At 38.3% G+C, this 142,768-nt stretch overlaps 11 protein-coding genes across 16 annotated transcripts; 7 read left to right on the top strand and 4 right to left on the bottom strand.

Moving 5' to 3' along the window:
• Positions 1-18,837: 18,837 nt before the first annotated feature.
• Positions 18,838-23,884, top strand: LOC110717065 (mitochondrial outer membrane protein porin 2-like). The gene is made up of 6 exons (XM_021895704.1): positions 18,838-19,083; positions 19,214-19,281; positions 22,551-22,661; positions 22,778-22,864; positions 22,941-23,149; positions 23,243-23,884. Exons 1-6 carry the CDS (start codon positions 19,035-19,037, stop codon positions 23,547-23,549), a joined length of 831 nt encoding a protein of 276 aa, XP_021751396.1. The 5' UTR covers positions 18,838-19,034; the 3' UTR covers positions 23,550-23,884.
• A 2,010-nt stretch (positions 23,885-25,894) lies between these two features.
• On the bottom strand, positions 25,895-26,677 carry LOC110717063 (60S ribosomal protein L26-1). Its single transcript, XM_021895702.1, has one exon. It carries the CDS (start codon positions 26,580-26,582, stop codon positions 26,142-26,144), a length of 441 nt encoding a protein of 146 aa, XP_021751394.1. The 5' UTR covers positions 26,583-26,677; the 3' UTR covers positions 25,895-26,141.
• Positions 26,678-32,920: 6,243 nt separating this feature from the next.
• Positions 32,921-49,505, top strand: LOC110717092 (BTB/POZ domain-containing protein At3g49900-like). Its single transcript, XM_021895738.1, has 4 exons — positions 32,921-33,430; positions 33,641-33,710; positions 34,963-35,475; positions 48,622-49,505. The coding sequence occupies exons 1-4, from the start codon at positions 33,225-33,227 to the stop codon at positions 49,387-49,389; spliced, it is 1,557 nt and encodes a 518-aa protein (XP_021751430.1). The 5' UTR covers positions 32,921-33,224; the 3' UTR covers positions 49,390-49,505.
• A 23,770-nt stretch (positions 49,506-73,275) lies between these two features.
• On the top strand, positions 73,276-77,453 carry LOC110717073 (adenylyl-sulfate kinase 1, chloroplastic-like). Of its 4 annotated transcripts, none has more exons than XM_021895712.1 (7): positions 73,276-73,730; positions 74,503-74,643; positions 75,420-75,569; positions 75,653-75,771; positions 75,885-75,969; positions 76,800-76,846; positions 77,067-77,453. In XM_021895712.1, exons 1-7 carry the CDS (start codon positions 73,469-73,471, stop codon positions 77,163-77,165), a joined length of 903 nt encoding a protein of 300 aa, XP_021751404.1. In that variant the 5' UTR covers positions 73,276-73,468; the 3' UTR covers positions 77,166-77,453. The 4 variants fall into 4 exon arrangements, with proteins under 4 accessions (XP_021751404.1, XP_021751405.1, XP_021751406.1 ...); XM_021895713.1 differs by having other exon boundaries at positions 73,636-73,730; positions 74,520-74,643; XM_021895714.1 differs by lacking the exon at positions 73,276-73,730 and adding an exon at positions 73,778-73,916.
• A 2,924-nt stretch (positions 77,454-80,377) lies between these two features.
• On the bottom strand, positions 80,378-84,374 carry LOC110717084. The gene is made up of 4 exons (XM_021895730.1): positions 83,964-84,374; positions 81,209-81,362; positions 81,034-81,104; positions 80,378-80,926 (listed from the first exon to the last, which is right to left on the bottom strand). The coding sequence occupies exons 1-4, from the start codon at positions 84,156-84,158 to the stop codon at positions 80,702-80,704; spliced, it is 645 nt and encodes a 214-aa protein (XP_021751422.1). The 5' UTR covers positions 84,159-84,374; the 3' UTR covers positions 80,378-80,701.
• Positions 84,375-86,184: 1,810 nt separating this feature from the next.
• LOC110717061 (peptidyl-prolyl cis-trans isomerase CYP65-like) lies at positions 86,185-91,877 on the top strand. The gene is made up of 11 exons (XM_021895699.1): positions 86,185-86,844; positions 86,945-87,007; positions 87,094-87,197; positions 87,747-87,838; positions 88,085-88,174; positions 88,280-88,358; positions 88,444-88,811; positions 89,586-89,842; positions 89,919-90,207; positions 91,065-91,172; positions 91,435-91,877. Exons 1-11 carry the CDS (start codon positions 86,717-86,719, stop codon positions 91,633-91,635), a joined length of 1,779 nt encoding a protein of 592 aa, XP_021751391.1. The 5' UTR covers positions 86,185-86,716; the 3' UTR covers positions 91,636-91,877.
• Positions 91,878-97,311: 5,434 nt separating this feature from the next.
• Positions 97,312-99,924, top strand: LOC110717075 (protein SHORT-ROOT-like). The gene has a single exon (XM_021895718.1). The coding sequence runs from the start codon at positions 97,935-97,937 to the stop codon at positions 99,564-99,566; it is 1,632 nt and encodes a 543-aa protein (XP_021751410.1). The 5' UTR covers positions 97,312-97,934; the 3' UTR covers positions 99,567-99,924.
• A 14,890-nt stretch (positions 99,925-114,814) lies between these two features.
• Positions 114,815-119,916, bottom strand: LOC110717062. Of its 2 annotated transcripts, none has more exons than XM_021895700.1 (3): positions 119,521-119,916; positions 118,069-118,659; positions 114,815-115,920 (listed from the first exon to the last, which is right to left on the bottom strand). In XM_021895700.1, exons 2-3 carry the CDS (start codon positions 118,618-118,620, stop codon positions 115,075-115,077), a joined length of 1,398 nt encoding a protein of 465 aa, XP_021751392.1. In that variant the 5' UTR covers positions 118,621-118,659; positions 119,521-119,916; the 3' UTR covers positions 114,815-115,074. The 2 variants fall into 2 exon arrangements, with proteins under 2 accessions (XP_021751392.1, XP_021751393.1); XM_021895701.1 differs by having other exon boundaries at positions 118,069-118,556.
• A 2,283-nt stretch (positions 119,917-122,199) lies between these two features.
• LOC110717096 lies at positions 122,200-125,949 on the bottom strand. The gene is made up of 9 exons (XM_021895741.1): positions 125,470-125,949; positions 125,180-125,382; positions 124,327-124,602; positions 123,865-123,923; positions 123,736-123,772; positions 123,576-123,647; positions 123,295-123,445; positions 122,974-123,144; positions 122,200-122,869 (listed from the first exon to the last, which is right to left on the bottom strand). Exons 1-9 carry the CDS (start codon positions 125,692-125,694, stop codon positions 122,501-122,503), a joined length of 1,563 nt encoding a protein of 520 aa, XP_021751433.1. The 5' UTR covers positions 125,695-125,949; the 3' UTR covers positions 122,200-122,500.
• A 1,594-nt stretch (positions 125,950-127,543) lies between these two features.
• LOC110717102 (ADP-ribosylation factor-like protein 8a) lies at positions 127,544-132,187 on the top strand. Its single transcript, XM_021895746.1, has 5 exons — positions 127,544-127,701; positions 130,241-130,355; positions 130,493-130,614; positions 131,397-131,558; positions 131,714-132,187. Exons 1-5 carry the CDS (start codon positions 127,664-127,666, stop codon positions 131,829-131,831), a joined length of 555 nt encoding a protein of 184 aa, XP_021751438.1. The 5' UTR covers positions 127,544-127,663; the 3' UTR covers positions 131,832-132,187.
• Positions 132,188-133,615: 1,428 nt separating this feature from the next.
• Positions 133,616-136,855, top strand: LOC110717101 (pentatricopeptide repeat-containing protein At5g67570, chloroplastic-like). 2 transcript variants are annotated; one of them, XM_021895745.1, is made up of 7 exons: positions 133,616-134,293; positions 134,376-134,567; positions 134,778-134,859; positions 134,957-135,148; positions 135,229-135,342; positions 135,436-135,529; positions 135,639-136,855. In XM_021895745.1, exons 1-7 carry the CDS (start codon positions 133,710-133,712, stop codon positions 135,641-135,643), a joined length of 1,263 nt encoding a protein of 420 aa, XP_021751437.1. In that variant the 5' UTR covers positions 133,616-133,709; the 3' UTR covers positions 135,644-136,855. The 2 variants fall into 2 exon arrangements, with proteins under 2 accessions (XP_021751437.1, XP_021751436.1); XM_021895744.1 differs by lacking the exon at positions 135,639-136,855 and having other exon boundaries at positions 135,436-135,628.
• The last annotated feature ends 5,913 nt before the right edge of the window (positions 136,856-142,768 follow it).

Genomic DNA, 142,768 nt, shown 5'->3' with positions numbered 1-142,768 from the left:
AAGTCTTGAATACTTGAATCTTACAGGTTAAAGAAATTAGTCAAATTACAGGTTAAAAAAATTACAGTATAAAGAAATTAGTAAATTACAGGTTTTTATTTTATTTTTTTTTAATTAAAAAAAAATCAGGTTTAGGCGGGTCGGGTTCAGGTCGACCCGTTTATAATCAGGTCGGGTTCAGGTTGGTTTTTTTGACCTGTTTAAGTAAATAGGTCGGGTTCAAGTTGGGGGGTCCTGACCCGTTTATGTAAACAGGTTGACCTGAACCCGACCCGAACCGACCTGTTTGCCAGCCCTAATTACTGTTATGACTTTTTATTAACTTTGGTATTTGTTCTTGCAGCGGACGCCATGAGCAAAATTACCGCCTCCAAGACTGCGGCGGCTATGTTGCGTGCCTCTATCATGCGACAATCTTCAGCCGACTCTCCTAAAAAGGAGGCGCCCTTGGTAAGTTGCAAGCCCCTCACCCTTTCTCCTTTTTGAAGTTGGGTTTATACAGATACTTACCATGTGTTTTTTTTTTTTTTTGGGGGCACCCCAAGAACTTCTTCCTCCCAACAGCCGGACTCCAAGACCCGGAAGACGACTGTTGCGAGCTCTCCTGGTGCTCCCAGGAAACATGCGGCGGCTGAGAAACAACCGGCCACTCCTTCTCAAACTCTAAGCAGGCCGCCTAGAAGTATGGAACTGTCCTTATGAATTCGGACTTGCTTCCTTTTTACTAGGTCTAACGTGCTTGTTTATGCCTGATGCAGCCGGCCCTCAGGAACCGGACCTGGTCGAGGTGGCCAAGTCTATGATCAAAGCCGTCCCTCCGGCTGAGAGAGAGGCGGTCAAGGGTGTTGGCACCCTTGACCTAGAAGGAATCGCAGGGGTCCTTGCTGAGGTATACTTAGCATACTTTTGTCGTTTAAACTCCAGGACACCTGTTTTTTGTTTGAAAACTGACGCCTGTTTCCTTTTACTCAGGCTCTGCTCCGAGTGAACGGCCTTCGCAAGCCGCTTGATAGGAAGAACAAAGAGGTAAAGGCTGCTAAAGCTATGGCCGCGTCTGACTATGATAAGGCAATGTTTCAAATTGCCCAAAATGAGATTTTGACAACTGATATTCTTTATTATCAGGCGCAGGCTACTTCTGCTATCAGGAATCAGTTGGAGGCGGCCAAGAAGAGGAATAATGAGCTGGAGGCGACCATCAACAACCTCAAGGCCGAGCTAAGACCTCTTCGCCAAAAATTGAGCTCATACGACTCCTTGGAGAAATCCTTGGCGAGCGTTAAGGAGCGCCTGGCGACTCAAGAGAAGAGCCTCACTCAGGAGCTCTCGGCAAAGGCCAAGCAAGAAAAGAAGGAGCTGGTCCGAGAGATGATGGAATACTTGGCTCAAATCCAGCGCCTGACTTGGGGCCGCCTCTTCCCCAATGCCGACTTTGCCTTATGGGAAAAGACGTATCGCCGGTGCTCTGATAGATATAATCAAGAGATCCTAGCGGTTGCTGAGGACTAGGCGTTGGAGGAGGAGGATCCGGTAGTGGCCCTAGTGCCGCTTGGGGTAGGTGCGTCGAAAAAAGATGCAACTGAGGCCGAGTCAAGCAAAAAGAATGCTGACCAGGCGACAGCTGCTATTGTTGAAGACCTGCCCCCATCTTAAGCTTTTGTCTTCTTCGGCCTGCGTGCCGTTTGCTTTCTTTTACCTGGCCAGGGGGCCGGGGCTCTGAATATTTTGCCGGTCTTTATGGCCGGCTTCTTTTTGTATCTTTACCCGGCCAAGGGGCCGGGGTTTTGAATATTTATGTCGGTCTTTATGGCCGGCTTGTTAATATAACTTAGGCGACCATTATTTTAGGTCGCCTTTTTTTCCTAAATGCTTCGAATTTGTGCTTTTATTTTACTAAGTATCGAAACTCTGATATCCAGTTGCATACTATACCGACTGTTTTGCATGGTCGATAGTTGCAAACAGGTAAGAGGTAGTCACGCTGCCTATGCCCCTGAACGACTGGTTGTCTGTTTCCAGGCTAGGCGATCAGTCGGCCATTTATCCAACCGGTATCTGACTCATTTTGAAGACTGGACCCCCTTTAGGCAGGTGGTCCTGTCATTTGTAAAATTAACCAAGTAGGAAGGTAATTTCCTACCTGCCATGGTTTTAGGCGGTCTAGGCCGGCTAGTCCTTGCTATGTTAACTTAGTGAGAACAGGCGATATATGAGCACCTCTTTAGTTTCATACCAAGTTTTAAGGAGTGACCAAGTAAACATGGTTGTTACTTAGTCGCCGAGTGACTGAGTAGTAGGGGCTTCAAGCGGTGGGTACCGATTGTTCCCCTTTATTCGCCAATGTTTGTTGGCTATTAACTCATAAGGTACCGACTGTTCTTATCCCAAGTAGTTCAGTCGGTTGGTTGACACGGATGGTTACTGCAAACACTTGTTGGACCTGATTAGTCGATTAAGTAAGAGGTATCCTTGTCTGAGAAACGGCTACGTGGTTGTCTTGGTTAGACAGTCGTATAGGTGCCGTGTATTTATTTTATAGAACAATGTTCCACCCAAAAGGGAGCTGCTCTCTGCGACGAATTTCATCTGAATGGATGCCGCCGGACGCCTGCTATGATGTTGGGACAGGTCGGATTAGTTTAATATTTTAATCAGTTGGTATGGCGCCTGGTCTGATCATTTCGGCCATGAGCCTTTGATAGTTCTTGGTGAACTGTGTTATGGGAGAGTAGCCAGTTGTGTGGAACAAGCGGCATGCCCCTCGTTAAGTAAGACTTGAAAAATAAAACATGGAGAGTAGCCGACTGTTTGTCAGTAGGCATGCCCCTCTTAGTACAAAATTGAATGAAACAGCAAACTTTTATTAAGTAGCTCCCGGCTATTTATATCATTCAAAAATAATATTTCTTAAGATTATCTACATTCCAGGTTCGAGGCAACGGTTGGCCGTCTGGTGTTTTCAGACGATAGGTATCGTCCCTGACCTCTTCATAGATTCGATAGGGTCCTTCCCAGTTGGGAGTTAATTTTCCAGACTCATTAGCCCTACCGATTGCTTCCATTTTTCTTAGTACAAAGTCCCCCACTTTGAGTGGACACCTGTGTCCTTTTTTGTTGTATGATCTGGTCATTCTCAGGCGGTAAATTTCATGGCGCAAGATGGCATTGCCCCTCCTTTCTGGGAGTGAGTCTAAAGCCAGGCGCATGGATTCCCAGTTCGCCTCTTCGTCGTATAATATTACTTGAAGAGTCGGCTCGTAGTGTTCAATTGGAAGAACAGCTTCCGCACCATAGGTTAGGAGGAATGGAGTCTCTCCAGCCGCCGCTTTTTCAATCGTCCTAATGGCCCAGAGAACATGTGGTAGTTCATCTGCCCATAGGCCGCCTGCTCGTTCAATCTTTTTCTTGAGACTGTCTGAGATGATTTTATTAAAGGCTTCTACCTGGCCGTTTGCTTGTGGACGGACGACTGATGCAAAGTGATACGAGATGCCTTGGTCACCCAACCAGCTTTTGAGAACAGGCGTCTCAAATTGGGGACCATTATCAAAAACCATAGACATGGGAACCCCAAACCGAGTGATGACATTTTTCCATATGAATGAAATTACATCCTTCGTCTTGATTCCCTTTACAGCCTCCGCCTCCACCCATTTGGTGAAGTAGTCGACTGCAACAAGTATGTACTTCCTACCGCCTGTAGCAGGCGTATAGGGACCCAGAATATCCATGCCCCACTTAGCAAACGGTAGTGGGCTATGAATGGTAGTGAGTTCGGTAGCCGGACGGTGAATTAACTTACCAAACTTTTGACACTTGTCACATTTTTTCACCATCTCCCTTGCATCTGCTTCTAGAGTAGGCCAAAAGTAGCCCTGCTGCCTTGTCCGTTGGGCAAGCGACCTACCGCCTACATGGGAAGAGCAGTAGCTAGAGTGGAGATCTTCTAGGATCTCTCGTCCTTTTTCTAGAGTAACACACTTCAAGATGGGTTGAAGATACCCTCTTTTGTGAAGTTCTCCCTTTATCATTTCAAAACTGGTTGCCCGTTTTTTCAGTGCAACCGTCTGGTGATGATCATCCGGCAAGGTGCCGTCTGTCAGATACGCCCTGATTGGATCCATCCAGGTTGAACTTCTGTCTAAGATTCCAATAGGGTCTTCCTCAATGATTCTTTTCTCCATCACCTCCCAGAAAACAGTTCGTGGAGTATCACAGGAGGCCGAGGATGCTAATTTTGAAAGAGCATCCGCCTGGTTGTTTTCTGATCTCGGCACTTGAGTCAAATGAAAATCTTCAAGGGATCCGACTGCTTGTCGTACCGCCTGTAAATACTTGATCATTGCCGGATGGGTTGCTTCGTATTCGTCATTGTACTGACTCACTATCAATTGTGAATCAGAACAGGCTTTTATCTTTCTTGCCCCTGCCGCCTTACACATATGGATTCCGGCTAGTAAGGCTTCATATTCTGCCTCATTGTTTGAGGCCTGAAAATTGAAACGTAGAGCATACTCGTACCTGTCGCCCTCTGGCGACTGACATATGACGCCTGCTCCACAACCATTTGAAGTAGAGCTCCCGTCCACATATACCTTCTAGACTTGGTCTGGAACTTGAGAATCAGGGGGACGAGTCATTTCAACAATAAAATCAGCAAAGGCTTGCCCCTTCACTGCTTTCCTAGGCTCGAATGTGACTTCGAGGCTCTGAATTTCTATGGCCCATTTTATCATCCGGCCTGACGACTCCATGGTGGTCAGTGGCCACTTGATAGGTTGATCTGTATACACGACGACTGCATGTGCCAAAAAGTAGGGCTTCAATTTTTTAACAGCCATGAAGAGTGCGAGACCAAATTTCTCCACTAAGGGATACCTCAACTCGGCATTTTTCAGTACATGACTGACAAAGTAGACCGGGAGCTGGCAGCCGTCTCTTTCAGCAAGAAGGACAGCACTTAAAGCATGATCTGAGACGGCCAGATACATGTAAAGTACTTCTTTGGGCAAAGGACTGACCAGCCTCGACAAGGAATGCAAATGAACTTTCAACTTTTGGAAGGCCGCCTCAGCATCCGGCCCCCATTCAAACCTTGCCTTTTTCTTAATGGCCTGGAAGAAGTATAAGCATTTGTCGCCTGATCGACTTAGAAATATTCCCAAGGCCGCCAGACAACCTGTTTGCTTCTGAACCTCTCGGACGGTACGAGGCGACTGCATGTCGATGACCGCCTGCACCTTCTCAGGGTTCGCCTCTATTCCTCTCTGATTGATAAGAAATCCGAGAAATTTCCCAGACTCAACTCCGAATACACATTTCTTGGGATTGAGCATGACATGGTACCGCCTGAGTGTGGCGAAAGTTTCTCGGAGGTCCGACAGATGATCTATCTGAAGCTTAGACTTAACAATCATATAATCAATGTATGCCTCGACGTTCCTCCCAATCTGATCAAAGAACACAGTATTTATCATTCGCTAGAAGGTGGCCGGGGCATTCTTCAGACCAAACGGCATGACCGTGTAACAATATAACCCTTGATCAGTGATGAAGGCCGTCTTCTCCTGATCTTTCTTCCATAAAGGAATTTGATGGAAACCAGAGTAGGCGTCCATAAAGCTCATCAAAGCATGACCGGCTGTTGAGTCGACCAGATTATCAATTTTAGGCAGAGGGTAGCTGTCTTTTGGGCACGCCTTGTTTAGGTCCGTGTAGTCCACACACATTCGCCATGTACCATTCGGCTTTTTAACAAGCACTACATTCGCAACCCAGTCTGGGAAGTAGCATTGCCGAATGAACCCTGCATCAAGTAGTTTCTTAACTTCGACGGCTGCTGCCTGAATTCTTTCTTCACCATGGTTCCGCTTCTTCTGCCTTACCAGCTTCTTTTTCGGATCCACGGCCAATTTATGTACCGCCAGGTCAGGACTGATGCCTGGCATTTCATGGACTTCGAATGTAAAGATGTCATTGTATTCTTTCAAAAGTTGATGAAAGTCATCACCCAAAACTCTCAGAGCAGTCGTCCCAACCTTGACTGTTCGGTCAGGGCGCGAGTCGTCTAGGATCAGGTCCGTATGCTCACCAGCCGGCTGAGGGCGGAATTCATCTGACCGCTCCTCTGCCAATGATTGATATTTTCTCTCTTTTTTTACGGCCCCCATCTGGGCAGCCTTTCTTTTCTTGCCGTCTGCTTCTTGAACATGCGCACTCTCCTTGACATTGTCAAGGTCTGTTTTTCCACCACTTGACCCAGCGGCCATGATAGTGGGCTTAATATCTGAGAGATAGCACTCTCGGACCATCTTCTGATCTCCCCTTAGGGAGCCGACTTTTCCATCATCCCTCTTAAATTTGAGCAACATAAGAGACGGGATTATAACAGCCTTGGAATTATTCAGGGTTGGTCGTCCCAGAATCATGTTGTAGGCCGAGAGTTCCTCAACTACTAGGAACCGGACCACCATGTGGCGACCTTCCCCTTTTTCACCCAGGCGGATGGGTAAATCCACTCGTCCCACTAGGTGGACGACTCCTCCTCCAAACCCTACTAGAGGGTGGGATACCGGATGTATGCAATCAGTCTGATATTTGAGCTTAGACAGACATTTGCTACTTATAAGATCTGAGGAGCTGCCGGTATCTATGAGGATTCGGCCAACTCTCTGGTTGGCCACTTTGCATTCAATAACAATAGGGTCGTCATGCAGCCCCCTTACCCCTCCTAGATCCTCTTCAGTGATGACAATTTCAGGAAATGAATATCTGGAGGGCCGTTCTTGGTGAACGGAATTGACGTCTAGCCGCCTGATATTGTCCTTGTTGCCCCTGATAGTGGGGCCGCCTCCTGAGAAGCCGCCTGCAATGGTGTAGACGACTGCATCATCTGTATCAGAGCTGTCGGCCTGTTGATTCTTTTTGGCCGACTGCTTTTTCGAGGAAGTGTTCCCCTTAGATTTCTTGACATAAGAGTCAAGATCGCCTTGTTCAGCCAGGCGGTCCAGATACCGCATGAGACTGATGCATTCATTGGTTTGATGACCAAGGTCTTCATGATAATCACAGAATTTTTCTTGGTTCCGGTTGCTCGCAGAACCGTTCATGGGGGCCGGCTTCTCAATTAAGATCCGTCCCTTGATTTCTTTTAGGATAGCTTGGCTATCCTTTTTAAACGCATACTTAGGGGAGTATGGTTTGAATTCTTTCTTCTTCTTCTGGGCCGGCTGTTTAGAGGAATCAGCCGCCCAGACCTCTTTTCTCTTTTTCTCATCTTTGTTGGACGATTGCTTCTGTCGTCCTTCTTTCTTGTCGAACCTCTTTCCGTCCGACTGCTTTCCTGTACTACAAAGATCGGTCGCCTGGATATAGACTTCCGCTTCAATCAAGGCTTCTTGAAGAGTCGCCACCCTCTTTCGAACTAAATCAAATTTGAAGGTCAACCCGTCCTTGAGACCTCTGAAAAAGTCAGTATAAGCTACCTCATCCGGTAGGCCTTGAATCTGTATCCTCATCAGGTTGAACCGCCTGATATAAGAACGAAGCCCCTCCTTCTCACCCTGCTGAATTTCCCCTAAATTAAGGGTCGTCTTCTTCGCAGGTATGTTCATGGCAAAGTTGGAGGTAAATAAGTAAGAAAGCGTCCTGAAGTTATTCACACAACCAGTCGGCAGGTTGTCGAACCATTGTTGTGCGATTCCTTTAAGAGTCGCTGGAAAACACTTGCACCAAGTGGGATCATCCAACCCTTGAAGGTACATCAGGTTAGTGAATGCCATCAAGTGGTCTTCTAGGTTAGTAGTGCCGTCATAGGCGCCTACTAACACATTTTTCACTTTGGTCGGCTGAGCGGCTTCAGTAATTTCTTTGGAGAAGGCTGACGGCTGTTCCCCGACTCTAAGAAACCGTAGCTGCCAGTCCATAGGTTGGACATTTTTTGCCGTCTGTCCTCCAAACAGAGGTGGCTGCAGAAAATATTGTTGTTGCGGTACAAATGGTAAGTTTAGTACCGCCTGGTCACTATGAAAACCAGACTGACGGGAGGTACCGTCTGTCTGACTCTCATGATGTGACTGAGTATACCTCATAGGGGTATTGCACAGACTGTCTTGAAAATCTGAAGTAGAGGCCGACTCTGACATTCGGTCATTCTTCTTCTGCTCTAGCAATAGCCGAGCGTCTGTGTATGTTTTCTTCGACCCGTACGCCTGAATATGACGAACGGGTTTCCTCTTTCCTGGAGTAGGAAAGCGGTACTTTGTGAAATCAAGGACAGGCGGCTCCCACTTCCTAGAGTTAGGATGAGGGGTTTCCTCTCGCCCTTGAACAGGCTTCTTCTTCCCTGAAGAGGAAGGTTTCTTAGCCGACTGCTCCTTGGCCAGAGCAGGCGTCTTTTTATTGATCAGCTCCTGAATCTCTCCCTTGAAGCCCCTCATGAAGGTCATGAGTTCGTTCCTTGAATGGGAGCAGACCCATCAGCCGGCTGCTGCTGAGCAGGCAGTGCGCCGACTGGATCACTGAGTCCAGTTTGAGGATCTTCCCGTTCTTTCCTTTCGGTATGATGGGTGCGCCGGGCCCTTAGGGTCCCGTCTGAAGCTGTATGAGCTTCAACTTCAAACTCTTCTTCAGTATCATGGTCCGACTGAACTTGAGGGTCGTCTAGGGGACGCCTCTCTTCAGGAGTCGGTACAGACGTGGATGCCATCTCAAAATTACTCTCCCCACAGACGGCGCCAAAATGTTTCGGGGTTTTTTGATGTCCTGCGGGAGAGTTACAATTCTGAGACTGGAACCGGACGCCTGTACCTGCAAAACAAACGGATGCTCTGGATGATTGGAGATCCGCCTCCAACGGTCAAGTTAGTACTTGATTAAGGAGTAATTAATGCAGAAATAATGTAATTTGATCTCTCTAGGTGAGAGTGTTTAATGTGCGTAATCCTCTTTAACGAGGACTAATGAAGGTATTTATAACCTTGGGAAGCGTGCCACTCTCTAGGTTTAGGTTAAACCTAGGGCTGACTGGGCCTCCAACAAGGATTGGGCCTTGTTGGCTCATTTTCCCATGTGTCATGGGAAGGACACGCGTCGCGTCGCGGCTGGTCCATGGTGGACGAATATATGGTTGACACGTGGCAGGCTCCCATTGGCCCACGTGAAGGACACGTGGCGGAACCTGGTTGGTCCACGTGTCAGATGGTGATTGGTGGATAAAAATCCTCTAATCAATAGCTAATTAAACTAATTCGACTATAATTCGCTAACCGATGTGCCCGTTGTACCTGAACTCTATCCACTTTTAGGATATTACAGCATTGAAAATTCAGGCCCAACATTTTGATTTACTGTATAGTCTAGAAAATGCTTATATCATTTATGTCTTCCTTTCCTAAGAATTTGATCAAATTCATCGAGTCTGAATAAAGAAGCACCTTAGAAAACCCCATAAATGAACACCATTTTAAAGCCTCAAAACAAGCTTGGGCCTCCGCGTGCAAAGCAGAAGTTGCAAGTCCAAAGCTTGCTCTCGCATCAAAGAAATCTCCTTCATTAACCCTTGCAGCCCATCCAAAACCACCTTTACCCACTTGTTTTCTCCCATGAGCCATCAATTTGAAGTGTACAATTCAGCTGACCCATACTTGCACAAAAGATTAAATTCTCCTTTCCAATATGAACCTGGCAAAAACCAAGTGGTTCTTGGATCTCTGTGTCTAGAATATGCAGCATTCCTAAGGCAAGTAAGTCCGGTTTGTTGAAATCCTGTAGACAGTGTAACGCTTCCTCATTATTCCTATTCAAAGTGCTAGGGCCTCCACTATCTCCACGAAAGAGAAGCTGGTTTCTTGTGACCCACATGCCCCATAAGGTTGCAATAAAAGTGGATATTGCTGAACTATGGATTCCATCCCGACTATAGAAAAGCAGGATATAAGTTTAAATCCATTCCCGAAGTGAAATGGAGATGGATTTATTAGTTGTATGGCCATCAATTACGTGGGCATTACTCAACGCAAATTTAGCCAAATCGCAAAACCTAAAGATGTGTTGTGAGTTCTCATTTTCCAAACCACAATAGTCACATAGAACATTCATTTGCATACGTCACTGTTGCAGCTTCTCTTTTGTTGGAATGGCGTCATAGAAAAGTTTCCATATAAACATACTCCATTTTGGCGGAATCCGAAGTCTCCAAATGCTTTTAAAGAAATCAAAGGTTTCCTTGCTATGGTCTGGTTTGAGTTTTTGCTTTTTGTGATAAAAAACCATACCAGTTTTAACCGTAAACTGCCCTGAGGAATGATTAGCCCAGTACACGAAGTCCTCCGCCCTTTAGAAGTTCCATCCCTAAAATTTCCTATGCGTTGTTCCACTCAAATTTCTCTCTAATAAACGAAGCCTTCCATGAACAAGAATTGGGGTCAAAATGTCTTTGACCTTCCATCTCAAACTATCACGTAGAGTCTGATTCGATTTAACCACCGACATTTTCCCATTAACCCATTTGCTGCTACAAACAGGAATATTATCACCATTCCCAATCTTTCAAGCAAAACCTGGTAGGAAACGGTTGGCAACTTACTGGAAACCTCTGCGAGCATAAGAAATAGGCTCAAGCACCTAATTTCTAGGTATGCCATGACACAAGACACAATTTATTTTTGTATTAAAAACCTTAGCTGTCAGAAGTTAAGGATTCTTGTGCATTCTAAGTACATTTTTGAATAAAAGGGTATCATTCATCATACCGGTAGCCCTAATTCCTTACCCGCCCATTCCTTTTGGTAATTGAATAATCTGTCTTTTCGTCCGATGAATACCCTTTTCTCCACTTGTAGCCCACCAAAACCTGGTTATGATCGAATCTAATTTGTTTACTGTTGTTATGGGCAGCTTAACAAACTTCATAACATGTGAAGAGATACCCATTAGAATTGAGTTTAAAAGCACCAATTTTGCAGATTGTGCAGACCATGACAAAATTTTTTAAATATTAAAGTTTATAGTTAGACCATCTATAAGCCATAAACTCACTAAGTTCTCAACTTCTCATTTATACTTCCTATAAAATAATTAATTTGGTCAACTATTATGTAATAATCCATAACTAAATTTATAAAGAAGTTAAGAAGAAATAAAAGGCAAAATGTAAAGGAATTTCTTGAATGTTTACTTACCGGATCACAACATTTTTATTGAAATACACATTGAATAATGTTGTAACATGGGAAGTTTTAATTTGTCAAATACATAAGCTTGAGGATAAGCTAATATAATGTGCCATACTACAGTAACATTTTTTTTAGATGTAGAGAAAGCTGTTGTGCGACAGCGGAAGCAAAGGTCGAAAACAAACAAGAAAACAATAAAGAAATTCAATGCAAACAATAAGAACAACACCAAGAATTTACGTGGTTCACTATCGATGTGATAGCTACGTCCACGGGCACCGAGATCGAATGATTTCACTATAAACTGCAAAGATTACAAAGATGATTCTTGTATTTCTCAAGAACGGCTCTCACTCTGTCTCTCTTACCCTAATACTGATATTTGGGAGTTTTTATATTAATCCCTAACATAAAAGATACTTGGGCAAAAAGATAACATAAAAGATAACTTTAAATCGTAAAATCCGCGTTCCGTATTTTTCCTTCTCCGCCCGGTCAGACCGGGCAAGGTCTGCCCGATCGGGCGCGAGAAGAAAACTCCATACGAATGCTTCAACGTATCTAACCCCCACCGCCCGGTCAGACCGGGCAAGGTCTGCCCGATCGGGCGAAGGCTCGCCCGGTCGGGCGAAGGCTCGCCCGGTCGGGCGCGAGAGCAGCTTCTTCAACGAATTTGCCAGGCACCTCTTCTTCTTCCGCCCGGTCAGACCGGGCAATGTCCGCCCGATCGGGCGGACAAAGCTACGAAGTACGAGTCACCTAATATACTTATCAACAATCTCCACCTTGACGAGAACTCGTAGTCAGCAAACGACCCCATCAAGACATAGTGAAAAAACATCTCAAGCCAAACCCGATGCAGGACTCATGCATAAGCCATACATCCCGATAAGTCTTCAACCAAGACCCATCACATACTCGTCTCCAAGTATAACAACTCATAATGCTCCACCTGCATCACAAGCCCCGGGCAAGCTCCACCTTAAGGCCAACACACCTACACCAGGAGCTCCCCAACTTCGCCCCTCAGGGCCTACTACATCACGTAGTAATCAATATTTAGCAAGTCTAAGCAATGTTTAAACTTGCTAAACGGAACAGGCTTAGTGAAGAAATCAGCCGGGTTGTCAGCAGTCCCAATCTTCTTCACCTTAATCCTCTTGTCAGTACGTAAGAAATGATACCTGACATCAATGTGCTTCGTCCGATCATGGTGTACTTGATCTTTAGCTAAGCAAATCGCACTTAGACTATCACAATACACTGTAGCAAAATCCTGTGCAATACCCAGTTCACCTACTAGGCCTTTGAGCCAAATAGACTCCTTAGCTGCAGAAGTTAGAGCCATATACTCAGCTTCAGTAGTTGACAACGTAACTGATGACTGCAATGTAGACTTCCAACTAACCACAGAACCACCCAAAGTGAACACATAACCAGTCACAGACCTCCTGGTATCCACATCAGCTGCATAATCAGAATCACTGTACCCAGTGACCAAGCATTCCTTACCATTCCCGTACACAAGACCAATATCAGCTGTCCCTCTCAGGTAGCGAAAAATCCTTTTCACCCCTTGCCAGTGTTCCCTCCCAGGTCGAGCCATAAACCTGCTTACAACACTAACAGCATGCGCAATATCCGGCCTAGTACAGACCATAGCATACATCAAACAACCAACCGCGTTTGCATATGGAACTCTAGACATATAAGACAACTCCTCCTCTGATTGAGGTGACATAGACAAAGACAACTTACAACTAACAGTAGTTGGCGTACTTATAGGCTTCGATTTTTCCATTCCAAAACGAGACAGAATCTTTTCAATGTAGCTTTTCTGAGTCAAGAAAAGCTTACCTCTAGCCCGATCCCTGTAGATCTCCATACCCAAAATCTTCCTAGCTGCACCCAAGTCTTTCATGTCAAACTCCGAGTTAAGCATCTCCTTTAATCTAGCAATATCAGATTTATTCTTTGTGGCAACCAACATGTCATCAACATATAACAAAAGATAAATCATGGAACCATTATCCAGCTTACTATGATACACACAGCAATCATATGAATTCCTGTCAAAACCTTGTGAAACCATAAAAGAATCAAACCTTTTGTACCACTGTCGGGGGGATTGCTTAAGTCCATACAATGACTTTAGCAATCTGCAGGCATAGTGTTCCTTTCCAGGAGCTTCGAATCCTTCGGGCTGCTTCATCAGAATCTCCTCCTCCAAATCGCCATGAAGGAAGGCCGTTTTAACATCCAACTGCTCCAGCTCAAGATCAAAATGTGCTACAATTGACAATAACACACGGATAGAAGTATGTCGAACCACAGGTGAGAATATCTCAACAAAGTCAACCCCTTCTACCTGACTGAACCCCTTAGCAACTAGCCTAGCCTTAAAACGTATTTGCTCAGTTTCCGACAACCCTTCTTTCTTCTTGTAAATCCATTTACAACCCACAAGCTTCCTCCCTTCCGGTACCTTTACCAGTTCCCACACTCTGTTCTTGTAAAGAGACTGCATCTCTTCACCCATTGCGGCAAGCCATTGCGCAGACTCACTACAACTAATTGCTTGTTTATATGTGGCAGGTTCAAATGACTCTACATCATCAGCTACACTCAATGCATAACCTGTCATCGCATCAACACAGCAATTTCTTCCCTCCATCTCTTCAATCAATCTAACAGGCTTCTTGATAACTCGTTTAGGCATCTCAAGAATGGTGTCAGGTTGACTAGATGACCCCTGATTAGATTGCTCCACCTCATCCCCAGAGTTAGAATGAGTAGGAGTAATCTCAGGTTCAGGAGTACCCGGCACTGGAACATCAGCATCATCATCAATATATTGTACCCGAGGTAAATCAGCAATGGTAGACTGATGTACCTCAAGTACCCCATCTGTCTGTAATAAATTGTCTCCTTCCCTTCTCAAATCTGAAATCTCTGCATTTTTAATTGAATACATGGTGTTTTCATCGAAAGTAACATCCCTACTAAGAATGACCCGACCCTCCGAAGGTGAAAAAATTCTAAACCCCTTCACACCATCCCCGTACCCAACAAAACACCCCTTCTTGGCTCGTGGATCCAGCTTACCCTCAATAACATGATAATAAGCAACACAACCAAAAATCTTCAAATTCGAAAAATTAGGCAACTTACCACTCCAGATCTCAAACGGAATCTTGGAATCAATTCCAGAATGAGGACCCCTATTAATGACATAACAAGCTGTTAACACAGCTTCACTCCAGTACCTCCTCCCAAGCCCTGCATTAGAGAGCATGCATCGAACTCTCTCTAGCAGTGTCTGATTAACCCGTTCTGCTACACCGTTCTGCTGTGGTGTCTTCCTGACAGTATGATGCCGACCTATACCCTCATCTGCACAGAACTGATTAAACTCGTCTTTGCAAAACTCTAGCCCATTGTCCGTTCGTAGCTTCTTGATCTTCCTTCCTTGTCGATTTTCCACCAAAGCTTTCCATTGCTTGAAAACTTTGAAGGCCTCATCCTTTGACTTAAGCAACCTAAGCCATGTGTATCGGGACTTGTCATCAACAAATGACACAAAATAGTGGTAACCTCCCATACCTTCAACTCTAGATGGACCCCAGCAATCTGAATGGATGTAATCGAGCACTGCATCAGTAATGTGAGCACCCTTGATGAACTTTGACCTGTGTTTCTTACCAAACACACAATGCTCACAAAATTCAAGGTTGGCAACCTTGACCCCGGATAGAAGACCCCTCTTGGACAATAGCTGCATCCCCTTCTCCCCCATATGACCAAGCCTCATGTGCCAAATCTTAGTCATCTCCTGGTGAGATACAGATGCGCAAACCGCAGAACTAGGCAGTGTAACACCCTCAAAAACATAGAGGGTGTTCCTTTTGATACCCTTAAGTACCAACTCAGAACCTCTGAAAATACACAACTCCCCATCTGAAAACACACCATTGTACCCCAAGTCATCCAGGGTACCCAATGAAATCAGATTCTTTCCTAAAGCAGGAACATGCCGTACATTAGTCAAAGTTAACCTCCGCCCATCAACAATCCTCAACCTCATGGAACCAATACCTGTGACCTTACATGGAGCATTGTTACCGACTATAACCATGCCCCCATTGCGAGGTTCATATGTATCAAACCAATCTCGACGTGGACACATATGGAACGAACACCCTGAATCTAGAACCCAGTTATCAGATAAATCATCAGACCTAGCAGAACTGACTAATGCTAAATCTTCCTCTGAATTATAGCTCTCATTCGGTTTCTCTTCAACTACAGCAGCCTGGGACTTGTTTTTCCTCACCGGACAATTATTCCTAAAGTGACCCGGTTCTTTACAGTTATAACATGTTTTAGTAGTAGTTTTACTAGATCCATCCTTGCCGTTTCCAGCACCCGACCCAGCATTGTTCCCCTTGTTAAACCCCTTATTCTTTTTAGACTTTCCGGACTTAACAAACAACCCACTACCATTATCCCCATTATCACTCGTAGCTTTCATTCTGAGTTCCCTAGTATGAAGTGCTGCCTTCACTTCTTCTAAGGTTATAGAATCCTTACCAACAACAAAAGACTCTACAAAATTCTCAAAGCTAGACGGTAGAGATACAAGTAAAATCAACGCAGCATCCTCATCATCAATTTTAACATCTAAATTACGTAAATCAAGCAAAATAGAGTTAAGTTTTTCTAGATGTTCCCGTAAGGAAGTACCTGACTGCATCCGGAGGCTAAACAACCGCTGTTTCAGTAATAATTTGTTGGTCAACGACTTAGTCATATACAATGACTCCAGCTTCAGCCACAATCCAGCCGCCGTTTCCTGATCAGCCACCTCCGTGATGATTTGATCATCAAGACTAAGTAATATGGTAGAGTGTGCCTTCTCTTCCATAACTTCTAACTGCGAGTCAGTCGGTCCGTCTCCTGACTCCGAAGTAGTACTCTTTGGAGCCAACGGACGCCATATCTGCTGTTGTTTTAACAGAGCCTTCATCTTAATTTGCCATAGCCCGAAACTATTTTTCCCGGTAAACTTCTCAATTCTTATTGTTGAATCTCCTGCCATTGTTATCTTCAAGAAACTCTCCAAGGATTGAACCTGAGCTCTTGATACCAATTGTTGTGCGACAGCGGAAGCAAAGGTCGAAAACAAACAAGAAAACAATAAAGAAATTCAATGCAAACAATAAGAACAACACCAAGAATTTACGTGGTTCACTATCGATGTGATAGCTACGTCCACGGGCACCGAGATCGAATGATTTCACTATAAACTGCAAAGATTACAAAGATGATTCTTGTATTTCTCAAGAACGGCTCTCACTCTGTCTCTCTTACCCTAATACTGATATTTGGGAGTTTTTATATTAATCCCTAACATAAAAGATACTTGGGCAAAAAGATAACATAAAAGATAACTTTAAATCGTAAAATCCGCGTTCCGTATTTTTCCTTCTCCGCCCGGTCAGACCGGGCAAGGTCTGCCCGATCGGGCGCGAGAAGAAAACTCCATACGAATGCTTCAACGTATCTAACCCCCACCGCCCGGTCAGACCGGGCAAGGTCTGCCCGATCGAGCGAAGGCTCGCCCGGTCGGGCGAAGGCTCGCCCGGTCGGGCGCGAGAGCAGCTTCTTCAACGAATTTGCCAGGCACCTCTTCTTCTTCCGCCCGGTCAGACCGGGCAATGTCCGCCCGATCGGGCGGACAAAGCTACGAAGTACGAGTCACCTAATATACTTATCAACAAAAGCTACAATGACAAATGATGTAAATATAATTTGATCTCGAGTTTTGAGTACCACCCTTAAGACTTAAACCAATTAAGCTAAGTGATCATCCATATAAGAGTAACAAATGGGGGTGTTGCAATCATATTTAATTTATGGCATTAAGCATTGTTTTTATGACAATTCAGATCAAATAGAACTTTAGAAATTCAAAATGGTCTTTAGAAACTAGAAATGTTTCTAGAGATCGATATTTGGTCTCTGCTTTGCTAAGATTAAAGGTTGTGTAAAAATAGGTTTTTGATAGGTTTTTGTTTTTTTGAGATAAAATGTAAAAATAGCGATAGTGTTGGTATAATAAATATGATGATCTTTATTTGCAATTATGTTACTTAATGACATATAACATACGGAGAATTCTCAAGCAAAGACGTTACTCGTTAAAAAGATGATTGTTTTCCACTAATGACCAACCCATACTTCTCGAGCAGTTCCTTGTAAGATCTAACAGTTTTTTAAAAAATTCATTGTTAAATCTAATTTAGACAATAGATAGTTTTTAGTGAAATATTCAACTATTTTATATTTCCGTTATGACAATATGATACACTACTTAAGGTATTAAGCGTATCTATATTCTACTGGAAGTATTTATAAATTAAACATTCCAAAAAAATAAATTAAAAAAAAAATAAATTATAAGTGTCATGTAGCACCTCTCCAATGTAAAAGTTTGCTTATTTGAGAATTGATTAGAGCAAAATAGATTAGGTTAGACCATATCTTTTTATTAACTTTAAATTGCCAAATCTTACATTTTATTAGACTTCCCTAAAGAATCATCTTATTAGACTATGTTTTCCACTTTTGTGATTAAAAAAAAAAATAGTACTAATTGAAATGTGCACAGTCTACACACCAAAACAAATCTAACATCTTGGGGTTGTTTGGCAACTGGCGGTTGGTTGTTGGTTGTTGGCTTATTTGTTTGGCTTGTTTGACTAGCTAGAAGTATTAGCTGTATGTATTGTCTTTTTAACTTAGTTGTTTAAGTCAGCTGTTTACAAAAGTGTTGGGTAAAATTATTTATGGTTGTTAGTTGTTTATTAGTGATAAAGTGGGCCAACAAGCCAAAAACCAATAGAAAAAGCTACTCCTATTAGCTTTTGGCTTTTGGCGGAAAAACCAGCTTAAAAGCCAACAAAAAAGGCAACTACCAAACATATTTTTTGGCTGTTTGACCAAACTAAAAGCCAAAAGGTAGGCAAAAAACCAATTGCCAAATATCCTCAAAAATCATCTGATAAGACTATTTTTCCATAGTTGTAATTAAAAAAAAATGAAAAATTCATAATTGAAATGTGCACACCAAAACAAATCTAACATCTTACTTCCTCCGTTCTTTTTTGCTTTGACCCGCTTTAACTTTTACACTATTCACCCATCCCTCATTTGACCGTTTTTTTGTGAATGATATGTAAAGAAAAACATATTAACGTGGGATATTTTTGAATTTGTCTCAATAAGTACTATCATAATATATAACTTTTATAATTTTAATTATGAAGAATTAAAATTATTGATCGTTAAAGTTTTGTATTGGAAAACATGATAAAAGAAACAAGTCAAAGTAAAAAAGAATGGAGAATGTATTAGATTAATAGACTTCCCTCAAAAATCATTTTAAGGCTATTTTTTCACTTTTGTGATTAAAAAAAAAATGAAAAATTCATATTTGAATATGCACACCAAAACAAATCTAACTTCTCATTAGACGTCTATCAAATTTTTATTTGTTTTTTATTTTAAGAATTAGCGTACAAATAATTTAATTTTAAATCAAAGCATGAAATCCAATTAATTTAGATGAAGTTTTCTCAATTTTATATTGAACGGATCAAAAAGCTAGTTACGGTAACAATATTTCTCCAAACGCCACCTTTTGAGTTTTGTGCCTCCGCCGTTCCTCACTACAACCTCGTGTGTTATTTTTCTCTTTGTCATTTTGTTGGTACTCATCGACTGGTCGTCACCTTCTTCTTCCTTCTCCTCTCTCTATCCCCCTTTCTCTCTCCTCTCTCTTCCTCCGTCGCGGCAACTATGGCCAACGGTCCAGGTCTCTTCTCCGACATCGGAAAGCGTCCCAAAGGTTCTTCAACCATTTTTCTTCCTCATTTTCGCTTTCGATTTTCTCTCTTTTTCTTCTAGAATTTCTGATTAGATTTGTTGTGGATTCGATTCTTGAAAATATAATTTGTTCTTGAAATTTTCGAGTGCAGATCTTCTTACGAGGGATTACGTCTCAGATCAGAAGTTTTCAGTTTCATCATTCAGCGTCAATGGCGTGGTATTTTTTTTTTTTTTTGCCCTAATTTTTTTCGCAATAGTCATTTTGAGGAATTTGAGCTGATGTTAAATGTAGTTATGATCGATTCGTAGTATGCTCAAGTTATTTTGTCCAGTTTCTTGATGTTATCGCACATTTCATAATCTTTGTAATCGGATTTTGTTCTTCCTATAGTTGATGCATGATGTTCTATTTATTGAGTATATGCAAGTTATTTGTTCAATGGCTTCTACTACATTTGTACTTTTTGTAGTTGCCAGAATTTGAATGGTTTGGTGATTTTTTGTGGCAAAATGCGCAATTTTCGGATGTTATGAATATGCTTGACTAAATTGTATTTAGATCCAATTGCGTGCACATTTGTAAGCAATAAGTTTTCCGGTTCTGGTTTTGGAGATAAGGAGATGTAATATTATAACATATAGTTAATTTTACAAACTTAGACTATTGTTTTTCGAATAGAATTTTTCACTTAAGCAAGTGAGGTCCAAGAATATATTCTTCATACGACAGATTTATTTAGCTGACTTGCCTGAAGCACCAAGCTAGCCTTGATCCTTGCTCTGAGTACTTTTCTGATGCACATCATCTTGTAATCAGAGTAGTTTTTTATACATTAGAGAAGTTTTCTGATGCATGCATACTGCTTTCAAGTTTTGACCCAGGCGAGTAACCACTGGTATTTTAGAAGACTAGAACTATATAAGTCATTAATGTCTTTGTGTTGGAAGCAAAGGCCTGCATTGGTGTATGCTTTAGTGCTCAACTCATGCCAACTGAGTGTATTGGTTGTTTTATTTCTGAAATTTTAAACTTTGACGAGAAATTGGATGCGTTGGAGACTATTGTATAGATGAGTGAGAAACTGCATTTTGTGGAAAGATAACGAGCAATTAGCATAGTGGATGTCTGTGAGGCAGGATCTTCTTTGTTTTCTTTGGCATTGGGGACAATAGATGTTCAGTTACTAGTTGACATTTCTTCTTTGCATATAGGCCTAAGAGATAATCAACAAAATTGATTGTGGTCTAGAATTTAGTCATCAACAGAGTTTGCATAGTCAGGATATAAGGCTGTCCATTGTTTATCATATCTATTTAACTGATTTAATGTTTCATCTTCTCCCATCTCCTCCTATCTAACCTGCAAGCTTTTGATAGTATATAAACTAGCAGTGTGCCTGTAGTTTGTCCACTTGTGCTTCTTTTCTTTCCCTTTGTAAGCTAAAGTCCATTTGCGGAGATGCTATAGTTCTGCTATGTTATCCTTATTGTCTGATTAAGAGGAGGAAATCCTGATACTGGAAAATAGTTCTTGGAGTGTTTAAGGCTTTTTATGCTGGCATGTTTACAACATCTACTTTAAGCACTTTATGCTATGGTATATACTTCAAATTTTTTTCTTGGATGAAGTTGTTTACACTCTTGTTGACTGTAAACTCCATAGTTTAACAATCAATGGCCACTGTAAACTCCATAGTTGTTTACACTCTTGTTGACTGTAAACTCCCTAGTTCTGGCTACTATTGTCCTTTAACAATTAGAAAGTGCTTTTCAAATTGACTTTCTAATTGACTACTATTTTCCTTTAACAATATGTATCCTACCCTAGTTTAGTAATGCAGCATGGCTTTCAAATTGTGACTGGAAGCAATGCAGCATTACTTTCTATGCTGAATTCTATCCTGTTGTTTGAGCCGCTTTCACATGGGTGGCTAGGCTGCTAGCTTGCTTGATCACATATGCTGTCATTTACTTATGCATTATCTAAGGACTCCGACCTCATCTTCTCTTAAATCTACCAAGAAACTAGTTATTAGGCCTGGTGCTAATCTTTTTTGACTATGAAGTTGATTATTTGCAAGCTCTTGTTAGGTAGAAAGTAGAATATAAGGGAGGTTAAAAATTGGGAAATCTGAAAGCTGTTTCAATAGTGATTTGAAGGTTTTTGCAGCTTGCTAACTTTGATATTTTGAAGGATAGAAATGCAAGGTAGATTTAAGAAGAATGACTTGTGCCAGAGATTGTTTACAATGACTTTGGAAATCACCGACTATTATTAGGCCATGCAGTATTTGGAGGGAAAAGAGGACATTATGATCAATTTATATTAGCTATGTTATGTTTAAATGGTGAGGTTATGAGTGCTCTAGACATATGTGGTGCACTTCAATTATACTGTCCTTCGGTTTTTGAACCAATGGTCTACCTTTATTACTACCACTTGCACAAATATATAATGAGCCTAATAACAGAATGAGCCCTTTGTGGTTTGATTAATGTAGATAATCTTGCCTTATAATTGATTTCTGGTTGCTTCATTTCCTTGTTTATGTAGTTTCATGACCTTTCATCTATAACTGTTTTCATATTTACATTACTTTGATTTAGGTGATTTGAACTTATTTTAGTTAAGGTCAAGTTAGGTCTGGTCTGAATCTTTTTGGTGTGTCTGTCTTGATATGACCAAAGTTTTACTGTATTCTGATGCTAATGTTTGGCTTTAAAAAATTATCATGTTGTGTCATCTTCATAAATTTTGTTTGACCAGTTTAGGGTTGTGTTCTCTTAACCTGAATGGAATTGAAACTATTAAGGTAGGTTGGTCTATTATTATGGTTTGATCGTGTTATGCTTATGCTGTTACTTTATGTGAAATCTAAGAAAGAATATTTACAGGTGGGATCTTATTCATCTCTATATGTATCTTTTTTATTATCAATTACCCACAATCTATAATATTCCGCACATCCTCTATTTTTAAACAGTTACAAATCTTACACTTTGCCTTTAGGGTCAAAGATTAAAAACTTTGATCATGAATTATCACTATCATCATGTGAGATCTTGTTGGCTTATTCACAATGCATTTTCAAAATATCAAATTTATAGTTTCTTTGCTAATACATTAATAATGATATACTTGTACATAGTAAAAGGTTCTGTAATTGTTGGTAGTTGGAGATTGTGTAAAACCAAGTGTAATTAATAATTAATTATTAAAATAGAGGGAGTAACTATTAGATGAAAATATAGATCAATTATGTTCTGAAGCTGTACAAATATTAAGCTCCTGAAATAAGTTCTCATTTGTGGTGGTCCAAAAATTTCTTATTCTGATAAGAATTGGTATTAGTTTATGCATGCAAGTAATAATTTCTTGTTTTTTGTAGTCTAAATCTTTTATTTTATTCGAAGAAGAATAAGTTTTAAGTTTCTGAAATAAGAAGGGAACATATCTTAATGTTATGTTCTTCTCCAAACCTTTAGGCATTCACCTCAACTGCTGTGAAGAAAGGAGGACTTTCAAATGGAGATGTGGCTGCCTTGTACAAGTACAAGAACACCGTGATTGATGTCAAACTTGACACAGAGTCAAAGGTAATTTGTTTTTCTCTGTTTGTTTTTTGCTAGCAAAGGTTAAATGGCAAATGTGTTCTATATCTCACAGTATCCTATTATGTATAAGTTCGTGCCTATTAACTCTATTTTGGCAGATCTCCACAACCATCACTATTGCTGACATAGTCCCATCAACAAAAACAATCGCTTCATTCAAGATACCAGATACATCTGGTGGCAAGGTATAATATGCCTTTTGAAAATGGAATTCCTCTTTTTGTTACCTCTATCTTAATTTATTTGCCATTTGTCAAACAGCTGGAGGTTCAATACTTCCATAACCATGCAACATTTACATCAGCTGTTGCTTTAAACAAGTCTCCTGTTGTTGATGTTACGGCTACCCTTGGCACCCCAACTATTGCCTTTGGTGTAGAAGCTGGTTATGATACCACTTCTGGCGACTTTACCAAGTATACTGCTGGTGTTAATCTTTCAAAGCCAGAGTCATGTGCTTCTATTATCCTGTAAGTCCTCGTCTGATTGACTAATATTTATCTGTCATAGTTGGTGTAATGAGAACGGTACATTTTTAACGCTTAGAGTGTCTTCCTACACAGGGGTGATAAGGGAGATACTGTTAAGGCATCATATTTGTACCATTTTGATCAGCTGAAGAAAAGTGCTGCAGTTGCTGAAATCAGCAGAAGGTTTTCTACTAATGAGAATACTTTCACAGTTGGAGGATCATATGCAATTGATCATTTGACACTTGTCAAGGCAAAACTCAACAACCATGGGAAACTTGGCACTGTTTTCCAGCACCAGGTCATTCCTAAATCAGTGCTCACTGTCGCCAGTGAATTTGACACCCTGGCCTTGGATAAAACTCCAAGGTTTGGCTTGGGACTTGCTCTTAAGCTTTGATAGCCTGATGCTTTCTTCAGGAAAACGTTTTGCAATCCATCTCCTCCCTTTCCCCGTCCCCATGGGCCTCTGTTCATTGGAGCTATTAATAAGTAGTTATACAGATATATTCATTTGTTGGTTCCCTCTGGTTGAGGTTTTGTTGCTATAATACATTGTTGTTGATACTTGTCTATAGATTCGGTTCTGTCCGATCTACAAGGAGGCATTGTAATTTGCCAAGATATCTCCTGGTGGCATTTTTTTAGTTGGAAGAAGCTTTAATTGTTGATACTGGTCTTTTTGAAATTTTGAATGCAGACATGAAATGGAATAGGTTGTTGGCCTGACTAAAATCTTAAGTTGTTTTCTATGTATCCTGCTATTTTTTACTCTTGTTTAATCCTGGGTGCTTCATCATTAAGTTTCATTTTACCAGGTTGGTTGTTTAGGAGTGCGGTGAGTTACACTTGTATCACTGGCTGGCCACAAATATCATTAGAATGAATTATATACAGTATTACCATAGCCCATAGGATTGCATTGTTGGCTCAATTGCCAATAATTTGCAATACATAGTGTCTTATTAGTAAGCCTCCTGCATGAATGTGATGTTCATGGAAAATTTCAGTTTAGGCCATAATTATGAAGTTGAAGGTTGACAGGTTGGATTAGGAATTGGGAGCTCTTGGAAAATCTTTAGCGGTAAGATTGAAATGTTCTAAAGTAAAAAATGCATGTTTTGAAGTGATCCCTTGATGAATTAAGGGTGTGTTATCATGTTATCTGTTTTGAAGGCTTTTAGTTAAATATTCTATGAGTTTTTAATGGGATGGCCAAATCTTCATTAACTTGAACGAAAGAATTGAATTCAAGGCACCAAGAAACATATAGCAACAAAAACTGTAATCGGCTTATATTAAGAGCCAAAATCAACCCGAAAAATCTTAGTTAGCAAATCAATGAGGAAACAAATATCTAAGGGGTGCTTAGCGGATAAAGGTTCAGGACTCAGAGAGAAGCTAGACACTAGCCCACAACTCTAAAAAGACTCCCGAGTTATTGATCGAGAGAGAACTAGAACCGAAAACAATACAGGGAAGAGATTTTTAATCTTGCAAATGTCATATGTAGGTAACTCTGTATAGTATGACTTACTCCAATTTTATAGTAGGAGGCAGAAGAATGTTTTTAACTAATTCAATTGTAGGATTAAGGATTTGATTGTTATTGCTCTTGTTGTATTGTATTGAAGAAATTTGTACAAGGTTAAAATTCTTCGACAAATTATGTGAATAGAAAACAAAAACAACCACATTGCCCAATCTTAATCCTGCTAGCGCTCCTACTCATTTACTAACTTTATGATACAAGACACATTAGCCCTTACGCTTCATATCATACATAGCCTACTCATTTAGTAACACATTATGATACAAGACCTATATTTGCCCTTGTATCTAACTTTCATACCTCACATACCCTAAGCATTACAGCCATTACCTGTAAAACACCCAATGAATCCTTCCCCAGAGTTGAGAAGAAAAGAGCAAAACTACCAAATCAAAGAATCAATTAAGCAATCCTTGATGCTACCCTAAGCATTACAGCCAATCCCTTGCATCTACAAGTATATATCAAATTTACAACCCATCTAAGAATAATCCTCCAAAGAACCTAACCATCAACAAAGGAACAACTGAGCACAAGCGCGGCGTCATTTAAAGGTTGCTCTGTTACTGTGTATAGGTTCAACTATTAGAGTATAACACATTTAATTGAATATTCAAGCATCCTTTACACTAATTGCAGCGAAACTAGAGATCACAAAACAAAAACAACTCTACTTTCAAAAAGCTTTTATATGTAGTAAAAGGGACTAAGATAAGAAAACCACAGTAATCATTAGATGTTCAAATGTTATGTCAATTATGGGGAAAACAACTGCAGGATATAAGAATCTCATATAGAAATTAATTAAAGACCTAAACTTGCACCAAACAACCACATTTTGATTAGTAATCTCTTAATATTCAAATGCTTAGTCTACTACTGAAAGAAACAACTGTTGATTGTCATTATAAAACACACTAATTATAAAACATTAAAGAGCTCTCATATCAATTTGATTAGCTTATCAATAAGAAATTCCTCTCAAAAACAGAACACAGTATACAAAATCCGCCTTGAATTAATCAAATTAATTAACATTTCATTTCATATTAGCATCACTCAAGATTGTCACTTAAACCACATACAACCCATCAAATATATAATACTAACAACAATATACCAAAGAAAATCATCCAATCAGAACCATTTCATAATAACACATACTCAAACAAAGATAAAAATAATGATAACAGTAATAAGAACGTAGAAATATATCGCATAAATTAGAGAAAATCGAGAGGTTCAATAAAAACCCTAATTAATAAACTAAGCAGCCATAGATTTAGATCCAAAATCTTCTTATAACATAACAATACTAATAATTTGATAAAAGTTCCCAAAAAAGACAACAGAAATTAACAATAACAAAAACCAAAAGAGCAAAAACACCCTTTCATTTCCATTACCTCTCTCAAAGTCTCTCTCCTCTCAAAATGAAATTTAATCAACGCTCTGCATAATATCCTCAGCACTGAACTTGGTACCCTTATCCTTATCAGCAGCAGCCCTACCCTTGGCCTTGCGATCCAACAGCGACTTCCTATCCTTGTCCAACCTCAGCTTCGTAATCACAACCTTGGAAGGATGAATTCCGACATTAACAGTGGATCCATTAACCTTCTCACGAGTAATCCTCTCAATGTGAATGACCCATTTCTTCCTGTAAACTTGGACAACTTTGCCCTCACGACCCTTGAAAGTACCACGCACAACCTGGACCTCGTCGTCTTTGCGAACCGGCATCGATCGGACGTTGTACTTGCTTCGGAGGTCGCCGGAGAGAGGTGCGCTCATGATGACACGGCGGACGCTTGATGGCGCCGTGAAATGGGCCTTGCGGCATTTCCGGCGAGAGCTGGAGACTCTTGGGTTGTGCTTCATCTTCTCTGTTTCTGGGTTTTCTGGGGTTAGGGTTTTCTGAAAGGGGGCGGAAAAGATGAAGAGGATGAAGAATTAGGGTTTGAGAGGGTCTTATAATAGGAAGAATGTGAGTGTTGTTAGTGTGCGGAAGGGTTTTGTTGTTGTTGGGCTGTAAAATGTTATGGGTTTACTCGTTTTAGTTACAAAAAATGGATGCTGAGTTTTTTTTTCGGTTACTTTATATTGGGTTATTGGCCCATTTGTATCTTGTTAACATTTCTTTTGGAGTGTTTGGGTTTTGATATTTTAATTTACGCTGGATAGTTAATGCGCACATAGCTAGTCATGTCTGGAAATCTCTTTTAATTTGGTTTTATGTTATAACTTTATTTTTTAGAAAGTACAAATGTCCGCATTATATATAAGATTAATCTCAAACTTCTTAAAAGATAGGAAAAAAAAAACCCAAAAAGCTATATTGGTAAAAAAAAAAAAAGGGAAAAAAATGTCACACATGTGATTCGCATGCATAAATGGGGGTATATATGTTAATAGACATTTTTAGAGATATAATTGGCATAACACTAGTTACAAGTGTTTCGGGGTTTTCTGATGTCCTGCGGGAGAGTTACAATTCCGAGACTGGAACCGGACGCCTGTACCTGCAAAATAACGGAGACTCCTGAGAGCTCCGCCTCCAACGGTCAAGTTAGTACCTGATTAAGGAGTAATTAATACGGAAATTAAAGTAATAAGGTCTCTCTAGGTGAGAGTGTTTAATGTAGGTAATCTGCTTTGTTAGCGAGATCAGCCGGTTATTAGTGTGTTTTGACTTCTCTAGGTGAGATTAATTGCTTGATTTTCTTTAATGAGGATTAATTAAGTATTTATAGTCTTGAGAAGCGTGCCACTCTCTAGGTTTAGGGTAAACCTAGGGCTGACCGGGCCTCTAAACAGGATTGGGCCTTGTTGGCCGGTTTTCCCATTTGGCATGGGTGGACACGGGCGTGTCTCAATTGGTCCGTAGAGGACGTATCTGTGATTGACACGTGGCAGTCTCCTATTGGCCTACGTGAAGGACACGTGGCGGAACCTGGTTGGTCCACTTGTCAAACGGTGATTGGTGGATAAAAATCCCCTAATCAACAAGCATTTAGTTAAACTTTTTTTTTTAAAAAAATAGGGATGCATGGAACATGGTAGATTGGTTGTAATTGTACATGTTTTGATTAATCCCATTGTAAAAAATTGCCTTTGATGATGGTGAATTGGGAATGATCTTTATTTGGCAATTAATTGTTGGTTACCGGCTGGCTTGACCGACTGTTTGTCATAAAAACACAAAATACGTATATATGGCAATTGAAGGTACCGTCTTGACTTGCCTTAAGTTAAGGCAGGGCAATACATCTAAAGAAATAACGAGGGGTAGACCAATAGCATGAATGAGGTGATGTTGGGCACCAAATATGTCTCTCGAGGCTTTTAAATAGGAACCTATGGAAGGAGCTCGATGCTTAGCTGGAGACTAAATTTAAAGGCTGAATGAGTGTTGAGGATGTCCCTAGGGGTAATAAATGTTGGTTTAGAACCATAACAGGCCTATCAATAGGTCTATAAATTTCCGAGAATGAGTTTGTTTCAATTACATGGGTGTTTCAATAATTGGCTATAATGTTAGTCATAAGTTTCAAGAAATGTTTCACATCACCAACTTAACATCCCGAGAGTTATATTAAGGTGTCGGGAATCTTTCATTAGATTACCAAATAAAAAACCCACCCCTTATTTTTTTTGTGTGTTAATACTCGGTTCACTCTTTGAGCTAATCCCATCCATTATCATTGTTGATGTATGGGTTGGTGTTACATATTCCATTACCATTGTTGTTGAATAGATTGATTGATTAAGTATTGGTGAGCCAAATTTTTAATCCGTATTACATGTGGTTACTTATTAAAGCTGATTTTTTACATCTACTAGTATATAAAACTCAATGGGGGTGAAAGTCGTAGCAACTCTTCCAATCATCTTCAAAGAAATTACTCAAGTCTAGACTAGAGTATTAAACCACTAATCGTACGTTGCATTATGCACACATATATGTATGTGAGTACGTAATGAGTAGAGTGTGAATGTGAGTATGATTACCTATAGCTAGTTTATATGCCAAAGACATAGTCAAATTGTAATTTTCAAATTCATTGTAATTTTCAAACTTATGAAGAAATCCGCGATAAATTTGACAATTTTAATACAGAGTAATATACAGAGTTCGTTCAAGCTATATGTTTTTAAAGTTGGCACATGTACTAGTTATTTCTTTTTTGCTGATTTCATATAGTGATCTAGTAGTATTTATGTATTGCATGAATAGTTTTTTGAAAACAAATTTATGTATACTTTAAATAACAATTAGGTTGGTCAAATTTCTTTTCTTTTTATTTATTTGATAGCGATTGTTTTAATTCATATATATATTATGACAAAGCGTACTCTATTGACACAAATTATGGTGATCCAAGTCCAATCAAATTCATAATAATACATATTATTACTAATTTGGATACCTCTTAACCACCATATCTTATTATTATCCTCACACCCTATAATCGGCCAGTAGCCATATTATATGTCCTCTTACCTTCCTTCAACTAAAAATTTGAAAAGAGACAAACTAAATTATGTCTTTTGTTGGTGTACGTTGGATTGATGCTAGGTACATACTTTTTGATATAGTACAAAATAATTCTTGGTTTACGGCGATAACTCGAATTGTTAAATGGAAAATTTGTTAATTACTACCTACAAAAAACAGATTTTGTGAATTACTACCTATAAAAAAGTTTGTCAATTACTACCTAATTTTTATTTTATTTTTTTGTGAATTGCTACCTTTTCCTTAATCTGCCCCTAATTAAGTGATTTTAACTCTTAATGACATCATTATCCAGCCAAATTGTAATCAGTTAAAAAAATATATAAAAAAATGTAAAAATAAATATAAAATCAGAAAATAATAAAAAAAATTCAGAAAATTAATAAAAAAATTCAAAAAATTAATAAAAATTCAGAAAATTATTTTAAAAAATACAAAAAATAATTAAAAATTCAGAAAATTATAAAAAAACCAGAAAAATATTTTGAAAAATAAAAAAAAATTAATTAAAAATTCAGAAAATTAATTTTTTAAAAAAATTAAATCAATTAAAAAAAATAAGAAAATTATAAAAAAATCAGAAAATTATTTTAAAAAATACGAAAAATTATTTAAAATTCAGAAAATTAAAAATAAAAATCAGAATATTATTTTAAAAAATAAGGAAATTAATAAAAAATTCATAAAATTATAAAAAAATCAGAAAATTAATTAAAAATTCAGAAAATTAAAAAATTAAAATCAGAAAATTAAAAATAAAAATCAGAAAATTAATAAAAAAATTCAGAAAATTATAAAAAAATCAGAAAATTATTTTAAAAAATACGGAAAATTAATTAAAAATTCAGAAAATTAAAAATAAAATCAGAAAATTATTTTAAAAAATCAGAAATTTAATAAAAAAATTCAGAAAATTATAAAAAAATCAGAAAATTATTTTAAAAAACAAGAAAAATTAATTAAAAATTCAGAAAATTAAAATAAAAAATCAGAAAATTATTTTTAAAAAGCAGAAAATTAACAAAAAAATCAGAAAATTTTAAAAAAATCATAATTTTTTCATAAAAATACAAAAAATTAATTAAAAATTCAGAAAATTAAAAATAAAAATTAGAAAATTATTATAAAATTCAGAAAATTAATAAAAAATTCAGAAAATTATACAAAAAATCAGAAAATTATTTTAAAAAATACAAAAAATTAATTAAAAATTCAGAAAATTAAAAATAAAAATCAGAAAATTATTTTTAAAAATAAGAAAATTAATAAAAAATTCAGAAAATTTAAAAAAATCAGAAAATTAAAAAAAAATTAGAAAATTATTTTAAAAAATACAAAAATTAATAAAAAAAAATCGAACCCAGAACCAAGCCCCCCAGCCCGACACCTAGCTCACGCAACCCCCTACCCTTAAAATCGCCGGAAACAACCACCATTTTCCCCGGAAAATGCCCCCTCCCCCTCGCCGGCCAATTCCGCCACCTATTAAACCCAAACCCACCCTAATCGAAAACCCCTATATCGATTTAGGGATTTAGGGTTTCGAAACCACCCTAAATCGATTTAGGGGTTTTCGATTAGGGTGGTTTTCTGGGTGGGTTTGGGTTTAATAGGTGGCGGAATTGGCCGGCGAGGGGGAGGGGGCATTTTCCGGGGAAAATGGTGGTTGTTTCCGGCGATTTTAAGGGGAGGTGATTGCGTGGGCTGGGTGTCGGCTGGAGGGCTGGGTTTTGGGTTCGGTTTTTTTTTTAATTAATTTTTGTATTTTTTAAAATAATTTTCTTATTTTTTTTAAATTTTTTGAATTTTTTATTAATTTTCTGCTTTTTAAAAATAATTTTCTGGTTTTTAATTTTAATTTTCTGAATTTTTAATAATTTTTCGTATTTTTTAAAATAATTTTCTGATTTTATTTTTAATTTTCTGAATTTTTTTATTAATTTTCCGTATTTTTTAAAATAATTTTCTGATTTTAATTTTTAATTTTCTAAATTTTTAATTAATTTTTCGTATTTTTAAAAATAATTTTCTGATTTTTTTATATTTTTCTGAATTTTTTATTAATTTCCTGATTTTTTAAAATAATATTCTGATTTTTATTTTTAATTTTCTGAATTTTAAATATTTTTTCGTATTTTTTAAAATAATTTTATTATTTTTTTTAATTGATTTTCTTATTTTTTTAAAAATAATTTTCTGAATTTTAAATTAATTTTTTGTATTTTTTAAAATATTTTTCAGATTTTTTTATAATTTTCTGAATTTTTAATTAATTTTTCGTATTTTTAAAATAATTTTCTGAATTTTTATTAATTTTTTGAATTTTTTTATTAATTTTCTGATTTTTTTTTTATTATTTTCTGATTTTATATTTATTTTTACATTTTTTTTATTTTTTAATATTTTTTTTAACTGATTACAATTTGGCTGGATAATGATGTAATTAAGAGTTTAAATCACTTAATTAGGGGCAGATTAAGAAAAAGGTAGCAATTCACAAAAAAAAAAAAAAAAAAAATAGGTAGTAATTGACAAACTTTTTTTTATAGGTAGTAATTCACAAAATCTGTTTTTTGTAGGTAGTAATTAACAAATTTTCCTTGTTAAATAAATAGTTGTTGTCATGTTAATTATGTACTTATGTGAAATTGATGAATGAGTAGTATGACTCTATTATAACAAAGATAGGCTAATTAATTAACTTGTAGTAGACCATGTTTGTAGTATTGAAGAGTGAATGATCAAAGCTAATTGAATTGTTGAGCACTGCGTGGTGGACGTACTATTAGTAGTAGCTTTTTTGGCTAGGGTAGTGGTAAAAAATATGGACTACTAGTTTAATTATCCCAAAATAAATTACTCCGTAGCATTTAAAATTAATTAATACGAAGTATATATTAAATTAGATAATGAGTTATGATTCTTATAACCTATTATGATAGTTAAGTTTTTGCCCATTTTCCCATTATATATATATATATATATATATATATATATATATATATATATATATATATATATATATATTTTTTTTTTTTTTTTTTTTTGGGTGGTCAAGCAATTATAAGGCAATGTTAAGTTGATGGCTGTTGAGCCATATCTTTTCACCCAAAATTAAAAATTAATTAATCAACTAGAACGGCCTCTTCTCAATAGCATGTGTTAGAATTATTTGGTCAACAGTTAGTTAATAAACACATGAACACCTAATATCCAACAATTGATCAATTTTTTGACACATCATTGCAAAAAAACCAATAAAATTATTCGAGAATGCTAGGTAGTCCAATAAGGAAAAATAATTAACTAGTCATTAGATTTCCAATGACACCGATGTTTATTAAAATATCACACGTCTCCCAAAGACGACTTTTACAATATACGTAATACTACTTTTTTTTTAAACAGCAATATACGTAATACTTGTATTAATGTAACCACGAAGAATTTCAGTCATACGAGTCACTATATCCAATCCATCATAGAAAATTAAAATAAATAAACTCTCTGCAAACTACTAAGTCCAAAACAATAATAATTAACCAGGAATCATGGACCTCTCTCCAAATCAACTTGTTTTTAGCATCTCTTCTCACCAAACCAAGTCTGAAACTACCAACCTTAGAGAAATTTCGTGTCATATGATCCCCACAAAATAACAATACTTCAACTCTTATTTATTTCTATAATAATAATAATAATATTTTTGAATCTTATTTATATTATTACCAATGAAATGTAAAAGATCCATTGCATTAAATATCCTCACAAGCAGTAGGGAAATGACATTAAATACCCTTTCCAACCAAATTCTATATATAACAGGCAAATAATTTATCACCCTACCCAAAACTTCTGCACTATTTTACTGCTTTACAATTATTATCAGGCCCATTTTCAGACCTTCCTACAAGAAAAGAAAAAAAACCTTACAACTAATTTTTTTTTTTTTTTGCTCTATTTTATTTCATATTTTATTTTCTACTATACCCTTTTTAATCTCAATGTCTACTACTGCTTCTGATGAAAGAGAAGTTGGAGAAAATATGAAGGTGGGTTGGAGAAATTTAGGGGTAGCTTCAGAGACCATCTTTGAAGATGAAGACGAACACGAACACGAAACCGAAGATGGTGAGGATGAATTGGAGTCTCTTGGTTCACCTCCTCTTTCTTCTCCTTCTTCTCCTCTTCAGTCCGGTGTTGACGCTTGGTATGTTTATTTTATTTTATGCCAATTACTTACTAACATTTTGTATTGCTACCTCCATTTCATATTTTTTGCAATTTTGGAATAATACCCCAAAGTTGCAAAAAATATGAAACGAATGTAGTATTTTATTTTTGTTACACATATACGTATTTGTGATATGTTTATGCATTTCTTTAATTAATTACTGTAATTTAATTTTTCCTAATTAAGGACGGAAGCAACGGGGAGGAAACCAGACGTTAAGATACAAGTACGAGGCGTATGTTTTCACTTACACAAGGTATGTACTGTACGTTTGCCCTTCCTTAGAGACTTCTTCATAATAATATTTGGCTTAATTACAAATTAATATAACCTTTAAAGCTGAAACTGATATTATTAATCTTAATTTAATAGTTATGTCGCATATTAATACTATTAATGAGATTAAACTTAATTTTTCCAAAATTCATACTATGTTCATTAGCCCTTTGTAAATCTCAAGTTACTAAATTAGCCACGTCTATGTTGTTGTTTTCGCATTATAATGAGAATTTCGCTAATATGTTCAGTTTAAATGTTAAGTCATACAGTCATAGCTAAGATTATATACTTAATTAAAGAATTGTATTAATGTAAATATGTAATTGGGATGCATATGTGAACCCAAGAGATTAAGGAAGAAGGGCAAAAAAAAACGAGAAAAAATAAAGAGTAGAAATTGTATGATGTTGACAATATGATAGATTAATTTAACAAATATAGAAAATTGTCTCATTAAGTGTCATTACCAAAGCTGTTATAATCTGCTGGCATTTTTGAAATTCTGAACCATATTTGTCTTTCATAATGTTCTCATTATCTTTAAGTAATCATTTGTTTGCATGTAAGGTCAATTCATTAATTATTACATGATAAATTGATTCATATCTTTAGAGTATCAAATATCCAAATAAGTATACAAGCAATTTCATTTTGTTACCTAATGAATGTATAGTAATTAATGTCTAAGATTTCTAATTACGCCTTAAATACAAATTTTGCGAACTAATTACAATGTTTGCATCACATGTTGACCATATCGAAATTAGAAGTAAAAGGTTATAACAAGTGCTAGAAGTACGCTAAATGCATAAAAATCGTACATAATGATAACAATAGATCATAATGAAATGTTATGAACCCAATTAGTAGTGTTTGTACTGATGATACTCAACTTTGATTTAAGATTCCACATCAATATATAAAAAGTACACCCAAATTTTATAAAGTTTGACTAAAGAAGGAAATGGTGCAATTAAAACACGGAGAAAGCATGTGCAGTCATGTATGAATAGGAGTATAGGGCTATAGGAGAATCGATCCTTGTTCTATAATTAGAGAAATTGAACGATCATTTGAATTATTACATGGAAAACAAACATAAACAATAAGGGGCCAAAAAAATAGTGAAAACCAATGTACTTTCAAGCAATAAATGCAAATGAAATATCATTATCAATGAAATAAATACAAATTCAGTACGTATTTTAAAGTACTTGTTTTTGTAACAGGATGTTTTAGTTTCAAAAAGTGGTTACTTTAAGCGCCATTTAACAAGGGTTTCAGAATTCACTCTTTCTCCACCGTTAAAAGTTGCGGCAGACACCTTCAAACAAGTTGCTGATTTTTGTTACAGCAATTACGCTGTTATAACACCGTCCAATCTCGTTGCTCTTCGTATAACTGCCCAACTCCTCGAAATGGACGGCATTGTAGGTGAAGAAAGTCTCCGTGAGTTGACGGAGTCTTACTTCCGTGAGGTGGTTATTGTAAATAGAACGTTAATATGTAACGTTTTTCGTTCGAGTTTGTCGTTGCTTCCTGAGGCAGAGCAAACGGCGTTTCTTTCTAGTAGATGTATTGAAGCGTTGTTGGATGACGGCGAGGGAGATGGAGCTGTTAGTTGTGCTGATGGACTTAAAACGGTTTCGCCTGAGGGGATCAAAGTGATTGCGGACTCTATGCAGGGGAGATATACAGCAAGTCATGATCTTCTCTATAGAGTCATCGATCTTTATTTTCTGGTAAGTTTTCTTATACATTACACACTTACATACTCATGTTACTCCAGTGTGACAATAATAGAATACACATTTATTTACTCGTGTTACTCCATTATTCAGTGTGACAATAATAGAATAATTAACAGTGTTGGAATGTGCAAATTTGAGGTCACGTGTTCTAGACTTGTAATGAGGGCGCCACATGACAAGTAGAATTATATACAGAGTAATTGGATGTTTTTAAATGGATCGTATATGTGACAATTGACAATTTTTTTTTGTTAAAACATAATTGACTTGATTGAGAAGTTGAAAGAAACCATCTACTGTTGTGTTTTTTTACTAGTGAAGTACTAGAGTAGACAAAATAGCATAAATGGAAGATGTACCCTGTATAGTACTTGTTTGGGTCCAATTTAGTCTAATTGGGCCTAGGCATTAAATGATCCAATTAAAAGCCCAAGGTCAAGGTTCAACTCTCCACTTGTGCTAAAGTCAAAGGTCAGCCCTCAAAGCAAGCCAATTGGGCTAAGGCCCAACTTCTCCATGTATGAAGAGGTATAAAAGCCATCAATATTCATGCATTCAAAAAGGAGATTCATTCACAAATTTACATATTCTCATAGATTCATATATTCTCATATATTCAATCAAAGCCTCAAGCAATTAATTCTCTTGCATAGTGTTCTCTTTCTACACATTGTACTGACTTTAGCATCGGAGGGGTCTTCCTCGGCAACACCCCCGAGGCTAGTTTACGTGTGTTTACTGTGCAGGAAACCTTCGGCCCAACATAACTTGGACCGAATCCAGTCTTCTCCGTTTCAGCGGACCTTCGGCAAGGTCCCATTGTTTTCACCCGAAACAATTTGGCGCCGTCTGTGGGGAAGAATTTCAAAAATCTTTAAGCCGAATTTCTAGCCAAGATCATCTTGCAATTATCTTAGTAGCAATGGCTAAGAACCGCAAGAGCAAAAGCCTCCGTCAAGGAGCGGGCGAAAAGCCTAAAACCCCTACACCATCACCCTCGCCGGACCGGGACTCTCCCAAGGGTGCCAGCCCGGGGGGAGGATCATACAAGGAGGATTCCCTTTCTCCCGTAATTCATGACTCTCATTATAGGCCGAGTCACTCTCGGTCTAGCAGGGGTGAGTCCGATCATAGGACACATTCAGTGCCCCAAAGCCAACCATCGGCTGCGCGCCCTCATTCCCATACTCGGTCGAGGACCCCTTTGACGGGGCCCAGCTCGGAAGAGGTGGCAAGAGCGCTGGCAGTGCTCATGGAGGCGATGAGGGCACAAAATATGCCACCACCTCGTGATCGAACTCCTCCGCATACCCGGCATCAGCGGAGGAAGTTAGACCATGATGGTGGGAAGCTTCCTTCCTTCCGGGAACTGGAAGAGTGGGAAGAGTATTCCTGGAAAAATGAAAAAGAGAGGAAAAAGAACCCTCAATTTTTAAAAGGATCCTCATCCTCAAGACCAGAAGCGCATAAGAGCAGCAGCTCAGCTTCTCGGCCAGAATCTACTCACCGAGAACCTGAAACTGTTCGCCGAAGCGTCCTTGACCGACTCGGCGGCAAGGAACCGAGCGTGCGCAGTCGCCTCTCGTTCCCTGCAGCCGAGGCCCAGACTTCCCAGCCAGGGACGAAAACCACTCCTACCTCTCTAAGAGGGCGGAGCGCGGTCCCTTCGGCCAGGAACAAGGGCAAGGCCGTTATGCTACCCGCCAGTTCACCATTCGAGCAATGGATACTGGAAGAGCGCATACCCACGGTTAAAATACCGTTGCACATCACATATGACGGGACCTCGGACCCGAAGGATCACGTGGCCTCGTATGAGACTCATATGCATCTTTGCCCCAGATCCGAAGCGACTTGGTGCAAATATTTCCCAACCACTCTCAAGGGGGTCGCGCAAGCGTGGATCTCCAAGGGAGTAAGGCAAGGCTCCATAACAGGGTGGGATGATCTGTCCTCCAAGTTCAGGAGCAAGTTTTCCACGACAAACCGCCGAGAGAAGACTACTGCAGAGCTCATGAGTCTAGAACAGGGGGAAACCGAAAGCCTCCGAGACTATCTGACCCGTTTCAGTAACGAGTCATCCAGCGTCTCTCAGCTGGACCAGGGGCTAGCCATTTTTGCAATGCAGAATGGCCTACAGCCCGGAAAGTTCCTAGACTTCATGGTCATGCATACCCCGCAGACCTTGGAGGAAGCTCTGAATGCTTCGGATAAGTTCATCCGAGCCGAAGAATGGAACAAAGCGAAAACCCAACCTCAATTTGGGGGAGGGAAACAAAGGCAAATACCCTTGTTTGAAGGCCAAGGCCATAAGGCAAAGGGAAAGTCAAAGGCCTTGGAGCAATCTTTGGCCAGCGACCCAAAGAAGGAAAGATCTGCCTCATACACAGGCAGATACGAGTCCTACACTCCGCTCTCTCTTCCACGCGCCAAAATTTACAGCGTGACGAAGGAGGAGCAGAGTTACCGAAAGCCGAGACCACTCCCAGAGTGGTATCAGCGAAGAAATAAAAATCAGTGGTGCGAGTTCCACGAGTCTTCGGGACACAACACTGAGGAGTGTATCCAACTGAAGGACCAGATAGAGGACATGGTCCGGAAGGGATACTTGAAAAAATACATCGCGGATCACCGCGAGAAAAAAGAATCCGAGAAGTCAGCAAAGGACTCTCGGCAAGACCTCGACTTCCCCCGGAAAAACAGTAAAAAGCCGGAGGGGAAATTCCCTCCGATCAATGTTATCTCGGGAGGAATATACTCTCGGAGGGAGCACAAGCGACACCTTAGAGCTTTGACTCACCAGGTGAACAACGCTGACATTCAATCTCCCCAGTCGCCGGTGCCGAACATGACGTTCACAGCCGCCGACTGTCGAGGGATTGCGTTCCCTCACGAGGATCCGTTGGTGATCATCGCTACGGTGGCCAACCACGACGTCAGTAAGGTCCTTGTTGACGGTGGCAGTGGAGCAAACATTCTGTTCCGAAAGGCCTACAATCAAATCAAGCTGAAGCCCAAGCACCTTACGCCGGTACCCTACCCGGTATCCAGGTTCAATGGGGCTTCAACTTATCCAGATGGGAAGGTGACACTTCCTGTCACCATCGGTTGCGATGAGGCAGCCAGGAACGTCATGATTGAATTTTTGGTCATCGACGCTCCTTCAGTATACAACGTGATTTTGGGGAGACCCATAATTCATGAGATCCAAGGGGTCGTCTCAACTTATATCAGCTGATGATTTACGTCTCAGACGCCGGCTTCCCCGAAAGGATACAGGGCAACCAAAAGGACGCCCGAAGGTGCAACTACCTCAAACCATCCAGTAGTCGCCCAGATGACAAGGATGAGGAGGAGAAAGAAAAAGAAAGAGAGCCGAGCACAAAAAAGCCGAAAGGCCTAAGTGCTTCGGCCCAAGGATCTGTACCCAGAGGTAATGGGCCCGAAAGGGAAAAGGCTAGCTCTTCAGCTGAGCCGCAAGACTCAGAGAGCCAGCCGAAGAACAAAAAGACTGGGACACTTGCTGACATTGGCAGCAGGCCAGATTATGAAGAGTCTAGTCCATCAGCAATGGGCATGGACCAACAGACTGAAACAGTTGAGTTGACCGAAGGAGACGTTGAGAAATGTGTAACAATCGGGATGGACCTTGATCCGAACACCCGTTGTGAACTTATTCAGCTCCTTCGGGACAACAGAGATGTGTTTGCTTTCTCGGCAGCTGATATGCCCGGGATAAGCTCAGACCTCATCTCCCATAATCTTAATGTTGACCCAATGTGTTGACCAGTTAAGCAAAAGAAGCGGAATTACTCCGCCAATAAGAACCAAGACATCGCAGCCGAGGTCAAAAAATTGTTGGAGGCAGGATTCATCGAACCTTGCCAATATCCAGAATGGCTGGCAAATGTGGTGATGGTTCAGAAGCCCAATGGTACCTGGAGGATGTGCGTTGACTTCACGGACCTAAATAAGGCTTGTCCAAAGGATTTCTATCCCTTTCCGAGGATCGATCAGCTAGTCGATTCGACAAGTGGCCATGCCTTGCTTAGTTTCATGGACGCATTCTCGGGGTATCATCAGATCTTTATGCACCCCGACGATCGAGCAAAGACAGCATTCGTCACGAACGCTGGGGTGTACAATTACAAAATGATGCCCTTCGGATTGAAAAATGCGGGGGCTACCTATCAAAGGCTGGTGGATCAAGTTTTCGCCGATCAAAAGGGCCGAAACATGGAATTCTATGTTGACGATTCGATTGTCAAAAGCAAAAAACCAGGGGACCATGTAAAGGACCTGGCTGAAACTTTCGCCACCTTAAGAAAGCATCAAATGAAGCTGAATCCGAAGAAGTGTGTCTTCGGCGTGAAGTCAGGGAAATTCCTTGGGTTCATAGTCAGCAAAAGGGGGATTGATGCCAATCCCTCTAAAGTCAAAGCGGCGCTCGACCTTCCTGAGCCGAAAACGAAGCGGGATGTTCAGCGGCTCACCGGAAGAATGGCAGCCCTCTCGAGGTTCATTTCCAGAGCTTCGGATAAGGGGTTACCTTTCTTCAAAGCCCTGAAACTCCCGAAAACAAAAGAGCTTGTTTGGGAGGAAGAGCAAAAAGACGCCTTTAAACAGCTTCGGGAGCATCTGGCTCAACTCCCAACGCTGGCTAGCCCAGGTGAAGGGGAAACTTTGTACCTATATGTGGCCGTTAGCCCAGCCACCATCAGCGCAGTATTGCTGAAGGAAGAAAGTAAAAGTCAGCAACCGATCTACTTCGTCAGTCATACACTGACGGATGCCGAGACTCGCTATCCTCTACTCGAGAAAGTTGCTTTCGCGGTAGTAGTAGCTGCTCGGAAGCTGAGGCCCTATTTTGATTGCCATCAGATAGTGGTCTTAACTGATCAGCCATTGGAAAAAGTTCTCGGCAAGGTTAAAAACTCTGGTAGGCTAGCCAAGTGGGCTTTTGAGCTCACCGAATTCAGCATCAGCTACCGTCCGAGGGCTGCCATTAAGGCTCAAGCTCTAGCGGATTTCTTGGCCGAATGCTCATACCAAGAAGCGCTAGACAGTGAAAAGAAAGTCTGGACTGTGTTTACGGATGGATCTTCCACCGAAAACGGTTCGGGGGCAGGAGTAGTGATAACTTCTCCCGAAGGTAAATCCTTTGAGTATGCACTAAAGTTTTCTTTTAAGGCCTCGAACAATGAAGCCGAGTATGAGGCAGCAATCGCCGGCCTAGAATTGTGCATCTCCTTGGAAGCCGATCATGTCTGCCTAAAAACAGACTCTCAGCTAGTTGCATAGCAGATCAGTGGCAGCTACGAGGCCAAAGAGCCCTCCATGATAGCTTATCTTGCCAAGATCAAATCAGTCATTGCAGAGCTGAAAACTTTTGAGGTTCAGCTGATCCCAAGGGGTCAGAATACTCAAGCCGATGCACTCTCCAAACTTGCCAGTTCATCTCTTACCGAGCTGAACAGATCTGTATATGTAGAAGTGCGTCGAGAGAGAAGTGTCGACGAAGCACCTAAAGTGTGCTGCGCTGACCCAGAGCCTAGCTGGATGGACCCCATCCTAGCTTTCAAGCTTCGGGGAGAAACTCCCGAAGATAAAGCTTTGGCCTCCAAGATGAAGAGAACCAGCTCTAGGTTCATTGTCTTCAGGGGGGAACTTCTGAAAAAGTCCTTCTCAGCCCCATTGCTGAAATGCGTGGGACCAACAGATGCAGATTATATCCTACGGGAGATTCACCTCGGCATCTGTGGGAATCACATTGGGGGAAGGACCTTAGCCCACAAGGCATTGAGGGCTGGATATTACTGGCCCACCATGATCGCAGATGCTAAGGAGCTGGTTCGGAAATGCGAAAAATGTCAAAAATACGCTCCAGTTATCCATCAGCCAGCAAGGGATCTTCAGCCGATCCTTAATCCACTCCCGTTTGCCCAATGGGGACTGGATATACTGGGACCATTTCCAGAGGCTGTGTACAAGAAAAAATGGCTGATAGTTGGAGTTGACTACTTCAGTAAATGGATCGAGGCCGAAGCAGCCTCGAACATTACAGAGCAAACTGTCAGAAAATTTATCTGGCAGAATATCATCACTCGATTCGGCATCCCGAGAGTATTTGTCTTCGATCATGGGAGGCAATTTGATAACTTACCGCTGAAGCGGTATACAGATCAGTTCGGCATCAAACTGGCATATTCAGCGGTATGCCACCCGCAAAGTAACGGACAAGCCGAAGCTGCAAATAAACAGATCTTAAATGCCCTCAAGAAGAGGGTGGAAGATCAAAAGTCCAAGTGGCTGGAGGAGCTCCCTGGAACCCTTTGGTCCCTTCGGACAACTGAAAAAGAGGCAACAGGCCACTCACCTTTTGAACTGGTGTATGGTGCCGAAGCCGTCCTTCCAGTGGAAATTGGCTCTGAGAGCCTTCGAGTGCACCACTTCTCGGCTGAGAATGAGCGATTGATGAGGGAATCTCTCGATTTCCTCGACGAAGTAAGAGACTCAGCCCGAGACAGAATGGCCGCTTATAAGCAGAGAATCAACAAATTTTATAACCGAAGGGTCCATGCAAGGCCTCTCAAAATTGGAGACCTTGTCCTTCGGAATGCTGCTGCAGTTCAGAAAGGCCGAATCCATGGGAAACTCTCAGCTGCATGGGAAGGACCTTATGAAATCTATGATGAGCTTCAGCCAGGGACATACCGACTTCGGCAGTTGGATGAAACTGAGTTGAAAAATCACTGGAACGCTGATGTACTGAAAAAATACCATGTGTAAACCCTTCGGGGCAGAACAATCTTTGTAAGTACATTTTGAATTAATGAAAGGCCTTGGAGCCGCCATTTATATAAATGTTTACAACTTTTTATCCTTTCAAAATTTTCTTTGTTCTATCTACTCTTTAAGGGTTTTTTATTCAGCCTCGTCTGAAACCTTCGCCTTCGGGTAACTGGGTTTCAGATTGCTGACAAAACTCGTCTTTTTAAAGAACACTGGTCTTTCAGCTGAAGTCAAACTTCAGTAAGACTTGTTCTCCAAAGACATGAGTCCATGGACAATTCTGGGATATTGCCTTAACTGAGCCTTGTATCCCAGAGAGCCATTATCCGAAACATTGCCTTAAGTTGGCCCTGTGTTTCGGGTATCCATTTTTCAAAGATAGACAGAAAATCAAGGATAACAGCAACAGTTGAAAATTGTTTAGTCAGCCTCGTTTGAAACCTTCGCCTTCGGGTAACTGGGTTTCAGATTGCTGACAAAACTCGTCTTTTTAAAGAACATTGGTCTTTCAGCTGAAGTCAAGCTTCAGTAAGACTTGTTCTCCAAAGACATAAGTCCATGGACAATTCTGGGATATTTCCTTAACTGAGCCTTGTATCCCAGAAAGCCATTATCCGAAACATTGCCTTCAGTTGGCCCTGTGTTTCGGATATGCGTCTTTTAAAGAACACTGGTCTTTCAGCTGAAGTCCAACTTCAGTAAGATTTGTTCTCCAAAGACATGAGTCCATGGACAATTCTGGGATATTGCCTTAACTGAGCCTTGTATCACAGAAAGCTATTATCCGAAGCATTGCCTTCAGTTGGCCTTGTGTTTCGGATATCCATTTTTTAAAATAACTCTAGTCTTTCAGCTGAAGTCAATCTTCAGTAAGACTTGTATCCCAGGAGCATTGCCTTCAGTTGGCCCTGTGTTTCGGATACCCATTTTGAAGAAGTGAAGAAATTGTTTATTCAGCTGAAGCCATACTTCAATTTCTGGGGGGGCAAGAAGCACTATCAGTGCAAGTATGTTCGGCAGAATTGAAGAAACAGTAAAGCATTCAAAAACAAAGCAACTGAAGAAAAGAGCATCAAATTAATAATTTATGCTCAGAAATCGAGCTACAAGTTCAATTAAACTGTATCGGCAGCCGCCCACAAGCGGAAAATAACAGCTGCCGAAATACGTACATAAGCAAAAAAATAAACTGTTGTACGACAAGGCAAGCTGAAGCAAAAAACAAGGCAAAAAATTCAGAAAGCGGCAAGTCTAAAGTTAAGCGCATGATGAACCGCAAGATTCGGAAGACGACTGCCCGAGTTCCTATGCTTCAGCCTGAGGATCAGACTGATCAGCGTTGAGCCCCATGGTGGCCTCAGCCCCAGCAGCAGAAGAAGCAGGCTTTGCACTCTGCCGAGCCTCCCTTTCCCTCTGTTCAGCCTCCAACTCCATTCTCTCAGCTTCCTCTTCGGCTTCCTCAGCCTTAAGAATTTCAGCTTCGACTGGAGTTGCATACTTCATATGAGGGTCTTCGGGATTCTGGACCCATTCAGCACATTTGGACCAGTCCAGCTTCGGCTCAGCATGAAGGCAGACTCTTCGGCATACTCTGAACCCGTTTCTGAAACCCATTTCATATTCCTCTTGGGTATAGACACGGACTTTGAGTAGAGCCTCAGCATCAGCCAGCTTCTTCTGGGTCTCCTCCAAGTCTTCCTTGGATTTCTTCAGCTCATCAGCAAGCTTGGAGGAGGAACCTTTCAGCTCATTCAGCTCCTGCTGAACTTGGGAAGCCTTTGTCTGAGCCTGGGCCACTTCTACTTTTTTGGCCATCAGTTGATCCTCAGCCTCAAGGAGATTAGCTCTCTGAGCTTCAGCAGCAGCAGCAGCCTCTGAGAGTTGGACATCCCTGGCCTGGAGCAGCTCTTCAGCAGCCATTCGGCTGGCTTCAAGAGCTTCTAGTCGTTGCTGCACTTCAGCTTGTGCAGCAGCTCCATCCTGAATACGGCTCTCAACGGCAGCCTTGAATTTGGAGACGTCCACTCCCATGTGCTCCTGAAGGAATTTTTCCCCTTCCATCAGTGGGGGAAAAACTTCCTTCTCCATAGCGTCGTAGAAGGTTTTGAGGGCTTCAGCAGCTTTTTTCTCATACTCCTCACCCTTCTGCTGCTTCTCTTCAGCTGCTGCTTGCTTCAGCTTAGCAAGCTTCAATTCCTCTTCAGCTACCTTCTTGTCGTGTTCAGCAGCGTCTACCCTATCTTGTAGGGTATCTATCAGCTCTACAGTGAGAGTCTGATTGTGCACGAACTGAAAACAGGAAGACAAGTTAAAAAAATAATAAAAAAAAAAATAGAGCTGAATTTTAGAGAAAATAAAGGCAAGGAAAATCACCTGCATCATCAGCAGTTTGTTAGACCTGGCTGGGTCAGGAACTGATCTGCTGGATTCGCCCATCCCAGCAGTGGCCTTCAGCGACCAGATCCTTGCCCTATCTACTTCGGACATGCAAGCAAAATCGCCGAAGTAGGCTGCAACTCCTTCTCGGTTCTAACCCCATATGAGGTCCCAGATGTGGTCTGGGATTGGAATTCGGGGGGCCGAGAAACCCATTTCTCCAGATTGCAGAGTCTGGAAGGAGGGAAAGGATGACGAAGGAGCTTGTTTAGCTTTGGATGGCTCAGCATCATCCTTCTCAGAGGAGTCAATTACTATGACCTCCTCTTCTTCAAGGGTGAGGACGAAAGCCTCAACCTCTCTTGCGATGTCTGCCGTGAAACCCTCAGCGCTAGGCATCACGGCATCCTTATTTTTGTGCTCAGCAGCACTCTCCTTAATTGCTTCTTGGACCCCTCCCTTAGATTCGGGAGTTCTCTGATCCACCTCCATCTCAGGAGGTGGCGGAGGGGTCTTTGGAGGTGATTGGGGTGGTGGCCGGGGAACCCTCGGCGATCCATTGCCTTCCTCGGGTTCCCTTATTGCAACGCCGATGGTCATCGGCCTCCGCTGAAAGTCATGCGGCCCGATGATGGCCATCCTTCTGCGCCTTTTCTGAAGGGGCTGCTCGTCCATATCTGAGTCTGAAGACTCTTCTTGTATTTGGTCTTCGGGACGAACAGGGGCTTTCCCTTCTCTGTGTCTGTTACTCTCTTCAGACTGTAACAGACAGGGGGGAGGAAGAATGTGAGAAAAAAAAAAAAAAAAAAGACAGTTAAGTCTGAAAGCTCACCGAGGTCTTCAGCAAAGCCTCGTCTTCTTCAGCTGCCCTAGCTGCAGCTTCTTCTTCAGCAGCTCTGGAGGACCCTTCTCCTCCTTCGCAAGCTTCGAGAACCCGTGCAACCTCTTCGGCTGTACGGGCAGCTTCAGCTTCTTCGTCCAGCAGCTGAAACCAGGGGTCTCTCTTCTTCCACCAAGGCTTCTGCCTCTGATACAGAGCAACAGCCTCAATTTGGAAGTGGGAAGAGTCTAGATGAACTTCCCTATGCCTCGGTTCAGTGATAGACGGGGCCCGATCAGTTACAACTCGCTCTCGGTTGACACCAAGACGAGCGTAGTTAATGCCAACGTTGGTCTCGTCCCGCTCTGAAAAAGAAAAGGGGAAAGGTCAGTTCAGATAGGGTGGCACAGCATAAAAAAGCAAAGTAAGAGAAGAAAAAGAGATAATTAAAAAGCCTCGGCCCCAGCCGAAGAAGCTTACCATCCTTAAACTTTCGGCTGAGGCCAACAGCTGCTAGCATGTTCTCTTGGAAAACATAATGCGTATCGGGGAGCCAAGTCTCCGGGATATGCTGCATTCGGCCACTGCCCCCCCGGTTCGGCAGCTTGCCGAAGATATGTTGTTGATCAAGGTTCGGATCCGCCCCGTTATCTGCGGGGGGACCTAGACTTCCCATTTCGGGATCAGGCTCAGCAAGGTACCGGGGAGCGCTGAAGACGCAAGGGTGGCCCGGATCTGTGGGTGCCCTAACCCAAATCCATTGACCTCTCCAGTCCTTGTCTGAAGAGTCGTTCGGCCACATGGTTAGGTACTGGGGCCGGGACTCAATCCGGTACCACCCAGAACCATGGCTTCCGTGCCCACTTTGAATATTCGGCACTAGCCGATGAAGCTTTTTGAAGCAGTGCAGGTTCGGCACATACTTGAAGAACTTGCAGACCCATAAATATGTCATCACCCTTCGGATGCTGGTGGAAGTTAACTGGCATAGGGAGATATTGTAATGGATCAGCAAGTCTCGGACGAATACGTCCAAAGGGAACCTCAGCCCGTACTGAAGCTGTCTTGTGTACACCCCCACATACCCCGGGGGTGGACGATGGATTCTATCGGATGTCGCGGGCATTCGGCACCAATACCCATCAGCTTCAAAAATGCCGTAATGCAACTCAATTTGCTCGGCAAACCGATATTGTTCGGCATTCTCCACCCACCATGAGTAGGGGCGGTTCTTTATCATGGCCGAAGCTACTTCGGCATTCTCCCACTCTGAAAACCCGGGGAGGATATCCCAAAGGACAGCGGGAACTTCATCGTCCCGTCCAGAAGCGCTCGGCCCCTCCGTTCTCTGAGGAGGAGCCGAGGAAATGGGAGTCGCCCTAATCCCTTCAGCAGGGTCAGACTCTGGCCTTTGTCCATTCCAGGTCCCAATCCTGTTCCTAGGATCGGGAATCGGCCTTGCTCTTCTTGGAGCACGGGCTCTACCTCTAACTCCTCTTGCCATTGATTATTTCGAAGAAAAAAGTCGAAAAAAAAAGGAAGGAGTTCGAATTCGAAGAAAAATAAACTGAAATCAAAGGAATTTACCTTAATCTGAAGCGAAAGTTGCCGATTTACGAGTTCGTAGTGGCAAGTCTCAGTTTCTAAGCTTACTGCTCGGGGAATTTGCGAAGTTTTAATGCGGGTTCTTGGTTTCTCTCGAGAATTCTGGGTTTGTGTTGGTGAATAAGTGAGGAGAGATGACGCGCCTCTGTTTATATCTCCAGGAATGGGATACGAGGAGTCCGCGTTTCAATTTCTCTTAAATACCCCACTTAAGTAACCGTTAAACACACGATCTTGTGATTAAACTGCCCATTATCCGTCCAACTTCCACAATCATCCACCTTAACCGTTGTTATCTCATTAATTACGGTTTAAATTCAAATTTTTGGATTAATTAAATCATTTACTTCCCTCCTTTTCTGAATTAAATCAAACCCGACCCGTCATCCTTCCAAATCGGGTCTGGGGGGAAAGTTGTTTGGGTCCAATTTAGTCCAATTGGGCCTAGGCATTAAATGATCCAATTAAAAGCCCAAGGTCAAGGTTCAACTCTCCACTTGTGCTAAAGTCAAAGGTCAGCCCTCAAAGCAAGCTAATTGGGCTAAGGCCCAACTTCTCCATGTATGAAGAGGTATAAAAGCCATCAATATTCATGCATTCAAAAAGGAGATTCATTCACAAATTTACATATTCTCATAGATTCATATATTCTCATAGATTCAATCAAAGCCTCAAGCAATTAATTCTCTTGCATAGTGTTCTCTTTCTACACATTGTACTGACTTTAGCATCGGAGGGGCCTTCCTCGGCAACACCCCCGAGGCTAGTTTACGTGTGTTTACTGTGCAGGAAACCTTCGGCCCAACATAACTTGGACCGAATCCAGTCTTCTCCGTTTCAGCGGACCTTCGGCAAGGTCCCATTGTTTTCACCCGAAACAGTACTATATTATTGTTAAGAGAGCATGAGAATCTTCTAGGAATGACACTTCTAACTTTCTAAGGTGTACAAGAACTATTGAACATGGCACAAATAACTGAATAAGTTGTACATTGTCCATCATTTATCGTGTGTACAAATATAGATCGAAATTTGGAGAGCATAGGAGAGTAGGAAATTGGCTAAGATAAAAACAAGAAATAATATACTAACTGAATGTATGCATTTAACCTTTCATCCCATTTAACAAACCAAAAGTTGTGTTTCATGAGAGCTTTCTAAAATCTCAACTTTCACTCCACATCCAAATTTCAAAGTAGGTAATACTTTATAGGAAAAAAAAAAATTGCATTATTATTGATCAATTTTTTCTAGTTATTTTTTTGTTTTTACATTCCCTTTTTCAAGCTTTTCTATATGATGGTGATGTGATGTCTGTTTGCAAATTTTCAAAATTCAAAGTGTACTATTTACTCATGCAAATTCATTAATTACAACACTTGACAACACAGTAACTATGATGAGTCGGTTAAACACCACTGGTAGAGAATATACGTAAAATTTTGATATTTCTAATCATGCATCCATGCACTTTCTTCATATCTTCATCATGTAATAAATTAAATAAAACTAATCATTATACACCAACTACATACATTACACAGGTATACAATGGAAAAATGTCAGAAGATCAGAAGACACAAATAACAAGCTGCATAGATTGCAGCATTTTATCTCCAGCCCTTCTAATGCACGCCGTACAAAACCCACGCATGCCTCTCCGTTTTATCGTCCAAGCTATGCTTATTGAACAACTCAACACTCATCGCTCTCTTTTCTCCGTCCTTAACCCCACCACCACCACGAACCCCTTACAACACTCCCAATTTGACCCACGGACCGACTCCCCGGCCACCCTAGGAGCAATCCTAGAGAGGGATGCAGCCCTACGTCAGGTTACACAACTACGATCAGCTATTGATACTACGTGTTCAAGGATACAAAGCCTAGAGAAGGAATTATGTGGCATGAAGAAGCTTCTTATGGAGTCCGAAAGAGAGAAACAAAAGGGTGGTGGTAGTGCTTCGTTGATGGATGATCAAAGGAGGACTTCGAGTTGTCGTTTTAATAACAAAAGTAATAATAATAAGGTGGAGAGGGGAGAAAGAGGGTCGATTTCTTCGAGTTTTTTGAGGTTCGGAGGGAGTTATAATAATAATGGTGGTGAATTTTGTGACATGAATATGGGATCATCTTCGTGTTTGGATGATAATAGTGAAGACAAAAATAATAAGGTTGTGAAGAGGAATTTAGGGCAGAGGTTAATTAGGGGTTTAAGAAATGCTTTTGGGGTTTCTAATAGTAATTCTAAGGTTAAAGACAATGGGAGATTTGATGGAGGAATGAGAAGCGGAAGAGTTCTTAATAACTAGTATTAGACTGATTTAATTGAAGGATCTTTAGTTTCTTTGGATTAATTGTGTTAATTACTTTGTTTGAGCCATTGGCTTAATTAGTTTGTAGTATAAAAACAAGCTATTAGGGGGGGGGGGGGGGGGGGGAAATGTAAGTACAGTGATAAATATGAGTGTGTTTTGATTTGATTAAAATGATTTCGTCTTGTCTTATTGCAATGTTTGTATGTACATCTTGACAATACATTAAAATTTTAGAGAATATATAGTAACTCTTCTATCTCATAACATGGTGTTTCTTTTCTCTTTACCTTGGTGTTAGGATTAATTCCTACAATAAACTTAAATCTTCATATCAAATTAATCGATAAATCTTAATTGCGGAAACGTATCTGATTCCATGACAATTGATCGAACTCCTTCTTGATTATGCGTCTTCTAGTAGATACACACTCTAGGTTTTTCTCTCTATTGATGGGATATAACTGAGAGTCTATTGTATGTACTACTAGGACCATAACCCTATATGTCTATTTATATAGACCCCCTTCCCTAATCCGCCCATCATGCATTAGAAAGGGTCCAATGGTCTGAACACATAAAACTAAACCCATACTCTATAAAAGACTTAATAAGCCCAACATAATAATTACTTAAATGGATCACTTTATTTTTGGGCTAAACTATATGATAGATAGCGTATAAATACAATCATAACTGTATAGTCCACATACATTATAATATTTAGGTCCATAAATTTCTTACAATCTCCCACTTGGACCAAATACAATTACATGTATGTGATTCTTGATAATTGCATTATACTTAAAACTTTATGAGCTCAGAATACTATCATTTCCAAATGTCTTTAAACAATTCGGTCCATCAATTATATTAACATAGAGTCAAAGCAATCTAAGCTACAATAAACGTAACTAGACCCATCAATGGCCTCAATGTTAACACAATCAACGACATGAATCAAGCATAGGTGTGTAGCATGGAAATAACATAAATGTGATCCAAAATGTCTATTTCTAACAGGTCCACTTTAAACTTTAGCAAGATCACAATATGATCTAATAGAAGAGTAAACCAAACTGAATACTTTCACTACTAGAAAAAGGTCAATTTTCGACGGATGTATTCCGACGGACACGAAAATCCGTCGGAAAAAACGAAATTTCCAATGGATTTAAATTCCGTCGAAAATTTCCGACGAATTTAAATTTTCCGACGGATTTCAAATCCATCGGAAATTTCCAACGGAATTATGATTTTTTAAAAATAAAATAATAAAAAAAAAACCAAATCGGTTTCCACCACTTTTCTTTCCTTTCCCCCTTCTCTTTTTTTTTTATCTCTTTCCCTTCTCCTTTTCTCTGCCATTCTCCTTCTCTCTCCTCTTCTTCTTCTGGTTCTTGTCCTCTCTCCTCTTCTCTTTCCTCTTCTTCTCTTTTTCTTCTTCTGGTTCTCGTTATCTCTGCTATTCTCTTTCCTCCTCTTCTTCTTCTGGTTCTCCTTCTCTCTCCTCTTCTCTTTCCTCTTCTTCTCCTCGTTCTCTTTCCTCTTCTACGAAAACCACCTACCGCCAGCCACTACCACTGCCAACACTAGCCACCGCCGTAACAACAACACCAACATCGACATGAACAACAACACCAACACATACATCTTCATCAATGGCAAAACGAAGGTTTTTAGGTGACATTCGACCATGAAAGCTCTAGATCTAGAGTTTTCATGGTCGAATTTGGCCTCATAAACCCAATTTTGAGGTTTTGGAGGTGGAATTGAAGATATGTCTTCGTTTTCTTTCTATTAACTTAGTTTGATTTTTTTTGGTGGTAGTTGAATTGTGGTCGTGGTGGTGGGGATCTGGATAAATTAACTAGTTTTGTGGTGGTTTACGTAGTGGGTGTGGTGATTTTTGTGTAATGGGTGATGGGTAGATTGGGAAATGGTGGTTTTGGTTGGTTTCGGTGGGGAATGGTGGTTTTGGTTGGTTTCAGTGGGGAATGGTGGTTTTGGGTGGTTTCGGTGGTGGTTTGGGATAGTGGGGAATGGCGAGGTGGGTGGTGGTGGTTTGTAGATCTGGCAGCTATGAGAGTATTTAGGTGGTGGGGAGGGGATACGAGTTAGGGTTAGGTTGGTGGGGTTAGATGATAGATCTGGGTTAGTTGGGTGGGTTAGGGTTATGTTGGTTAAGGTGGTGGGTCTAGTGGGTGGGTTCGGGTTAGGTGGGTTAAGGTGGTGGGTCTGGTGGGTGGGTTCGGGTTAAGGTGGTGCGACTGGTGGGTTAAGGTGGCTAGTGTGTGCTGGTAGCTGGTGGTGTGGGCTAGTGGTGGGGGTGGTGGGAGGCTTTTTTTTTTTTTAAAAAAAAAAAGCATTTTCCAATGGAAATTCCGTTGGAATTTTCCGGCGAAACAGTATCTGTCGAAAATTTCCGACGGAATTTTCCGGTGCCGGAATTCCTCTTCCGACGAATATTTCCGACGGAATTTTCGTTGGAAAAGGTCGTTTTTCCTATAAAAGGGTTTCCGACAACCAGTTCCGACGGAAGTTCCGTTGGAAACGGGTTTTCCGACGGAATTCAGGGTGATTCCGACGGAATTTTTCCGTCGAAAATGGCCTGTTTTCTAGTAGTGTTTATTTTGCATAAATACTTAAAACCACAATATTCAAAATGTGTCTATGTCATACAAGCAATAAAATAACAAACTCCCACTGAAACTATATATCCTTAGGTGGCATGACACCCATATAGCAGTGTGCTCATGAAATACTTTGGGTAGTAAACCCTTAGTAAGCGGATCCGCAATCATGGAGTTTGTGCTAATGTTCTCTAAGGACAATTGTTTACTCTCCACTATTCCCTTCACGACTCTAAACTTGACATCAATATGCTTTGATTTTGTCAAGCTTTTGTTATTGTTGGCATACAATACTGCTGACCTGTTGTCACAAAGAAATTTAAGTGGTCTATCGATACCATTCACTATGCGTAGACCTGTGACAAAATTCCTTAATCATAATGCATGATAGGGTCGTAAAATATAATATTTATATATATTGAACTCTTGATGTTATATTGATTTTTTTTATAATTTAAGTGTATATTATGCAATTTTCCTTTCAAGACATGAGTTACTACTATTTATTTAATTGTCTACAGGAAGGAGAATTTCGGCACCAAATGGATTACTTTATATTTCCGGGCTAAGTCACACCAGCCTTCACAATACGCATCCAACCATACATCCTATGCTGGCAACCGAAAATCAAGGACCCTCAAATCACCTTGAGCGAAATTTCTGGGATTGAAATGTCAAGCAAGAGATAAAGATGAAATTGGATAAAAATTGGAGCGGGAGATTCGGATTAGCTGGAGATCGGCTGCAACAAAACAAGAAAAGCAATAGAGTCCCGTATTTTTGGGGATTCTGGAGATTAATTTGGGGATTACTCTGGGCAGCGAATTACGGAGGAGAAAACCGAATTGCATGATAGAGGGGGCTGATACTTGACAACTTGGGAAAAAGAGAGCAGCAACAGCGGCGAGCTTATTCTCTTGGTGGTATTAGCTAAGTTGATTGTTAGTTACTTAATTTGGTAATACTATAATTTTGTTTTAAGAATTGAAGTGAAAAAGTCACGTTTTGCTTCTTACTTTTCACCATTTTCGTGGTTGGTATTAGAATTTGATTACTTAGTTTATCAAGTTTTCATTTTCAATTACTTTTTGCTTTGTTAATTATGAATTCCATAGTTTCTACTTTTGTTCTTATTCTTAGTATGTCAGGCTAGAGTTGTCGTGGGTACGGAGATATAGTATACATTGGATTATGGTTGTGAGAATAAGAATGTGGTAATTTGATAGTATAATGTTTATTTCTTGATTGGTTTGATAATCTATTTTATTAGTATGAATTGCCAGATTATATTATAGACAGGCCATCTTTAGTATAATTTGTTAGTTTAATTGCTAGAGTACTACCGTGTGATACGTAATTGTCCGGGTTAGTATTCCTTAGTAGCACTTAGGTATTTGATAGGTGACTGAAACTTGTCCGATGTATAAGATTATCAACCCTTTGAGTTGCACAAATCCGAGCTTGTGAGATTTGTGGCTTAAGTTAACTTTCCTAGTTATTAATGCTACTAATTAATCGAGTCTAGAGAGCTTGTTCTAGATTGTTAGTTAGTTAGACAATACTCCAAGAGCTTGTTTGGTTTATTTGCAATTAAGGGAAGTGTTGAATGTTTGTTTGTGTTCATCGGCTAACATTGAGATAAGAACATAATTTTTATAATTCGATGATCAATAAATACTCCAATGCTATAATATGTCTCCCGATCTCTGTTTTATTATTATTGATTTTTATCGTATTTCAATTTTAGTAGTCTATCTTTAGTACTTTATTTGTCCCATAGTTCATAGTAGTTTATTTATTAGATCGTAGTACTATTTCTTCAAAACAGGGGTTTCTAACTTACACAAGTTATAATTTAATAAACCAATTCTCTGTGGGATCGACCCTATATTACCCTACTACATTTTAGGAGGTTAGCGTTAGGTTTATTTTTGGTAGACACGCGACCCCTCAAAGTGGGTCAAAACAAACAACCGTCCCTAGGGACACTCGGCCTCCAAGAGGTATAATTGGTTTTAGATTTCTTCGTCAATCTTTCTTAGATCAGGCGGCCTGTTGCTTTGCCCTTGTCTAATTTTCCATGTTTCCTATTGCAGGCGGCCATCAGGAACCGGACTTGGTCTAGATTGCCAAGTCTATGGCCAAGGCTATTCCCTTAGATGACAGGGAATCGGTCAGGGGAGTCGACACCCTTGACTTGGACTCTATCATGGGTCTACTCTCTGTGGTAGACTTGATGAATTTTCTTCGTCATTGAGCAACATTGGCATTTAACCGCCGCCTGTTTCTTGGAAAATTTTAACGCCTGTTTTGTTGATTCGCAAGCCTTGCTTCGTGTACATGGTCTCCGCCGACCCATCAACGAAAAGAACAAGGAGGTTAAGGTTTCAAAGGCCATGGACGCCTCTGATTGTGACCGGGCAATGTTTCAGATTGCCCAAAATGAGATTTTGACAACTGACATTTTGTATCATCAGGCGACTGCCACCTTGCAGGTCAAAACCAAATTGGAGGCGGCCAAGAAGAAAAACTTGGAGCTGGAGAAAGCGGTCAAAGACCTTTAAAACCAGCTGTAGTCGTTGAAATATATAAACCATACGGCCGAAGAGCTGCACAAATCAAACAAGAAACTCAAAGAGCGCCTAGTAAGCCAAGAGGCGGCCCTGACCCTGCAACTCAGCGCTAAGGCTGAGTCCGAGAAGATGGCCCTGGCCTAGGATATGATGGAGGACTCTACTGCCATTATGAAGATGACCTGGACTGCCCTCTTCCCAGACTTAGACTATGAGCAATGGGAGTCCAAATTCGCTGCCTGCACTGAAGAATATAATATCAAGATTATGCAGCAGGCGAACGATGAAGATGAAGAGAAGGATGAGGCGGCCGGCTCCTTTTCTGATGGTGAGGATGAGGATGAAGAGGAGGAGGAGGCGGACGTCGACAAGGGGGAGACTGAGAAAGAGGAGGCGGACGCCAATCAAGAATAGGCGCCTGCTAATGAGCCACAAGAGAGTGTGCTAAAGGAGCAGGCGCCCATTGCCGAAGCTGATCAGGCGGCCGCCGTTACTGAAACCCCTCTCTCCAATGCTTAAGCTGCTTATTTTTTAACTCTTCTTCGGCCTATGTGCCATTTTTTTTAATCTCTTTACCCGACCAAGGGGTTGGGATCTATGAATATTTTGCCGGTCTACTTGGCCGACTGTTTATATATGAATGTGACGACTGTTTTTTCGTCTTGTCCAACAATCTTTATCTTATTATTCCAATTTGCCAAATCTTTTTGCCAAGTATAGAATGTCTTCAATAGCCGCTTGTTTACCATACCGACTGTTACTTCATCAAATTTTTCCATTTGAATGTTGCTAAGTATAGAAGACATCTTAGAGGGTGTTGTAGCCGACTGTTATTGCTGCCCCTGACCGATTGATTGTTTCTTTATCGGTCAGTCAGTCATGAGTTCAGTTGGCCCTCCCTTGAAAGCTTGGGATAGCAGACTTCCCAGACTTGGATTATTTCAGGAACACTACCCAGGCCGCCTGTTGGTCGCGCTTGGGCACAGGCGGCTGTCTTGAGGGTTTTAAGCAATGGTCATAGTAGGCGTAGTTGAGGGGAAAAGTACCAAGATCTTAGCAAGGTTCCCCAAGCCTTAGTTCAGGTTGCTGGAAACAGGCCATCTGTTTTAATTGTTTTCCAAGTTTGATGGAAACAGGCCATCTGTAAACAGGACGCCTGTTTTGATAGGATCCTCCTGTATTTGCTACAGACGTTCCTTTATTAGGTCTAAAGGGAACAGTAGTGAACGGCCGCCTGTTTTCAAGAACAGGCGGTCCTTTCATACTTTTGGTTCCATTCTAAGGAGGGCGATTGGTTATCCAGTCACCACCTCTTTTGTTTGAGTAGGAGGGTCAAGCAGCAAAGGCCGCTTGACTTCCTTTATTCGCCAATTTTCGCTTGGCTATTAACCCAAATTATGCCAAAATGTTTCGGCGGTGTACAGGGTGCTGATGTTTGGTAGAGACAGGCCGCTTGTTCATGTGGACGAGGCGTCTGGTCTGTACAACTGCGCCTGTATTGGTGGACCTAGTTGGAATAGTGGCCAAGTACCCTTATTTGCCATAAAACAAATGTTCTTGTTCCCTTTAGGTTCCAAACTAGACTGTGTGCTCTCCCTCAGGGCTACTCAGTCTCCGCCACTGATTTGAGTAGTAGAGGTACTAGGCGGTGTAGGCCAACTGGCCCCCTTGATTCGCCAAGTTTTGCTTGGCTATTAACTCAAAAGGTACCGTCTGCATTTATCCTAAGTAATGACAGACGGTCATCCGACTCAGATGTGAACTGACTACCACTGGTTCGGTTAGTAGTAAGTTATCTTTGCCTCAAGTGTAAACGGCAACGGGGTTTTCCTTGGGGAGAGTTGTTCGGGTCCATTTGTTTATGGTTTATAGAGCATTATTCCACCCAAAATTTTTATTAACAACTTTTGTTCAATCACATTATTCAGAAGTAATAATTCTTCAAATTATCTACATTCCATGTTCTAGGTAGAGGTCTGCCATCTGGTGTTTCCAGGCGGTAGGTGCCGTCTCTGACCTCTTCATAGATCCGGTAAAGTCCTTCCTAGTTTGGAGTTAGCTTTCCCAACTCATTAGCCCTACGGACCACCATGTGACTGCCCTCCCCTTTCTCGCCCAAGCGTATAGGCCGATCCACCCATCCAACTGGGTGCACGACCTCTCCTCCAAATCCTACTAAGGGATGGGGGACCGGGTGCGTGCTCTCAGGCTTGTACTTGAGCTTTGTCAAGCACTTGTGACTGATTAGATCAGATGAGCTCCCAGTATCAATAAGAATCCGACCAACTCTTTGGTTGGTCACCTTGCATTCAATTACTATGGGGTCGTCATGCGGCCCCCTGACTTTTCCCAAGTCTTGTTCAGTGATGACAACTTCAGGAAACGTGTTCTTGGAGGCCCGTCCCTGGTCGACTGAGTTTATCTCCAGCCGCCTGATGTTGTCCTTGTTGCCCCGAATAGTAGGACCTCCTTCTGCGAAGCCGCCTGCTCTAGTATGGATTTGAGCTTCGTCAGTGTCCGAACTATCAGCAGGTGTCGACCTCTTCTTGCCCGCTTGTTTCTGTTTGGGATGATGGTTACCCTTTGGTTTCTTGACATAGGAATTGAGGTCCCCTTTGTCTTCCAGGCGGTCCAAAAGGCGCTTGAGGCTGATACACTCATTGGTGTCGTGACCAATGTCCTCATGGTAATAGCAATATTTATCTTTGTTCCGATTGTTGACGGAACTCTTCATGGAAGCCGGCTTCTCAATTGAGATCCGGTCCTTGATTTCCTTGAGGATGGTATAGCTATCTTTGTTAAACTCATACTTGGGGGAGTATGGTTTGAATTCCTTCATCTTCTTTTGGGACGGCTGTTCGTAGGAGTCAGCCACCCAGACTTCTTTCCTTTTTCTATCTTCTATATTGGCCGACTGCTTCGGCCGGCTCTCTTTTTTGTCGGACTTCTTGTGGTCCGACTGCTTTCCAACATTGCAGAGGTCGGTCACCTAAATGTAGGCGTCCGCCTCCATCATTGTTTCTTGGAGGGTGGTCACCCTCTTTCTGACGAGGTCGAATTTGAAGTTCGACCCGTCCTTCACACATTTGAAAAAGTCCGTGTAAGCTACTTCATCAGGTAGTCCCTGTATCTGAATTCTCATCAGATTGAACCTCTTGATGTAGGAGCGCAACCCTTCCTTCTCTCCCTGCTGTATGGCCCCCAAGTCAAGGGTGGTCTTTTTAGCAGGGATGTTCATTGAAAAGTTTGAAGTGAACATGTAGGCGAGGGTCTTGAAATTATTAATGCACCCGGTCGGCCAGTTGTCGAACCACTGCTGGGCGATGCCCTTCAATGTGGCCAGGAAACACTTACACCATGTGGCGTCATCCAACCCTTGGAGGTACATAAGGTTGGTGTACGCCATCAAATGGTCTTCAGGGTTGGCAGTGTCGTCATAGGCCCCTACTAACACATTTGTTACTTTGGCCGGCTGGGCGGCCTCTGTTATTTCCTTGGAGAAGGCGGATGGTTGTTCTCCTAGTTTGAGCAACCGAAGCTGTCAGTCCAAGGGTTGGACATTCCTTGCCGACTGTCCTCCAAAGGGAGTAGACTGCATGAAATATTGAGATTGCGGAACGTATGGCTGAGGAGGCACATACGGTACCGCATGATGCTTCTGGGAACCAGAACGAGAGGAGGTGCCGCCCATCTGGCTCTCATAGTTTGATTTTGAGTACCTCATGGAGGTATTGTGTAGACTGTCTTGAAAATCAGACGTGGAGGCCGACTCTGACAGTCGGTCATTCTTCTTCTGCTCGAGTAGCATCCGAGTATCGGAGTATGTTTTCTTGGACCCGTTCGGCTGAACATGACGGATGGGCTTCCTCTTCCCTGGTGAGGGGAAGCGGTACTTAGTTAGGTTATAGGATATCAAGAAGAAGGAAATTATGGACCAAGTAATAAGGCCACGGATCAAAACGCAACTTCGGTTATAGGCCCAAGTGGAAAGGTCCAATTTCGCAAAGAATTCAGCTGGGCGAGTTTAAGCCTTCATGTTCTTTGCTTCACTAGTGAGCTTCGTTGTAAAGCCCATTAGACCTTTGTTTAGTCGGTGGACTTGTTTAGCTTAGGCTTTGTTTTTATAAATAGTAGTAGTAGACTAGTAGTACGTAATGAGAGGGGAGGTCAAATTATCTTTTCTTTTTAGTCTTTAACTTTGTTTCCCGTAGAATTGGTTTTTGGGGGATATTAGTCTTTATCATGATTTTAGATTAGCAGCTTTTCATTATTACTTTATTAATTAAATTTCTTTAGCTTTGCTTTTACGTAGTCCTCCGTCATTAGAGATACTGAAGCCTTGTTTTTGTTGAGATAGTTTATTTTGCTTTTCATTATTTTGTTTCTTATGATTATCATTATCACACTTTATTGTTATTGATCTTTTACATTAGTTTAGTATTCATTATTTTATATTAGTTTATTATTATTATTATTATTTTTAATCATGCTTTATTTAATCGCTTTGATTTGTTTAATTTTAATTATGCACGAGTAGTTTAATTTTAGGGTTCTTAGAGATCCATAATTAATATGAAGGGACGAAGTTATATTGTTGATTGTAAATGTTTAAGGTTAATTTCCTATTGATTGTTATAATGCTATGCAATTAGATTTGCGCAGGTTTAATTGTATGCTATATTGATTCGAGATTCAAGAGATGAGAATTGATGTTTAGGCTTAGTTTCAATAGGCATGCTAATTTATAAATGGTTAAATCAAGATTCGAGAGATGTGATTTAATACCGCTAAGTTAATTATGTGATTATAATACGTAGCGAAAGCCCTTTATAATCTGATTAACTTATGCATTGATAATTGATTGTTGTCTTTCATCCCGAAGTATTATTTATTGGGGAACTTACATCCTAGACTTTATTTTATTGGTATTCTCTTAGTTTTAATTGCTTAGTTTAATTATTTCCCTTAGATTAATTCATATAAAATCCTATTTGTTACTTGATAATTTAGATTATAATAATTGATTAGAAATAAAAGAACATTGTTTCCCTGTGGATTCGACCCTACTTTCCTATCTATTATTAGTTAGTGGTCCTAGAAATTACTTTTGATTTAGTGATACGACTTTAGCCTGTCAATACTTAGTGCATTGTTTCTTCTCGTGAGTCATCCCACCACAAAAGAAGCATCCAGATGCTTTAGATTCATCCTTATATTCCTTATGTTGCTTCTTTTGTGGTTGCGAAACCGCATCCTTACCCTTCTACCTTTTCTTGCCATCCTTAGAGGAAGATGCCAAGTGAGCACTTTCTGTCTTTTCTTGCTTCAATCTCTCTTCCTCTTGAACACAATGAGAAATGAGCTCATTTAGAGTCCATTTCTCCTTTTGACAGTTATAACTGACCTTAAACTGACTGAACAATTTAGGAAGAGATATCAAAACCAAATGCACAAGCAAGTCATCAGACGACTCTAACTTTAGTGCCTTTAAGTTTGAAGCAATATGAGACATTTCCATAATGTACTCCCTTATGTTCTTTGTTCCTCTATACTTTTGGAAAACAAGACTACTCAAGAGAGTACTTATTTCCGCCTTTTCGTTTTTAGCAAAACGCTTTCAAGTTCTGTAAGGAACACTACAAGAAGTAGGCTGGATTCCGACGGACACAAATTTCCATCGGAAATCCTATATATTCCGACGGATTTATATTCCGTCGGAAATTTCCGACGGATTTCCTACAGAATAAAATCCTGTCGGAATTTATGGGCTTTCCGATGGAATATTCCGTCGGAAAATTAATATTCCGACGGAAATAAAATCTGTCGGAAATTTCCGACGGAATATTCCGTCGAAACATTAAATTTCCGACAGACTTAAAATCCGTCGGAAACTTCCGACGGAATATTCCGCCGGAAAGTTAACTTTCCGACGGAATTAAAATCCGTCGGAGCTTTCCGACGGAATATTCCATCGGAATATATTTATATAAAAAAAACCCCTCCTTCTCCCCTCATTCCTCAGCCTCTTCCTTCAGATTTTCGCTCTCTCTCTCTTCCTCTTTCTCTTCTTTCTCTCTCCTCCTCCTTCTCTTCCTTCTCCTTCCTCGCCCTTTCTCCTTCCTCTCCCCTTTTCTCCTTCCTCGCCCCTTCCTCCTTCCTCGCCCCGTTTCTCCTTCCCCTTTCTCCTTCCCCGCCCCTTTTCTCCTTCCCCTTTCTCCTTCCCCGCCCCTTCTCCTTCGTCTACGGTAAATTAATGGTTTTTTTGGTCAAATTTGACCATGAAAAGTGTAGATCTAGACTTTTCATGGTCAAATTTGACCAAAAAAACCAAACTCGAACTCAATTCAAGTTTTAAGGTATGTTTTTGTGTTTGTAATTTTATTTTTTTTTTGTACGAATTCGGTAAATTTTGAATTATAATTGTTTTGTTGGTATTTTTTTTGTTTTTCCGGGAGGGTTAAGGTTTTGGTTGGGTGGGGTGGTGGTGCAGTGGCCGGTGGTGGGGGTGGTTTGGTTAGGGTTAGGTGGGGGTGTTGAAATCGGTGCTTTGTTGGTCCTACCGAGTTAGGGTGTTCGGTTTGGTTAGGGTTAGGTGGGGGGGTTCGGTTTGTGGGTGTGGTGGTGGGTGGGGGTGGTCTGGCTGGGGGTGGTTTGGTTAGGGTTAGGTGGGGTGGGTGAAGTACGTGGGTGTGGTGGTGGCAAGGGGTGGTCTGGGTGGGTGTGCTTGGCGGGTCGTCTGGGTGGGGATGGTCTGGGTGGGTGGGTTTAGTTTATGGTGGCTGGTGGGGGTGGTCTGGCTGGAGGTGGTTTGGTTATGGTTAGGTGGGGTGGGTGAAGTATGTGGGTGTGGTGGTGGCAGGGGGTGGTCTAGGTGGGTGTGCTGGGTGAGTGGTCTGGGTGGGTGGGTTGGTGGTGTCACGCTGGTGGTGGGGGTGGTGGAGGCGTTTTTTTTTTTTTTTTTTTATTGACTTTTCCGACGGAAAAATTTCGTCGGAATATACCTCTTCCGACGGATATTTCCGTCGGAAAATACCTCGTTTCCGACGGAAATTTCCGTCGGTAACCTCTCCAACTCCGACGGAAATTTCCGTCGGAAAAGTGGCTTCCGACGGAATTTCCCTCGGAAAACGTCGAATTTCCTACAAAGTGTATTGCGACAGACTGATTCCGACGGAATTTCGTCGGAAGGCCGTTTTCCAACGGATTTTCCTATGTTTCCGACGGAAAAATTCCGTCGGAATCCAGCTGTTTTCTTGTAGTGGAACGATTTGGCATCATCCTCTTCGAAAATAGTGCCCCTGAATGATTCGGAATTGCACGCATCAATTAAGGGATCATTAACAACTACTAGCACGCATTTGATATAGGATATCAGACAAAATTAACCTAAAGTTACAATGATAATATATGTCAACTTTATTCAACGAAACAACAATTGTTGTGAAATTAATTTCATAAAAAACAAAATACATATCATTATCATTGTATTAACCAAACGACGAACGACGAGATAACATATCGGATTACCAAGCACCGTTCACCAAAAATAAATCATATAAGACGAATTAGTCGAAACGAAAATATTCTATTAACACATACATACAACACTTCGTTTCAACAAGATACACGAAATAACGGCCACATAAATTTAATTAATAACAAGACACAATAGCTTTATGATAATTCGTATCCAATCAACCAAAACTAACGGAATGAAATTAACCGACTAATCCAATATGAAAGAGGCTCATGATACCACTTGTTAGGATTAATTCCTACAATAAACTTAAATCTTCATATCAAATTAATCGGTAAATCTTAATTGCGGAAGCGTACCTGATTCCATGACAATTGATCGAACTCCTTCTTGATTATACGTCTTCTAGTAGGTACACACTCTAGAGTTTTCTCTCTATTAATGGGATATAACTGAGAGTCTATTGTATGTACTACTAGGGACCATAACGCTAGATGTCTATTTATATAGACCCCCTTCCCTAATCTTTCTATCATGCATTAGAAATGGTTCAATGGTCTCTACACATAAAACTAAACCCATACTCTAAAAAAGACGTAATAAGCCCAACAATAATGATTACTTACATGGATCACTTTATTTTTGGGCTACACTATATGATAGCGTATAAATACAATCATAACCGTATACTCCACATACATTATTGTATTTAGGTCCATAAATTTCTTACACTTGTTACAACCTACAAAGTATGCAATTTCTTTGTAACATTATGATGTGAAGCATTTGAGATTCGCTATTGACTTATTGTACATATGAATCTCGCCATTGGAGTTTAAACAGTAGATACCTCTGTATAATTTTCCAGATCTTTTTGGATCATCTATTTAACCGATTGTTTGACTGAAACCTCCAACTATAACTGGGCCTGACCGCAATTGCCCAAATTTTTTGGATCAACTCTCACAAAGTCACATGTACAGTTAACAGGGCAGCAGACTAAAAAGTTAAAACAGAATGTTAGCCCAAATCATCACGATGTTGGCCTTTAAGACTTTGAGCAATTAAGCCTTGTATATGATCCGTCCAACTTGTGGTTCAGCTTAAGATTTCCTCATTATCTTTGGGATAAAGCCATAAAGGCTGAGCACTTGAGCAGGTAAGGAATGATGACCTGGCCAGATGGGACTTGAAAGTCTAACTGGCTAATACAAGAGGGGGGGTGAATTGTATTTGAGGTGAAATCTAAAAACTTTTTGCGGAATTTAACTAAATGAAATAGTGACGAGAGAAGATATAGGCTTTTCTAAATTTCCACTAAGTAATCAAACTCTTTACAAGTGAAGATTCAAACCCGTTAACAAGTTCCACAAATTAGGAACTTGTTCCCAACTCTCACAGAAGACTTCAGCAACGAAGCTTCCTTGACCTCACTTTACAAACTCACAATCCCAACCCCTAAGTACTTGAATACAATCTGTGATTACAAATACCTATTGCACTCAAGAATATATGAAGGAAAATAACTCTCTTTATGTTATTAGATGGCTACTGGAATTTTTATGCTCAAGAGTTATATTTTTCTGAGATAGTTTGCATGAGTATTTATAGAGAAGGCTTAGTCATTAACCTCCACCATAATCACGTCCACATGTCAACAACCCACTAACAACTTGTGGAGTTATCTTGACAGATTGTGATCATGAAGAGGTTTCCTAGCCTTATCTAATTAAACCACTATCCTAACAACTTGATAACCATTAGCCGTATAAAAGATTTTCTCACAGAAAAACCACTTGCTAACTTTATCAAATATTTTATTTAAAAGATTATCAAAAGTTTGTTTAAAAAGATTTTATTTGAAAAGATAAATTTATTATTTATTAAAACAACTAGATAATTATCTTCGATAATTATCTTTATTAAAACTTTTACAAATTATCTTTTCTTTAAGAAATTATCTTTTAAAACTAACTTTTATTCCAGTAGTCTTTAACATAAGTCATTGAGTTCCTTTCCGACTTTATATTATTGAGTGCTCACAATTAAAACTAGAACGTGAGATTTGCACGAGGCTTTTTAAAGAATGCTACTCCGCATCCAAGTTCCTACTCCGGAACGAACTTTGCTTGAATCCTTTATTCACCAAAGACTCAAAACATTCATTAGTCGAGTTTGTCAATTTGTCCATCAAAACCAAAAGGCTCAACAAATTCCCCCTTTTTGATGATGACAAACATTGACAAACTTAGGTAAATAAAATCATCCAGGCATGCAACAAAAATTTAGAGTAAGGCATGAAAACAAAAAAAAACAATTAAAGAACTTAGAAAAATATTAAAAAGTATTTTTTTTTTTTTTTTTTTTTTTTTTTAAAAAAAAACTGAGCAAAAGAAAAATTAACAAAGACTTTAAAAACTGAACTTGGCAAAAGTTTGTACCTTCGATGTGTGAGTTCCTTGGTAAACACTTTAGCCGCCATGAAGTTTGTCTTTTCCCCCTTTTGGCATTATCAAAAGATTGAAAAAAAACATTTTGCTATACTCCCACTAGACTACGTAGGGAATAGTGAGCTCAAATAATGCAAGGCAAAAATAAGTTAGGTACTAAATCATCAGCAAACACACACAATCATATGAAAAATACGAGCCAAGTTCCCATAGACGAAAATCAAAAGCAGGAAAGAGTAGCAAAAGTTATGAGTTACAAACTGAAATCCGAATGGAACAAGCAAAAACAAAAGAAGTAAAAGTGACAAGTTTGAAATTGCAATTATGGTGAGTAAGTAGGTTCATCAGCTGGGGTTTTGGGGTCATTGGAAGCTTCCTCCACCTCTTCAAAAGCCACCCTGTTAATCGTCTCCAATATCTCCTGAGTGCTGTGCAGTATGTTCTTCTCAGCAGCATCAACTTTGTTCTCCATCCCAGTAAAACTGGTTGCCTGAGCATCTGCCACAGCCTGCACTTGGCGTTGAAGAGAAGCCAGCTGCTTTGCCATGTCCTCCAGCTTTGTGCACACCATCTTTACCAGCTTCTCCATTTCTGCTTTCACCTGTTGAATATCAAAAACAGAAGCATTTGTTCCAGAGAAGGCAGCAAAGCCTGTAGGCTGTGATGTAGGAAAAGCTGGGGAGGGAGAGGGAGAAGTCTGTTTTGGTGAAACAGGAGGGGAAGAGGGTTTAGCTTGGTTTGTGGGAGAGGCAGGAACAGGAGATGGCTCGGAGGCAAAAGGAACTTGTGTAGGGGTGAAATCAGGGTCTGAGTGATCAGAAGAGCTAATGTCTTCAATGATCACAGGCTTTAGAGTAGAAGTAGCAGGTTTGACAATTTTCCTCTTACTCCGCCTTAGTCCTCCTGTATAAGGGAGGTCGAGACTCTCACTTTCTGAGCTAGATTCCCCCTCACTCTGAGTCTCCTCTTCTTCCTCAGAATCTGCCTCCTGAGGTTCCCCCTCAGAAATTGCTTCCTCTCCTTTTTCTTCCTCTCCTTTTTCTTTATTTTCCTCTTTTTCAGACTCACTTTCCTCCTCTTCTGACTCACTTGTATCTCCCTCTACAACCTGTGTTTTCCCTTTTCCACGATTTTTCTCCTCACTTCCTCTCGTCAAGAAAGTAAGTATCCCACTCTCAAGTTTAAGGCTCAGGCGAAGCAAAGATTGCTCCGAGAGAATGTTCTCAGGTTTAATATAAGTGGGTGACTCACTTTCAACATCAATCCCAAAAGACTTAAACAACACAGTGAGGAGAGATCCATATGGAATAGTAGATTTATTTGCATAGAAAGCCAAATGTTCAATCATCAATTTTGGAAAGTTTATTTTTATTTTCCGAGCAAGACAAAAGATGATGGTTGCATCTAGTAGGGATACTGTGCTACGTTTTTGCAAACGAGGAACAATGCCTCTCCATGTGAAATTGAACAATAATTTGTGAAGAGGGGTGAGTATGTTATGATGTGAAGTCTTGCTTTTCGGGTTTCCACCGATAAATTTAATAACCCTATTCTCATCATAATGCCCAATTTGCACAATTTGCTTGTGTTTTAGGTATGAACTATAGCCAGAGGTGGGGACTTGAAACAAATTCCCTAAATATGCAATATCAAAATGAATGTGAGTATCTTTGACCGTAGCCGTGCAAACACCATTGTTGTGTTTGAAAGTATTTTTGAATTCAAACAAAAGCTTAGAGTAAATTGGATAGTGAGAACAATTTTGGAACAAATGCACCCATTCTTGATAATCAATTAAGGAGATGAATTCGGAGAACTTACTTGCCGTACACCAGTCATAATTGATGTGATAACCGTGAGTGTAATTCCAAGATGGAGACGTTTGAGAGCTTCGCCTCTTTCTGTCACCTCCTTTCACGGTTGTAGCCTTTCTCTTTGTCGAAGCTTGAGGGTGAACAACGGCAAGTGGGACTGGTTCAGGGGAGCCGCCAACAGAGGAAGGCTTCCGGGTTTTTGGTTGTTTCGGGGTTGAGGTTAGGTTGGTTTTCATGGTTATGAGGATGAATTGAAAGGAAGGAGAAGATGAATAGTGTGAATAGGGAGGAGAGAGAGTGAGGCCGGTTATGGAAGTTTATGGGGAGTTTAATTGATTTGATGGGTGAAGGTGGAGTGTTAAAGAAAAAATTTAATTGGGAAGGGTGAGAAAAAGTGACGGTTTGTATGGTAAGGTAGTAGGGTAGTTATAGGGGTAGTATGGGTTTAATAGGGTGTAATAATTGCATCTTTCAAACGTATCACAATAATAAGATAGATAAAAATACGGAAGTTAAGGAGTAGTGAATATGTTAGCTCCTTATCTTACGTGAAAAAAATCTTTTTGTATTTTTGAATTTTATGAGGAATAGAAAAATTGATCATGAAAAAATAAGGAAGGAAAAAGATAAGAATAAAAAAAAATAAGATAGAAATAAAAGATAAGAAAGAAAATAACAAGAAGAAAAACAGATAAATAACAAATGAAAAAGATAAATAAGAGCAAATTGATTGTAAATTATGATGATAATTTACGTGATCATGATACAGAGAGTAAAAAATGATGAAAAGGGAACTTGAAACAACATGGCTCAATATTTTTAACATATTAAAAGTATGTATACGTGACTTTTCAATACTTCACAAATCTTTCCCCTGGGTAATTTCAGCTGTGTTATGCACACAAGATTGAGCATAGCATCGTTAGTTACATCCGATTTTACCTTAGGGGTTCCAAACAAAAATCACTTGAGCCGTAGCATCCCCAATTCCACACGCATCTTTTCAAACTTGTCTCTGCTTAAAGGCTTAGTTAAAATGTCAGCAATTTGAAATTCAGTAGAAATAAAATCTAGCTTAATTAAGCCCTTTTTCAAGAAAGTCATAAACATATCAAAAGTTTCATCTTTACTATGTAAGAATATGACCCATGTAAATCTAGAATAATCATCTACAAGAACTAAGACATATATTTTTCCACTTCTACTTTGAATTCTAACGGGGCCACACAAATCCATATGAATGAGTTCCAATGGTTTTGTGGTGCTTACCATTTTCTTTGATTTAAATGATGATCGAACATGCTTTCCTTTGATGCAAGCTTCACAAATTTTGTCATTTAGGAATTTGATAGAAGGTAATCCGATTACCAAGTCCTTTGACCTTAATTTGTCAAGCAATGAAAGACTAACATGTCCAAAACGTCTATGCCATAGAAGTGGATCATCCTCAATAACACTTAAACAGGATAGATTGTATTTTGGAACTTTGTTAAGATCCACGGTATACGTGTTCCCTTTACGAGTTCCTTCCAAAACGATTTTTCCAGTGTTATTGTTGATGATTTTGCAATTTTCAGAAGAAAAGCTTACAGAGTTTCCTTTATCACAAAGCTGAGATATACTGAGTAGATTATGCTTCAAACCCTCAACTAAAAATACATTGTCAATTGCATGGGAACTTGACCTTCCTACTTTGCCAACAGCAACAATGTTGCCTTTCTTATTGTCTCCAAAGGTCACTGTTCCCCCTGTATAGGCCGTCAGTGAGAGAAATCTGGATTCATCTCCTGTCATGTGCTTAGAACAACCGCTATCGAGGTACCACTGGTTGTTCCCCCTCACTGCGACCTGCAAAAGAAATTAAGGGTTAGTAGCAGGAACCCTTTCATTCATGGGTTCCTGTGTTGACACATTTAAATCAGATTTCTTCTGCCAAACATAGTTCACATTCTTATTGTACAGATTTGCTTTCTTAGTACATTCTTCACTGCGATGTTCCTTTTTACCACAAAAAGAACAAACGGTCTCACTAGGTAAGTTCACATATTTCTTTTTCTTTCCAGTGGACTTCTTCTTATGAACATAGCCTAGACCTTCTGTTCTTTTTGTCTGAGCTTCCTTTACCCACTTGGGAACACCCGTGCTTGCTGTATTTTTACTTTTTCTTGCAATTTCTAGGTCCTTTTCTAGTTTCTCATTTTTATCATTGGTTTCCTTTATCTCTTTCTTAACATGCTCTAGTTCATTATTAAACATGATTAAAGGAACTTCAGTAGACCTGCAAGAATCAATGTTAGTACACAACATTTTATATTGAGTCAATTCAATATTCAGCATGATATTCTCACTCTTGACTCTTTCAAGGGATTCTTTTAGCATAATATTTTTATCTAACAATTCAAAGAATCTGCCTTGAACATCATTTCTTAAGCTATTCAGATACTTAACATGATCTCTACAAATTCCAGTTGCCTTTTCGGCTTGCCTTAGTTTTGCACATAATTCTTTATATTCATCTAAGGTTTCTAACAATAAAGAGATTAATTTATCCTTTGAGAGAGATTTCAAATAACTAGGTTGAATGACTACCTCATCATCATGCTTTGCCATTAGACAGAGATTGGCTACTTCATCGTCTGTGTGTTCCTGTTCCTCTTCTTCGGAACTTGATTCTCCCCACGTGGAAATCATTGCTTTCCTGAAATTTGTTTTAGAAAAGTTAGGCTTGGAATTTCTGCTTTGATCAGCTTCTTTTCCCTTGCCTTTCTCAGATTCCCATAATGGACACTCTTTGATGAAGTGGTTGGTGCTTCCACATTTGTGACAAGAAGACTTGGCTTTGGGTTCCTGATTTCTTTTACTGTATCCTTTCTTCTTGTCTAAAAACTTGTTGTTACGGTAGAATTTTTTCAGCCTTCTCACCAACATTGCAGCTTCTTCTTCATCGATGTCAGACTTCTCTTCGGATTCTTCATTAGCTCTTAATGCTAGCCCTTGACTTTTGACAGTCTCCTGAGTCCGATTGTTCGACTGGATCTCGTGAGTAATGAGGGAACCCGCAAGCTGTTCCAGATTGAACTTGGTGAAGTCTTTTGATTCCTGCACCGCTGCAACCTTTGCTCTCCATCTGTCATTGTCTGGAAGACTTCTTAAGACTTTTCTGACCTGCTCATCTATAGGAATTATCTTACCAAGACACGTTAGTTCGTTAGTAATACTTTTAAATCGAGTAAACATGTCTTTAATGGATTCTTTGTTTCCCATTTCAAAGCGCTCATACTGAGATAAAAGAATATCTATTTTGGAACGTTTAACATCTGACGTTCCTTCATGTGTAACTTCCAGAAGATCCCAAATTTCCTTTGCGGATTTGCACCCTTTGACACGAGTATGTTCATCGGGTCCAAGTCCCCAAATTAGAAACTTTTTGGCAGTAGCATTCATTTCTAATTTTTCGAAATCAGTTTTTTCATATTCATCCATAGGTTTAGGGATTACCTCATTGTTAGCATTCGTTTTCGTAATTTCGTAATCTCCTACTTGTATAATCCGCCATACCTGATAATTCTCTGCTTGGATGAAGATTTCCATCTTATCCTTCCAATAAGGATAATATTTGCCGTTGAAGTATGGAGGCCTTTGAATGGATGTACTCCCGAATTCCTTTTCCTCTGTGTAAGCCATTTTCCCAGGAACTTACTCAACAGGGTTGCCTGCGTGCTCTGAGTTCCCGCTCTGATACCAACTGAAAGTCTAACTGGCTAATACAAGAGGGGGGGTGAATTGTATTTGAGGTGAAATCTAAAAACTTTTTGCGGAATTTAACTAAATGAAATAGTGACGAGAGAAGATATAGGCTTTTCTAAATTTCCACTAAGTAATCAAACTCTTTACAAGTGAAGATTCAAACCCGTTAACAAGTTCCACAAATTAGGAACTTGTTCCCAACTCTCACAGAAGACTTCAGCAACGAAGCTTCCTTGACCTCACTTTACAAACTCACAATCCCAACCCCTAAGTACTTGAATACAATCTGTGATTACAAATACCTATTGCACTCAAGAATATATGAAGGAAAATAACTCTCTTTATGTTATTAGATGGCTACTGGAATTTTTATGCTCAAGAGTTATATTTTTCTGAGATAGTTTGCATGAGTATTTATAGAGAAGGCTTAGTCATTAACCTCCACCATAATCACGTCCACATGTCAACAACCCACTAACAACTTGTGGAGTTATCTTGACAGATTGTGATCATGAAGAGGTTTCCTAGCCTTATCTAATTAAACCACTATCCTAACAACTTGATAACCATTAGCCGTATAAAAGATTTTCTCACAGAAAAACCACTTGCTAACTTTATCAAATATTTTATTTAAAAGATTATCAAAAGTTTGTTTAAAAAGATTTTATTTGAAAAGATAAATTTATTATTTATTAAAACAACTAGATAATTATCTTCGATAATTATCTTTATTAAAACTTTTACAAATTATCTTTTCTTTAAGAAATTATCTTTTAAAACTAACTTTTATTCCAGTAGTCTTTAACATAAGTCATTGAGTTCCTTTCCGACTTTATATTATTGAGTGCTCACAATTAAAACTAGAACGTGAGATTTGCACGAGGCTTTTTAAAGAATGCTACTCCGCATCCAAGTTCCTACTCCGGAACGAACTTTGCTTGAATCCTTTATTCACCAAAGACTCAAAACATTCATTAGTCGAGTTTGTCAATTTGTCCATCAAAACCAAAAGGCTCAACAGGACTGCTAAAACCAATTCCCCAATTTACATTTGTTTTTTATATGTTAGGAAAATAATCAAGTCAAACACATTATGTGAATAGTAAAAAACGTTAAAATGTAATATTTATTAAAACACAGTAATATACAAGTATTACTAAGTTTTTTTTTCTTTTTCTTTTTCTTTTCTCTTTAATTGATGTGCATGAGTGCATGACCCTTCTTTTTGCTTACTTGAAAAACAGTTGTATGAAGTAGGTGTATTGCTTCAAAATCGATCTTGGGAGAAAAATTCTTATACATATTTTTTTTTAGATAAGAAAAAGAAGGAAAACGTTGGGCACCCCATCTCACGAGGAGAATTCCTAACGCATCTGTGGAATTCTTATAAATAATTGGCTCCACACTGATTGGACATACATGCAAAATACAAAGTATCAAATTAGTATCATAAGGTTAGTAAGGTAGCTTGAAGTTTGGAACATGTATAAAAAATGTTTAGCAATTTGCAAGTTCTTGAATTTTGTTCTGTAAATAACACAACGAGTACCTATGGTCGATCGAAAAGCAATATTTAGTAGCCGGCCGTGTGTTCAAAATCAAATTGATAAACGAACTTTGCACCTTCATTGATGATATCATTTTTAAGTAAAGCTACAATGTAAATCAGATTAAATTAATAAAGGGGAAAATAGAATAATAAGAAATACTTCTTCTCGATAACATTCTTAAATTTGTTATTAGTCTTTATTTTTTTTTTTATTTTTTTTTTTTGTGACTTACTTTTAAATGCAAATAAACACAATCTACATAATCATACATCAATTAAAAATAAACACACTTACACACTAGCTAGTTTGAAGCTAAATTGTGTCTATAATGAAGATGCATGCTTTGCTACTACGATGAAGTTTTATATCATCTAGAGATCGAGTAGAGAACCCTAGAAACGATTATATTAATGACACAAATAACCTCAATAGAACAATGTCTTGCTGTGTTTTATAATTGAAGCATTTGTTTTGGCAAATCCAATATGAATTGAATCATCAATACAAATGCATGAAGATTTATCTCTCTCATCACTTTCAATTATTTATATCTCTCGATTTGTCTTTGCATTTACGTAAGGGTTTACTTGTCTAGATTAAATCAACAAATGTAGATAAGTTCATGATTCATGTGATTTATGCTTATTAAATCCTACAATTTTATTTCTTCAATCTCATGACTCATGCTTTTTGGAGTATTTATTTCGTTTTTTTTTTTCAACAATTTTCTACGATTATTTCATCAGACTTTTGTTTGTCCCTTATAAATATGGTTTAAGATAAAAGTGGGGACACCACTAAATAAGAATCATGCAATCATCCAACTAATAAGTGGAAAAATATGCAGAATTCACTATATAACAATCACGATAATCTAAAATTCAATAATCCTATGATGACGTACCATACATGCTTGCTTAATGCTCATGTTTTGTTTTATCAACTTTTTTGAATTTTCATTGTAATCTCATCCACATACATGCTTTGATGCTTCGATGCTTCCCGTTGTTTACTCCATCATTCAATAAAATACGTACATTTACTATTGTATACGAATGACCTTAAAAGCAAAATGTTGTATGTGTAAGATTCTAAAGAATTGAAACTTTGGAAGTAGTTGATAGGAGTATTAAATACAAAGTCATATTAAACGTATAAGGCCGATCATCGCATCCTTTTCTTAATTAATTCGGATTGTTTATCATAAAAATTATGATCTTTAGCTAGCACAGAGATTATATAATAAACTTTGGAAGTAGTTGATTATACTTTATTCGTTTTTTTATATTTGCAATACACACTTTATCACGGTTTTTAAAAAAAGTTGACCTCATATGATATAATACACTTTAAATAAGGTTAAAAGATGGTTAAGAGTATAATTAAGTGAGACATGGGGTTAAAAGATGGTTAAGATTATAATTAAATGAGACATGAGCTTTAAATAAAAGTAATAGTATAATTTCCACCTAAAAACCTTTTTTATATAATCTGTTGCAACTATTATGACATATTCATTAATGTACAACATGTATAAACGGGGTTCCAAGCCTCCCATTTTGACAACACGAGCAATTTTGTCATCATGAAAAACGAGCTATTATATACTCAAGTACGAGAACATATCTATGTTGTCATTATTTATAAAATGGGTGCGTGACAAATAATTTCCCGCCAGCCGTTTTCCCCTAACCTTCTGTCCTCAATTCTCTCTCTCACTCTCTCTCATTGCCCGTACCAAATTAATGCTTTGATTGGATTTCCAATTTTTGTCGGCACTTTTCAATCTTTCGATTTATCCGCCGATAAATCAGGGAGTGAGTGTGAGATTGATGGCGGTGGCTCTGAAGCTGCTGCCGTCGTTAATCGGAAATGTATCGCCGGAAAACGTTTCTTTGCCGGAATTAGGGTTTCCGATTAATTCGGGTCGTAATTGGATCCGATTTGGTAGTCATTTTGATCATCGAAAATCGAAAATTGGGCAAAAATTTAAGCTGGTCAAAGCGGTGGGGAGATTAGATGAAACGTCGTCGTTCAATGACGTTAATGGTCAAGCAGATTGTCACTGTACCAACGGTTTTCCTAACGGAAAGGGTAACTTATTTTTTCTCCTTTTTTTTTTACTTCTGAAATATATTCCAGAATTTTAGTGATTCGTTTGGAAATTACTCTGTACTATAAAAAAGGAAAAATCGAATTTTGTTTAACTTCCTCTATCTTTGGCAAATAAATTTCTCTTTTTTCCTCTACTGCTTGTCAATTAAGCGAAATTGGATTTGGGTTAGTTGTTATAATTTCTTTGTTTTTATTTTTTGAATGGTTATATTTAAATCATATTGATTTTTATATTGGTGATTTAATCTGGTTTTTTTTGATGTATCTGATATAGGAAATTAGTTGATGAGCTTAAATCTTGTCGTATTCTTAGATGGGATTTTTTCTGTTTGTAATCTAATTTTTTCTGGTCAACATTAATTATTGCAAAGTTTTCGTTTTTATTATGTTTCTAGTATATATTCCAGATCTTTGATATCACATGAATTGAATTTCACTCACCAATTAAAAAAAAAATTATGAGTTTATTGTATCATATTTTCCAGATTCAATTTTTATGTGATTTGGGTCGATTTTTGCTGTTTTTATGTGATTATGTTATGGACCTACTTAGTTTGAGTATGCTGTTGCAAAAGGGTTTTTATGGTTCAAGTGTTCAACACTGTATAGATCAACCTAAGCAAGCAGTGTATTTCCTTTTTCGCTTTAATGTAGACTGTAATGCCTACATACTACTTGTATGTATTGATTCGATTAATTGGATGAATTACAAGTTAACGATAAGAGGAACTGATAAGAGGTTACTGACTAGGTACATTTCGAAAGCAGATGTCAACAATTGAGAAATCTACCAACATTTTATGGCATGAATGCTCGGTCAACAAACACGATAGAGAGCGATTACTACAACAAAAAGGCTGTGTCATCTGGATAACTGGTCTCAGTGGTTCAGGTTAGCCTATGTTATTGACACTTAAAATATTGGTGCAATTTTATGTTTGCGCGTTTGTATTATTTGCACCACATGTATTGAGGATTGTTAGTCTTTTTAATATCTGGACCTCCCTAACATCTCCTTGATAAGTACCTCTTGGAGGTGATGGTTGTTTATTTTCATTGAGTTTGCTGTGAGCCTGTGACTGAACACTTTTGCTTGTTCATGTTAATGTGTTACCTTACAAAAAATAGGTTAATAGGTTGAGTTAATTAAGCAGTAAAAACAATAAATTTTATTTATCCTTGGTTAATTTTTCGAATAAACTATTGAGGAAATGAATTCTAGTTGCTCGGTGTTGTTTTGCTCTGCTGTGCTGGAATTACTTGGTGGTTCTAGTTACAACATATTTAATGCTATCTGATTGTTTGGTCTATTATGGAAGCTGTAAATCACCATTACTCAATTTTACTGCACTTTAATGTAGGCTTCTGACTTAGCTTCTGTCTGCAGTCTTTGTACCCTTCTATTTTGAAAGTTGCAATCTTGTACCTATTAGCAAAATGATAATTTTATGCCGTCTTTTTTTCTTTGAATCAATGAATCTAATTTAAATATTTTGGAATCATAGTCCATAGTGATGCTTAACATCAATTGCTCCATGGTGATGTTGAATTTATGATTTTATGGTGTATAATCACAATTTTTTTAACTCTATGGACCTTCCTCATTTCTGAAAAGTTGTTATATTGTTGTTTGATTCTTCCTTGTTCTGACTTCATATTTTGTCACAGGGAAGAGCACATTAGCTTGTGCATTGAGTCATAGCTTGCACTCAAGGGGAAAGTTAAGTTATGTCCTTGATGGTGATAATGTTAGGCATGGTTTAAACAGGAATTTAAGCTTTGGAGCAGAAGATCGAGCAGAAAATATTAGAAGAGTTGGTGGGTGCTGTATTAATTTTCTTTGTTCCAAAAATTGTTTTTATTCTCCTTCTTTAACTATAACTAAGTTATTATGCTTCCAGGTGAGGTAGCCAAGCTTTTTGCTGATGCTGGTGTCATCTGCATTGCTAGTTTGATATCTCCTTATAGAAAAGACAGAGATGCTTGCCGCGCCCTATTACCGAAGGGGGACTTCATTGAGGTATTTCTTCTCCTTTATTGGTACTTTCTCTTCTTGCTGTCTTTACTTGTCTGAAAAAAGATAAAGATAGGCCATACTCTTATTTATATAATGACTCAGCTATCAACTCACAGGTTTTCATGGATGTTCCACTTCAACTTTGTGAAGCCAGGGACCCAAAGGGCCTGTACAAGTTGGCACGAGCTGGAAAAATTAAAGGTACTTTCTGCAGTGTGTTTTAATTGGTCTGCTTTGATGTTTGTCTCACACGCTCTTCTGTGATTCTCCTTTGATCAAAGCTAGATGAAAGTTAATGGACTAAAAGATTTTATGTTAAGTTAGTAGATGAGAACCTATGTGGGTGTTTCAGAGGTGTTTATTATGTGTCTTGAGTCCTATGAGGATATATATCATTTCGATTGCTGACTTGAAGCAAGAGCTGTTACTGATCAGAGGGTTAGGCCTAAAGTTGGATATGGTTATTGTGGAAAACTATCAAAAACGTACTTATATTTTTAGGTACTTAAATAGTTATATTTCACTAAAACTATCCTGATATGTTTATTTCTATAAATATTTGGAATATTTGAATAATGTGGATATAGTTTAGGTGATCTGGTTTTGCTAGCTTTTGACCAGGCTTTGGAAATCCTGATTTCAGCTTGTATATTCAATCTCACAGTCAAGCTGAAGTTTGGAATATTTAGCTAATCAAACTAACTGAGCAATTATTCTTAGATTGTCCATGAATTGCTCTACATGCAACCCCGGGAATGTTTTGAGGGGAATTTTGTGGGGCCTGAGCCTCTTGACCCATATTTTTGTTTCCTGTCTTCTTTCTATGCTATGATTGTTATCTAGAGAACATGATATGATCAATGCCTTCGTCTCCTCTATTCTAGTTTGTGTTTTCTTAATATTACAGTTGCCATTGACTCTCCTCTTCGATTTCTATTGGCAAGTCTGTAACTGTAAGGCAACAGCACATAGCTGTTTCCTTTTGATATTGTTGTTTTGACGGAATGAACTCCACTGTGCATCACTTTCAGATTTCACTGGGATAGATGATCCTTATGAACGACCTCTAAATTGTGAGGTACAATCTCTTTGTTATAATTTGTTCTAATTATCTCGACAGTGCATTAATGCTTATTTATTCAAGGCCCTGATCTCCTTCGAGTTTTTCAGCAGACCAAGCACATCAGCTTACAGTTTCCTTAATCAGATAGACATCTTTGTTTATTTTCTTTGTTTCCAAGTCCTTCACTAGGTCATGGTCTTCATTCTATATGAAATTATGAACGCTAATTTTGCAGATCGTCTTAGAACAGAAGCCAGATACTTGCTCTTCTCCATGTGAAATGGCCGAAACTGTAGTATCGTATTTGGAAGGTCATGGATACTTGCAGGCCTAATGCAATCGTTATGTCTTGGTGCAAGACCTTTGTACCTGTCTATATCAGAAATAAACCTCTTTTCCCCCGATTTTTGAAATGCCAAATTGGAAACTACTCGTTTCCCACACCCTGTAATTTTAGGCAAGTTCTTTATTCGCGCCCCGTCTTGGTAAATCCATTTATTGTAGTTAATTTATTTGGTTGTGTTAAAATCTCTTGTAGCATGAGATTATAATAGAGAATCAATACTTTCTGTATGTATGGACGCATGAAATAAAGAATTATTTGTGTGGTTAGATTATGTAACATTCCGTTTGCTATTGTATCCATATAATAAACGCTTAAATATCATTAATGAGCTTCACAAATGAAAATGCTGATAAAATTGTATTTACTTTGGACTCCAAAATCAGCAATGAAGATGCTAACAATTTACTAACTGCATTACACTTGTATGAGTAAATAAATGAGTAACAATCTGTATTTGAGCTGGGAAGGTGTGAGTCATTTTTAGTTATGTTAAAGGAGCAAAATGACCAAAATCATTCTGCCATGCGTAGAGCTATTACATGAAGAAAATTCTATTTGCCAAATGAGATAGACAACTAATTGGGAGCAACTGTCGGAGTCGTTTTCTGTTACTTTCTACTTCAGACTCTGCCGGACACCCAACAGGGCGAAAAAGAGTTACATTTGGTTGCATAGACATGCAGAGGATCATATGAAGGCATAACTCAGCTCCCCTCTAGTCTGAAGCGAAAAGAAACAGAAAATGAGCCCCATAGTCATGTATCTTGCACCTGAGCTTACAGCTTCAAACACAGCAGAAAATCTACGTTCTTGCAGCCCCCACAGTGTGTTCATGCAGTAACCCAGACCTCCAAACACACTCGACAGCAAGATCGCCATTTCAAACGATGAGAGACTTAAAGAGAGACAGATATTGAGAGGGCGAAGATGATCTATTGGACAGCTTGAATCTCAAGCAGAAGGTGGCTTTTTTCTGTGAGTTTTTTCACCTAAGATGAGGTTGAAGACACAAAAAAGTCAGTGTTATTTATAGTAACACTATCACTCCACTAAAGAGAAAGGCTTTGGTCTGCCGTATAATTAATTGTTAGGAGCATATTATCTTGAAAAAATTTGTTATTTAGCAATTTCTGTGTTCCAAAGAAAGTGACTTTAAATTGAGAGATGGGACCAACTGTTTCTTTATCATTAAAATCTGCAAAATTCATGTTAAAAAAAAAACTGCTAACTTGACTTCAGAAATGCAATGCCACATGCTTTGTTTTGTGCTCCTTCAGTTTTTTGTTTGATTTTCTTCGGAGTAATCAACACCTGGGTTCATTCTACCACTAATAATTAAACGTTTTTGTATTTCTTTCCTGGAAATATTCAGCTCTTTATTTGGAAAATTGGATTCTCTTCTTTTGTTGCAAACTGATCATGTTAGGTTAGATTATTGTACGGAGTACAACAATAATTTTAATTTTTAAAATGTGTTTTTTTTTTTCATAATTGATCTTGTTAGATTGATAGCGCGAACTGTGCAAGGCAACACTAGTCACGCAAGGCCAAGCCATGAAGCCAAGACATCCCAAGACATGATAACAAGCCAAGGCATCTCAAAGCATCCCAAGACATGATGGCAAAGGGTGGGTGGTAGACCAAGGCATGAATGAGATAGTTGCAAGCACTAACTAAGCCTCCCAGGGCTCTTTGGAAAAGGAATCATCTCGATTCTTAATCTTGTCGGATCCAAAAATGATATTTGGAAGAAAAATTTGAAGGCATAATACACGAAATCGGACCAATTTCGGGGTTTCGGCCCCAAATGTCGAAAACTTTTAGGACGGTAGGGAAAGCATCCTGGGATTATATAATGTACTCCAGTTTAGAATCATATGCGGGCACTAGTCGGTCACATAAAGGCTCATTGCGGCCTTGAACTATTGGAGGGAGGCATATATGCAAACTGTTAAATTGATTGTTTAAAGGTAAAGTGGACGATTCTAACCACCCATATAGCCTCCCCGGGTGTCATGGAATACATGTGAAGCATCTCGACCTCAACTCTTTCTAGGTTAGGGAAAGTAAAAATTGTCTAAAATTAAAGATTAAAATACATGAAATCGGACAATTTCAGGACATGGTGTCGAAAACTCTCGAGATTGTATGAGGTGCATCTCCGGGTCATATAATATTGTTTGAAATCATATATGACCATTAGTCGTTCACATAAAGGAACATGACGTCTTTGAGTTAATGAGGGGAGACGTGTACATAAATGGCTAATTTGACAATTTAAAGGCAAATTGGACGGTTCCAACCACCCAAATGGACACTTGGGGTGTCATGGGCTTTATGCAAAGCACCCCAACATGTTAATTTTCCGGGTCCGAAAAAGTCAAAAAATGTCAAAAATTGAAGGCTAATCCACGTTTCAGGCCAATTTCAGGAAATTTTTCCAAAATTGAAGTGAATGCGTAGGGTGCCCCCTTGGGTTCATATATATTGGTTTGGAACCATAAGAAACCTATCAATAGCTATGTAAAATCTCGGGAATGAGTTTGGTTCAACTATTTGGCTAATTTGAAATTAAGTTGCAATAGTAGTGAAGACCGAAGAGTTGCAAGAGATGATTGTTTATATCAGCAACTTGGCATCCCGGGGTCATATAAGGTGTTGGAAATCCTTCATCTTCATTGTGTTTAATTATACCCAATTTAGCTGTAAAACCAATAAATAACATACTTCCTCCGTTCTTTTTTACTTGACCCGCTTTGACTTTTACACTATTCACCACCCCTCCTTTGACCGTCTTTTGTAAATAATATGTAAGGAAAAATATATTCATGTGGGATCTTTTTGAATTCGTCTCAATAAGTACTATCATAATATATAACTTTAATAATTGATCGTTTAAGTTTTGCATTGGCAAACGTGATAAAAGAAACAGGTCAAGTAAAAAAGAACCGAGGAAGTAGATTTTGTACTATAATCCTATAATACATTGGTGTTGTGTTGTTGTGTTTGTCACTCAATACAATTCAAAGTTGATTTTGGTTTGATAGTCTACAATTGTTCATTCATAATGGAATGAATGAATGGAAGCCTTTCTATCTCAAGATGATAAAGAATCCATAACAAGATGGAAAAGTACATATAGAACACGAAGGATAATTTTGAACTAGATTGTGGGAACACTTTTTCTTAGCTGATCTCGATTTGCAATAATATTGCTTCCTTAAAGGTAATTAGAATTGACATGTTCCAAGCACATTGTTGAACACACGAAAATAAAAAATACTCTCTTAAATATGACTGATTGAAACGCAAACAAGTCAAGGGATCGGGATAACACCTGGTTATACTAAATATGTAAGGCAACTCAAGTTCAAAAAAAATTCATTTCAAATACAATTTTACTAGCCTACAAAAAGTTTACTACAACTAATGTCCCAAATCAGACAGGAGGTGCACCAAGGAACCAAGTATTCTTTTGGCGGATGGAGCTACGATCAGTAGGGCATCTCAGATTCAAGTCTGAACTAACGAACTCTAGATTTCTGCTGCATTTCTCTAGCAATTGATGGTAGCCATTTCTCTCCCCTGATTTTCTTCAGCTGTGCTACTCTTTCTTCCTCTCCCTTAGCAGCTTCTTTTGCAGCTGCTTCTTTGGCTTTCAATTTAGATAGAGATTTTAAGCTTGCATCTTTTGCAGTAGCTAAGATATCCATTCCCTCAACCACAGCAGACTGCAATTCTCTTTTAAACTGCAGGAAAACATAAAATCCAGAGAATCAGTATCCTTTCTTACATTACATGTATTCTCTCTCTAGGGGAGGGGGAGAAGTTAGACTAATGAGAGGAAGAAAAAAACCTTCTTTGATTTCTCATTGATTGCTTCACCCGGAAGAATTCTTGGTTTCTTTTTTGGTCCCTTTAGCTCAACTGAAAAACAAAGAAATAGTTCTGACTGAATATTTTCCAGATCTAAAATCCAGCATTTGAGCCTTTGAACAAATGGAAAAGATGCAAGAGAACCGTATGTATACCTCTATGATCAAACACTATGCCAACAGGGGCTTGCTTGAATAAACGAACCCCACCATTATTTGCGACAGGATGATCATCATTGATGTCGATGGGATCTGAAGTTTTCACCACATCTAAAGATTTTCTCATTATGTCATCCAAGGTCTTTTGTGCCTGTTAGTTACAATACAAACTCTCAGCAAACAGCTTAAACAATGACCTACTCAGACCACTTTCCTTGCCGAATAATGTGATTACTTAGGAGACATGCAATAAGTTCCAAGTAGTTGAATCCTATTGATTCATATATCTCTATGACACTTGAATTTCAAGTCCACAAGTAGATGTAGTATACTTTTATATTGTTCTAATTTATAGCCTGACTTGAGTTTTCTCCTTCAAGTCCCTATATTCTTTCCATTTACGATAAAAACAAAAGACGCAAACCGGATGAACATCTTTTCCTTTAAGTATTGTAAACATATTCAAGTACATACTATTAGGCTATGATTTTTATTTTAAGAGGAACTATTAGGCTATAGTTACTTTCTTTTCTAAATAACGGGATTACCTGGGAGACGTGCAAATAAATTCTGGGAAGACACTTAAATCTTGGTGAACTGCATGTTTTAATGATCATTGAAATTTGAAGTCCACAGATCACCTTCAAATTTTCTAATTCCTGGCTCCTTGATCCAACTTCAATAACCTTTTTTCCTGAAGTCTATACATTCCTTTCATTTCCAATGAACTATTTGAGTAAGAATAAAAGGTGTGATCAACCGAATACTGTTTTACATTTTAAAATTTAACAGTAAGTACCATACTACCATTGCAACTGAAAGAGGCTTCTCTTGAACTATCAGCCTAAGACAAAGATAGTTCATAAACCATGAAGGTGCTTTTCATAAACTATGAAGGCGCTTGTAGCCTACCTTAAAAAGACACACCTCATTGGAGAACTTGCATCTGGTGACAATTGTGTGCTCAAGATCCCAGGAGACTGTAATAGACTAGCTTTAGGAGGGGTAATTTCGGAAGTCTAGTATATTATTAGGTTATGGTCCTTAGCTTTAGTATAAATAGAGAGAGGGGGAAAGGCAAAGATAGGCAGAAATTTGTATTGAAGGGAAACCTTGGAGAGTCATGGCCTAAAGCCATTTTGAGAGTGATAGCCTAAAGCTATTAACCTATCCTTTTGTGAATCTAATGCCATTTTCAATCAATATTCAAGCTTTAATCTTTATTTACTTGCATTATTAAATCAGAAATATAAACCAAGAAAATCAGTCCATTACTTTGACTCACAGGTCTGACAGTTTTTGCCAAGGCACCTAATTCTGAGAATGAATTTATCAATGATCCCATCAGCAATGGATAATTCAACAACGTTATCGTCCAATTGAGATATTTCATCAGAGCAATAGGCTGTCAGCCCCTTACAAACATTAGGTATAGTATTGCAAAAGGGGCTTCGAAGAATAACATGGCTTCAGCAAGATAATATCCTAAGCACAAGGTCAATCTATTGTAGCTTGTTGTCATATATTTCCATATGATCATGTATAGTCCAAGGAGTCTCTCTCCCATTTCCATTGAGACCTTCCAATATTCTCAGAATAACTTAATGAGCATGGCATACAGTCTAGTACTTCACTAAGTCATTTCATATTCAGTGCCATCTTTAGTTTTCAGTTTTCACAGGACAATATAATCCTAACGCAATCGTATGATATACGGAATAATTTAGGAGTCAAGAAGACAAATTTCTCAATTTTATCAACCCCCCCCCCCCCCACACACACACACAAATTTCTTAATTCTAAAAAGGCTAAGCTTAAGGTACAGGAGTTCTACACATTTTCTTTCCACAGAATAGTGACAAACTTGGTCCATTGACCCTTGGAATGACTTGGGGAGTTGGGGACGGAAAGGAAGTCTCCTTGCGAAGCTGGTCTGCAATCAGTATCCTACCGAGATCAAAACCCTAATTAGGATCAATTTATGCTGCGGCTGATAACAGAGACGGTCTTAATAGGTTTAGGCATAAAAGAGATTATTAGGACGACACTAAGATAATGAGCCAAGGGATAAGCGCTCTTTGCACCAAGTTTCTCATAACTTAACAGTAAAGTTTCACACTGCAAGGTCTGCAACCAGCATTGATCTGAACCAAAAGGATCTATTTAAGCTACTTGCAAAGCGAATATTGGGGTTTCTTAGGAATATCTTCGATGAACTGGGAACTTCATTTTACTACTTAGTAAAGGACATATGGTAAACATTCAGCCTGTTATGGCATTATGCATCTCAAAATATAAAATAGGATTATTGGCTTATTGCTAGTATTTACGAGGTTGAGCCACCAAGTAGTTGTTTATTCTACCTAATAGAATTGCAATTTTCAGTTGTTGGGAAGTTGCTCAAAGTTAAAATTCAAGTCTTAATCAACTAAAATCCCACTAATCAAATGATAATCACAATCACATTCACAATCACCACTCTAATTTCAACCAAAAAACTTCAAAGATAGCACCTTGCTAACTAATTTGAACCTGCTTAGTGTAGTACTAACAGCTTACATTCAATTCAATTACAGTTCTAACAATTAGATATTTGTGATATCATCCAATAAGTGGTAAGAGTTTGGATATAAACTACCAAATGGGAAATTTGTAAAGCGGGTTAATATGAACAAGAATTAATTTAAATGACATAAAAATAGAATAAATTGATGATAATATTACGATGACATATGTAGGGATAAAGAAAGACCTTGATTTGATAGTGCTTGATGGGCTGGGGTTGCAGAGTTTTGGCGTCTTCATCATCGTTATCAGGCGCAGGAGTGGGTGTTTGTTTGGGCTGCGTACAGCCCAAAAGGGTGGAGGCGGCGGCGCTAATGGCGGCTTTCCATTCATCATCACCGTCTTCGTCATCACTGCTGCCGCTGGAGTGTGGTTCTTCCATTCTGTTCGATGGAGTATGCTGCTGTCTCTTCCTTTTTTTTTTTTTCCTTTGTTGGGTTTGGAACCCCTCTTTAGTGCGGCTTCACCCAAAACGCTTGTCAACGCAAAACTTTTTATTTGAGCGGACTCACTTTTTGATTTAGCTTAGTCATTGTTTTATTTGCTTGTCGGTAAATGTAAAACTTTGATTTAGAAATTTTAATTAATTTCTTTTATTATGTTTGGGCATTAACATATTACATTTTTTTTTAATCATAGAAGCACAATATTGGGCATTAACATTATCTTGGATGGATGAGGGTTGCCAACATAATGAGATAAATGCCTTAATATGAGTATTCTAAAGATTAATTCAATCAAATTTTGTTCATCAATAGTGCCAATTGTACTACGTATATTATTATTCATTGTAATCTCCAAAAAATCTAACGTATCATAAGTTTTGCGTCATCTTTTATTACATCTGAAAAGACGAGTACATGGTTAGATCAATATTGTATTAGCCAAAACAACAAAATTTAACGAGTTACTAGAGAAAAATATGTCATTGCTTGTCCAAAAAAATGTTATAGTCATACTCAATGGCTCTTTTTCCGTTTTTCTTCCTTCTCTTATCATATATTGACTTTAATCTTTTATTATTCCCCAACTCGTTGTATCATGTCTATGAGTATTGTTTTAAACTAATCACCATTATGACAATAATATAAATCTACGTTCCAAATACTCGCTACAAAACACAAGGAAGAGAAGCCCTTAAGCAAAGCTCAAAGCAAAGTTCCGTCTTAAAACCAATTGGTAATAGAAAGAGCAACCCACTTGGATTATAAAGTTAAACCCTTTGCTTTCTTTTTCAATATCGGACAAACAATACTTACATTTACACCTAACATAAAATTTGATAATTTACAAATATGATTAATGGGAACTTTGGGAAGTGTTAGAAATGTACAAGTGCAACTACAAAGTAATAACATTAAAATTAAAAATAATAATAAAAAATTCATAATTGGAAAGAGACGGGTATTCAACAAAGGGAATGAGAATTGACGGGAATCATTCCCTTTGTTGTTGTTTATTAGGCCACTTTTCCAATCCCCTTAACCCCATTCATTCCCCCAAATCCCTCTAAGTTCATTCCCCATCCCCCCCCCAAGCCTTTTGTATTCCCATTCCTCTTCATTACCCACACCCCTTTCTTTCTCCTCTCAAGCCTCTCAAGTGAACCGTAGCTAGCTTGAAGAAGTTGCCGCTGCCGATGAGTGCTTCCGTCCGACTACAAAACCGTGACCGTCGACCACCACAATCACCGCCACTCGGCTCCGTTTTATCGACATCAATCCACATTGTCTTCTTTCCCGGCAAATTCCCCTCCGAAACCCCGGCAACAAACTCAGCCTCCGTACCATCCTCCGCCTCCTCGCGACAATTCCTCCCATCTCCACCTCCCTTCTTCGACCGATATCCTCGTCATTGTCAACCACATCAAAATAATCATCATCAGTATCACTGTCACTGTCATTTTCCACTCCAAAATCACTAACTCCATTAAATAGCCATTTCATAATTCTTCTTACTCATCTCACCTCCTCCATTTCCAGAATCAATCTCTCTCTTTTCATCCACTCCCACCTCATTACTATGCTCCTGCTGTTGCTGGTTTTTCTGCAATTGATAAAAATCTGGTACTCCATTGATTGCTGAACTCGTATGAACTTCAATGTCGGTGTATAACTCGCCGAAATCATCGTCGATATCTTCCATGATTATGGAAGGATTAGTTCTTGGAAATAGGACTCATCCAATATATTGCATTTGCTGATTATATTGCATTTCTTTGTTGATTATACTGTATTTGTTGCAATTTTGTTTGATTTAAAGACATTCTTACATTAGGGATTGTATGTTTTTTTTTGCTTATTTCTTATGTTTTCATATTAAAGGAACATATGAAACAAGTTTTCACTTTTTTTTATTTCACAAGAAAATATGAAATTTTTTTTTTTTTTTTTGCTTATTATATAGTAACAGGTTATTATATGAAAAAATAAAAAGAAATTTAAAAATTCATGGTTTGATTCCTTGGTTTGTACCAAACTGTTACAAAGGTAATCAATGAGCAGTTCATTTCGTTTTCTAGACATAATCAAACAATCAGGCCAAATTAAAGGAATTCCTTTCCTTTCTCCTTCATTCCCTTTATGCATTCCATTCCGATTCCTCTGTACGAACCAAACGACCCCTAAAACTTAACCATCTAGAAATGAGCCCGAGTTCGAATTAACCTAAAGTGCGAACCGGAATGGTACCAAAAAAAACATAAGAGTACAAAAAAATAAATAAAAGGGATTAATTCCTCTTCAAAGAGAGAAAAAAAAAACGTCAAATTTACTCGAAACAACCCGATTTTCGTTGATAAACACCGCCTAGTGTAGTCAGGGGTCACCTTAACCGCCTCATCGTAAACGTAAAAAATCCGGCGACTTCTCACCGGAGCCCTAGAAAATTTATCAATTCAATATCACCCCAAATCAAAGACTAGGAGAGAGAAATTGAAAAATGGGGAAGAAGCAGCATAGCAAAGATCGTATGTACATTACCAAGACAGAGTGGGCTACTGAATGGGGAGGTGCCAAGTCCAAAGATCTTCGTACTCCCTTCAAACGTCTTCCTTTCTATTGCTGCGCGTAATTTTACTTTCTCTATCTCCTTCGAATTTGATTCTTATTGTTTAATTTATGATTTTCAAGTGATAATTTCCTGATTTTATTGAATTTGATTTTGCAGTCTCACATTTACGCCTTTTGAGATTCCAACTTGCACTCAGGATGGCTGCGTTTTTGAAACAATGTTAGATTTTCGATTTAATTTGTTAATTTTATTAGCAATTCGATTGTTTTTGTGAGTTTAATTGGTTTGAATTTATTGGGTGATAGGCATATAATCCCATATATTAGGAAGTATGGGAAAAACCCAGTTACTGGAGCTCCACTTAAGCTTGCGGATCTTATTCCTCTTGCATTCCACAAGAATTCTGAAGGTATAACATTTTTTTTTTTTTTAATTACTATGCCTTTTTTTTTTTGGCTTGTTTTTATTGTTTCAACATGAATGAGACTTAATTATCTAGGCATAGATTAAATTAGTGTGTATTCCACTACCGTTCCATGGTAATTTCAAACTGGGATTATCATGCATTTCATATTCTGATCACTGCTCATTGCCGGGTGTTGGGGGAAAGCCATCGGCACTTAAAAATTGTTTTCCTTGAAGCATTGATCAGCTATTTCCATCATGGTAAGTAGGGTTTATTGTTGGTTTAGGAATAGAGAATGTTGACTGACTTATGATTTTGAAGGGTTTCTTATTTATACGAATTGTTTACTGCTTGTGTAGTTTGTATGGGATGGAAAGGAGTGAGGAGAGGAAGGTTGAGCAATGACTTCATATTCCAGATGACTGCAGTATTCTTGTTTTCAGATGTTTGCATTTGGATGATTTAATTCATATATGTGTGTCTGTGTGATGTTTGCATTGTGTGTGTCTTTACTGAGTTTGAATGTCTGATGATTTTTTTTTTTTTTCCTAGGAGAATTTCATTGTCCAGTTTTGAACAAGGTTTTCACTGAATTCACTCACATAGTTGCTGTGAAGACCACTGGAAATGTGTTCTGTTATGAGGTTGGTTCTTTTCTTTCCCTGCATATAAACACAAGCATTAGAAATAATTGTGTAACATATTCTTAGACAAGGCGTAAGACGTCTATTTTACCAAAATTTTCAGGGTTTAGATGGGTATATTCCATAGAGAAAACACTGTAGCACAGAGATATTGCTGCTTCTAATGATACACATACGCTGGTGAGTTACATTCATGTTCACAGTAGCTACCTACTGACCTTAATTTTTGTGCATTTTCTTGTACAGGCAATCAAAGAGTTGAATATTAAAACAAAGAATTGGAAGGAGCTGCTAACAGATGAACCATTTACCAGAGATGATCTCATAACGATCCAGGTAACTAGAGTATTGATTATGTTCTACTTGCCTGTTTTTAAGTTACACATATCGTCCATAGTCACCATTAAGCCCTACACTGACATTTCTGGTATCCCTATGCAGAATCCTAATGAACTTGATACCAAAAAAGCTCTAGCTGAATTTGACCATGTCAAAAAAGGCTTGAAAATTGATGATGAAGGTATCATTTTTGTGTAAAAATTCTTTTGCATTTGGCTTGTTTTGCTTCTGTGGTCACGTTTGACATGTTTGTTAATCTCTGTCAGAACTGAAAAAAATGGAATCGGATTCAACATATAACATTAATGTTAGTGGGGACATCAAGCAAATGCTTGCAGAACTTGGAACTGAGAAAGGAAAACAAACAGCATTGCTTGGAGGAGGCGGAAGCAAGGCACAACAAGAAAGAGCTGCAGCACTCGCTGCTATTTTAGATGCAAGATCACGTATTGTAGATGATTCTAAATCTAATGGAAAGACTGAAAACAGACAGGGGTTTAGTGTTGTAGATGCTGCATCTGCTTCAGTACACGGAAGAAGTGCTGCTGCTGCAAAAGCTGGCTCAGCTGATAAAACTGCTGCTCGTATAGCTTCCCACATGGCTGGTGAGAGAGCTCCTGTGAATGCAAAGCTGGTTAGTTTTATTAAGCTAGATTTCTCCCATTTGCTTTCCTTAGATCTTTGGTGTGCTGCTTTTGTTACATATATTATGTGCCATTGTCTTGCTGGCTTTGCGACACAGCCTTGTCAGCTGTAAATATTCTGTTTTATTTGTGCTATTGATGATATTTTCATGCATGAAGCATGGAAAATACTCCCTGCTGTATTATTTATATGTCTGAGATAGTGAGATGTTTCTATTTATGAATTACCCAAAATGCCTTAAGCAGAATATTTAGGTTGGCTTTTGAGATGTTTTTGTGACCTTTTGTCTCTTCAATAAAGGTTTTGTGAGGTTTGCAATTTGGTGGGTTCCCTCTCATTCTAAGACTTACTCAATTTCTTTTCTGTTGGCTCTTTGTTATGGCTTTACATCTCTGTTGGTTTTCCGGCTATGGTTGCGCTTACCCTTCTCTTCCAGCTCTTAGATCTGCCTCTAACACAGTAACACACTTATACCTGAATGCCCTTATGCCTTGTCTCACTCTTGTTAGGACCTTCAGTAATCCAATTCAATTATCCTTCCGTCCCTTAATTTTTTCACATGTTCCTACTCACGCTGTCCCAAAAAAAAAAAAAAAAAAAATATTAGTGGGTGAGAGTGAGAGTTGTTTTTATTGTCTTGTTTTTTTTTATGCATATCGTTACTTTCATGGTTGATATCATCTCTTCATCTAGTGTCTTAATATTGTGACCAATTGCTTTTTGAAAGAGAAGGTGTCATAAACTTACTTCTGGCGTGACGCAGGTGAAGAGCCGTTACACAACTGGTGCTGCTTCAAGATCCTTCACGTCGACTTCTTTTGATCCTGTCACCAAAAATGAATATGAATACATCAAAGTTGAGAAAAATCCCAAGAAAAAAGGATACATACAACTGCATACATCTCATGGTGATTTGAATATTGAGTTGCATTGTGATATTGCTCCTAGGACATGTGAAAATTTCATCACTCTTTGTGAGAAAGGATACTACAATGGGGTAATCTTTCACAGAAATATAAGGTATGTTGATATTCAACTTTTTTTACTGCCTTTATTGCGGTTATGCTCAAACTAAAGGCTGGTAGTATGATGTTAGGAATTTTATGATTCAAGGAGGTGATCCAACTGGTACGGGAAAAGGGGGTGAATCGATTTGGGGTAAGCCTTTCAAGGATGAAGTGAACTCAAAGCTGCTTCACTCTGGAAGAGGTGTTGTTAGTATGGCAAATAGTGGACCTCACACAAATGGTTCTCAATTTTTCATCATGTACAAATCTGCAAAGCATCTAGACTACAAGCACACTGTATTTGGAATGGTAGTTGGTGGCATGACAACACTTACAACTTTGGAAAAAGTTCCTGTGGATGATGCAGATCGACCTCTGGTGAGTTCAATTTTTATTTGGTTGTAATTTATCTTTTTGTGATCAAGCAATGCCATAGTTGGATGGTTTTCCAAGTTATAATAGCTTAAGTTGATTGGCAATTTTTCTTTTGCGAGTAACACTTACGGATACTTATGTGGAATGATTGATTACCAGATAAGAAAACGGGGTTGGTCAAATGTCAACATGTCCTCAAATTGCTGTCTGGTTTCTTTCATGATAGGCTCATCTGCTTGTGTTTTTGAGTTTACTTGGTAGAAGAGAGTGGAGGGAGATTAATTTTAGGTTCTTGCTGGCTTGCTGCTGACCCATCATATTGGGATTAAGCTTTGGTGGTTTTATCCATGTGACTGAGTGACTAACTATCATAACAATGAAAAATTATAAGTTTAAAAGGGTAATTTACAAACTGAGTGACTAAGTGCCCCGATATACCCCCCTCCCCCAACCCCCCCCCCCCCCCACCCACCCACCCACCCACCCCCCCCAAAAAAAAAAAAAAAAAAAAAGGGAAACCGTAAATCTGGGCTACCGGGCAAATCTCATAGAAGTATTAGAATTGTTTTGAAGACCCTGTGTTTATGTATGCTATTGCTACTTATATTTTGGTCACTAAAACTAACAAACACAGGGTGTCTTCCAAATTGGCTGAGTAATGGACTGCTTCTGAAAACTTGGTTTCATGCCTGAACTTATTAGTGGTGTCACTTTTCATTTGGTTTAAGCCATGCAACTATGGGAGACCTGACCCCTCTGCCTGCCCTCTCTTTGCCCTTGTATATGTAGGAGAGACTGACTGCATGTATCTTTGCATTTATGTTGATCTTAACAGTTTTGTTCTTGTGCTGTTTTACCAGGAAGAGATTAAAATAAATAGGGTAAGTATTTTTGTCAACCCTTATGCTGAACCTGATGAAGAGGATGAAGAGAAAACCAAAGAAAATAAGGCTGAGGATGAAGAAAATGTAAGTGTTGGAGAATTCTCTGTCTTTATGTTACTTTCATCTCATTTTCATTACAGAGCTGCAAGTACCGTAGTGTGCAGTTCTCTCACTTTTTATGTATTTATTTTTATTTTTTCATGTTCATATGCAAATTAATCACCCCGTTTCTTTCCTCTCCACCCCCTCTTTATTTTAGTATCTCTCTCTTAATTTCTTAGTACTCTATCTTTTAGGTGAGCAATTTAAAAATTGAGTCTCAAAACATTGCTTTTGTGAACTTTAGGAAAAGGTGGGATCCTGGTACAGCAACCCAGGCACTGGTGCAACAGATTCTGTTGCTCTTGGTGGCGGTGTTGGGAGATACCTTAAATCAAAAACTGCCCCAGTCGAACCAGTTATTGCTGACATTAGTATTCCAGCTGCTGGTACTAAGAAAAGGAAAGCAGGCCAAGTAGGTGACTTCAAAGATTTTTCTGCCTGGTAAATTATTTTTACTCTTATGTCTGTAATTGTAGTTATGTAGACCTATTTGTAACATACAAACACTTTTAGCAGAAAGAAAATCACCAAACACAAACAGTTTACTAATGATACTTAGGTTGACATTTTGATTTGTATAACCTTATTCATGAAATTAAGCCGCAATTTGTTGTTTTCTGATAAGTGGTAGCTAGAAAAGATTCTGTTCGATCTAAAAATTTGTATGATCACGAAGACTTTTAGAAATTTCACCATTTGAATCATTTTTTGTATAGGCTCTATATGACCTCAGCTGTAATGTTATGTTGTCAATTGTTAATCCATCAACTCCACTAATGGAGTAAACTTTGTGCAGTAGTTGATGCTACTAGAAAGGGAAAGATATATAGCTTGATACACCTCCGTGCGAATAACCAATATACGGAGTACTTCTTTAAGATGTCCAAAAAAAGTCATGTGGTCCCTAATATGCTCTATAGTACTCCCTCCGTCCTTTATTTACATGTCTACTTTTTGATTTAGGGGTTTTAAAATTCCATTTCTTTAATAATTACCAACTACCTTTTCTTTCTCTCTATCTTTCTCTAACCCCACATGCATATTTGTACTTCCCAATCATGACTTTTAAGTTTCTTAATTTCCGTGTAAAATGGGAAGTAGGCATGTAAATAAGGGACGGAGGGAGTAATGATTTTGATTAGATATCACCATACCCCATACTGATCTTAATTTAAACGTTAGGGTGAGGATAGAAATGACCCAACTATGAACTTGGTCACTATTTGTTGAGCTTATCATGAAGTTTTCACTTGTTTCTGGACTCTTGGTAGTAAACATGATTAGAATAATGGGGAGATATGTTGAAAGATTTGATTAGTTACGAAGCCACCGAATATTATATAGACCTATGGAGTATTTTTTTTGTTGACTTGCTAGTAGAGTAGCTATTAGTCAACGTATTCTAAATTCCAAAGGTTTTTGACTTTTTCTCTGTATGAAATCGGTGTACCTAATCATTAATCATTTACTAGAATTTGTTATGACAAGGAAATTTCTAGCTTACAACCTAATTGCGTGATGAAACATTTTGTGTTATCAATCTTCTGAAAGTGCTTACCACGTTCAGTACAAGTTTTGAGCAAGAGCATTTTCGATTAGTAACTTTACTAGTTAAAACAGTAAAAGTAAATCCTTACTTACTGTAAAAAGACTCCTATATGTAGTTTTACAATAAATCATTGTGATACCGTCTTACTTTGCTTACTTTTAGACCAGAAGAACTGGCCTGAACACCAAAGTAACTTACATTATTGGATAAAAACACACTTAAATTTGTCGGTTTGAAAATTATTAAAGGCAAACTCGTCCAATTCATTAAAAGGAAAGTTGGTTCCCTGTTAGAGTGTTAGGAAAAGAGATGATTTCATGATATTTCGTTCTTGTTAAAAGGACAAGCATTTCTTCACAATATGGCTAACTTTACTTCTAAGGGACCCGCAAATCTGAGAAAAATAGCATTAAAGTGATTAAACCAATCTCTAATGATCTAATCCTAGTTTAACCATTCTATTATTGGAGTATAATTATTGCATTTGGCAATATTGGCATGTGTTAATTGTAATTATATGGTGAATAGTTCTGTTAAGGATGTGAATTGGTTAATTTCATGGATAATTTCTTCGGGAATTGAGACTAATTTTTAGCTGCTTTTAATTTGGTTTTGGCCTTTGTACAATTTCCACGGAAATCAGTCCAAGAACTGGTAATATACTGTAATATCAGAGTAACAAAGAGACAAAATAAACCATATAAGTCCAAACACCTCCATTTTACTTGCAATGATGAGGAACCTGAATTGTGTTTGGCACTTTGGCGTTTTATTTCTTGGTCCCAAAAAAAACTAAACTATTATTGTGATTTCAAATTTTAATAGAGGGAAAGATGAGGTAATAATAGTTAACTAGACTAGATTATCCTAATTTACGATTACGATCAATATTTGAGGTTTGATATGTTTGTATTTAAAAATCAAAAGAGCAAGTGTTTCAACTACAATTAAAATTGCAGGAAATATCTATTATTGTACATATTAAAGTTAATAGAGGAAGATAATGACGATCAGGAATGAAGATTGATTATAATTATAATATAATGTAAAAGTTAATTGCAAGTAAATTAAATGGTTGGCTAACCTCACTATCATGCAAAAGAATAAAATTTTGTTAATATAATTAGGATTTTGCTTAAAAGAGAACTTTTAAACTTTGAAATAATGACAAGTAGATAGGGAGATTATTAATTTTATACACTTAGTTATAAAGTAGTGTGTAATGTACGAGTAATACCTAAGCTAATTTTGTCACATGTTGTTTGGCTTTTATCCTAGATCATTTAAAGCTACTTCAAAGATTTCAGTGCAGCCAAATGAGTTGTTAAAATATGCAAAACTTTCGGCTTATGAAATTGACATTATACTCTTTGCATTATAAAGGGTCAAAAACGAAGGTTTTTAATTAATTATGAACCTCAAACATTCTTTCCTCTTCTTTACCTAATTATTTACTTAACTTAATCACTAATGACGACAAATTAGAGTCTGACTTAGCACTTAGCTAAGCGGCATGCAATAGCCTTAATTGTCTACTTTAACTAATAATTAACTCAAAAATTACTTTAGCTATAAGATCTTTCAGGATGATTAATTAGTGATCAATATTTATAATAATAAAGTTGTCTATACATTAAATGATCGATATCTTAGCTTAGTCTATATGATCAATGAACCAGTTATTTGAAGTACGGATAACTTCGACAAATTAAAATAAAATGTTAGTTAAAATATGTAAAGTATTGTGTATTTAATAAGACATTCTTTGTGGTTTGCACATAAGGAGCCCATGTGCATTTTCTCTACTTATCTAGCTTCTTTTTCATTTTCTTTTTGGTTGGATAACGAGGGAAGCAACCAACACAAAACCAGCAAAAATTACAAAAGAAACACATACCCTTTTAAAGACATAGCTACCCTACTATATTCCAATACTAGGATATTGTTAATTATTGTAATGATATTCAAACTATAAATACACGTAATATATTCGATTCGTGTTTAAATTAAAATTATCGAGTATTATATTTAAGTAGGTTGCACTTAAGACAAAATAACATGCAATAAGAGGGCGATATCCAGTACATAGAAGTATTCGTATATTTGAGGTCCTATAAATGTATCATTCCTTTTTTTTTTTAGAAAAAAAAAAATGAAAAACTAAACACGTCCTATGTACACTCGGTTGAGGCTTAAGATGGATTACAAAGAAAATGAGTTCTAGACTATTTGGTGCGAACTAATTAAGGCATACGAGTAAGTTCTTAACCAAATCATTGAGCCTGAGTTTGCCTACAAGAAAACCTTTAATTTAAAATCTTAAATGCTAGTCTTCTAGCTTGTCTTTATATATCAATTCTGGAATCTTAAATCCTAGTCTCTAGTTTGCCTTTAATCTTGATTAAAACCCATAACTCTCTTAACTTGCATACAATAGAACAATAACGACAAATATCCAAAGTAATGGATAATAAGATTTTAAAAATCCACAATTAAACATTAAGGTAATTGATCATTAATTATTGTTTTGTTAGCATCAAAACCAAAAGAAAAACTTATACCGCTTTTTATAACTTAATACTACAGTTTGATGTTTTTTTTCCGTTCAATGATCAAGGAAATTTGTGTAATGCTAAAAATTAACGACACACATACTAGAAAAATGACACCAATGTTAATCCTAACAAAATTAATAAACAAGAAAGTTTATAAAACCCAATAATCTAGAAAGTATACATTTTAATTTTACGATTTATAATGTACAAGTTCGATTTTCTTATCTACTTCACATTAAATGTAAAAGAAAAAGAAAAAAAAAAAAAAAAAAAGCATATGTAACATGAAGATGGATACAAATAGTCAAAGAAGAACTTTCACGATTAAAGACAATTAGGAATCGATAAGCGTATAAAAGCTCAAGATTCTTGCTACGAAAAGGTGGAACTATGATGAGGTTGCAACCTTAGACTGCATGTGTGTTGAGCAAATCAAGTCCAATGTTATAATTGTGTTTCATTGGAGTGTATAATCTACGGACTATAAACTATACACTATATCATATCTATCATAAGAAAGCGAGAGGAAAAAAAGCTTAAAGCATGCTCTAGATTCGGGCAAAATAATGCAATATAATGCTTATTTTATATATTGCTTCCTCCGTTTTAATTTACTTGCTCCATTTTCTACTTAAAATGTTTAATTATTTTACGGTCTTGTTTCCTTATTTGGAAATTATTGAATCATGTTACACCCTACTTACATATACGAGTATTTATTTTTTCTTAATATATTCTTAAAACTTTTGGGTATAAATGATTATGGGACAAGTAAACTAGACCGTGAAAATAACATAACATTTATTTTTGGATAAGGAGAAATACCCTACTAAACTAACACTTTTCATAAATCAGTCAGTCCAATTACACTGGTCAATATTTGATAATTGAGATATAGAGGTGAAAGGTAGAGGAATTCCCTTACTCCCGAACATATGTAAATAGTGGGACTTGTTTAAGATAACATAAGGTATACAAAATTAGTAATATAATGGAGTAAAAAAAAAAAAAACCTACAAGCAGTGAATGAAAATGAAGAGCAGAAAAAGCAGAGAAGCTAAGGTGAAAATGGCAGAGATTGGAGGAAGAATGGGAGGCAAAGAATGTGAGTAGCTGTGCCCTTTTTGGTGGTGGTGGGTTTGATGATCATCATGCACGCCGGCAGCTTTTTTATTTTCTCTCTCCTCTAACACTCTCCCCCCCATTTCGCACGCCTGCTCCCACTCACCCTTTTTTTTATTTTTTTATTTCTTCCCTATATTATTATTATTACTATTATTATTATTTTATTTAGTATATACTCTATTGTTTGTTTATTTAGAAATGAATTAAATGAGTTTTTGTAAAGCTAGCTAGCTGATCCACCTTAACATATGGAAATTTTGTCAATCTTTTTCACTTTTTTTTTTTTTAACAAAAAAAATGTCAGACTGATGAATTCCCACTACTCTATTTCTTAACAGCTGTTCCACCTCTTCTCTTCCCTCAGTTTTAACAGATTTACCTGTCTAACAATATATTTACATGAAAAAAGTAAATAATTTAAATTTAATGATTTAGCTATAATAACTGAAACTTACTAATTATAGTAAAAATAACAAGATATTCAATTTTTAAAACTTCTTCTTCATGGTTAATGAGAGATTCTATGTGATTCTGTACAAAGTACAACCTCGCTTATTTTGGTACTCCCTTTGATTCGTAATTATCGAAACACTTTGACTTTTACACTATTTATATATTTGCTTTGATAGTATATATTTACCAATATTTAAAAACCATATGTTGTCATGTAAAATATTTTTGAATTAGTCTTTAAGTAAATTTTCATTACATTATTAACTTTTTGTATTTCTTAATAATACGAAGTATATAATTACAAATATTAATGGTCAAAACTGTGCATTGACATGTGTGTTAGTTAAAGTGTTGCGATTATTATAAAACGGAGGGAGTACTTGTAAAAAAAATAAAATAAAATGACTTAATTATTTTATATTCTTAGATATTCAACATATCAAGAGCCTACACTTTAATAAGTTCAAATAAGAAAAATTCAAGTAAAGATCGAACAAGTTCAATTTTACCTCAACCTATGACCAAATAGGCAAATATGAATGTATAATAAATTATTAAACAAATACAATAAACAAAATTAAAAACAATACCCTTTAGGCATTAGGCCTTTACATTCCCATACTCTTCATCGATTAGACCAAAAGCAAAAAAGAGATAAAATAATAATAATAATAATAATAATATTGAGATTCTCTCAAAATACTCTTTTTATTCTCTCTCCTACTATACTAATGATGTTGAATGAGCTAAAATCCAACATCAAGATACTCCTTTATTTCAATAAAGTAAAAAAAAAAAAAAAGATTTAATTTTTTCTTAGAATTTCCTATCCACTCAGTTAAAAACCCACCACACCACCCCATATTCTCTTCTGATGATTTACACACTCACAATAACTTGTAGTTAGTTTCAATCTAAGCTAAGTTAAGTTTTAGAAGTGGGTGAGTGCGTTGATATTTCATTTTTATTTTTAACCCAAAAAATAAATAAAATAGTTTTTATCCCCTCATCATATCATATTATTCATCATCATCAAATTACATACTTGATGGTTGGGTTAAAATGGATACTTTGTTTAGACTAGTCAGTTTCCAACAAACACACCCACAACCACAACAACAACAATTATCTTCTGATAATCAATCTTCTTTCAATAATTCCAATTCTAGTTCTTCCTCTATTATCTCTTCCAAACATTCTACCCATAATAGTAACAACAACTATTACCATTATCATCAACATCAACAACAACAACACTTTCCTCAAGACGAAGAATGCTTCAACTTTTTCATGGATGAAGAAGACTTTTCTTCTTCCTCTTCACACAATAAGCAACAACCTCAACCGAATACAACCTCGCCTTTTTATCCTTCTTATCCCTATCAGCAGCAACAACAACATCATCATCAGCAGTATCATCATCCTTCTGCTTCGCCTTCCACTACTACTACCTCCACCCCCACCACCACCAACACCCCCCCAACCACCCATGGCGGTGGTACAACAACAACCCTTAACCTAGAGTTGTTATCCGACCCATCTTTTTACGTAGGTAAATGGGCTAATAATCTTCTACTGGAGGCAGCTCGAGCGGTGTCAGACTCTGACACCGCTCGCCTCCACCAAATACTATGGATGCTAAACGAACTCGGGTCCCCATATGGGGACGTCGAGCAGAAGTTAGCATCCTACTTCACACAAGCCCTCTTTACTCGAATGACCGACTCCGGCGATCGTTGCTACAACAACATGAGAGTTGCCGCGGATAAATCATTCTCGTTCGAAACAACTCGAAAGATGCTACTTAAGTTCCAAGAAGTTAGTCCTTGGACTACATTCGGACACGTGGCGAGTAACGGTGCATTGATTGATGCCCTAGATGGTGAGCCTAAACTCCATATTATTGACATTAGTAACACATTTTGTACTCAATGGCCGACTCTTCTAGAAGCTCTTGCCACACGTATGGATGACACGCCTCACTTGAAGCTAACCACCGTGCTCGATAGCAACGATGTCGGAGTCCAAAGAGTTATGAAAGAAATTGGTGTTCGATTAGAGAAGTTTGCTAGATTAATGGGGGTACCCTTTAAATTTAAGGTTATTCATCATGTAGGTGATTTGTCTACTTTAGATTTTTCTGATCTTGATGTTAAGGAGGACGAAGCTTTGGCGATAAACCTCGTAAACTCGTTACATACGTTGAGTTTACGCCGTCGTGATGGGTTGTTGTCGGCGTTTAAGGGGCTGAATCCGAGGGTGGTTACGGTGGTTGAAGAGGAGGCGGATTTTGCGGCGGATGAAGATGGGTTTGTACGAGGTTTTTCGGAGTGTTTAAGGTGGTTTAGGGTTTACTTTGAGGCGTTAGAGGAGAGTTTTGGTAGGACGAGTAATGAGAAGTTGATGTTGGAACGGGCAGCGGGCAAGGCGCTTGTGGATTTGTTGGCTTGCCCGGAGGCCACGTCAGCGGAGAGGAGAGAGAATGCCACTAGGTGGACAGGGAGGATGCGTGGGGTAGGGTTTGGACACGTGGCGTATAGTGAGGAGGTTTGTGATGATGTAAGGGCTTTGCTTAGGAGGTATAAAGAAGGGTGGTCGATGGCACAGTGCTCGTCGTTGGCGTCTCCGGCTGCCGGAATATTCTTGAATTGGAGGGATCAACCCGTCGTGTGGGCCAGTGCATGGAAACCTTAGTTGTGGTTGGCACGTGCGGTCGTGCAGTTTGAAGCACGCTCGCACGTGCTTGCAATTCTATGTTTGTCATGAGGTTTATGGGTGTGAGATTTTTATTTATTTTTATTTTTTTTGTTAAAGAAGTAGGAAGTTTTTTTTAAAAAAAAGGCATATTGAGATATTATCGATCAAATTAGGTTGCAATTTGGATTTTGGATAGGGTTTGACATTGCAAAATGGATGATCATGATCATAACATCTTTAATTTGGGTCATGGATTTTATTTTCTTTGGATTTGGTTACTTTTAATATCAATTTGATCACGCTTAATTGTGATTAATTTTTTTTCAATAGAATTTGTCTAATAATTTTACAGTCAGATTGAATTACATATTTTGGTATATACTAGTATAATTTCCATTAGACTTGGGAAATACATAACTACATATGTATATGATCGATGCTAAGAGTTCTTCTTACTTTTGTTATGGATTCATCAATCTACTCGTATTAATATGTACCGAGTGGGTTTTGAAAAAAAAAGATTTTGTTTTGTTATTTTAAGAGTAAAGATGTTTAAAAAAATTGTATGAATTAAAGAGTAAGTAATAGTGGTTAAAAGACTTAAAATGCAACAACACAAAATCAAAGTAAATAGCAAAACTTATATTCAAAGTATATGAGGGACAAATAATTGTACCATTTGAATCGCACAATCACCAATAAGCAATAGGCAAATAATTGGTATGTCAACCCAAATTTGCCAAAGTTATAGGAGAGCCATATTTTCCATGTTAGAGAAAGAGAGGGGAGGGCCTATTCGAGAAGCTAAGACATGCATATAGTAGTAGAGTTGCTAATTAGAACAATGTTTCTCATTCCATGGCTTTATAGGTGTAAGTATATATATGTGCATTTGGGCTCCACCATCTCCATCAAATAAAACATAGTATTGACCTATATTTATGCTAATCACACCAACTTGCAATGATTATCTAAATTTTGGAGATATCTATGCTAACTTAGTGCTAACAAAATCCTCATTAATCCATAAGCGATAAATAACAAAGCTTAACACTCTTTATATCTCTAAACGTTCTTTCTGTTTTGATTTATTTACGAGGCAATCACTGTCATAATAGAAAGAACTGTAATAAACTAAAGGAGTACGACTTTATATATAAATTGCTTTAAATTTAAGTGAGAAAAGGCTTTGGGTGGGAAGAGGGGTGGTGGTGTTTGGACCTAAGTTTAAAGGGAAGAAAGAGGGTCCTACAAAGGTTCAATATTGGGGTACATGTGGGTTAGATGTGACTAGTCCACCAGATGGCTAAAGTGGAGATGGAAAAAGAAAGAAGGGGGAAAAACATCCAATAAAATTGTGCCCACTTTATTAATTTTATTTATTTATTATTATTATTATATTTTTTATGTACATCTATTTTTTACATACATCTGATCTTAAGAGCTGGGGTTACATTAAGTTACATGGAAAAAACAATAAATCCAAATAGATAGTGGAGTTGGTACATCCATCAAAAACTTGGAAATGAAATGCCATCCATCACAGCTAATTAAAGGCCGGGATAAACTTATAAAGAGGATACCAAACCTACTTCTATTATGCTTTTAGTTGTAAAGAGGAAAATGAAAAATGTAAAGCCTGTTTTTACTTTGATCATAAATTCATACTTTAAAGGTTTTAATACGTGACATTGTGCCACATTGGTAACACGATTTAATACGTTGTAAAATGGATACACGAAAATGTATGTTGTAATATAGACAAGCTTATAAGATTTTATAATCAAAATTACACGAAGTAGCTAGCTTTTTTTTTTTTTTTTTTTTTTTTTTTTTTGAGGAAACACGAAGTAGCTAGTGATTAGGGGATTTTTCCCCACCAATCACCATCTGACAAGTGGACCAATCAGGTTCCGCCATGTGTCCGTCACATGGGCCAATAGGAGCCTGCCACGTGTCAAGCAATGATCCGTCCGCTATGGACCAATTACGACACGACACGTGTCCTTCCCATGACACCTGGGATAACCGGTCACCTAGGCCCAACTTCCGAGGGAAGCCCAATCAGCCCAAGGTTAACCTAAACCTAGATTGGCACGTTTCCCGAGGTTATAAATACCTCCCTTAATCCTCATTAAGGGGGGACGCGAACAACGCAGATTACACACATTAAACTCTCTCACCTAGAGAGACCCAATCACTTTAATTTCCGCATTAATTACTCCTTAATCAAGTACTAACTTGACCGTCGGAGGCGGATCACCAATCATCCGGAGCATCCGTTTGTTTTGCAGGTACAGGCGTCCGGTTCCAGTCACGGAATTGTAACTCTCCCGCAGGACATCAGAAAACCCCGAAACATTTTGGCGCCGTCTGTGGGGAGAGTACTTCTGAGATGGCATCCACGTTTGTACCGGCTCCTGAAGAGAGACGTCCCCTGGACGACCCTCTAGTTCAGTCGGACCACGATACTGAGAATGAATTTGAAGTTGAAGCTCACACAGCTTCAGACGGGACCCTAAGGGCCCGACGTACCCGTCATACCGAAAGGAGGGAACGGGAACATCTTCAAACTGGAAGCGAGCCAGCAGGCGCACCGCCTGTTCGGTAGCAGCCGACTGATGGGTCTGCTCCCATCACAAGGAACGAACTCATGACCTTCATGAGGGACTTCAAGGGAGAAATTCAAGAGTTGATCAACAAGAAGCCGCCTGCTCTGGACAAGGAGCAGTCGGCTAAGAAACCCTCCACTTCACGGAAGAGGAAGCCAGTTCAAGGGCGAGAGGCGACCCCTCATCCTAAATCTAGGAAGTGGGAGCCACCTGCCCTTGATTTCACAAAATACCGTTTTCCTACTCCGGGAAATAGGAAACCTGTTCGTCATATTCAGGCGGACGGGTCGAGGAAAACATACACAGACGCTCGGCTACTGCTAGAACAGAACAAGAGTGACCGATTGTCAGAGTCGGCCTCTACTTCAAACTTCCAAGACAGTCTGCGAAATACCTCGATGAGGCATACTCAGTCGTATCATGAGAGTCAGTCAGGCGGCACCTCCCGTCAGTCCAGCTTTCATAGCGACCAGGCGGTACCAAACTTACCGTTTGTACCGCAACAACAGTATTTTTTACAGCCACCTCCGTTTAGTGGACATGCAGCAAAAAATGTCCAACCTATGGACTGGCAGCTACGATTGCTTAGACTTGGTGAACAGCCGTCGGCCTTCTCCAAGGAAATTACTGAAGCCGCTCAGCCGGCCAAAGTGAAAAATGTATTAGTAGGCGCCTATGACGGCACTACTAACCCAGAAGACCATCTGATGGCATTCACCAACCTGATGTACCTTCAAGGGTTGGATGATCCCACTTGGTGCAAGTGTTTCCCAGCGACTCTCAAAGGAATCGCACAACAATGGTTCGGCAACCTGTCGACTGGTTGTGTAAATAACTTCAAGACGCTTGCTTACTTATTCACCTCCAACTTCACCATGAACATCCCTGCGAAGAAGACGACCCTTGATTTAGGAACAATTCAGCAGGGCGAGAAGGAGGGGCTTCGTTCTTACATCAGGCGGTTTAACCTGATGAGAATACAGATTCAAGGGTTACCGGATGAAGTAGCCTATACTGACTTTTTCAGAGGTCTCAAAGACGGGTCGACCTTCAAATTTGATTTGGTCCGAAAGAGGGTGGCGACTCTTCAAGAGGCCTTGATTGAAGCGGAAGCTTATATACAGGCGACTGATCTTTGTAGTACGGTAAAAAAGTCAGACGGGAGAAGGTCCGACAAAAGAGAAGGACGACAGAAACAGTCGTCAAACAAAGACGAGAAGAGAAAAGAGGTATGGGCGACTGATTCCTCTAAACAGCCGGCCCAGAAAAAGAAAAAAGAATTCAAACCATACTCCCCAAAGTATGTGTTTAACAAGGATAGCCAATTTATCCTAAAGGAAATCAAGGGACGGATCTCAGTTGAGAAGCCGGTCCCCATGAAGGGTTCTGCAAACAACCGGAACCAAGAAAAATTCTGTGATTATCATGAAGATGTTGGTCATCACACCAATGAATGCATCAGTCTCATGCGGTATCTGGACCGCCTGGCTGAGCAAGGTGATCTTGACACTTATGTCAAGAAATCTACGGGGAACACTTCCTCGAAAAAGCAGTCGACCAAAAAGAATCAACAGGCCGACAGCTCCGATACAGATGATGCAGTCGTCTACACCATTGCAGGCGGCTTCTCAGGAGGCGACCCCACTATTAGGGGCAACAAAGACAATATCAGACGGTTAGATATAAATTCCGTTCAACAAGAACGGCCCTTCAAATATTCATTTCCTGAGATTGTCATCACTGAATAAGATCTAGGAGGGGTAAGAGGGTCGCATGACGACCCTATCGTTATTGAATGTAAAGTGGCCAACCAGAGAGTTGGCCGAATCCTCATAGATACCGGAAGCTCCTCAGATCTCATCAGTAGCAAATGTCTGTCGAAACTAAAATATCAGACTGATTGCATACATCCGGCATCCCACCCTTTAGTAGGGTTTGGAGGAGGAGTCGTCCACCCAGTGGGACGAGTGGATTTACCCATCCGCCTGGGCGAAAAAGGGGAAGGACGACACATGGTAGTCCGGTTCCTGGTAGTAGAAGAACTCTCGGCCTACAACATGATTCTGGGACGACCAAACCTGAATTATTCCAAGGCTGTTATAATCCCATCTCTTATGTTGCTCAAGTTTGAGAGGGATAATGGAACAGTCGGGTCCCTAAGGGGAGATTAGAGGATGGCCCGAGAGTGCTATCTCTCGGATGTCAAGCCCACTGTTATGGCCACTGGGTCAAGTGGTGGAAAATAGACCTTGACAATTTCAAGGAGAGTGCGCCTGTTCAAGAAGCAGGCGGCAAGAAGAGAAAGACATCCCAGACAGGGGCCGCAAGAAAAGACAGAAAATAGCAATCATTGGCAGAGGAGCGGTCGGATGAATTCCGCCCTCAGCCAGCTGGTGAGCATACGGACCTGATCTTAGATGACTCGCGTCCTGACAGAACAATCAAGGTTGGGACGACTGCTCTAAGGGACCTGGGTGACGACTTTCACAAACTATTGAAAGAATAGAAGGACATCTTTGCATTCGAAGTCCATGAAATGCCAGGCATTAGTCCTGATCTGGCGGTACATAAACTGGCCGTGGATCCGAAAAAGAAGCCGGTACGGCAGAAGAAGCGGAACCATGGCGAAGAAAGAAGTCAGGCGGCAGCCGCCGAAGTTAAAAAATTACTTGATGCAGGGTTCATTCGGCAATGTTACTTCCCAGACTGGGTTGCAAATGTGGTGCTTGTTAAAAAGCCAAATGGCACCTGGCGAATGTGTGTAGACTACACAGACTTAAACAAGGCGTGCCCCAAAGACAGTTACCCTCTGCCTAAAATTGATAACCTGGTCGACTCAACAGCCGTCCATGCTTTGATGAGCTTTATGGACGCCTACTCTGGTTTCCATCAAATTCCTTTATGGAAGAAAGATCAGGAGAAGACGGCCTTCGTCACTGATCAGGGGTTATACTGTTACACGGTCATGCCGTTTGGTCTTAAGAATGCCCCGGCCACTTTCCAGCGAATGATAAACACTGTGTTCTTTGATCAGATTGGGAGAAATGTCGAGGCATATATTGATGATATGATTGTCAAGTCTAAACTTCAGAAAGATCATCTGTCGGACCTCCGAGAAACTTTCGCCACACTCAGGCGGCACCATGTCATGCTCAATCCCAAGAAATGTGTCTTTGGAGTTGAGTCTGGGAAATTTCTCGGATTCCTTATCAATCAGAGAGGAATAGAGGCGAACCCTGAGAAGGTGCAGGCGGTCATCGACATGCAGTCGCCTCATACCATCCGAGAGGTTCAGAAGTTAACAGGTTGTCTGGCGGCCTTGGGAAGATTTCTAAGCCGATCAGGCGACAAATGCCTATACTTTTTCCAGGCAATTAAGAAAAAGGCAAGGTTTGAATGGGGGCCGGATGCTGAGGCGGCCTTCCAGAAATTGAAAGTTCACTTGCATTCCTTGCCGAGGCTGGTTAGCCCTTTGCCCAAAGAAGTACTCTACATGTACCTGGCCGTCTCTGATCATGCGTTAAGCGTTGTTCTCCTTGCTGAAAGAGACGGTTGTCAGCTCCCGGTCTACTTTGTCAGTCATTTACTGAAAAATGCCGAGTTGAGGTATCCCTTAGTGGAGAAATTTGGTCTTGCACTCTTCATGGCTGTTAAAAAATTGAAGCCCTACTTTTTGGCACATGCAGTCGTCGTGTATACAGACCAACCTATCAAGCGGCCACTGACCATCATGGAGTCGTCAGGCCGAATGATCAAATGGGCCATAGAAATACAAAGCCTCGAAGTTACTTTCGAGCCTAAAAAAGCAGTGAAGGGGCAAGCCTTTGCTGACTTTATTGTTGAGATGACTCGTCCTCCTGACTCTCAAGTTACAGACCAAGTCTGGAAGGTATGTGTGGATGGAAGCTCTACTTCAAATGGTTGTGGAGCAGGAGTCATATGTCAGTCGCCAGAGGGCGACAGGTACGAGTATGCTTTACGCTTCAGTTTTCAGGCCTCAAACAATGAGGCAGAATATGAAGCTTTACTAGCCGGAATCCGCATGTGCAAGGCGGCAGGAGCAAGAAAAATAGACGCTTGTTCCGATTCACAATTGATAGTGAGTCAGTACAATGGCGAATACGAAGCAACCCATCCGGCCATGATCAAGTATTTACAGGCGGTCCGACAAGCAGTCGGCTCCCTTGAGGATTTCCATCTGACCCAAGTGCCGAGATCAGAAAACAACCAGGCGGATGCACTTTCAAAATTAGCATCCTCCGCCTCCTGTGATACTCCTCGAACTGTTTTTTGGGAAGTAATGGAGAGGAGAAGCATTGAGGAAGAACCTATTGGAATCTTAGACAAAAGCTCAACCTGGATGGATCCAATCAGGGCATATCTGACAAATGGTACCCTGCCGGATGATCATCAACAGGCAGTAGTACTGAAAAACGAGCAACCAGTTTTGAAATAATAAAGGGAGAACTTCACAAAAGGGGGTACCTTCAACCCTTCTTAAAGTGTGTTACTCCAGAAAAGGGGCGAGAGATACTAGATGATCTTCACTCTGGTTACTGTGCTTCCCATATAGGGGGTAGGACGCTTGCTCAACGGGCAAGGCGGCAGGGCTACTTTTGGCCTACTTTGGAAGCAGATGCGATGGAGATGGTGAAAAAATGTGACAAGTGCCAAAGGTTTGGCAAACTAATTCACCGTCCGGCTACTGACCTCACTACCATTCATAGCCCACTACCGTTTTCTAAGTGGGGCATGGATATTCTGGGTCCATATACGCCTGCTACAGGCGGAAGGAGGTACATACTTGTTGCCGTCGACTACTTCACTAAATGGGTAGAGGCGGAGGCTGTAAAGGGAATCAAGAGAAGGATGTAATTTCATTCATCTGGAAAAATGTCATCACTCGGTTCGGGGTTCCCATGTCTATGGTTTTTGATAATGGTCCCCAATTTGAGACGCCTGTTCTCAAAAGCTTGTTGGGTAACCAAGGAATTGCACACTACTTTGCATCTGTCGACCGTCCACAAGCAAACGGCCAGGTAGAAGCCTTTAATAAAATCATCTCAGACGGTCTCAAGAAAAAGATTGAACGATCAGGCGGCCTATGGGCGGATGAATTACCACATGTTCTCTGGGCCATTAGGACGACTGAAAAAGGGGCGACTGGAGAAACTCCATTCCTCCTAACTTATGGTGTGGAAGCTGTTCTTCCAATAGAACACTACGAGCCGACTCTTCGAGTAATGTTATATGACGAAGAGGCAAACTGGGAAGCCATGCGCCTGGCATTAGACTCACTTCCTGAAAGGAGGGGCAATGCTGTCTTGAGCCATGAAATTTACCGCCTGAGAATGACTAGATCATACAACAAAAAAGTACACAGGCGTCCACTCAAAGTGGGGGACTTTGTACTTAGAAAAATGGAAGCAGTTGGTAGGGCTAATGAGTCTGGCAAACTAACTCCCAACTGGGAAGGACCCTACCGAATCTGTGAAGAGGTCAGGGACGGTACATACCATCTGGGAACACCAGACGGACAACCGTTGCCTCGAACTTGGAATGTAGATAATCTTAAGAAATATTTCTTTTGAATGATGTAAATAGTCAAGGGCTACTTAATTAAAGTTTGCTGTTTCATTCAATTTTGTACTAAGAGGGGCACGCCTACTAACAAACAGTTGGCTACTCTCCATACTCAGTTTTCATTTTTACTGAAGAGGGGCATGCCTACTGACAAACAGTTGGCTACTCTCCATGTTCAATTTTTATTCCTACTTAAGAGGGGCATGCCGCCTGTACCTTTACAGTCGGCTACTCTCCATTGAGTATTTTACTCTATCTTCAGAGGGGCATGCCGCCTGTACCTTTACAGTCGACTACTCTCCATTGAATATTTTACTCTATCACCATAGGGGCATGCCGTCTGGACATATAGTCGGCTACTCTCCATAGAAGAGGGCCGACTGGTTCCAAAGCACACAGCCACCCCCCTTATACTTAGCTAAAAATGATCAGGGCCTGGCCGACCCTGTGCCTAAACAGGCGGCTACCCTCCTCTTACTTAGCACATACGTTCACCAAGAACTAACCAAGGCCACAAGTCGAATGATCAGACCAGGCGCCAAGCCAACTGATCCAATCTTCAAAACTAATACGACCTGTCCCAACATCATAGCAGGCGTCCGGCGGCATCCCTCCGGATGAAATTCGTCGCAGAGAGCAGCTCCCTTTTGGGTGGAACATTGCTCTATAAACTAATTACACGACACCTATACGACTGCCCCCAAGGGCAACCACATAGCCGTTTTTTAGACAAGGATAACTCTATCACTAACCAAACCAGTGGTAGCAGTTGACATTTGAGTCAGATGACCGCCTGTATTACTTGGGATAAATGCAGGGGGTACCTCTTGAGTTAATAGCCAACAAACATTGGCGAATCAAAAGGTTCAGCCGGCCTCCGCCGCCTGGTACCTTTACTACTCAAGCAGGAGTGACGACGACTGAGTAACACCAAAGTTAACTCATAGTCACTATCTCAAACTTAGTATGGAGCCTAAAAGGTATGAGTCGTCCGCCTGTTTTTAGCAAACAGGGGCTCTCAACCACTACTCCTGCTAGGTTAACAACCTATGAGTTAAAAGCCAACGACGAATAAAGGGGAACAACCGGTACCCACCGCTTGATACCTCTACTACTTAGTTACTTGGTCACACTAGATTAAATATGACGGGGAACAGTCGGCCTAGACGGCCTAAAGTCTCTAGCCTAAAAGCATGACAAGTAGGAAACCACTTTCCTACTTGGTTAATTTTACAAATGACAGGACCGCCTGCCTAAAGGGGATTCAGTCTTTAAAATGTTTCGAATACCGATTGGATAAATGGCCGACTGATCGTCTAGCCTGGAAACAGACAACCAATCGTCCAGGGGCATAGGCGGCGTGACTAACTGTCCGTACCTGTCTGCAACTATCGGCCATGTAAAACAGTCGGTATAGTGTACAATTGGATATCATAATATTCAATACTTAAACAAATTTGAAGCAAAACAAAAAAATTCATTAAAAAGAAGCCGGTCATTAAAGACCGGCAAAATATTCAGAGCCCCGGCCCCCTGGCCGGGTAAATACAAACAAACGGCACGCAGGCCGTGGAAAGAAGACATAAAGCTTAAGAAGGGGGCAGATCTTCAATATTAGCAGCTGCCGCCTGGTCAGCACTCTTCTTGCTGGACTCGGCTTCAGCTGCATCCTTCTTTGATGCATTACCCCCAAGCGGCACAAGCGCCACTACCGGCTGCTCCTCCTCCTCCAACGCCTCTTCCTCAGCAGCCGCCAGGATCTCTTGATTATATCTATCAGAACACTGGCGGTACGTTTTTTCCCATGAGGCAAAGTCGGCATTGGGGAAGAGGCGGCCCCAAGTCATGCGCTGGATTTGAGCAGAGTCTTCCATCATCTCCCGAACCAGCTCTTTCTTTTATTGCTCGGCCTTTTCCGAGAGCTCCTGAGTAAGACTCTTCTCCTGGGTCACCAGGCGTACCTTTACGCTCGCCAAGGATTTCTCCAAGGTTTCGTATGAGGACATCTTTTAGCGAAGAGGTCTCAGCTCGGCCTTGAGGTTGTTGATGGTCGCCTCCAGCTCGCTATTCCTCTTCTGGGCCGCCTCTAACTGAGCCCGGATAGCGGCGGTAGCCTGCGCCTGATAATAAAGAATATCAATGGTCAGAACTTAATTTTGGGCAATTTGAAACATTGCCTTATCACAGTCAGAGGCGGCCATAGCTTTTGCAGCCTTTACCTCTTTGTTCTTCCGGTCAAGCGGCTTGCGAAGGCCGTTCACTCGGAGTAGGGCCTAAGTAAAAAGGGGAACAGGCGTCAGTTTCCAAACAAAAAAGAAAACAGGCGTCCTGGAATTCAAATACTAAAAAATATGCTAAGTATACCTCAGCAAGGACCCCTGCAATCCCGTCTAGGTCAAGGGTGTCGACACCCCTGACCGCCTCCTTTTCAGCTGGAGGAACGACCTTGATCATAGACTTGGCCACCTCGACCAAGTCAGGCTCCTGAGGGTCGGCTGCATCAAGCATAAACAAACGGATTAGACCTAGTAAAGAAGGGAGCAATTCTAAAATTTACAAGGACAATTTCATACTTCTAGGTGGCCCAGCTGGAGTTTTAGAAGAAGTGGACGGCTGTTTCTCAGCCGCCGCATGTTTCCTGGCAGAACCAGGAGAGCTCGCAACAGTCGTCCTCCGGGCCTTGGGGTCTGGCTGTTGGGAAGAAGAAGCTCTTGGAACGCCCGTCTAAAAAAGAAGAAAAGAGTCAGTATATGCATAAACACAACTCCAAAAAGAGGGTGAAAGGTTCGAAGCCCACCAAGGGTGCCCCCTTGTTGGGGGAGTCGGTTGAAGACTGTTGCATGATGGAGGCCCGCAACATGGCCGCTGCAGTCTTGGAGGCGGTAATTTTGCTCATGGCGTCCGCTGCAAAAACAACTAGCAAAGTTAATAAAAGTTATAACAAGAAATGCACGGAACAACAAAGTATTAGACAGGCCGGCTACCTCTTGAGCACCGACTGCTGAGGCCACAGGTGGCCAAAAAGTACTCGTCGTAGAGCCATTTGAAGCTCGGGACGCAGTGCAGGGGTACTTGCTCTCGTACCCCTGAAGTAGAGTTCACCTTCGGCTCTACTTTGAAGAGTCCTTTATCTAGGATCTCTTTCTTAGCCTTGGGGGGAACAGGCGGCATGCTGCGGCCGCCTGCAAGAAGGGGCGGATTCCTGTTCCACGTGTTGAAGCGCTTGTTCAGCTCTGTGTCTGAACTCTCAATGATAAGGAAGGTGCTCCGCCAGTCCTTCCATTTGTTTGCTTTACCTCTCGTCATGAGGTAGCCCCTGTGGCTCGTCAATTGATACCAGCCGGTACCGCCTGCCTTAGGGGTCCGGCTGAGGTAGTTCATGTTGGCTAAAGCCTCGAAGTTCGGCTCCACCCCGTGCAGTTCGCACCCGGCCACATAGCCGAGTACGTTGACCCAGGAGTTCGGGGCTAACTGCCATAACCCCAACTCATACCCATCCAAGATCCGCTGAACAGCCGAATGTAGTGGGAAGCGCAGCCCAGCCTTGATGGCCGCCTCGTAGCAGCCAAAGCAGGCGCCATCATAACTGGTACCAGCCGGCCAGACGACTGTGTCTTCTGGATCCGGCACGAACACTAAAAAGCCGGGGCCCATTGTGTGGTTTGCGATAAAGCTCTCCACTTTCTCTTGCATGGCTGTGATCCGACCCCGAGGTACCGTGCAGTAGTAGGGGGTATTTTGCTCTCGGTGAGAGGCGGATGGCTCCGCCCAATCGTCCCCCTTCTCAACTGCGTGAGAAAGCCTCGCCTCTTGTAGGCGACTGTTTTTCTCTTCTGTGTCCAGAGAAGCATGGCCAGAAGAGCTAGACTCGGAATCGTCCTCTGACGAGTCCGAAGAGGACGACTCCTCCCCTCTCCCGGAGGGGCCCGCCTCCTCTCCTTTAAAAGGAGCAGGAGAGAATGTAGAATTGTCAACTGTAAAATGGGAAGGGGTCATTTTGACTCCTCCCTCAGAACTGCCGGCTTTCAAGCCGCTTTGTTTCACTTCCACATCTGGCGCCTGGTCAGATGTTTCACTAATCGGCACCCTGTGGGAGGAGCCGTCTGAGTTTGAGATCCTGGCAGTCTTTTTTGTTCTGTCCATCATGCTCTGCATAGACACAGATACAGTCGGACTTTGTATAAAGGGAAAAGATGGGTCCAGAAAAGGGCAGGCGACACTCCTAGTCCTAGATTCAGCCGTCCCCGGTGACCGGCTGATCACTAACCTAGGTCGTGTCGTGTGCTTCCGTGGTGCCATTTCAAAAAAGAATAAAGTAAAGAGAAAATTAAGAGTAAGAGAACCGACGGTTACCTGAACGAGTGACGATTGATGAAGTTCTGAAAATCCTTTGCAGTCGGCTTGTCAGAGCAGGCGGTAGGCAGAAAGGGTCCAAAATGTCAGAGCAAGTTCAGGGGTCCGAATGTTCTCTCACAAAGTTTTCAAGTGTGAAAATGACCGAAGTCAACACTCCTTTATATAGGCGAAGTGAGAAGGCGAAGGGTCACTTCCAGAATTCAAAATTTTGGCGGGAGAATCTCTCGGCCTCTCGCCGAGTGACACCTGTAGCAGGCCGTCGCCTGTTACAGGGCGATACCTGTCACAGGTAACACGTGACCAGTCACGTGCCACCTGCGAGGGGCAAATGATTAGGGGATTTTTCCCCACCAATCACCATCTGACAAGTGGACCAATCAGGTTCCGCCATGTGTCCGTCACATGGGCCAATAGGAGCCTGCCACGTGTCAAGCAATGATCCGTCCACTATGGACTAATTACGACACGACACGTGTCCTTCCCATGACACCTGGGATAACCGGTCACCTAGGCCCAACTTCCGAGGGAAGCCCAATCAGCCCAAGGTTAACCTAAACCTAGATTGGCACGTTTCCCGAGGTTATAAATACCTCCCTTAATCCTCATTAAGGGGGGGACGCGAACAACGCAGATTACACACATTAAACTCTCTCACCTAGAGAGACCCAATCACTTTAATTTCTGCATTAATTACTCCTTAATCAAGTACTAACTTGACCGTCGGAGGCAGATCTCCAATCATCCGGAGCATCCGTTTGTTTTGCAGTTACAGGCGTCCGGTTCCAGTCTCGGAATTGTAACTCTCCCGCAGGACATCAGAAAACCCCGAAATAGCTAGCTTGATTGATAAGTTAGATAGACCATAAAAATAACATATTGAAATTCCTCTCTTACAAATGGTGCACTTTAAGGATTTAGGCGTTATAATTTGAATTATTCTCACATTATAGAATCCAAATAAAATGGAGTATTTAAATGCTAGATTGATCATTAATATACTAATATAAGCTGTATGTAGAATTTTTATTTATCTTTTTTATTATTTTTTTTTTTTAAGAAATATGTGGAATATTATTTGGTTTATGCATTGCTAGTGAGTAGAGATAAGATATATGGGCTCACATAGTGGGCCGGCAGATGTTGTTTGTTCATGAATTATTTTTGCCAAAAATTTGTGAAGAAGAATAGTAGTGCTTGATTAATTTTCAAAAGATTTACAAGAAAATATTTGGGGCCCATACATTGAACCTTTTTGGTTGATTCAGAAGAGCTAAATAAAAAAAGGGCACTTTTGGCCCACCAAACCTGGTGGGATTGTGGGAACTTCTTTTCAGAGTTTCCACTTCTAGTACGAGTACATCTAATCTTTTGACTTGACTCTCTCTCCTTGTTTTTGGCCTTCCCTTTTCTTTTTCTCCAACCTCCTTTAATCTTACCACAATATTTTCTTTTTTTGTGTGTGTGTGGAAGGTGGTATAATATTCACTTTATTTTTATTTTTTAAAATTTATCTAATCTTAAATACTACCTCTGTTAATGGTGCAGATAACCATTAACGGAGGTAGTACATTTATTTAAATATATTTTGAAAAATGATATACATACTTCTAAGGACTATATATAAAAAGCTAAAAAAAAAAATAATGAGAAAAGATTATATTAATTACACCGATTTGGCCCTAATTTTATCATGAATTCTCAGCTTAATTCCAATTTTAATAACTATATTTAATGCTTTTACATACTCCTAAGGGCTACATAAATCATTACTCATTTTAAACTGACAATCAATCTCAATTCATTTTTCTTAAACTTATCTAAGCTAACACCACTTAAAATTGGCCTACTGGTTTCTAAAGGGAGCACGTGGCCCAATTGCCCGTCCAATTAAACAATAATAATCACACTCATTGTGGTCAAAAACGGTGAAAGTGATAACATAAGATACAAGTTAAGTTAAAAAGGCAAAAAATGGGAATTGACTTAGCAATTAGCACCACACTAAAAGAGGCCTCAGTAGTTGTCATGATGCAATGATATCAATGAAATGGACTTGTTGGGTTCGCCTACTCAGCCCAATATCGGGCCTCCGAATATAGATCCGCAAATGTGTAGACCCAAATATTTGACTTTGGTGATTAAAAACTAATTTGTAAATATGATTTACCTAAAAAATATGTTTTCATTCATTAAAAATAATTTACATCGTACCAATTGGTTGTTGGTGTAGTAGTGATTGAGACTACACTTGGTAAGGAGGACTCGTGTTCGATCCCCCTCAACAACAATCGGTAGGGGACTGGAACCTAACCACCCAGAACTGATCCCCAAATCCGAATTAGCCCAAAGGGTGAATCGGGTAGAACAACATAAAAAATAAAAAATTACATCGTATAATGAAAAAAAAAAAAAGAAAAAAAAAAGGTAAGGAGCAACTTTATTTTTTCTTTCTATTTTTACTTTTTAGAAAAAAAAATGACGTAGGCTTTAGTCGTTGGCTCTCCTTTAGGAGAAGGAAGATGTCTAAAGAGTGAAGATGCTTTCATAGTTGTATAGGGTCTATTGTCGTACATGGATGACAAAGATGATTTGACAATTTTTGAGTTAACATCCCAACAAAAGATTGAATTGGTCTGAGTAAACCTTTTTCTGATTTTGATGGTACATGTCAACCACAATGGCAAATATCAGCAATCAAGTGTAAATGCCGATTCGATATAGGAAAACCTCAAACATGTCATTTGATCCTCTATAGAACAATACGTATTCTGTTTCTCTCAATTGATATAAACACTAGGACACTAGTTTTATTGCTACCAATCTAAGTGTAATATCGTGTAAACTGTAAGAAAAAATGATACTGTTACAACTTACATATGAGCAACGAGAGAAATTGAAACAAAGAATTGGCCAATTTAATTACCTCATGTAGAATATGATACAGGCAACAGAATCTAACCACTCAATCTGAAAGGAAGTCTCCATCTCTTGTGCCAGAAAATCGACACTCGGGGCCATAATGGGAACCCAAAGTCATAATCGAGAGGCTGGTCCACTGGTCCTGCAACCTTCAGAGGAAGCCATACATATCTTGAGTCCCTCAAATCAGCCGGGTTCCATCTATCAGCCATAAATATGTAGTAGTTTGGAAGCCCCTTCAAGGGTAGGACAAATGTGCTCTGAGCGAAAAAAGTTGTTTCCCTAAATATTTTGTTCCCTCCTAAACATGGATTTCCCATAGTCTCCCAAGGGCCCATAATGGAATCAGATGCATGAGCCAATGCTTCGTTTGGAGCCCAACCTGTGCAGCCCGACGTGATCATGTAGTAAGTGCCCTGGTGCTTGAATAAAGCCGGGGCTTCACGGTGGTGGCCAATGAGAACTGGACTCACAATGTTTGAAACATCAAGATAATCCTTAGTAAGTGGACTGACATGGAGTTCACTATTTTCAACAGAAGAATAGATGAGATATGCAACACCATCATCATCCCTGAAGACCGTCATATCTCTGCTGTCAAAGCCATGAGGGTTTTTGCTATATAGGTACTCAAATGGACCATTCGGACAGTCACTGACAGCCACACCCACATGGGCTTTTGTATAATTTGTATCATCTATATGCATCCACATAACGTACTTTCCTGTGTTCTCATTGTACAAAACTTTTGGTCTCTCAAGCACGTTGGATTTGTGAAGATCATGAGTCTCGTCATTTTCTTCAGCTGCAAGCACAATCCCTTCATTTTTCCAAGTCCACAAATCCTTGGACGAGTAGCAACCAACTCCTATTATATCAACCTGAAAAATAAAAAAAATAATAACAAATCAGACTTTATAATACTTGGAAGCCAACCAAGAATGGCAGGGAGTATGCTAGAAGTGCCAAAAAATTGAAACTTTACATAAATTTTAAATCTTTGTATGATAATACGCAGTAAATTTCACACAAGATACGCCAAAGCCTAAGACAGGCAGCCACTGAATTTGAACTCCTGATATATCCACCAGAGCACAAGCAGTTCCAGGAAGCAGGAACAGAGGTGATTCTGTAGCCAAATGTCATACTTGTATCAGCTATTAGCCAAAAGCTGCATTCCGTAGCCTCACCACCATATTCAGAGGAGTGACTGGAGCGTAAATAGATAAAAAATATACAGGAAAAGAGGTGATTTTACGGTGAGTAACACCTGGTGTTAACCAAAAACAGAGGGTGCGTGGTGGGGGACTTCAAAACTCCTCAGGGGCCAGAGCCACGATATCTTCCACAGGCAGTGTTCCATGACTAATGCAGCATTCCAACATTGAAAACTCAGCAGAAACCTATATAATTTCCAAACATCTAAAGATCCCAAACTAAAAGTGCTTAATTAGGAACCAGATAATCTTGCCATTCTCAACTGATGCAATTAGTTGACACCCCAGTAGAATACAAAGAGTGTTTGACTCCAGTTGTCCAACATTCTCCAATTAACAGAAGAATAATTTAGGTGATCATGTAACAGTGAGCTTACTGAGCTAGAGCTGTGATGAGTGCAGCAAAGGGTTTCACAACCAATTCAAATTTTCTGAAACTCCAATCAGCCCTTATTATCCTTGCAAGGCTACTGAAAATGAGATAAGTGGAACGATCATTTCCTTGTTTCCCAGTTTTTCTGAAATTGCCAATTCCATTTTCACTTTCCTATGATCTAATCTGAATCGAAAACTTAGTATGCACAAGAAACCAACAGCAAAAATTATTCTTAAGGAACTATACTAATAGCTAAATAGCGAGCCCTAAAACTTAACCAAATCAAACCTATCTCATTTGTCTGAAGCAACACCTAATCCTGACTTCCATTCATTCTCCATTAACAGTATGACCAGATAACTTTGCCTTTGTAACATCAAGAACTAGTGCTCCTTCCCCCTTCACCCCACCGAAAAATGGTCCTCTATTCCTTTTAAGATGATAGGTTATACTTATTCCCAAATTAGCACCCCAATGAATGTTCAAGTTGCTTATAGGGAAGAGAGGTGTTGGAAGTTATTTGTGCAGGGTGAGAGCAAGACTGGAGATAGTCAGTGCACATGACACTGTTTAAATAGCCATGGAGGAGTATGAAGTTGAGAGCCGCAAATTTTCACGGTTATTTTCTGCAATAATTAAAGGGTCAAGACTCAAGAGATAAAGGAGGAAGTAAGTGCCTATATGGTTGCAAGAAAACTAAGGGGGGGTCTCCAATGAAAAGCATATACGATATATTAGAACAACACCCTCAATTGGGTGGACAACTAGACATACAGCTACTACCAACAAAGTATCTTCACCTCAGATTTTTTTAGAATCTACAACATACAGTGTGACCTATTAACATATGGATCAAAGAGAAAATCAAAGTAGCAAATTTGATAGGGCAATAACTGCTTTCCTGTTTTCAATACTGAGATACACGCGACTCAAACTAGATACTTATTTTGAACTTAAGTTCACACAAGACTGGAACATATAGCAGGAACCTATTTGGTCCAGAACACTTGGATCGTGAAGTCATAAGAGAAATCCATCACTTCAAAGACATGAACCACCTTATATCATGTGATTAAAAACTCCAGTAAAAGCAGTCCCACATGAATAACAAGCTTTCTTGATGGTTGAACTAAAGTTTCTATGAAGATATTGTAGTAACGCTCATGAATTTGACATGCCTGGGTGTACAGAAATAATATAGAAAGTCCTTGGTTCACTCAATCTCCATTCCTCTCTAACCTTTGTCTTCCTTTATCTCATCTTGGCATTATGCTCTCACTATGGACTATTATCATGTTAGGTCTGCTACATTGCAAATCTCACAATAACCTTCTCTAATCATTACTCCATGTTTCTTCAACAGTTTTCCGCCTCAAATTAATTAAATTTTACAAGCTAATGCATACAAAAGAACATTCTCATAAATAAAAACTTACTCGTGCTGCTCCTTTCTTGTGGGCATGATATGTTGGTCCATCCTTGTACTCCCCATACCAATAGTATGTCTCTGATCTATCATCATACAGAATGCCACCACCATGAGCTTGGATAGGATTTCCTTCTGTGTCTAACCATATTCTTCCAGGGTGATAGTAGAAGCTGTCATTCCCCTTGTTTGGATCAATTGCAGTTTTTATGTCAGGAAAGAAAACATGCCGCATTTGAGACGTCTCGTCAAGGAACTCTTCAATAATTGTAGTAGGCTTCTTGGGTTTCCGTTTAATAGCACGTGGAGAACGTTTTCTTGGAGGGGGCACTTGGATGTTCTCCTCATCAACTTCTTCAAGCTCACGGAAACTTTTACCAGTGAGTATACGTGTATCCAATTTAAAGGCATCCTTTTGGGGAAGAAGAGTGTAAAGCTGCAGTAGAAATAGGCACACAACCACACTAACCACTGCAACAGGTAATGAACATCTGTTCCCTGCACTGCAACGCAAAGTGGTTGGTTTCTTGTATTTGTTCCTCATCCTCAATTTTCCTTCCATATTATCCCGAAGATAATACTGCAGTTAAGAAAATACAACCTATGCAGATGCAGATGCAAGAGCAGGTCACTACCACAGTGTTCTATTATAGCATAAATGAAAGTGAATACAAGTGATTTCTGTTTTCTAACATAACAATCATGACACTAAACAAATTTTGAAATTCTAGAGATTTGTTTCTCAATGCGAAAACATCAGCATTGGACATGAAAAATAGCACAAGAAACACCAAATGCATTTCATATCCTCCTAACCATAGCAAAAAGACAAACAAATCTAATTCTCATCTTCCCCTCGATAATTTCGAAGCTGTAATTCTTTTACTCAATCTAACTTTCAAGTTCAGTTAATCAACCTGATCAGTGGAATCTCACTCATTCCTACATTTTGACAATCAACATAACAATTCCGAATTTATTGCTGCTCTTTACTAGATGAAGATAAAGTTCTTTGTTATAGTGGGCACAACACACCAAACAAGAAAAGTGTGACGAATTGATGAGCTCACAGGATTGAAGCTTACAATAAATGATCAGCAACTGGCATTGATCATTGATCTAGTCAGTAAATCCATCACATTATGATAAAATATACAGCCAAATCATCAATTATTTCTAAATCAACCACATTATCCATAATTCCGTAATATAAACCAATCTTGAAAGGTGAAATTATTAAATCATACAACAAATTTAGTAAAGTACAGATATAGATGGGAACATTGACCAATTAAAGAAACCCAGCTCAGAATCCCATCAATATGTTCAATTAATAAGCTTAAACCCCACAAAAATAATTCTCATGAAATTACATTTAAACAAATTAATCAATGTAATTAAAAAAAAGCAGGGAAATTAACAGATATGATTAAGAGCAAGAGAATAAAGTCAAACCAATTACCAGACATCAATCGAGCACTGGATGAAGCAGAATTTGCAGACATGGGGTTCTTCAAATCTTCAAAAATTTTCAATTTTTACATAATTTCTTGGCTCAAATTGATACTAACCTCCAGTAATTTCTTTTTCTTTATTTTTTTTGTCACCCTTGAAAAAAATTCTGGATTAACTTTAGTATAGAAAAATAGATTAAGTTGGTTAGTGAAGAATAAAAAGAAAATAAAGAGGGTGAGAAGAAGAAGAAAAAGAGGAGGAGAGGTTAAGTTGTCAAAATAGTAATGGTGGATCTAATAATCCAGGTATAGTATGATGATTGATTATGACTTTAAACCCAGAAAAAGAAAACAGTCTATACTCTTCTTTTTTCTTTCTCTTCCGCTTCAAGGGTTTTCAATTTATTTATTACCCCTGCCTCTTTACTTTTTTTCAACTCCAACTTTTGGGTTTGGGTTAAATTTGAGGAAGTTTAGTGTAATTTGATTGCTAATTTTTTATTCTATGTGAATGATGAGATTAAAATTTAATGAGAGCATTGGGAAAAGATAATTTATCCTATTTGTCATCAAAATCTTTACATAATCGAGTACAAAATATATGATATTTTTCATGATTTAAGTTAGGATGTTAATAAGATCAGATAACTTATAAACTAGTTGATCAGATTACTATTTGTATTGATGTGGTATCAATTACATACTACTAAAAGCGAATATGTAGGAACACTTGGCAATATATTATTAAAAAAATTCCCGTCAAAATTACTTTCTAAATAAAATCGTTATTATATAAAAATAAAGATTGCATTTAGATTATGACTTTTTTTTTATATATAAAAATTAAAATAAACTTCCTAAAATATCAACTTGCACATTATAACTATAAATATTTTCTCTCACATGTTTTAATTGTTTTAATTGTTTTATATAATTATATTATTATCATAATTATTCAACAACCGTGCATTTGCACGGGGGTTTAACCTAGTTATAGAATAAAAGTAAATTAAAGTATTTATATTAAGTAAATACGATTAACTTTCATTTCCAAGCTGATCTCGTTATGAGTTGGATCGAGTCTAGTTTGTATCAATCACAAGTTATGTAATTAATTCATATTATTGTTTAGAAAGACGTACATATGTACGAGATTTAAGCCCTGTTCTCATTGACTGAACTTAGCTGAACTGAACCGAACTGAACTAAAATGAATATTTTATAAGAGAAGGAAATTAGGAGCTGAACTGAACTGAACTGAATTTCAACGTAAGAGAACAACCCCTAAACTCTCACATTGTCTTAGAAATACGTATCAACCTCAATGTTAGTGAAATTTGAACCAGATACTCCTTAGCCCTTCCAGAAATTTGTTGCTATTTGAAATTTGATAAAATATACAGTACAGATTTACTAGCAGTAATTTCTTCCTGGTAACTTGCATTATGTTTTCCTGCCTTGGTCACATGGATGTAAGGCAGTCAGCTATTGGTCGTCCACATTTTTAATTAATGATACTTAATTAGTGATATATTATTATTATTGACATGTACTTCATCAACTATATTTATGTTGACAACTAACTATGGAGTAGTTTTGTAGTCGTTGAGACGTGTTACTAGGATATGAAGTAGTCCGTACTAGATAGAGTTTTTATACTTGTATAATTTTTTATTTTATTTTTGGCTGAGAAATGTTATCACTTTAATTAGATAATGACAATAATTCTTTATCCAATCCAATGGTACCTTGGCAACCTGGCATTGCCTTCAACATCCTTTTTCTATTCTGTACTGTTATCGGTTCATATTACACTAATTAATATGGCAATTATAATTTTTTATTGATGTTGATGACAATTTATTAAATTTACTAAATTTTATAATAAAATTAAATACAGATATACTTGTAGGAAATACATATTCATATAACGTAGTATACTGTTCATACCATTGGGAGACGCATTAAGTTCAAAAATGAGGTACATAATACAATAGTAATGTATGGAGTAATGAATCATATGGTAAATGAATCAAATGGAAAACATCATCATAACATCGATCTCTCCAAATATGTGTGAGGAAGATGGAGTATCCTACAATGTATGATCTCTCCAAATAGGGATCATAGTTTTGATAAAGAAATTAAATACGTAAATTGATTCAATAGATAAATAGTGCAAATTGGCAAGTGATCTTTGATATTGGCAAGTGAGAAGTTGCACTAGAATAGTAAAATAGACCATTTCTATGTATTCAAAATCTCGTTTTAATATCTCTCCGTACTTAATTAATATTCCGTAATATTGTTATCAATTTAATGAATGGCAAGCCATAGTTTGGAATTTTAATGACATAATTACCCCACTATGATGACTTGAAATACTTTATTGAAAATTAGTACGAGAAGTAGAATAAATGTCTACCAGAATACATGTCTTACATTTAGTTAAGTTGCTGTGTAGTGGTGTCCGGCCTGTCCGCTACATCTCGACATTGGGCTGTTTTTGGGTACATTTCTTAGGGTCTGTTCTCATACGTTGAAATTCAGTTCAGTTCAGCTCCTAATTTCTTTCTTTTATAAAATATTCATTTCAGTTCAGTTCAGCTCAGTTCAGTTCAGTTCAGTTCAGTCAATGAGAACAAGTTATCCATTAAATAATCATGTTAATGAAGATCACATAATGTTAAGTTTTGTTATACAACAATGGTGGACATAAAATAAAATAAAGGATAATCTCAAACAATTTGCTCGACTTTGTTAAGTATCCGAAGCTACATATGTACATTTGCCATTATCCCCTCTCCCTGTACTCTTCTCCGATCCTTATTTTTCATTGTATACATGTTTTTTTACAAGTTTACAAGAAGTTTATTGAAGAATATAACTCAATATATAAATAAAATAAATCAATTAATAAAAAAAAAGTGCCTAATCTTATGCAATGTGTATTAGTGTATGTTTATGTTCAAATGTTTGGCTAACCCTTTAGGGTTCTTGATATCTTGGTATGATGGAACACTTTGAGAAGCTTCTTCTGTGACCTTGGTAAACTTTAGCCACCCAAAGTAACACCAAAATCACCATGCTTATTGAAAGACAGAGTATTGAAATCCATAAACCATATGTAGAGACCTTAAATGGCTTGCATTGGTGCATGACCACATCGGATATCCGATCTTTGACAAATGAACAATGAATAAGGTTCTCCAAATCAGGATAAACATTAGTCAAGTATTCAATTGATCGAATGTAAGCATATGCCATCAAATAAGTTGGTTTCGGAAGAAATTTCCCCTTGCCTTTACACGACTCCAAGGATGATAACTCATTGTCACACGTAAATTTAGCAAGAATCTGCATGAAAATTTAAATGGAGTTCACATCAATTATTATAACTCCATACTTGTTGAATTATACTCCAAAATTAGATAAGAACAGATTTTAATTAGTTTACTTACACCAGGTAATTCGCGAATTGGAATGGCATGCTTGGGGCATTTACCAGCTAGATACTTGTAATCAGGTGGACCAGCAAAAGGATCACAAATTTTCCTATCTCCAAAAGCATTTTCATAATGCAATTCATCTAATCCAAGCTCCTTGGGCATTATTTTCATGTTTAGATTCAACTGCATTTTCATATTACAATGTACATTACTTCGTATTTTATAACAATCAAGCTGAAAAATTGATACATTATTGTACATACGTCTAACCAAATGACTACTATATCGCAACAATAGACTGTGTTAACATTAGGCGTATAATAATATGTATACCTGTGTTATAAAATCATGGACAGTTTGGCCAAGTACGGTGATGACAGTTTGTGATTTTAACGCGTTTGCACAAGGCAGTAATGAGCTTAAGCTGCTATTCACAGGGTTGTCTTTGAAATCTTCAAGTGCTGTGCACGTATCTTCTGCAAAACTGCAATATTAACACAATGATGGTGGAAACAACGAACAACAAAACTCAAAGTTTACATAATAAATTGATGACATTAATCAAAGTGAAAGTACTAGAAAATTAAAGTATGTCACGAGCTTATTATACTCACTTGTGAAAAAAGAAATCTATGCCAGTCAAAAACCAACATGCCATTGTTAATATCCAGCAAAAGAATATCAGACTGCCAATGAAAAATAACATTGATCAGCTTAATATATATATGAATATATCAAATTGATATCAAGTTCGGTTTACAAGCTAATACTTACATGAAGAATCTTGGGTGCCAGTGTAACAAGATCAAAACTGTATTAAAACAAGAATTATCTTTAGTATATCAAACAACACGAGCAGTAATCAAAAGGAAGAAATACAAAAAATGAAGGAGAAAACCTCACCTACACTAGCAACCAAAAATAACAAGTTAACGGTCACAACTACAAGGTTTGTTATGTACCTAAGTATAAAGGACAAGTAGAGGGTAAATCAGATAAAGTGCTGTTAGAAAGACATTTAGATAATGCGTATATATATATAATACACATTAATACTTTTTCTGTTCTTTTTTACATGACTTGTTTCTTTTATCACGTTTGTCAATACAAAACTTTAACGATCAATAACTTAAATTCTCCATAAGTAAAAATTATATATTATGATAGTACTTATTGAGACGAATCCAAAAAATCATACATGAATATATTTTTTCTTACATATTATTCACAAAAGACAGTCAAAGAAGGGGTAGTGAATAGTGTAAAAGTCAAAGCGGGTCAAGTAATAAAGAACGGAGGAAGTAGTACAATATACCATCTAAGTGAGATTGATCAAATTACCCAATAAGTTAATGTAATACTTACAGAGCCCAAGTAGCTTGATCAATGGAATGTTCGTTCTTTTGGATAAATTTTTTGATGTTGTGAGATTCATTTCCGAGTTGTAGACTTGTGGCGTCTAATAGAATGCAAGTTTCTTGATCATATGGAGTTAGGAGGGCTTTTATGTTGGTCATTACTTTGTTTATTTTGTGAATTGTTCTGCGTGCCTCATTGCCTGCCCCTAGAATTGTTTCTTTCAGTTTCTTTGTTGTATGAAGACTTTTCTGGTTTTCTGCTATCACGAATCCTGTGGCAATCCTTCATTATTGTCAAGGCAACAATGAGAATATTAGCGCAACATACTTAAATCATATGCACCTTTATTTGGTACTTAATGTGTACAAACTCTAAATTCAAATGCACATGTACAAACCATTAAAATTCCCAAAATACTATAGTGTTATACGTATGTGTTTTAAGTACAGACAAGCCTTGGTTATTTACTAGTGACCTTGTGAACGATTTACAATTAAGGGTGATAGCCTAGTGCGACAAAGATGGTTTATCACGATTAATTCCGTATGATAAGCTAACAACTAAGAGAAAAATTGAGACAAACTTTAACAGTAAAGAATAAGAGATAGAGACGAACAAAAACAACCCTTTTGTGATATAAAGCCACTTGATAAGAAAAATGGAACAACTAAAAAAACGGAGAGACTATACGTGTTACGTGTACGTCACAGTCCTTTGTTTTTAGTTAGTTACATACTCCTAAAACAATCCAATTTTTAGTTACTCACTAGTATAAGACGGTGACACTAGCGATGATTTCCGAATATCATGCATTTAACAAATCACAAAATAATGTAGCATTGAAAATTGAAGCACTTACATGGCAAGGAGCGTGAAAAATAGCAGCAGGAAGAACACCAAATAATATGAAAATTTCGAATATTTTGATTGATTAGCCGAAGAAAATTGATTATTGCTGCTCCAATAATAGTTCTTGATAATCAAGAAAATCCCAAATCCTAATCCACATAACATCCACACTCCCGCCATTGCATACCCATGAACTCCCGTAAAAACAGCCGACTGAAAAACAGAGTATCATTGTTAACACGACTTAAAACAGGGGATTATAAAGAATTAGAACAAAAGAATAGAAACTTAAAAACTTACAGCCCAGTAATGTTTGCTTTGAAGATTGTAACCTCCATGATAGAACTCAAAATGCTGCAATGGATCACGCCTATGAATGTTAGAATCTGACAATGATGAAGGCGAGGCGAAAGCGAAGGGGAGATTGGAGGAAAGAATGGAAGAAGAGAGCAAGAAAAGAGAGAAGAAAGTGATGAAAGGATTAATTTGATGATTATGGTGATGGGTTAATTTGGATTTGGACATTTGACATAAATGAAAAGGTAAACTCCCCGTGTATTGTTGGAGAGTAGTTGTCTGAAATCAAGTGATGATGAAAAGAGGTTTAGTTTGTGAATTGTCATGAGAAATCGATGAGAGAAAAAGGAAAGAGGAGAGTAAGGGAGATTCAGAGTGTAACTTGCTTAGTCAGGTAAGAATAGCTTGTGACCCTGGTTTTGGGGAAGGAAGGGTTTCTCAAGAGAGGTATAAATTATGGGGTCAGTAACGAATCATATTAAACCCCCTCTTCCCCCTTAATCAACATTTATTAAGTAGTCTTATTTGGTTAATTCTTTGTGGTGGTAATGGTATCCAAGAGAAAAGAAAAAATTTGGGATCATCTTCATTATTTACCCTTGAGACTTTTTAGATGAAACAATTATAAAGTTTTAAGTTAAAGAGTCAAATGTTCACATAATTTGAAACAGATAGAGTATTATCAGATGAAGGTTCGAGGTCAGCTTCATTAAATTTATGCTTGTGGCAAAATTATAGTGATACTGTGATAATATATATGGATGCGTTAGTTTGTGGCGGCTTCTTTTCTTACTAGTTATTAACTTTTGCTCTCCTCTAAGAAAGGCTTTTATTTTGGTTGACTTTGATCACTTTTATGGGTATTTGTTTTCACTTCTTAGCATCTCCACCAAATGAGGATAGCGTGCTACTTTTCTAGTTTTCTTTCACTTTGTTGAATTGTGGTGAAAACCATAAAACAAAATAACTATAATTTCAAGAGTTAAAGACCAATCAATCAATCATTATTTGTTTGATTAAATTTAAGATCCAATTGAAGCACTGACATTTACCTACTCAACATTAGATAAGGTCACAAATTGCGGTATATAATTCTATAGTTTTTTCTGTATTTATATACTTCGTATATAACACGCTTTATAGACACGCTATTAGATAAGGTGATAAAAAAATGTAAATGGACATATTAAATTAATATCAAAATAAGTTAACACCATCTTCTAATAGGTGGCAAAATTATCTCAGTTAATTTACTCTTTTACTTAGTCCCTTATCTTGTTTAAATGTGTGCCACAGACATGTTGTGTTCACCTCATTTTCAATTATTTAAGATGTAATAAGTTTAAACTAATTGAGTTATCAATGTAAAAATTACAGCTATAATTAATTTTTTTTTTTAGAGGAAACAACTATAATTAATTTTAATAAGGTGTAATGAGTTCAGTTAATTTAACATAAATGAAAATCAGGTGAATAGAACACGGTCTAAATAAAAACGGAGAAAGTAAAAGGTATAATGCTAAAACTGCATTAGCAAAGTTGATCAGCATGAGGCCCGTATGAAAAAGCCCGAGTATTTTGGATGGGCTGGCAGAAGAAAATTTCCGGGCTAGACAGTTTTAATTAAATTTCCTTTAAAAGCCCAACAAGACCAGATCATAGCCCATTAGAAGAAAAATAGAAGATTCTTCTGGAAGCCGACTAAGCTAATACTAACACTTACTGCCAGATAAGCAAACTCTGTCAGACATGTGGACGCCGGTCACGCCGCTATATAACTCCACTCTCTTAAACGACGCGTATCACTTTCAACCCAACCAAAACAACGAGCGTGAATTTCACGCAACAAAACAGCGAGTAACATTTAAATGACACCCTGTATGATTGGTCCACAAATGCAAAGCACGTATAATACGAGTGCGTGTAATTTGAACCCCAAATCATAGCATGGGCCCACACTTTTTTATTAAAATAGATAAATTAATTACTGCCCCACTTTACCCACTAATATCTCTCCACCTATATTCTCTAATAAAAATAATTTAATATAAATTGTGAAATTTCTTTTTTTGTTTTTTTCAATTTCATTTCAAGGTCAAAAGAAAAGAAAGAGCGAGTGAGAGAGAGTTTGTGTGAGAGTATATCCTCGTAGATCTCTCTCTCTTCTTTCTCTCTCTAACTTTCTTCTTCCCTAGCCATGGGTATCTGGGAAGCTTTTCTTAATTGGCTTCGAAGGTTTGTTTCTCTCTCCTACTTTTTCATCTTCTTTTTCTGTTTTCTTGTTCTTTTTTTTTTCATTTGTGCTCAATTTCGATTTCATTTTAGTGTTTTATTTTCACCAGAATTTGGTGAAATGGTCTGAATTTTGAACTTTAGAGATTAATTTCTGGTAGCGGATTGAAATTTTCACTTTGAATTGTCAGTTTTTAAATTAGGTTTTAGGTGATTGTTTTGGTTAATCAATTCGAATTTAAATGACATATAATTGATGGATAATTAATGATTTTTATGAAACTGAACTGGAAGAATCGCGGTCAAAATACAAAATTTGAGGTAATTCCACTACAAAATGTTGTTTTTGCATGATTTTTTAAGGCCTACACACATCGCAGCAACTGATTATATGTTTTTCATTTGTTTTGATACTTGATGCTATGATTTTAATGAAATTGATATTTTTGAGAAGTTTTATGTAATTGATTTTATTAAAATTTAATATAATTGAAATAATGTTTTTTGTCTTTTGGTGTTGGTGAATTGAGAATAATTACAAGCTTTGCATCATCTGCTACACAATCATACTTTGTTTTTATTGTTTTTAATAATCACAAAAGAGTATATATCTAGGGTTTATTTTATCAATGTATGATTGTGTACTGCCTCTTATGCCCCATGCTGCTGTATCATTTATGTGCTGTGTTTGTTCAACTACTATTATGTATAATCATGTGCGCATTGTCCTTTTCATGATCACCATGTCTGTCGGTACTAGTTTGTCAATTCGCTGTGCTCGAATTGGTTTTAGATGATCTAATTAGTATGGCAAGTGCTTGTATGATCCTTGCCATAATGCCAACGTAGGCGATTTTAGTTGTGTAACCTACATGCACTTTGTTTCAAGGACGACTTGTGTTATTTTGTTTTTCTGTATTAAATGTATGTTATAAGCGAACCTTCATTCATTATGGAGTTGTTTTTGATTGCTTGTTATAGTATTTTTTTTTTTTTTTTTACATTTGCATTCCTTTTGAGTATGAACTTACTTTTGCCTTTCGAATTGCAAGTATTAGTCTTTCTGTTGGAGAATAATTCCTGGTAGTAAAATGAAAGCTTCTATTATATTGTCGGAATTTTCTAATTAGGTTTTTAGGTATTATTTTTAATAATTGATTTGAATTTAAATGATACTAAACCTGCAAAAATTCAAACTGTGAGATAGTTCCCCTAGAAAACGTTTTGTTTGTTTGGTTTGTAAAGCTCTAGATATTCATACTAACACGAAGAATATTCGACTACTTTGATTGTGTTTGTGTTGAAATAACTGTCTTCTTTTATTGTCAAGATGAGAATAGTTTACAAGCTTTACAAGCTTTGCAACCTTTGCAATATATATTATATATAGACTCATTAACATGTTGATTTGTTCAACTATTCCTCTGGAAAATCACCTGTTTTATAGTTCTAGTATGTCAATTCTCCGTGATCTGCAGCTTAAAAGAGAATTTCCTTCCGATTCTCTATTTATTATGGCAAGTAGCCAAGTACTTTTATGGTCCTTGCTAACATAGGTACTTTTAGTATGGCAAGAAATCCTGTGATCTTTCTGTAGATTTCATTAATTTCTATGTCAATCATTGTTATAAGCAAGTCCATCATACGTTACAATATTATTTTTAATGGCTTTTTTTTTGGATTCGGAGTGGAAAGGAAACAAATAAGAGAGGGGGGGGTATTTGTTAAGAGGAGGGTAAGGGTATTTGTTACCCCAAGTTTTTGAGAGGTAACAAATGAGGGGTAATTGTTACCATGCCTCAAACCAGATACACGATAACGGTATCGGTTTATTCGAATATGTTTCCAATCCAAAAATTACACTAACCAAATGCCCCCTAAGTGTTTTTCTGATTTGCCTTCCTTTTTACTCGAAGTGAGAATATCAAAAACAAATTGGGGTTAACCCAAACACTGAGCTAACATTTCAATCTTGAGGTGATTCCACTGTAAAAGGTTTTTTTGGCTGATTTGTAAAGCTCTAGATATGACACCTTATAGTCTCATACTAACTATAAGTATAGGAAAAGTTTTCGATTATGTTGGTTTTTGTTGGTTTTCGTTTGGAAATAATCTTTTTCTGCTGTCGTGATGGGAATAATTCCATCTTGCAACATCTGCTCCACTTTATACTTTGTTTTTTTTTTTTTTTTAATGATCTCTACTGAGATTATAACTAGGGTTTTTACAAATGCAGTCAGTCTTTTATTTCCCATGCTTCGGTATGTGTTATTTTTTGTTCAACTGCTACTGTGGAAAACCATGTACTAATTTGTCAATGCGCTGGCTCAAATTGTCTGTAGATAATCTGTTTAGTATGGTAAATACTCCTATGATTCTTTCTAACGTATGCAATTTTAATCTTTTCGTCTTTATCATATCATTATTATGAGTTTATGACATTAATTGCGATGGCTTATACAAGTATTTTTTTTTTTCTTTTTCATTTGCATTCCTTTTTAATTACGAACTTACCTTATTTTTCTCCCATATCTTCTTGTAGCCTTTTTTTCAAGCAGGAAATGGAGCTGTCTTTGATTGGACTTCAGAATGCAGGAAAGACCTCTCTTGTTAATGTTGTGGCAACTGGAGGATATAGTGAAGATATGATCCCAACTGTAAGGGTTTTATTGCCTTAAAATTCTATTCTCCAAGTCATCTCTTGATTCTTCTATGTTATTTTCTGTTTCTGTATAAAGGAAGATGTGAAAAAGATGCAATTATAAAAATCTTCTTGTTTGGATTTGATTGCCAGGTTGGTTTCAATATGAAGAAGGTTACCAAAGGGAATGTTACAATAAAGTTGTGGGATATTGGAGGTCAACCAAGGTTTCGTAGTATGTGGGAGAGATACTGCCGTGCTGTCTCCGCTATTGTGTATGAGCCCTTTTCTTTTTCCTCTCTTTTTATATATTGCTCTGTTGTTTCTTCTGGATTATGTGCTTTGATTTCTCTGCTTGGCCTTTCATCACTAGGTTTGCTCAATGTTCTATTGTACTTTGAAATGTCGTGAAGCTAGGGAGCAGTGAACCCTAATATGTGATCAAGTTTGGAATGCTCAAAATTTGTAGTTATGATTCCTTGTTGGACTGATTAGGTGTTTAATCTTTACGAAGACAAGGTTATATTGGTCCTTAGAACCCTAAACAACTAGATGGGGTCATCTAGTTATCTTAGGTGCAATAATGCATTATGTTGTACTAATATTCAGACTGTGGATCTGATGATATTGTCCATGATATATGCCAACAAACCAACCGTTTTGAAGATTTTCAAAGCATCCTTGGAGTCCTAACTCCTTAGTTCTAGCTAGATTCAGTATTCCTTTGCTGCTATCCTCCTAGTCTTCCTTCCAAATTGTTTGTGTCCTACCATTTCTGTATGTATTAGTTATATGACTTATATCACGAGTATATCTTCATGTGTGCTTCTCCTTCTGACTGTCTTGTGTTATGCATACATCTGCATGAACCAGTTGTTAATTTTGCTGGATTATATAATTTACAGTAACAGGATTAGATTTAGTTTTGCCGTCATGTCCTGTCTTTTTTTGTTTTATTACTCTCCATTCTAAGCTGCGAATTGAGCTCCTTGTTTGATTCTTGAAATTATGATTTTCATTATTTTCTTGATAATGGGTGAATCTATATCTGTTGCAGTTACGTTGTTGATGCTGCTGACCATGATAACTTAGGCATATCAAGAAGTGAGCTTCATGATCTGCTAAGCAAAACTTCATTGAGTGGCATCCCTCTCCTGGTGCTTGGAAACAAAACAGACAAGCCTGGAGCTATCTCAAAAGAAGACTTTATGGAACAAATGTTAGTCCTTTTTTCTGTACTTCGCACTAACTAGACTTTTCTCTAATGTACTTGAATGGTTCGTGTACATGTTTTTTTTAGTCTTGTATGAGTAACCTGTAGTGTAAATTTTTTTGAGATCAATGTATCGGCGCTTAAAAAAATTTCTTGTGCAGGGAGCTCAAGTCAATTACAGATAGAGAGGTATGCTGTTTTATGATCTCCTGCAAGAACTCAACAAACATTGATGCAGTTATTGACTGGCTTGTGAAGCACTCTAAATCGAAGAGCTAAATAGAAGGCTTATCCTCCATATTCTTGTGTTGAAGTTTTTATTAAACCTTGTTTATTAGTGAAATTATTGAACTTTGACATGGCTGTGTCGATATCCCTTATATATAGCTTTATAGTGGGTGTAAATCAGGGTTTGTTTATGAATGAGAGGATTTCTGGCGTGTTTTCCTGTCTGTCTCTTTCATCTGTCATCTTGCTGCAGAGTTCACTGCATGAGAAACGTGGCTGATTTTTAGGAAGTTTGTAGAAATGTGTGCTTGTGCTTGTATCTTCCTTTGGTAGGTTATTCTATCAGGTTGTTCGTGTCAGTTTGGATTTGGTATAGGCTGTTTTCAAATTGATTTTGGTTCATACTATGCTTTAATTCGTACCTTGTTTTGGATCTGTACCTAATCATTCTATGGAATAGGAAATTAGGAAGAATAGGAATAGAACTTTATGGACCCATTGGTATGCATCCTACCTTGTTTTTGTTTGGTTGCAAATGAGGACTATGCCTCAGTATATATGTATAATAAAAATGTGGTACTGCCACATCTGTATAACATCATGACGAAGATTCTTGGAACCCGGAGGATGATGAAGTAAGCTTGTTGGATTGTGCAACTCTTTTGGCTTACTTGCTAGTCAGCTCCGGGGTGTAACCTAGTGGATGGGCATACCTCGGGTGTAAGTATGTGGTTTTAATCTGATTCCTATGTTATTTGCTTGGTTGTACATTCATTGACAGGAACATTTAATTCAGTTGAAAATTTTTCACTCTTCTCCCAACAAAAATGCTCATTGTTGAATTTTTATTGCCTCTCCTGCAAAGTTCTAATCTGCTGTGACTTGTTTTGGTACGTATCAATACAACTGGCGTTTACCATAAAAGAGGAACACCACTGACCAAAAGTAACATATTTGGAAATTTTCAATGATATACTTTGTACCTTTTAAATTCTCTATTAACCCTACTCTAAAAGGCATGCGGATAAATGAAACTTTGATATCCCGGTGACAATGAATGGAACAAAATCTTCTTGCCTTGGAGAATTATTCCGATGGAGCAAGATAAACGTTGAGTACTAAAACTTGGATTTTGCCAGGACATCGAATTCCAAAAACCTAACAAAAGAATTTGTAGAATTGTAGCATTGAAGTGGATTGGTCTTCGGAAAGTTTTAAATGAAGTTTTTAGCAATTCTTTGGCTTCTTTTTATACTTTTTTTAGCTAACATATAAAAAGTAGTTGAAATAACGGTGAAAGGAAAAATCAATTTTAAATTTTTAATGACAATTTTTATGCAAATATTTATTTTGTTATATTTCTTTGATGTCCAAATCTCAACAAACATACGAGTATTTATTTGGACATGTTTTTAAGAAGAGAAAAATAATTGATGTAAATATAACAAAATGATTGATACCATAAGTCCATAACACAACAATTTATTAATTGTAATAACAATAATAATATAAGCCAGAATTGAATATAATTTTTAACGATTTTAATTAGAGTTGGATTAACTCGATATTATAAGTTCGAATTTCATTTTTGTTTGGTTATGATAAACAATTTATTCACTTCTCTAAGATTAGTTTTCATTAAGTTAATGTTGATATAGGTAATTTAGCTAAGTCTTTTGTCTATGTTAATTTCTCTTATGTACAAAAATGTGTTAATGATTTGATTCAGTAATAATCCGACCTTTTTTTTAAAGATCATGTTAATTGGATTAGATGTTCGGTTAATAAGTCAATTTTTGACGAGTCTGGTAGAAATGGACTAATTACGTGTTTCATATCGATAGTCTTTTTAGATAAAATCACAAAACCTCCCCCAAACCCCTTGATACGTGCCACTCTTTTGAACTCCTCATCCAAAATTCATCACCAATGGAGGTTTTCGCCGGATCTCCGGCCCTTCCAAGCTGTAATTCCGTCGACCCACTAACCGAACAAATCAAACAAAGACTTCTCAAAAAAGGAGTTCAGCCAACTCCTAAAATCATCCACACCCTCCGCAAAAAACACCGCCAAAAATCCCTCCGCAAATCCAATCGTCTTGCTTCTCAATCCCCTGACGAACCCCTCTCTCAATCCCAGAAAGAAACTTTATCTCATGAAGCTTACTTCGAAACCATTTCCCAGGAATATAGAAATTTTAACAAAGCCATTAATTCAAAATCCCAGAGCTCGAATTTGGTGGGAAAGCCATGGGAATCTTTGGAGAGAGAAAAATTAAGGGAATTGGCAAGTGGGTATGAAGAAAGAGAATCGAATTTTGGTGGGAAATTGAAGTTTGAGCATTTAAGGGAATTGGGTTTGATTTTTGAAGAGAGAAGGGTTGAAGATTTGTCTTCATTTTTGGATGATGACGTTGAATTGGAAGAGGGTATGATTGAGGGTGATAATTTAAGTGGGACATTTGCTCAACGTCGAGTTTCTGAAGCTGAAGCTATTAAAATCCTTGTTAATAGGTGAAACTCTCAATTCTAATCAGGGTTTATGAATTTGTTTGTTTTATATTTCTGTAATTTGGCTAATGAATTGGTGGTGTAGGCTTAGTGCTCGTGAGATAACAATGAAGGATTGGAAGTTTACAAGGATGATGAAACAGTCACGGCTGCAGTTTACTGAAGATCAGTTGCTTAAGCTTCTTGGCCGGCTCGGCGACCGGGGATGTTGGAGGCAGGCCATTGAGGTTGTGGGATGGGTATATAGCAGAAATGAGCATAAACATTTCAAAAGCAGGTATATTATGTGATTTGTTTTCATTCTTGGGGTTTTTGATGAATTGTTTAGTGGTTATTTATGGTGAATTTTTTTGCTTGTATTTCCATTAAGCATATATTTAAGATATAGTACAGTTAATGACGAGCTAAATGATAGAATATGAGTCATTGACTTTGGGATTTCTAAGTTCTAAGCTATACTTTTGTTCTTCTTTCGCCTGTGTCAAAGGTTTGTGTACACCAAGCTTCTTGCAGTTCTTGGGAAGGCAAGAAAACCACATGATGCTCTCCGAATCTTCGAGCAAATGCGTGTAATGAGAATATTTAAAATTATTACTTGACAGTTCTTAAGAATCATTTCAAATTTTTTATCGTAATTCGATGAGATCTTCAATTTAAGTGCCATAGGGGGATTTCCACATCTATCCAGACATGGCTGCTTACCATAGTATAGCTGTTACTCTTGGCCAAGCCGGAATGGTGAGGGAGCTGATGAGCATTATAGAGCGCCTGAAGGAGAAGCATTCTAAAAATATTAAGAATATGCGTTCCAAGAGCTGGGATCCCACCCTTCAACCTGATATAGTAGTATTCAATTCTGTAAGAGGGTCACTGTTTGTTGTCCACTGAAATATTCTGTTTGTGTTGTATGCCAATTTAAAATAATGTAATAATTGTAGGTACTGAATTCTTGTGTCACTTCCCATCATTGGAAAGGGGTCTCATGGGTCTTTGAGCAATTGAGGAAGTCTGGTCTAAAAGCCAATAGTGCTACGTATGGACTTGCAATGGAGGTATAGAACTCTCTTCTTGTTTCTTTGTATCTTGTTTATGCTTCGTTATTGTCAAATTACGTTGCTCAAGCTTTGCTGATGTCTCTTTGCTAGGTGATGCTACACTCTTCAAAGTATGACCTAGTTTACGAGCTGTTTCAGAAAATGACAAAAAATGGCAAGTCTCCAAATGCTCTTACTTACAAAGGTATGTTGCTTGACCTCTCCCTCTCCAGTCCTTTATTGATCCAAAATAATATTTATGGCCCCGGCAGACATCCCCCATATTCATAGTTGGAACATTTTGAATTATGAAGGTTGAAGATTGGGATGCTTTTAATGGACACCATGGGACCCTAGGATGCCAATTGTGTAGTTGCATTGTTGGAAACATATTTTTTGCTTCTTAACTAACAATTTAGCATGTTTTTAGACATGCCTCTGTCGCTCCTACTAATGCCTAATTAATTAAAAAAAATAAAATTAAAAATAAAAAAAATGTGTAATAAAAAATGGTTTGCTCCAAAATTGTGTATTAGCCTTCATAATTACAATATTTTTGACTTTCCGGAAATTTGTTTTTGTTGGTGGTCAATATGTTTCTCATGAGCCCTGTGAAAATCCGGGAGGTCATATTTGAATGGTTAAACTGTTTACTTTTCTTTTTTTAGGAAAACTGTTTACTTTATTTCATTATCATCAATTTAGTCATTTTTTAACACACCTCCCGTTGGTCTTTCTTACATTACATTATGGTTCCAAACCAATGTTTATGCCCATCTACTTTAGTTTTCCAAAATTGCTCGAAATTCCCACATCTACTCATGTGCCTTCCTAAACACTTAACTTTTTCAAACAAGGTAGAAGGTCGAGATGCTACCTTGGGACCCCGACTTAGATGGTTGGATTTATTTATTTTTCTTTTTTAACTTTCAACTTTGTTGGTTTTAGAACACGTCTCCCCTAGATCTTTTTTACTTTACCTCTATGGTCCATTATGATTCCAAAATTCAAACCCACATATACGCCCCAAAATATTCCCCACCCTTACCTAAATTATTGAAAATTTTACCTAAACTGTTTCAAAATAATGTATAACAACTTTCATTATTGGAACTTTTTTTTAATGCTACCCGTGGGATCCCTTGAGCAAGAGCCAAGAGGTCTTATAAGGGTTGGAGGTTGAGATGCTAGTCATTTGGAATGTTGGAACCATCTACCTTTGTTATGAACAATTAATATAGCCAGTTTAGAATAGGCTTCCCAAAGGCCTATACAACTTTCCCTCGTTAGTCCATAATTGTTCAAAACCAATATTTATGATAGCAAAATATATCTATCACATCTTATTATGTTCCTGGAATTTCGGAAAATTTTCTTTAAATTGCTCTTCGCACTCAAAAAGTCAAAAGGTTAGAGGTTGAGATAATTCCCATAGACCCCTTGAAACCCCAAATGACCATTAGTTTGAATCTTCTATATTTCTTCTTTCTTAACTATCTAAGGGCTTGTTTGGCATCATTTTTGGTTTTTAGTTTCCTGTTTTTTTTTTTATTTTTTATTTTAAAACTAAAAACCAAAAACAGGAAACAAGAAAAATGTGTTTCCACTTTTTTGTTGTCAGTTTTCAAAATAATTATGATTTTAATAAGTTATAATAATTTTTGATTCATTATGTAACATATATCATATACTTTTATACAACAAAAAACCAAAAAACAGAAACCACAACAATGCCAAACAAACCCTAATTTGTCGGTTTTCAAACATGCCTACTATTGGTCTTTTCTCCTTTACCTCTATGGGTCCTTAATTATTCCAAACCAAGATTTCTGGTCCTATGATGCATCCTCCACATTTACCTTTGTTTTGGAAAATTCCCTAAATTGTTCCATGTGTATTATAGTCTATATAATAAAAAATATTCAAGTTTTGAGTTTTTTTTTAATTCTAAGATGGTTAGAGATCAAATTTTGAGTACCATGGGAGCCTATTTGGGTCCATCTTATTGCCTTTCAACCAATGATTTTGCTTCGCCAAATGTAATTGAATCAAACTAAACTCATTCTTTGGGTTGTATAGACATCTTTACAGGTGTCTTATGGTTCCAAATTAGATTATATGACCACGAAAGGTCACCCCACGCATATGAGTTCATTATTGGAAAAAATTCCAAAATTTGGCCTAAAATCGCGGAGTATAGGTTGTATGCCTGTATAGCCTTCAATTTTCGACAATAGTCGACTTTTTAGGACCTGAAAAGAAAATTTGCCAATATAATTCCCATAGACCTAAATACACTCCGGGGGGTCCATTTGGGTGGGTGGAACCATCCACTTTGCCTTTAATTGTCAATTAGACATTAAAAAGTTACGCCTCTTTCATTAACTCATGGCCACCATGGACATTCATGATAACATGTAATGATCTTATACGGTAACAAACGACATTATACAGCCTTGATGTATCCCCAATAATCTCAAGATTTTTTGACACCGGGACCCAAACCTCCAAAATTGCTTCGATTTCGTGTATTATAGTCTTCAATTTTGGATAATTTTTACTTTTTCGGATCCAAAAAGGAAAGAGGTCATGGTATTTCCCATGGACCCTATGTTACCCTTGGAAACAATTTGGGTCCATCTTATTGCCTTTTAACTAATAATTTAGCTCACTTTCACTCTCTTAATATGATTGAATCAAATTAAACTCATTCTTGGGGTTAAATAGACATATTTGTAGGTGTCTTATGGTTCCAAACCAACTTAAATAACCTCAATAGGCACCCCACACATTCTGTTCATTTTTGGAAGAAAATCTAAAATTCGCTCGAAATCGTGGATTATAGCTTTCAATTTTAGACAATTTTCGATTTTTTTGGTCATGTAAAAAAAATTGTTCGAGATGATACCCATATACCCAAATACAATACGGGGGTCTATTTAGGTAGGTGGATCCATCTACTTTGCCTTTAATTGTTAATTAGAGGCATCAACATCTTATGCTTTTTCATTAACTCAAGGCCACCATTGACATTTATGATAACATATAATGATCATATACGGTAACAAACGATATTATATAACCTTGGGATGTGTCTCATATTATCTCGAGATTTTTTTATACAAGTAGCCTCTTAAGTTGCTTCAATTTCGTGTGTTATGGCCTTCAATTTAGGCTATTTTTTTTTTATTTTTTTATTTTCTAGGGTTTCGAAGGAAAGAGGTCATGGTGTTTTCCATGGACCCTATGATACCCTAGGAAACCATTTGGGTTTATGTTATTGCCTTTTAACAAATAATTTAGCTAGTCTTCACTCTCCTAATATGATGAAATTAAACTAAACTCATTCTTAGAGTTCTATAGTTTATTGGTGTCTTATGGTTCCAAACTAACTTATATAACCTAAAGGGGCACCCCATGTATTCCGTTCTTTTTTGGAAAAAAATAATCTAAAATTAGCTCGAAATAGTGGATTATGGGCTTAAAGCCTTCAATTTCAGACAATTTTTGACTTTTTTGGACCTGCAAAACTCATTGTCGAGATTATACCCATAGACCCAAATACATACACCTAGGTGGTCCATTTGGGTGAGTGAACCATCCACTTTGCATTTAATTGTCAATTAGAGACATCAACATGTTACGCCTTTTTCATTAACTAAAGGCCACCATGGACATATATGATAACATGTAATGATCATATACGATAATGAACGATATTATATAGCATTGGGATGTATCCCCTATTATCTCAGGATTTTTTGACATCGGGACCTAAACCTCTAATATTGCTTCGATTTCGTGTATTATAACCTTTAATTTTGGATAATTTTTTACTTTTCTAGGTCTGAAAAGGAAAGAGGTCATGGTGTTTCCTATAGACCCTATGTTACCCCAAGAAACTATTTTGGTCTGTCTTATTGCCTTTTAACCAATAATTTAGCTAACTTTCACTCTCTTAATATGATTGAGTGATTTGAGTCAACTTAAAACTCATTCTTGTGGCTATATAGACATATTTGTAGGTGTCGTATTCCAAACTAACTTGTATAACCTCAAGGGGCACCCCCACACATTCCGTTCATTTTCAGAAAAAATAAATCTAAAATTCGCTCCAAATCGTGGATTATAGCCTTCAATTTTGGACTTTTTTTTACCTGTAAACAAATTGTCGAGATGATATTCATATGCCAAAATACACTACGGGGATCTATTTGGGTGGGTGGAACCATTTACTTTGCATAAAATTGTCATTAGAGACATCTACATCTTATGCCTTTTGCTTTAACTTAAGGCCACCATTGACATTTATGACAACATGTAATGATTATATACTGTAACAAATGACATTATATTACCTTTGGATGAATCCTCTATCACCTTTTCTAACACCAGGACTCATAACCTCCTAAATTGCTTCAATTTTGTGTGTTATAGCCTTCAATTTTGGCTATTTTTTTTTTTAATTTTATTTTTCCATGTTTGGGAGGAAAAAGGTTATGGTGTTACCATAAACCTTATGTTACCTTAGGAAACTATTTGGGTCCATCTTATATTCTTATTCTCTATTAACCAATAATTTAGCTCGTATTCACTCTCCTAATATGATTGTATCAAACTAAACTCATTTTTAGGGCTCTATATACATCATTATAGGTGTCTTATGCTTCCAAACTAACTTATATAACCTCCAGGGGTACCCCACACATTCCGTTAATTTTTGGAAAAAACAAATCTAAGACGATTTTTTACTTATTTGGACCCATTAAAAAATTGTCGAGATGATACCCATAGCCCCATATGCCTAAATACACTTCGGGGGTCCATTTTGGTGGGTGGAACCTTCCACTTTGCCTAAAATTGTCAATTAGTGACTTCAACATCTTACGCCTTTTTCGTTAACTCAAAGGCCACCTTGGACATTTATGACGACATGTTAGGATCATATAAGGTAACAACCTTTATTATATAGCCTTGGGATGTATCCCCTATTTTTTTGAAGATTTTTTGACATTGGGACCCATTACCTCCAAAATTGCTTCGATTTCGGGTATTGTAGCCTTTAATTTTGGATAATATTTTTACTTTTCCGGGTCAAAAAAGGAAAAAAGGTCATGGTGTTTTTTGTGGACCCTATGTTACCCCAGGAAACTATTTTGGGTATATCTTATTGCTTTTTAACCAATAATTTAGCTAGCTTTCACTCTCTTAGTATGATTGAATCAACTTAAACTCATTCTTGGGGCTATATAGACATATTTGTAGGTATCTTATGGTTTCAACCTAACTTATATAACCTTAAGGGGCACCCCACACATTCCGTTTATTTTTAGAAAAAAATCTAAAATTCGCTCCAAATCGTGGATTATAGCCTTCAATTTTGGACTTTTTTGGAGTAAAAAAAAATTGTCGTGATGGTACCCATAGGCCAAAATACACTACGGGGGTTTATTTGGGTGGGTGGAACCATTTACTTTGCATTTAATTGTCAATTAGTGACATCAACTTATTACGCCTTTTTCATTAACTCAAGGCCACCATTGACATTTACGACATCGTATAATGATCATGTACGGTAACTATCGACATTATATAACCTTAGGAATGTATCATCTATTATCTCGAGATTTTTTGATAGAAAGACAGTGACCTCCTAAATTGCTTCAATTTCGTGTGTTATGGCTTTCAATTTTTGCTTTATAGACATCTTTTTAAGTGTCTTATGATTCCAAATTAACTTATATAACCTCTAGGGACACCCTATACATTCCATTTCTTTTTGTAAAAAAAAATCTAAAATTAGCTCGAAATCATGGATTATAGTCTTCAATTATGGACAATTTTTGACTCTTTTGGACCCATGAAAAAGAAAAATTGTTGAGATGATATCCATAGACCCAAATACACTCTAGTGGTCCATATTGGTGGGGGAAACAATCCACTTAGCCTTTAATAGTCAATTATGGACATCAACATCTTATGCCTTTATCATTTACTCAAAGGCCACCGAGGGAATTTTTGACAACATGTAATGATCATATATGGTAACAAATGACATTATATAAACTTGAAATGTATTTCCTATTATCTGAAGATATTTTGACATCGGGACTTATAGCCTCCAAAATTGGTTCGATTTTGTGTATTATAGCCTTCAATTTTGGTTAATTTTTTTACTTTTCCAAGTTCAAAAAGGAAAGAGGTCATGGTGTTTCCCATGAAACCTGTGTTAGTGCGGGATACTATTTGGTCCATCTTATTGCCTTTTGACTAATAATTTAACTACCTTTCTCTTTCCTAATATGATTGAATCAAACTAAACTCATTCTTGGGGGCTATATAGATCTTTGTAGGTTTAGTATGGTTCCAAACTAATTTATATAACCTTTAGGGGCACCCTACACATTCTGTTCATTTTTGGAAAAAAAAATAAAAAATTCGTACAAAATCTTAGATTATAGCCTTCAATTTTGGATTTTTTTGGACCCGTAAAAAAATTGTCGAGATGACACTCATAGACCCAAATACACAACGAGGGTCTATTTGGGTAGGTGGAACCATTTTCCTTTAATTGTCAATTAGAGACATAACCATCTTACGCCTTTTTCATTAACTTAGGGCCATTGACATTTATGACAACATATAATGATAATGTACTCAGTAACAAACGACATTTATATAACTTGGAATGTTTCCCATATATTCTCTAGATTTTTTTATAGTGTGACCAGTAACCATCTAAATTGCTTTAATTTTGTGCGTTATGGCCTTCAATTTTGTCCAAATTTTTTTTTTTCGGGTTTGGAAGGAAAGTGGTCATGGTGTTTCCCATTGACCTTATGTTACCCTAGGAAACTATTGAGTTTAATCTTATTGCCTTTTAACCAATAATTTAGCTAGTTTTCACTTTCCTAATATGAAAGAATCAAACTAGATTATTCTTGTGGCTTTATAGACATCTTTATAAGTGTCTCCAAATTAACTTATGTAACCTATACATTCCGTTTCTTTTTGGAAAAAAAAATCTAAAATTAGCTCGAAATCATGGATTATAGCCTTTTAAATTTTAGACAATTTTTGAATTTTTTGGACCCATGAAAAAAAAAATTCATTGAGATGATACCCATAGACCCAAATACACTCCGGTGGTCCATATGGGTGGGAGAAACAATCCACTTAGCCTTTAATAGTCAATTTATGGACATCAACATCTTATGCCTTTATCATTTACTCAAAGGCCACCGTGGGAATTTATGACAACGTGTAATGATCATATATGGTAACAAATGACATTATATAACCTTGAAATGTATCCCCTATTATCTCAAGATTGTTTGACACCGGGACGTGTATCCTCCTAAATTGCTTCGATTTTGTGTATTATAGCCTTCAATTTTGGATAGTTTTTTACCTTTCTAAGTTCAAAAAGGAAAGAGGTCATGGT

Source organism: Chenopodium quinoa, unplaced genomic scaffold (assembly GCF_001683475.1).
Source record: "Chenopodium quinoa cultivar QQ74 unplaced genomic scaffold, ASM168347v1, whole genome shotgun sequence".
Classification (NCBI taxonomy): domain Eukaryota; kingdom Viridiplantae; phylum Streptophyta; class Magnoliopsida; order Caryophyllales; family Amaranthaceae; genus Chenopodium; species Chenopodium quinoa.
The sequence above is the reverse complement of the archived record's forward strand: the minus strand, read 5'-3'. Positions and strand labels throughout refer to the sequence as shown.

Coding starts and splice junctions, on each gene's coding strand:
- LOC110717065 (XM_021895704.1), top strand. CDS start 19,035: ATGGCCAACGGTCCAGGTCTCTTCTCCGACATCGGAAAGCGTCCCAAA. Junction 22,662..22,777: donor AACTTGACACAGAGTCAAAG/GTAATTTGTTTT, acceptor CTATTTTGGCAG/ATCTCCACAACCATCACTAT. Junction 22,865..22,940: donor CAGATACATCTGGTGGCAAG/GTATAATATGCC, acceptor TTTGTCAAACAG/CTGGAGGTTCAATACTTCCA.
- LOC110717063 (XM_021895702.1), bottom strand. CDS start 26,582: ATGAAGCACAACCCAAGAGTCTCCAGCTCTCGCCGGAAATGCCGCAAG.
- LOC110717092 (XM_021895738.1), top strand. CDS start 33,225: ATGTCTACTACTGCTTCTGATGAAAGAGAAGTTGGAGAAAATATGAAG. Junction 33,431..33,640: donor CAGTCCGGTGTTGACGCTTG/GTATGTTTATTT, acceptor TTCCTAATTAAG/GACGGAAGCAACGGGGAGGA. Junction 33,711..34,962: donor TATGTTTTCACTTACACAAG/GTATGTACTGTA, acceptor TTTTTGTAACAG/GATGTTTTAGTTTCAAAAAG.
- LOC110717073 (XM_021895712.1), top strand. CDS start 73,469: ATGGCGGTGGCTCTGAAGCTGCTGCCGTCGTTAATCGGAAATGTATCG. Junction 74,644..75,419: donor AACTGGTCTCAGTGGTTCAG/GTTAGCCTATGT, acceptor ATTTTGTCACAG/GGAAGAGCACATTAGCTTGT. Junction 75,970..76,799: donor ACGAGCTGGAAAAATTAAAG/GTACTTTCTGCA, acceptor CATCACTTTCAG/ATTTCACTGGGATAGATGAT.
- LOC110717084 (XM_021895730.1), bottom strand. CDS start 84,158: ATGGAAGAACCACACTCCAGCGGCAGCAGTGATGACGAAGACGGTGAT. Junction 81,363..83,963: donor TCAAGCACTATCAAATCAAG/GTCTTTCTTTAT, acceptor TGTAACTAACAG/GCACAAAAGACCTTGGATGA. Junction 81,105..81,208: donor CATAGTGTTTGATCATAGAG/GTATACATACGG, acceptor TTTGTTTTTCAG/TTGAGCTAAAGGGACCAAAA.
- LOC110717061 (XM_021895699.1), top strand. CDS start 86,717: ATGGGGAAGAAGCAGCATAGCAAAGATCGTATGTACATTACCAAGACA. Junction 87,008..87,093: donor GGCTGCGTTTTTGAAACAAT/GTTAGATTTTCG, acceptor ATTGGGTGATAG/GCATATAATCCCATATATTA. Junction 88,359..88,443: donor CTTGAAAATTGATGATGAAG/GTATCATTTTTG, acceptor AATCTCTGTCAG/AACTGAAAAAAATGGAATCG.
- LOC110717075 (XM_021895718.1), top strand. CDS start 97,935: ATGGATACTTTGTTTAGACTAGTCAGTTTCCAACAAACACACCCACAA.
- LOC110717062 (XM_021895700.1), bottom strand. CDS start 118,620: ATGGAAGGAAAATTGAGGATGAGGAACAAATACAAGAAACCAACCACT. Junction 115,921..118,068: donor ACAAGAAAGGAGCAGCACGA/GTAAGTTTTTAT, acceptor TTTATTTTTCAG/GTTGATATAATAGGAGTTGG.
- LOC110717096 (XM_021895741.1), bottom strand. CDS start 125,694: ATGTCCAAATCCAAATTAACCCATCACCATAATCATCAAATTAATCCT. Junction 123,773..123,864: donor ATTTTTGGTTGCTAGTGTAG/GTGAGGTTTTCT, acceptor GTTTTAATACAG/TTTTGATCTTGTTACACTGG. Junction 123,446..123,575: donor ATAGATTTCTTTTTTCACAA/GTGAGTATAATA, acceptor TTAATATTGCAG/TTTTGCAGAAGATACGTGCA.
- LOC110717102 (XM_021895746.1), top strand. CDS start 127,664: ATGGGTATCTGGGAAGCTTTTCTTAATTGGCTTCGAAG. Junction 127,702..130,240: donor TTTCTTAATTGGCTTCGAAG/GTTTGTTTCTCT, acceptor ATCTTCTTGTAG/CCTTTTTTTCAAGCAGGAAA. Junction 130,615..131,396: donor CGTGCTGTCTCCGCTATTGT/GTATGAGCCCTT, acceptor TATCTGTTGCAG/TTACGTTGTTGATGCTGCTG.
- LOC110717101 (XM_021895744.1), top strand. CDS start 133,710: ATGGAGGTTTTCGCCGGATCTCCGGCCCTTCCAAGCTGTAATTCCGTC. Junction 134,860..134,956: donor GAATCTTCGAGCAAATGCGT/GTAATGAGAATA, acceptor TAAGTGCCATAG/GGGGATTTCCACATCTATCC. Junction 135,149..135,228: donor ATATAGTAGTATTCAATTCT/GTAAGAGGGTCA, acceptor TAATAATTGTAG/GTACTGAATTCTTGTGTCAC.